At 34.8% G+C, this 144,179-nt stretch overlaps 3 protein-coding genes across 3 annotated transcripts; 1 reads left to right on the forward strand and 2 right to left on the reverse strand.

The window, feature by feature from the left end:
- The first annotated feature begins 315 nt into the window (after positions 1-315).
- LOC147073112 (juvenile hormone esterase-like) lies at positions 316-13,068 on the forward strand. Its single transcript, XM_085945514.1, has 3 exons — positions 316-491; positions 9,037-10,328; positions 12,598-13,068. The coding sequence occupies exons 1-3, from the start codon at positions 357-359 to the stop codon at positions 12,755-12,757; spliced, it is 1,587 nt and encodes a 528-aa protein (XP_085801640.1). The 5' UTR covers positions 316-356; the 3' UTR covers positions 12,758-13,068.
- Positions 13,069-19,964: 6,896 nt separating this feature from the next.
- On the reverse strand, positions 19,965-20,277 carry LOC147073113 (small lysine-rich protein 1). The gene has a single exon (XM_085945548.1). The coding sequence runs from the start codon at positions 20,275-20,277 to the stop codon at positions 20,032-20,034; it is 246 nt and encodes an 81-aa protein (XP_085801674.1). The 3' UTR covers positions 19,965-20,031.
- A 2,482-nt stretch (positions 20,278-22,759) lies between these two features.
- Positions 22,760-65,482, reverse strand: LOC147073114 (putative 2-oxoadipate dehydrogenase complex component E1 homolog). Its single transcript, XM_085945090.1, has 20 exons — positions 65,172-65,482; positions 61,910-62,033; positions 50,488-50,656; positions 48,456-48,675; positions 47,618-47,779; positions 46,388-46,461; positions 46,166-46,279; positions 44,183-44,296; positions 43,849-43,956; positions 42,357-42,514; positions 41,177-41,312; positions 40,029-40,160; positions 37,535-37,637; positions 36,445-36,602; positions 35,300-35,456; positions 33,435-33,637; positions 31,551-31,671; positions 30,227-30,415; positions 27,219-27,304; positions 22,760-23,887 (listed from the first exon to the last, which is right to left on the reverse strand). Exons 1-20 carry the CDS (start codon positions 65,368-65,370, stop codon positions 23,783-23,785), a joined length of 2,832 nt encoding a protein of 943 aa, XP_085801216.1. The 5' UTR covers positions 65,371-65,482; the 3' UTR covers positions 22,760-23,782.
- Between the last annotated feature and the right edge of the window lie 78,697 nt (positions 65,483-144,179).

The following is a 144,179-nucleotide window of genomic DNA, read 5'->3' on the forward strand; positions in this document are numbered from 1 at the left end:
TGAATGCTGGTAGGGATGGAGCAAAGCCGCGGAGAAGGCTGTCAGATGTCACAATCGTCAGTCACGATGAAGAAGAAGACTTCCAAAAGGATAGGAAACTATCTTTGTGAAAAGTTTTCTGCTGTGTTGTGCACGCTTATCATTTAAATATGTCAACACTCTCATATGTTATTAATTATTATTCCCGTCGCTAAATTAGAGAAAAGGTTTCTTGTCATCTGGCAACACTGAAACTATTTTGGATCAATTTCAATGGCGTACAAACTATTCGGCCAGTCGAGTTATAAATACGACGCGTGTTACAACTTACAACGGCTTAGGTTGTTATTGAAAGTTTGGTTGTTTTAAAAGTTAACATGTCGAATCCTCGTGTGACTGTCAAACAGGGTGACCTTGAAGGCTTGGAGGATGTCACAATTGGCGGGAAAAAGTACTACAGTTTCCGGGGAATACCGTTCGCCGAACCACCTGTAGGAAAACTCAGGTTCAAGGTTGTTGATTGTATTATTTACTTACGCATTAATATAAATGGGATAATACTGAGTAAGCCATGTCAAGGATTTTTTGTAAAATGCCAGCTGTGATTGTTACGTGGGTATCAAACAAGGAACTGCAGTTTTACATTGAGATTTGAATGATTTGATTATGTTATGAATTATGATTAGGGAATCCAATCCCGAGCCAAAATTTTGATCCCGGGATTTCGGAACTACAAGTTGACGATCCCGGGATTGGCGTTTTTTTCGATAGTTACTATTTTTTTTATTTATACAAATAGCATTGATAAAATCGGTCAAAAATTTCTAGTATAATTTATACTATTTAAGACATTTAATGTTAATATTGTGTACGTTCAATCTTGGAAACACATGGGCCTAATGGAGTAAATAATATTGTAATAAATATAATAATGAGAAAGGATAACAGTTTTTTTTTTAAATTATTTAAGAAAAGATAGATAACATTCATAAAATTCGGAATATAAACAAGTGCCTGCCTGCACGTCCGTGGTACTTGCAGTTAGATGCCGTTCGCGTGCCAGAACGTCAGTGGCGTCTAGCTGGTTAAATAAACGAATTTATTATTCTTCTGATATTATTAAGATTGCGTATGACAACAAAAAATGGTTATTTATTATCCGTGAGTATCTGGCGATTCCCCCTGTGACATGTGCAGGTACATACACTTCACTAACATAATTTTATAGACATAATAATTGATTGTGATAAAAAAAACCAATCCCGAAGGCTTCGGGATTATGCTTACTAATCCCGGGATTCATAGGTATCGAAAAATGTCCGGGATCCCGGGATTGGATTCCCTAATTATGATTATGTCAATTATATTCTGTCAAAACGTTATGATTATAATTGTTGTTACTTCCCATCACTATTCATCACTGATAGTCCACATTACTTTCATTATTTTAGATAAAACTTTAGTGAATAAATTAAATTAAATTTATCATAGGAATGTGCCAAAGTTAAATACAAAAAAAAAACAACCCACAATTTGATAATATTGACTTTTCCAAGCCAAAAGGGTGTTAGTGACTATTCAGATGATCGCTACTATTCAGGAGAGCAAAAAGAGTGAAATAAGAACAACTTCGTTTCTTTACAACTTCTTTCTTAGTATTGGAGTTTTTTCTTTCATTTATGGATATTTTTTTGGAGTATTTAGTATAAATTAATTAATTTATTTGCAATTAGAATTTTTAAATCACTTAATTCCTTTTAGATGTCCGAGAAAAATGTTCATAAGGGAAACAACGATTTTTTTATTTTTATTATTTAATTCATGTTTATGTTTGTATTTCCGTTATATTTTATTTGTTTATTATAATCATTTTAATTTTGGTAAGTACTTAATATATACGTGCGTTACTATGGAAATCAATATGAAATGTCAAAATGACATTTCAGTATTCTATATTTATTAATACATATAATTGTCAAGTTTATATGATTCAACAGAATATTTAAAAACGTGGTATATAAAAAGTTCTTTTTATCTCGTAATTATTAAAACATTAAGCTAGCTAATATTTTCTTTCAAAGCAGGTGAACCGTTTCACAACCATGCCGATGGCATGGTAAAGACTACTACTCTTCGTCACAATTATATACGATATACATAGCTTAGCGAAGCAGAGCATACATAGCAGAGGGCGCGGGTTAGAATGTCGTATATTTTCAAAAAAAGATTTTTTCTATTTTGGTTATACCTACTATATTTCTCATATGTGTTTTCAAATTATGTATGTACCTACATTAATATTCTATTTCGTATTATAGTGTTGTACCTAAATGATTAATATTATGCCATTTTCTATATAATAATAATACATTTAGATAGATAGATAATGATGTTATCTATTAATTTTATTCCTCTCTAATCTAATCGACTATGTTTAAAATCAATTTTTATATTTTGAATTGTTCTATTATGTACATATAACAAGTTCCACAATTAAGTGGTGTTTTATGAATTTATATTATTGTTATGTATTATGACAGCGTTTCTCAATATTTCATTATTAGCGCACCCAGGGAACTCAGAAATAATGGGAACTGAAATACCTAACGTGTGTGGAGTAACAGGCAACCGATCTCGAGTGTGGAAGAATATGGAATAAACTTAAACACGTCTAATGAATACGCTTGTCCTTCATTCTGAAACTACTGTCGGTTTATTTATTGACGCTCATTCAATATTGTTGTATTTGAAGGTTGCAACACACACTATTGCACATCTATATTGTGTGTTTCATTTTTGTAGGACACTCACACATTCAAAACGCTGCGTCAAAATGTAGTGTATTGGGGAATAGCCTATCAGAATTCTATATATTAATCTGTTCTATGGGTGCACCCCTTTTGAGATATTGCTATTATCGTCATAAGAATCCTAGAACTACTTTCTATACGCTGCTATTTTATGGCACTGTATGCAATTCCCACTATAGTCAGGCCGATACACACAACTGTAAACTTCGATGGTAGTGCTAGTTATTGTTTATACTTTGAATGCAATATGGTAAACTGGTTGTAGAAAATGATGATTGTTGCATATTGAAATAAATGGAAATAATTTGAACGAAGCATGCAATCGAAAATCTGTATTTATTGCGGAACAGGTTATCGCAGTTCATTCGAAGATACTATCACTACCATCGTAATTCCAGCTCTCGAAGTGTAAAATTTCACGAACCGGAGCGCTAAATAATATTATTATGAAAATATATATTTATATAACAAATAAAATGTATCTAATTATACGTATATTTTATAAAAATAAGTGTGTTAGATTTTTTTGTTATAGTGGATGGTCAAATTAATTTTTTCGATTTGCGATTTGCGGAAATTTGCGATTATTTTGGTGATACCGGAACGGCGCTCCATTCCATTTCGAGCCTTGCGTAATTCGCAATTCAGTGCCACAATCTGTATGTAGTCGGCCTTGGCAGTATACAGTATCATGGACTTTATCGGGAACCAGAGACATATATTATATTAATTATATACGTGAAAATTCGGGGGTGCAAACGGCCGCAGTTATGCTATCGGTAGCCAAAATTGGGCAAAACACATTGATAATAGCGAAAAATTCTCATATACTTTGTATGTATTTATATACAATAATAATATTAACATTGAAGTGATTGTCTGTAATTTAGAAATATTTACCTTTAGATCGGCGTTCTCATTATTGACAAGCTACGCAAGTAAACAATATAGTTTTTTCAATTTGTCTCACAGTTTGTTCCGTTATAACCAAAAACAACTGGACCGATATTAATGAAACTTGCACAAAAGCTTATAGAGCAGTGGTTCTCACGTGAAATTTAACTGTGGCCGCACAATAGACATTGACAGTTCTTGGGAAACGTCTGGTGGCCGCACCAAATTTCACTTTTGTTGTGATTGAAAAAAATTAAAGTTAAATTTTTTTTACTAAAAAATGGATCAATTATTTATGTATAAACAAGTCCATTTAATAAAACATTTGAACATTTTAGTACATAATATTATTATTCATTTAAAAATAATGCAAATGAAATTCCTCAATACTCCTTTTTTTCAATGCGAGCCGCATGGCTGCTTCTAAGTTTACATCAGCTGTCAACTGGCTTCGATATTTGTTTTTTTATCAAGTGCATTACACTGAATGATCTTTCACAGTAGGTACCTATACAGTAATAGGAAAAATCGACAATGTTAATAAAGCAATAGTTGCCAAGTTTCCAATTTTTTGAATTGACTTTATTCTCAGAAACTGACTATTTCACACATGATCTCATCACAAAAACACATTATGGATCATTTGAGCTTGGAAAGAAATTTAAGACAAGTAATGTGTATTCAACCAATTTCATAATTTTATAAAAAAAATATTCTGTAAAGCGCTGGGGCTACAGCAAAATCCTCTGTGGCCACATGCGGTCACCTGGGCCGCACATGAGGACCACTGTTATAGAGTAATTACACTGTCGTAATAATTTCGCTGATTTTCATTTTGTTATCTCAAAAGGTTCCCACGTTGACGGGTAAATAAAGTGGTGCAACGGTCGCAGTGGAGTGGTGAGGTGAGGACAGCGCTCGAAATGTAAAATTTTACGAACCGGAGCGCTCGATAATTTTACGAAAATATTACCTAACATTATTACCTAATTGTATATGTATTTAAAAAATAAGTGTGTTAGATTTTTTTTATTATATGGCATATGTCGCTCAGACGGTCAAATTAATATTTCCACGAGACGGAGCGATAATTTTGGGGATGTTACGAACCGGAACGGCGCTTCAGTGCGTTCCGATCCATTTCGAGCCCTAGGTGAGGTGCGAACAGAGAGATATACCTACGCCTACATCCAACACTCAGTGGGATACAAACCTGTATTCAATTCGTTGAATAAAAAATAGGGTACTGTTCGATTATCAGGAATACAGCGGAAAACACATTTTGAAAATACCCGATATACTGGATTATTTGTTAGTTTATTAAACGTATTTAACTCATCTGTACTTACCTACATTCTGGAGGTTAATACGCTCAGTTTTTTTTACTAGAAAAATTATCCACGATATATAATATGCAACAGTTTTTAACTAATTTTATTCAATTCAATTCAATTCAATTCATTTATTTTTTTAACATATTGTGGACATTACAAATTATAAGTTTAAGACGTTCACAACATGACATTTAGAAACAAAGATATATAAATATAACAGTATTACATAAAAAAAGAGATATATCAGTAGATGTTATTAACATTTTTATAGTATTAGTTGAAAACCTTGAAACTTTTGACCTTCTCGAGTATTCGTAAAACAGCAAGATTTTGAATTTTTGTGGTTTATTTAACAATTTTTCCAAGTTCAAAGTTTCCAAATTTTTTTATGAACATTTATATAATATTATACAATAAACAATTCCCAAAACCTTTCATGGTGAAAACGTTCCAAGTTGACAAAAGTGACAATGTAATTTTATTACTTTTATTTTATAATAATTACAAGATAAAAAGAACTTTTTATATACAACGTTTTTGAATCATATAAACTTGACTTGACTCGCTTAAACGATCAAAAAAAATTGTATTTGATAGAAATAATACTGAAATGTCATTTTGACACTCATATTGATTTCCATAGTAACGCACGTATATATTAATAATTTAGTTGCTAGGTAGTATTAATATATTATAAAATTTGCTTTACGACAAGTGCCTTTGATCACATTGTGAGGTTTATCAAGACACGTCGTAAACAAGTTCTTATAATATGAGGTAAAAATTAGCATGTACCTACCTATTTACTATTAATTATTTCACTATGTCGCGCCCCAGCATTGGGACACAGCCCAAGCACAATATCGCGTAATTTCCTCGGTCCATAGCCATGTCCCGCGTCTCCCGCCATCTGAGACCTGGAGCGTGTAGATCGCTTTTGTAGTAACGTTTTTTTTTGTAGCACCGTTGCAGGTTGAAAAAGGTTCGTCCACGGCGAATACTTGAGCATCCTAGGAATCACCGTTGTAGGAGGTCACGTTAGATAAAAACAAAATAGTTTTTGAATGATATTATTAGATACTCGACAATATAAGCCTATTTTCGTGGGTTAATTAATAATTCATTTGTTTTACTCACAAATGATTTAAAATACTCATTATAATGTAAATAACGCCATTGAACTTTCAGTAATTCGTAACAATCAAAATATATTACAGTCTTTATTGTTTTACTGGCCAGTGAACTGATGATAACCCATGAGTCGGCCATGACCCATGTACATAATAATATGCATGTAGATATTGTAAAAATTAATAAACAAATTTACAAATTGGTGTATACTAACTATAATATGTTAAAAAAAAACTCAGTGCTTTGCGCCTCGGTAAGTACCTACATACATTCACGCAGGACATACTGTTATCATCTCAAATATTAGTATACAGCCTCTGTAACAATTCAATTTCTTATATTGTTAATTATAATTATGTACTTAACTTTAAAATCATCGATTCTAAGATGATCATATTATGGACCTCCACAGTGTGGCGGTTGTATTAACAGATTTTTGTTTCTACGAGAAATGGATGTTAGCCACTTGCCCAATCTCTAATAGATCATCTAAGTATAAAATTTAATTTTTGCACCCATCTTGGAACTCAGGTTTTTCATTCAAGCTATCAAATACCGAAATTATTTCAGTGGTGTTTGTATAAAATATCAAGTACAGATGTATATTATGTAATTTATGTAATAACTAATAATATTATGGGGGGACATGCTCAGCGTACGTCCAAATGGAGCTTTTATGCTATTTTCAAAGCATGATCCTGGACATTCCTTAAACGTTGTAGATAATCTATATACATATAAAAATACTTTATGCAGACATCAAATGTTTAAAATTAATATAAAGGATAATAAGGCTTCAAAATTATGTAAATATATTATCTACAACGTTTAAGGAATGTCTAGGATCATGCTTTGAAAATAGCATAAAAGCTCCATTTTGACGTACGCTGAGCATGTGGGCCGTTAAGTGTTATGAATTATAACACTTAAATAAAGTGTTTTTATTGGAGAACTTGAAAGAGTGAACTTGAATTTTTCGCAATAACCGTTGAATAAATATTTTTCCTTATGTTGGTATTATTGGTTGCAATTATGGATTACCTAATGAAAATACTCATTCCAGTATTTTGAAATATATGGACAAAACAGAAGTATCTACTACTACGTGGCATTGGTGGGTTCCAAGGCTATTGGATGGTAACAGAAGTAAGCCAGACATCGCGTAACTTGACAAAAATACAGCCATGTTAAGCCTTTTATGTTGATAATTAATACACTTGTTTTCACTTTCAATACCGAATATATCGGTATTGTCCAATAATTTTTAAAACCGGTTTTTTCGGTATCCAAAAATAATGGGATACCGGTTTTTAAAAACCGGTATTGCAATCCCTAGTGCTAATGGAAACGTTCTTAGAAACGAAAGTAGTACATTGCCAATCTTCGGTTTGGGCAAATTCGATATAAAATCTCATTGGCTGAAAAGCACTCCATACTAATCAGTCGATACCTAATTGGCTGCATAGCGTTTAATACCAATCCGTCGCTTTGACTCCGAATACTTTACAAACAGCCAGAAAACGTATGTGCATCATATATTATGTGAGTTTAGATAAATGATTATAATATATTGAATCAATGCATTAATTGCAAATGAAAAAAGTGTCCTGCCATTATCATTAGGTACTTACTTATCTACCTAATGTTATTTAGTTGAACTAAAACAGAGTTTTACAACCTTTTGAGGCAGCGACCCTGATTGGGTAATATGTTTGGGTTCGCTACCCACAGTCCACAGCCTTTTTAGCCTCTTAATTTATCCTTGTATAAATGTTAAAAGAACGTTATAATATTTCAGTCCTAAAAAATAAATCCATGGCACAAGTATAAAGTGTGCCACAAATGGCTTATGGCTAATTTAGTCATTTATTAGTCTCATTATGTAATGTTTTTTCAGTTTGAAAGAAGAAGATTTTTATATTAATTTACCGAACAGTAAATGATGGATCTTATGGAAAAATTGCTGACATAAGTATTTTGATCTTTGTCTTGCGTAATTCCCGGGTCTTTTCGGATGAAAACTTAGTTAGAAGCAGCCTTGAGAGTGGGTCTATCGTTTGGGCCCCGCATCAGTTGAAGTACGGCCTTATGGCGAAGAGAGTCCAAAAGAAATTTTTAAGACTCCTTTACTTTCGGCTGTATGGATATTATCCGTGGCTCTATCCGACTGATTTTCTCTTAGGGATGCTTACATACTGTAGCTTAAAATTTAGAAGGGATCTTTATTTAGCTACATATTTTTTCAGACTTATACGCGGCGTAAATGTGAACTCTGCCATTCTTGGTGGTGCTGGCTTGTGTGTCTCTGATAATTACCTTAGGAATCGAGGGCATCCGTTGTTTGTTCTCCCACGGTGCAGAAATAACCTGCCATTAGTAATGCCAATTAGGAGGGTAGTAACCATGTTTAATGAAATCGCTTCGGATATTGATATATTCCACTTACGTGAGGTGAATTTAGGTGGACGTTGTTTTATAAGTTTTTAAGATAGGGTCTATCAATGTTCACTCTGTGTGCTTCCATCTACTTTTATTTTGTTACTTATTTTATTTATTTTCTTATTTTATTACTTATTCTCTGTATTTTTATTTTTTAAAATTATTAACACTTATTTTATGTCATGTCGTGAACGTTTTGAATTTATAATTTGTTATGTTCATTGTATTATGTAAAATAAATAAATTTGAATTTGATAAAAGTGGTGATACGAGTATTATCGAAAAATAAGTCTACGTTATTTCTATCGTAATAAATTTTTGGATTGTCACTACGTATTCTTCCTCCTTCTTTCCTCGACGTTTCGAGGTCATTTCAAAGATAGATAACGACGTATTGCTATGTGTATAATTGCGAACGTCGCTCTAAGTATGCATTTGATATTTTGCAGCCTCCGGTACCACACGCTTCATGGAGTGGCGTCAGGGATGCTACTAAAGAAGGCAGCCCATGTATGCAAATCGATTTATTAACCAGGGCATTAGCTGGAAGCGAAGACTGTCTATTTCTGAATGTATACACACCTCAATTGCCGCCAAAAAATCAAAATGGTGGCTCCTTACCTGTCATGGTGTACATCCACGGTGGAGGCTTCGTCTGTGGATCATGTATACGCGACGAATTCGGTCCAGACTTCATCATTGAAGAAGATACAATTCTTGTCACTATAAACTATCGATTGGGACCGTTGGGATTCTTATGCCTTGACATCCCAGATGCACCTGGAAATGCAGGCTTACGAGATCAAAGCCTTGCATTAAAATGGGTGCATGAAAATATACAATTCTTTAACGGTGATCAAAATAATGTCACTATTTTTGGAATCAGCGCCGGATCTGCTTCTGTCGAGTATCAAATCTTATCACCAATGTCTAAAGGATTGTTCCATAAAGCGATTCTTCAATCAGGATCTACGTTGAATCCTTGGGCTAGTCTAAAAGAGCCGTTGGTTTTAGCAGAAAAAGTCGCGAAGAAACTTGGAGTAGACAACAAAGACCCGAATGAATTATTGAAGTTTTTAATAGAAATGGATGTGGGAACATTGGTTAAAGTATGTGCTTCAGCAGGAGATAAGGAAAGTGTAGAAGCTGGAGAACTGTTTCCTTTTACTCCTGTCGTAGAAAAGACATTTGAAGGTCTTGAAGCATTCTTAGACAAAAAACCAATAGATTTAATAAAATCTGGTAATTTTTCTCAAGTTCCAACGATTACAGGGATGTGTGAAAACGAGGGCGAGCTTTTTAAATTCTTCTATGAACCTGTAGTTGGTAAAATTGATGAGAAGATATTATTAAGTCTACTGCCTCCGTCGTTCAAAGTGGACAGAGACAATTACGGAGAAGCTTTTAAGGATGTCTATAAACTCGATAGTAATCGACCGGAGGATCACGTGAACAGTTTTTTGTCTGACGTTCTTTTCGTTGGTGGAATTTACACCTCCTTCAAGAATAGAATGCGCTACACAGATGACAAGGATAACTATCTCTACATGTTCTCCCATCTTGGAAACATTAACTTCGTCAGAATGGCTTTTAATATCACGACTGATACCAAGGCGTTGCACGGAGATGATACTTGCTACGTTTCGTTAAATGCGAAGATAAGCCCAGACCTGGCGACACCAGAAGACAAGATTGTGCGGAGCCGCATGGTGAAAATGTGGACCGACTTTGCCAAAACTGGGTAAGTGAATAAATCTCATCTTAATTCGATTAGATCCCTAAGTGTGTAATTGTGTTTAATCAAATAGTCTCATATTTTCTTCAAGTTCAAATCATAGATTTTTTTTTTTTTAAATTGACTATAGAATCCGATATGAATCCTGACCAACTCTCGAAGAGGATTCTGAACAGATTACAATATATGTTAGCCACTTGCTTGATACGTTGAGTCCAAACCATGATGTCTCTTAAGGGTATACTTCAGCTGAGGCATGGTCTAAAAAGATCGTGACTACGCGACCCGCAGATTGTGTAAACGACGCGTGCAGAACAAAACTTAATTTGTCATAAAAATTCAACATGCGTCCATTTAATGTTATGTTTATTGTTATATTAGTAATAATAATAATAATATATTCATTGACATGTTTTCTTTTTCGAGTAAATGGTTAACGTTTTTTAGTCATCTTTACACGATTTAAGAATATATTCTTCCGACGCCATCACAAAACAAATTGACGTGGTCACAGCTCGACTATCGCTCTCCAATTGTCAACGAGTCCGATATTTCGTCCGACCTATTGTTGAAAATTGTTTGCCGTTTCACTGAAGTATGCTCTTAAGGACATCTTACCCGAATACATTCCATTGAAAATTAAGATGATGAATTGCCAGACAAAGTATTCGAACCCGAGACCCACAACTTTACATGCAGACACTACTACTTGGCCATCGCATCTTGATTTATTAGTAGTTTATTTGATTCTTATAAAATATACTGTTTCAAACTTTTTGTGCCACCCGCACCTTTACAAAGATATTTTCTTCAGCTTATTTCTTATTTTTGAGTTTATTAAGTTCACCAAAATATTTATGCTAAAATCTGTTTGGAAATAAATTGGAACTGCGTACCTATCTATTCCATACACAAGACTGCTATCGGCAGCTATCAAGGGTAGTTTTCTATCGAAATATTAGCACTTATTGTAACAATTACAATAACTTAGTTGTAATTTTTACAATAAGTGCTATGTTTTAACAGCACTTCTATTGGGTGTGCTAAATTTTAGAGCGAGATAGACAGTTTTGACTGTTTAGAGTTTAGACTTGTAACTTATTGTAACAATTATAATACTTCGATACAAACATATGAAAAACTATCCTCGATAGCAGTCTTGTGTGCAGAATAGCCAAATTATTAAAATAAATACACCAGTTTACTTACCTAGGGTCGGAGGATTTTCACTGGGGCCCTGTGCCAATACGTATTGAGACGTAGCTTTAGCGTAGCTTTTTTGTTCATTAATAATCACTATGCTTAGGATTTTTAGGTGCTAAAAAATGAATAATAGGTACCTAACACATGTATATATAATTGGAAAATATTTCATAATATGTGCTAAAAATTTAAGTAAGTACCTATTACAATAAATCATATATATTTCAACAGTTTAATTTATTATTTATTCACAAAAAGAAAACGCTTTATTACAATAAATAATAAAATAATGCTTCAAATTTTCTAAAGTGAATCTTTGACGATTTGATCCTAGATATTTTTAAATATGGAAAAACTTCTTTTGCACTTGGTTCTACTACAGATGTTATTATTGCGTATGTAAATGAAACTGTTTCTGAAGTAGAAATAATTGAAACATCTGAGGCATCTGATGGATTTTCCAAAACAGCTTGAATATTCTGCAGCGTTTGGAGTCCAGTATTTTTATTTAAAACAATATTTAATGTTGTACTTATTTTTATTCCAATTGGTCCAGGAACATTTTCTTATTTTAGCAGCAGTATTGTTTAAAATATTAATTTGCTCTACTACTTCGTGTTGTATATTATGATTCTCACATTTAAATTGTGTTTTCTAGTGTTAATGTGTAAATTAATTTTGTGTTTACGTGAAAATATGTGCTTAAACCTAAAATATGTAAAAATATGAAATTATCAAAAAATAGTTAAAAATATGTGCTAACAAATAGGGCTTAAATGTTTCAAAATATCTATCGATTTTTGTGTATAAAACCAAGAATGACATACTAGCTTAAATTGTCGTCATTAGATAGGAGGCTCCTAGAATAATTGGTTAATGCACAGCTTGGCACGACACCAACGGGCTGAAATCCCGTCGAGTTTTGTATTTTTTTTTCAAATATATTTTTTTTCTGGGGTGTTTGAAAGTTATGTTTGTTCAATATATGGAATGTTATATTCTCAAAATCTTGTGAATCATTTGAATAAAAGAAATGGTTTATTAAAATATGTTGTGATTTTCTTGTTTTTAGAAACCCAACTCCGGAGCTGTCTTCACTCGTCAATCAAAAATGGCTTCCAATAACCGATAAAGAGATGCACATGATGGAAATCGGGAAGGATCTTGAAATGAAATCCATGCCATGGAAAGAGAGGATGGACCTATGGGAAGACTTATACAATAATCAATAAGGCATCAATAATTTTTTTATAACTGTTAAATATAAGTTTCAAATAATCTAACAATATGACTGTGCAGAGGTGGGCCACTTTATGTCTTTTTACTATCTTTAAGGACCGTTTCAGACGGGAGACCGGCGTCACGCTCGTATTTAATAAAGAGGCCTTTGTATTTGAATAAAGGGGCCTTTGTATTATGTTTATGAACGCCCCAAAGCTAATGAGTCAACGCGTGTCCGGTACACTTTTCCGTCGACCGCTACATTCTCAGGCCGCCGATAGACTTGTTTTTATTACCGCAGCCAGTTTTATGTTCTAATTTATAACGCAAAATTATGCGTCGACTCATTAGCTCCGGGGCGTTCATAAACATAATACAATTGCCCCTTTATTCGAATACAAAGCCCTCCTATATTATATACGAGTGCGACACCGGTGTCCCGTCTGAAACGGCTTTAAGTCTCTAAATGTGAAGTCAGTTTATGAATTAATTATATTAATTCAATAAAAAAATTAATTGATTCATACACATATTAGAAGGGCATAGTTTGTTGTACGAAACTTATCCTTTATTTTTTTCATTCAGTAAAGAATTTATGTTTTGTTTTACTAAGCTATAATACAGTGGTCCCCAAACTCAATAGGGATGTGAGCTACTTTCAGAAATTGAAATTGTTTGGTGAGCTACGTATACCTACATATTCCTTCTTTAAATTTTTTATCATCATCCTTTATCGTACCATATTATATAATATTATTAAGTATATTACTTACTTAAAATAAATTAAGACATCGGACTTCCAATAAAACAGGGGTAGTCAACTTGGTCCCTATCGCTCCAGCTTTAATGGTGGGCGGTAGGGTTATTAAAAACATTTTCATTATGTTTTCAAAATGTTCAAAAATTGAGCCAGATATCCAGTATTTAGTTTCGCAGCATTAGCCTCAGGGATCTCCTTAATAATTTAATTAATTAAATGTAATTTCATCAGACTTCATGTTTCTATGTATGTATAAATACAAGTTAGATTTAACTACAGTAAGTTGTTTTATAAAGATGTATTCTGCCAAATTTAGCGAAAGTCTGACATAAAGTATTTGGTGAGTAATTATTATTATATGTGTTGCTGTAACACTGTTTTATAAATTTTATAAAGTAAAGTTTCCTCCCTACTTTATAAGTCACCATTACTGTGGAATCGGTGGGCGGTTAGGATATTTTACTACTAACAGAGATACAAAAGTGGGCGGTAGGTATAAAAAGCTTGACTACCCCTGCATAAAACATAAAATGCGTCATAAAAATATCTTGTGAAAGTAAACATAATTAGTGAAAAGAATGGCATTCGCTTTCCTCCACATTTTTTTCAATTCTCGGCAATGACATTATGGACGAATCATCTGGAAAAGAAAATGACACTCACTTTATTGTCTGGTCTGCCGAATGGCATAATCTATTCTAACGCCATTACAATAAAGGTGATATTGCTATAAATTCCTGTCGGGTCTGCCGAATGGTTCGGTTCGAACGGGTTCGCTCAAATGAACATTGACATTAGAAACACTGCTCTAACGCCATTACAATAAAGGTCATATTGCTATAAATTCCCGGTGCGTGATATCGCATAATGGAAATTACGTGACGTCTACCTATACATGCGAATTTACTTGCTAGCTACTGTATTGAGTGCGTCGTCCATTAATAATGTCATTGATTCTCGGTGAGTACTGTGTCACTCCCATCCGAATGCAATTATCAATATGTACATAATATGTGAGTCTGTTTCTATATTTACTTTTAACCACCTTCATAGTGGAAAACGTTGATTCACATAAGTAGGTATAACAAAACAATGCCTTCATTTTGAGCGCAATAATTCGACATTAGGTTACCTTACTTTGAAAAGGTTCTAACTGACATTTTAGCCTAAAATGACTTTTTGGTGTAAAAAGGTTTCATTAGCCATATTCTATAATATACGTTCATTTCAGAGTCATCTATTGTCAAATATGGGAATTAGCAGTATTCCGGAGTTCTATCTACATGTTGTCTTTTTATATGCAAAATATGACCATTCCAAATTTCAAACGCTCATAAACTGCAATTAGAACCTTTTCAAAGTAAGGTAACGATTAATAAAAGAAGCTGAAACAAATTGTCCAAGCAGCTCAACTTTTTTAAAGTCACTAAACCGCAAATTTATAAATATGATAAAATTTTAATATCCTACGTGAGTTACCGAAAATGCCGCCGCGAGCTACCGGTAGCTCGCGAGCGACATACATACATTATCTACTAGATAAAAGTTACAGTAGGATTTTTTTATAAGCTACTCGTAAGCAAAATAAAAAATGTGTGCATGTCTCAATTAAGTATTATGAAACTTATTCTTATTATATCAATACTAGCGACCGAAGGTACTTGGTGGAATTTGAATTTAAATTCTAATAGTGTGTGTCTACCTTTGGTGAGTGTACACGGCGCCTGAAGATGCCGAAAGGCGAAACCCGGGCCGCAAAAAATTACCCAAATGGAATAGTACAAAACTTAAATCCATTAGAATTTATTCTTATTTTATATAATATTATTTGTAACAGTATAAAGCACAAATTATAAAACTGCATTGATGCACTGTTAAGGCCTAATTACACCAGCATCTCCGAGACCGAACACATTCAACGATCATCGTGAGAAATCGTCGATTTTAAACACCAATAAATTACACGGAACGATTCAGTTAAGCTATCTTATTTTTATCGTATGTTGCCCAAACATCAATTAAATTTACAATAAAATTAACTATTTGTTTTTATCAAAGTAGTAAGTATGCGATATTTAAATGAACTATCAGTGTTTCCCGACCTTATTTCTGCCAAGCCCCACTTCAAAGCTTCAAAAATCTCCATGCCCCCTTCAAAATTTTATAGTTACCTAACTAATTCAGAAAAAAAAATGAATAATTGCTTCAAATAAAAAATGCACATAGGCAATACCATTTTTAATTTAACTTTCGTAAGTAAATATGTATATTATAACGTTACATGTACAACTCGGAAGAAAATTAGTGCGATCCTTGTGCTATGCTTCGTCTTCGATTTTCTAGATGACCTTTTTTGCCCCCCAAAACATTCAAATTGCCCCCCGGTGGGGCGTACGCCTAACGTTGGGAATCACTGGTTAAAGGGCTCTTTTTAATATTTTCGCTTGTAAGTACTAATACCGGGAAGAATGGGTGGGAGGCACTCACTTGTGTGTCGGTGGTTGAATCTTCTTCAGTATTATTTTGATTGGGAGATGCGTGACATCGCGGGGTTTAATTATATAAAACACATATTTTTGATTTGACAATTTCCCTGCGCAGGGACATTTAATTACATTAAGTTCCAGACAGGTTAGGAATACATCATTAATTGCACTTAAAGGAGTCTTAGATTTAGCTGTCGCACATTCACTTTGTATTATTTGTTCACACAATGGCGCGATCGGCGCCGGGGCACTTTATCGGGGACGCGGTGCGCGTTCTGGGATAATTATGGGAATCAATATTAATACGTTATCGGCAAAAGGGGCGCACTGATATCAATTTAGGGTAACATGTCGTCCGGCTTGTCCTGGCGACCACGCCGCTTCCCGCAGGAGCGACGCGTCCGTCGAGGAACGATTTTGCCGCGTCCGGTTTATTTAGGGGTTAATTGCGAACTCAAAACTTTTTTTTCAAAAAGCCTGTTGGTAGGTAAGGAGACGCGGGGGTGGACCGCCACGGCTGTGGGGTGAAGGGAAGCTGCTTGGCCGAACAACGGGACTTTACGTCCGTCCGCCGTATTTAAGGTTGGATGCAGGTACCTGCAGTCTACACTTGAAAGGGACTTCGTGTAAAAAATGTGTTCGTAACAAAAATGTTTGAAACGTTTCGTTTGTACTGCAGGGCTGTGCAACCTTTTAGTTGGGGAGTTGTTTTGATATTAAAGTTAAATCGTTGATTTGGAATTTGGAACTGTCGGGCATCAGGGCCTTTTTTATGTCTGGTGACAAACCTCCATACTGCAATTTGTTTCGAATTTCATATCAGCGATCACGTAAAGTAAATGGGGCGTGTATTGATAAAACAAAGAAAATTTCACTAATAAATCGCGGGGGTTTCGAATGGTTCGCGTTGGTAACACATTGATAGGGTTTTCATGGGGCACGTTTTTTCGACCCGCGAGCGGGATGCTCAACGGGTTATGAGTCTCGTGCCGTCGGAGACGCCATTTCGTCTTGCGAGATTTTTCTCGGCAAGTGCCAACGATTCTGGAGGGGTAGCCGGTTTCGGTAGGGTGTCGTCACATGATCGGCTTCTTCGGACTGCTGCAGTGGTCGGGGCTGGGTCGCCTTTTCAGGGGTAGGCGGGGGGTTGCGGAGATCAGGTGTCGTTCGGCGGGAGGTGCAATTTGGACGTGTGCTGGGGTGCGGCGACTCCGTCGCAAGATTGACGCGGGGATGCGAAGACAGGGCTGAGTTCTCGTGCTAGGGGTCGTCGGGCAGAGGGGGGCGACCTTGACAGGCAGGTCATACCCTGGACTTTTCCAGGACCTCCGGTGTCGGTGGTCCCCGGCAGCTGCCAGTAGACGGGGGGGGTGGCTGCAGCATCGTAGGAACGGTCGTTCTGTGAGAACCCACGTTCGTGGCATTTTCGGGTTTCATTGCACTGATTTCTTATCATGGACATTAACGTCGTTTTAATTTTTGGCGGCTCGCAATATTTTTTTTTAAAACACTGTGTATTAGGTTGAACGCCCCTGGTTTTGATTTTTATCTTGTTTGGTTTACGCGCGAATTTGTTGTTACTGGGTTTGTCTCGTAATTTTCATTTTGTTTTAACGGTAGCGTGGGCGAAATATATTTTTGTTTAGGGTTTTTTTTAATAGGGCGCCAGAGAATTTATTTTTATTTATAAAATTCACAAAACTATAGGTTTGATGTCACACACTTGAGTTTCTCAGGGCCGTGGTTCCCGAAGTCGCATTGACTTCGTTCGCCTCACGCATGGGCGACAGTATAATACCGGGAAGAATGGGTGGGAGGCACTCACTTGTGTGTCGGTGGTTGAATCTTCTTCAGTATTATTTTGATTGGGAGATGCGTGACATCGCGGGGTTTAATTATATAAAACACATATTTTTGATTTGACAATTTCCCTGCGCAGGGACATTTAATTACATTAAGTTCCAGACAGGTTAGGAATACATCATTAATTGCACTTAAAGGAGTCTTAGATTTAGCTGTCGCACATTCACTTTGTATTATTTGTTCACACAATGGCGCGATCGGCGCCGGGGCACTTTATCGGGGACGCGGTGCGCGTTCTGGGATAATTATGGGAATCAATATTAATACGTTATCGGCAAAAGGGGCGCACTGATATCAATTTAGGGTAACATGTCGTCCGGCTTGTCCTGGCGACCACGCCGCTTCCCGCAGGAGCGACGCGTCCGTCGAGGAACGATTTTGCCGCGTCCGGTTTATTTAGGGGTTAATTGCGAACTCAAAACTTTTTTTTCAAAAAGCCTGTTGGTAGGTAAGGAGACGCGGGGGTGGACCGCCACGGCTGTGGGGTGAAGGGAAGCTGCTTGGCCGAACAACGGGACTTTACGTCCGTCCGCCGTATTTAAGGTTGGATGCAGGTACCTGCAGTCTACACTTGAAAGGGACTTCGTGTAAAAAATGTGTTCGTAACAAAAATGTTTGAAACGTTTCGTTTGTACTGCAGGGCTGTGCAACCTTTTAGTTGGGGAGGTGTTTTGATATTAAAGTTAAATCGTTGATTTGGAATTTGGAACTGTCGGGCATCAGGGCCTTTTTTATGTCTGGTGACAGTACATACATACAAGATTGTCGCACCATTTTTTACTAAACAAATAATTATGGTTACACCTGTTTGTTTGTCAGGCATTTTCACTTTTATTTTCAATGTTTTTATACAATTTGAATGTAAACAGTTTTTTTGGTATAAATTTAAGCCGTTTTTATACATTTTTTATTTGTTGATGCGAAATGTCAAGAATAACAATAGACCAATAATTAGTCATGATCTGTCATGAGATAATGTCATTCGATGTACTTGGCATATATTGTAATCATGCAAGAAATTTATGAATTTTAAATGTTTAAATGTTTTAAAAGTGTATGAAGTACTATTTATATGTTTTTTTAAAAAAAAATAAAGTGTGTGATAAGTGTGATAACTATCAAGTCGTTTTATTAATAATGGTACTAACATGGAATATTCATACATGTTTTCGATAAACCAGAATAGATATTATAAAACTTGTAAGAATTGCCACTAAAATAACATACATACACGAGAATAAAATGAACAACAATAGTAATATAACCACACAGCAGTAGCGAAGGGTGGAGGTAGGCTAATAAGATCTTCCATAAATAGTTCACATTAAACTTTGCTAGTGATTCATAATTGTTTTTATTGAACTAAGACCACAGTTTACAGATGGTATTGGTTAATTTAAAAAAAACAATTAAACCCTGCCTAAACCAAACCTTAATAGTTTTGGTATATTTTAGGCAAGATGACAAGATTGTGCTCACGTTTTCATTCATACTTATTTATTTTCGTTGAATTAAGAATACAAATTACACATATTGTTGGCACATCTTTTAAATTCATTAATCCCTGCCTAAACCAAACTATAATAGATAAAAAATATCATTCTATCTTATGTATGATTTAATTGCATAATTTTAGATATTTTATAGATAGACGAGTATTTTTTGTGTATTAACTATTATGGCTTGGTTTCGCAGGGTTTAATTGAATTTTAAAAATTAACCAACACCGTCTATAAATTGTAGTCTTAGTTCAATGAAAACCAATACATTTGACAGACGAAGTTTAATGTGCACTATTTATGGCGGATCTTAACAGCCTACCTCCACACTTCGCCACTGGTGTATATATTAATATCATACCTGAATTCTATGTATTAATCTGTTTTGTGGTTCCATTATTGTCTTTAGGTTAGGTTGGTTAAAATAATAAGTAGGTGTTAATGTTATATATCATATTTATTTTATTGCGATATTGAATTGATCAACATATTGGTACATTAAAGGAAACGTCTATTTACTTTATACTTTACTAACTGTCTCCTCTATAATTATCGAAATAAGTTTTGTTTTTAATGACAACCATATGATTATTATCATTTTATTGACACTGATTAACTGTTCACATTATTATTAAAACAACAATATTATTTTTGAAACTACGTAATGTCGCGCCTTTTTACTTTTTCTTTCCCTTCTTCTTCTTGGCTTCCGGCCACGGAAACCCGCGAATTTTCAGCACATCCTGAATATTATGACACACATAATAAGCGTTATCCATGGCTGCCTCAGTAAAAATGTCAACGTTGCATCTATTCTTCGACTTTCCGCCCTTTTTAGTCTTTCCTGCCGGTTTCTTTCCCTTTTTCTTCTGATCGCCGCCGTTCGGTATGGAGTTTTTTTTCTTTTTCCCTTTTCCAGGCATTTGAGTGATCAATAAATTTAATAGTATTTGTCTATCACCCTACTTATTACACACAAATTAATATTATTGTTTTTGGTTACGTATCCGTTGTCAATTGAATAAATTATTCCAAATTTAAAATTACACAGATTTAAATAATTATTAGTCTCGTTTGATTCCAACACGCCACAAACAAAACAAAGTTTGTTACTATGGAGATAGTGATCAAACTTTTGCAATAATTATTATATTTTGTGTCTTGTTTTGCAGTAAAATCGATTAGGGCGATATTAAACCACAACTTAGGCCCAGTTTAGGTATATTATTTAGCAAAACAATCCCTACAAGTAGGATTACCATATATTTTTCCAAGCCGGGACAAAATCAATTAAAAATGTTTACTCTTTTTTTTGACATTTTAGAGTCTAATAGTTATTATTAAAAACTATATACTTATCTCAAAATAAATCACACCGTAAGTGTAAAATCATAGTTAGTGATAATGTATGATTTAATGGCATAATTTTAGATATTTTATATCTATTATGGTTTGGTAATGCAGGGTTTAATTGAATTTTAAAAACCACCCAGCACCATTTATTATGCAACTTTTATTCTTAGTTCAATTGTTTAAAAATGAACCTCAAGAAAACAAAACTATTACTAGTATCAAAAATACCGACAACAACGCAAGTTTGTCATTAACAGCGAACCAATTGAACGTGTGACTCAATATAAATGCAAGAAATGAAAATATAATTAAGAGCATACTTCAGTGAAACGGCAAATAATTGTCAGCAATAGGTGGGACGTAACTTCGCAAGCGTTGCCAATCGGAGAGCGATAGTCGACCTGTGAGCACGAAAATTTGTTTTGTGATGGCGTCGGAGGAATTAGTTCTTAAATCGTGTAAAAATGACTAAAAAACTTTACGTATTTACTCGAAAAACAAAACATGTTAATGAATTATTATTATTATTACTTAAATAACAATAAACATAACATTAAATGGACGCATGTTGAATTTTTATGACAAATTATGTTTTGTTCGTCACGCGTCGTTTGCACAATCTGCGCGTCGCGTAGTAACGATCTTTTTAGACCATGCCTCAGCTGAAGTATAGCCTTAATATTAAATTCAATATTAATTATACTTTCATTTCTTGTAAAATGGAATTCTACCAAGTAAATGCTGACTCAATTAATCAATATAAATATTTAGGTACATGGGTCAATGAGAGATGGGTCCAGTCTGAGACTGCGTATGGTACGTTGTTATGTTCTCTCAATTCTTTTCTATGGTATGGAAGTATGGACGCTAAACCAAAAGATGTCACGGAGACTTGAAGCTTTCGAGATGTCGCTGTATAGACGCATCCTCAAAATTCCTTGGACTGACCGGGTGACAAATGTTGAAGTTGTCAATCGAATGGGGAAGGACCGAGAAGTTCTACGTAGTATCGAAACCAGGAAACTACAGTACCTCGACCACATTATGAGAGGACAAAAGTACAGCATTCCCCAACTTATCATTCAAAGAAAGATCAATGGTAAGTGTAGCAGAGGACGGCGCCGCATTTCGTGGCTGAAGAACCTCAGTGATTGGTACGAGTGCAGCTCCACTGAACTGTTCCGGGTAGCAGATGACAAATTTAATCTAAGATCGCCTTGATGGTGGCCGACCTCCGCCAGGGGATGGCACAATAACAAGAAGTTCAATAGCAACAAATAAGCATGGTTGACAAATTATCTATATGCTGGTATAAAATTATAAACAGGGACAAAATGACAACCCACCGGGAAATTGCCGGTTTGAGGATTAACCGGTTGAGTTACGATTTCAATTTTGCACACAAAGAAAAGTTGTGTTTTTGGCCTTTTAATCTTGGTACCAGGATGAAGGTGGACGTTCTTCGGATTGCTGGATCTTCGGACGGCCCGGAGGCGGAGAACAACGATCTTTTATTCCCTTCTTACTGAAAAGGTTGGTTTTGATGTAAACTAATTTTCGTAAGAATAAATTTACATAAATATATGGCTATATTATGTTATATACAACTGTCAAACAAGAACTTCTTGTCCACGTGTTAAAATTGTGAACTAACAATCCCTTCCAGTGCAGCTAATCGCACTTCCATTTTCAAACGAGGAACGCCCCCAAATTTATCATTTCATTTGACGCTCCCGTGGTGTATGGATCTGTGAATTTATGTAATTTGAAGCTTTTTATCATAAAAATATGTCTAAAACGATCAGGAGTGTAGATAGAATTTTTATTAGAAAACTTTTGGTTTATTGCGAAGAAGAAAAGAAGTCGCTTCTAAAAGTAGAGTTGATATGTCACTAAAAGTCTTCTACATTTGTGACTACAGCGATTTTTTGTTATCACCGATTTTTTGTTGTCGGACAATAATGTAAGGTATGGAAGGGATGAGACTGTATTTTGTAATAAGAAATGAAATTAAAAATGAATAATACTTTTTATTTAACAATAATCATATTACATAGCAATAAGCTTACAAAAATAAACATTCTCTGACATATGTTAACATTAATGAAGTCTATTTTTAATGAAATGAAGATATTGAAGAATATAACAAAACGGTGACACTAATTGTAAGAGCACCATAATATCTACCATGATATTATTAGTTTACTGATAGTCAATCAATGATATTGAAAACCTCCTTCTAAGCCGAGTCGCACATTGAAAATTGTCTCGACTGGGATAAGTCATAAATCAAAACTGAGCGTAACATGCAACTTTCTTATGAGCATACAGAAATGCAGTGCGAGGATAGTGAAGTCACTCATTAAATGTTAACTGGAATAACATAGATTTATTAGTTTCATTTATGTTGCCATATTACTCCAATTCGTAGAGTTGAATATTTTGTTTAGTGCATTAAAGTAAGCATAATATTGTAAAATATCAAAATAATTCAAAGTTGAATTACAGCAGCGTTATAGAAACAACCTTTTCATGCGGCTCCTCACCCACAAGTGAGCATCAACATCATCAATTAGCCAGGAATGGTGTGCGTCTATGAGGATAAAAATGCAATATCGTTTGAATTTTATTTTTTAAAAGCAAACTTAACAAAACCGAAAACACTTAAATTAATTGTCAATGTAGATGGAATTTAAAGGTACAGATTTAATTTGTTTCATAAGTCACAAACTCCAGAAATACATACATAAAATATTATAATTCATTGCTATACACTTTTGATAACCAAATCGAAGATCTTTATAATAATTTTATTTATAATAATTTTTATTCAGTATACATTTGCTTTATTTGTTTTTAGGTTTGAAAAACTACAAGTTATTTTGATTGAATACATCATGGTTTTAAAGCATGGACAAAAGACCACCAAACAATTCTCTGTGGACAATTCGTATGAAAAGAAAGAAGTATTTGCTTAGACCGTGGATAAAATATAAAATCTATTGCTTCCCGACAGATATGAATCAAATGCGTTGTCAGAGTTGAGTGTTGTCAAATTATGTATTAAATATATTATTAAACATTGAACGGTGACTCTATGGTGTTTTTGGCTTCTTCTCTATGCCAACTGCTTACACCGACTGCGGGACAGGCAGCTGTATCCCTGCCGCAATACGTCAGCTGAAAAAAATAAACAAAGCACTCATTAACAACAATTTTATGAATAGGTATGGTTGTGACTAGCTTAGTTTCAGTTGCACAGTTGCACAAAACGACATACCTACTTAATTCAGAAACTAAAACGATAAAACTCTTTGACACAGGACACTCAAATAATCATATACAAGTCAAAATAAGTTTCATGTGATGATTTAAGTTGTTATCACCTTGGTTACTTTGTTGAAATATGGTTCCCATTTATCAATTGACTTTTAGCTGTCATTCAAAATCGACACGTGAGAACACGGCATAATGTGACTTTTAAGTTGTGATTATGTTATGCTGCACGTCGCGTACTATCATGTGACGTCACAGTAAGCTGCCGTTACGGGAAAAAAGTGTGTAATGTCGTTTTTCTTGGTGTTTAAAATGTTATCAGACTGATGCACCTATTCCGTAGCATATTTTGAACCTTTAAACGAACATTGTCAGTTAGCAAAATCTGCCGAAATCACCAGAACAAAAATGAAGTCACCTCACGTCATACCGCACTGCACGCTCACCTACCTACCACTACCTGCGTGACTCAATGAATGTTTTCAATCATTTTCTACATGCCTACACATTTTCGACTCATGTCAAAATCGCGTATTTTTGTTTTTAGCGGTTGGCACTATGTATTTTATATTAAAATGTTGTTCATTATATATGGTCTGCAGGTTGGGTTCTGTCCAAAATATTATCTATGGATGTAATATCGCAAGTAATTTTAACGTACCAACGCACACATGGAAACTGTTAAAATTAATTGAAATTAGCATGAATAATGAATAATAATTATTCAAAATACTAATACATTAGAGTTGGCACTCTCCATCATAGAATTTACAGATATGGTGATCGTTCCAAATATTCTTCAAAATGACGAAACCAGACTAAATTTTTTGCCGTGACAGTATGCGACGTGCATCTCAATATAATCACAGCTTTACAAACATATTCATCAGGTAAGTTATTATCATATTATATACGAGATATCTATTTTCAAATAGGTAGTGATATGTATGTTACGCCGAATGTGCGAAATTGACTATTACATGAAATGGGCTAAATTTTGCCTAAATCATGAAAAATGCAAACCTGACAAAAGAAATGGCGTATTTCAAAAAAACACTACCTTATTCTTAGGTCAATTATTATTATAAAGCAATCATTATTCATAAGATGTTTATCACACTTGAATGGTCAAAGACATAGCTTATAATAAGTATCTTTAGAATCATCTTCAAATGTGTTAATCATGCCGATTTTTTTAATAATAAAATGCCTAATTCTTGTCAAATTTGGGATCACAGAGATTATCAATATAATTTTTTATCGTGAATATTTTAAAAAAATTATCTCGTAATAAATTATACTAATGGTTTCATAAATGCGTTTAAAAATTAATAAACGTAAAAAATCTTAACACCACTGCACAGTTATGTACCGAAATATGACTATATTCTAAAACATTAGAGCGAGAGGTTTAAAAGAATACTATTTTATGTAACAAAAATACTTTATGCAGTCATCAAATGTTTAAAATAACTATAAAGGATAATAAGGCTTCAAAATTATATAAATAGATTATCTTCAACGTTTAAGGAGTGTCCAGGATCATGGTTTGAAAATACAATAAAAACTCAATTTTGACCTTCGACGAGCATGTCCCCCCTTAACATAATGTATTCTTTATCGCGGATTGAGAATTACCATGCCTAAGGCTTTATATTAAATAAAAAACTCTTTTTTCGTTGGAACTTAAACATATGCACGATTAAATCATTGTTTACGTCTGCATATTATTTACATTCTTACCAACTATTAAATCATAATATAATCATTGAAGTATAAATAATAATATTAAATATTTTGTTTTAAAGTACCTATAAGTACCTAACGTCTGTTTATTTTCGAATTCCGTGGCGTCCAGTTGTCCGGTGCCAAATCGTCCTAGATCCATTTTCCAGAGCTGTCGAATATACTTGTAATTTCATAACTTATCCAGAAAACATCTTTGTTTTGTTTATATCTAGCTTGAATTATTCCCCTATCACTTTGCAGCTCTACGAGACTTTCTTGTTGTGATGAAATTTCAGCATCAAATGCATTCACATCAAATGGGTATTTTACCCAATCTGGGATCTATATCAGTGAATCGAACTTGCATAAATTATCCTCATTAAGTTGTCTCAAATATTCAAATATACAAAAATACTAAAATCTCATACCTACTTCAATGTCAATATTTGCCAATGATAGAAATAATTGTGTTAAGTGAGTTTTCTGACAAAAGCCAATCGGTTAACAATAATATTGATGTTGTGTATAAGTGTCCATACAGGCAGGCTGCCTATCATTTTTTGTATGCAAATTGCCTACACCATACGCAATATTTGTTAATTTGCATACAAAAAACGATAGGCGGCTAGCCGCAAGTGCATATGGGCTCTAAGATTCGACACACTGTGTACTCACGCAAGATTTGACATGTCTTCGTTTACGTGAAACAAATGTACGACAAATAACACATTTATTTTTAACTTCAATATTTTTAGAAAACATAAGAGCGTCTAATTCCAAAAAGCGATAAGTCCACATTTGGTCAAAATCGAGAAAAAAATATGCACGTATTCTTTGTATAATTTTACACAATATGTATTGATCTATGAATTCGAAAACGCGACATAACCCTACGAAAAAAAATATTTTAAGGCTTGATTTATTACAAAAAGCGCCAAGTTCAATATTGAAAAGGGCGTCTCCCATGCTGTAGCATCTGGTAAACTCATGACAGTGCCACGGAATTATGTGCCTTGTGCGGAATAAATTAAAAAGTGAGATACAAATAGCGCTACGTCCAATTTTATTTTGCCTATATTTATTACATTTAAGAGTTTATCGGCTGAAACAATTTGCCATTTGGTTCTAATTTCGACATAGAGTACAACGGAAAAAATAACCTCAGGCCAAAACAAATAATTGAAGCTTGAAACATAAAAATATTGAATTGTGGACTTGTCGCTTTTTGTAATTAGATGCCTCATAAGTAATATTATCATTATCAAATTTACTATTGCATTTTTATTTAAATATACTATATTTATGAATTTGTTTAAATGTAATAATTAACTTATTGAAATGTAATCGTTTTAATTTTATTTTCATGAAATAATTTTCATAAATTTTACAGGCTGAGGTCTCCTCAACATTCTGTGTGAGCTCAAGGGTACATTATAGCACCGGTTGAGAAACACTGCTCCTAGCAACAAATATTATTAGAAGACTGATTTTAAGGTTATGTGTTTACCTTTCTTGCTGCGAGATTCTCGAATCTGGGTTTAACGAAAGTCCAAGCACCCATATTCCTCGGCTCCTCTTGGCTCCAAACAAAAGCTGAAAAAATAAAACAATTTGACCATGACCAATTATGGCGGTAAGAACATTTAATTTAGTGATTTAATGTGGTTGAGCGCTACTTTGATTTATGACATAGAATATGTTTTTGAAATCAATCCCATATTTGAGACTGATGTAAACTAGCATGTTTTTTAATATCTAGTGTCAGCGACAAAAGAAAATATCTCTAATCTAGAGTGTAAGTAGACAATAAAAACTCGCAAATTGTGTAATACGAGGGTAGCCGTTTATATTTCGGGAATAACAAACAAAAACGATTTTTTTACAAACGAAAACAGTTTTATTGTTTTTAAAAATATTCTTCACGATAATTTATACACTTTTCCATGCGTTTGTACCAATCTGGAAAGCATTTTTGCCACTTCGCAGAATGTAACTCCAAAACATGGTTTTTGAATGCATCAACCGCCTCTTCTAGTATAGAAAATTGTTGACCACGCAATTTATCTTTGACTATCGGGAATAAAAAGAAATCATTCGATGCCAAATCGGGGCTGTACGGCGGATGACCCATCTATTTAATGTTTTGAGTGCACAAATAGGCGCTTGTTTGAGCCGATGTGTGAGAGCTCGCATTGTCTTGATGAAGGATAATTTGACGCCGATGGTTGCTTTTCCTTATTTCACCAAAAACTTCTCGCAAACAAACGGTTTTTTACCTTTCAGAATTGATTGTTCTACAATTCTCTAAAGGTATAGATGCGGTATGACTCGTTTTTCCGGAAAAAAACAGGCGACCATTTGCTTCAAAGTGCTTCGAGCGCGAGCAACTTTTTTGGGTTTAAGATCATTTTGGAAGACTCACACGGTCGACTGCTGTTTACTTTCGGGCTCATACGTATAGATCCAAGATTCGTCATATGTAACAATCTTATAAACGTTTTTTGAAGCACCTCGATCATATTTTTTGAGCATTTCCTTGCACCAATCGACACGCGCCTTTTTTTGTGCGATTGTCAAATTATGCAGGATCCAACGCGAACATAGCTTCTTCACGTCTAAATGTTCATGCAAGATCGTATACACGCTAGTGTTACTAATGCCCAGGGATGCCTGAATCTCACAATATGTCACATGATGATCTTGCATTATCAGTTCACGCACAGCATCGATGTTTTCTGGAGAAACAACCGATTTTGGACGACCTTCACGCGGCTCGTCTGTGAGCAAACGACGGCAACGATAAAATTCGTTAAACCAGCGATATACCGTAGTTTTTGATGGTTCTTCATTGCCATATAAAGCACTAAGTTCAGCGATGCACTGTTCCCGTGATAATCCACATCGAAAGTAGTAAAAAATAATCACACGAAAATTTTCACGAGTTAATTCCATTTTTTGGTCGAGATAAATTTTTCAAATAAATTTAAAACAAAGAAAAAGCGGCCGTTTTTTAAAACTTTCGGAGTACTTTCCCGTTAAAAATGTCAAACTTCAAAATACAGAAGTCAAATTGCACCTAGAAACACCAGTGTTGCCAATTCCCGAAATATAAACAGATACCTGATGTAGTTTAGATTTTGTACGAAATTTTACAATAATGTCGACGACGTGCATTTATATATTATTAAAATCTTGGGTACTGTTCGGTTAAAGCGGATACAGCGGAAAACACATTTTGAAAATAGCCGATAAACTGGATTATTTCTTAGGTTAACCTGACCAAACCTAACCTAACCTAACCTAACCCAACCTAACCTAACCTAAACTAACCCAAACTAACAAATAATCCAGTTTATCGGCTATTTTCAAAATGCGTTTTCCGCTGTATCCGCTTTAACCGAACAGTACCAAATCTTGCACTGAATTGCTGTGATATTACGCAATAGCATCTAAAATCTGACGCATATTCTGTAAGTTGTGTAATATATGAGGGTTGTCCGTAAAATAAGATCTCCAAGGCAGTGGAGTCGCGAGGAATGCTTTAACTCTTAAAGATCTGGCAACACTGGCGTGTAGCTTGGTTCCCCGCCTACAAATCCCCATCACTCCAAGCTGTCTACGATGCTTAGTCTTGGTTTGGTAGTCGTTCACGATGGAGCTTACACTCGCCGCTACCGCCAAGTGTGAGTTACGTTCTCTTATTCGTTTTTCTCTTATCGATGGTAATGTGAAGTACATGGAAATCAAAAACATGCGAAATGGTGCAGAGAGTTTAAAAATGGACGTACAGATGTCTATGATGAACAGCGTGCCGGACGGCCATCGGTTTTGGATGAAACGATTGCAAAAGTGGAGATGGTAATGATTAAAGATCGACGGATGACGATTCGGAAGCTGTGCAAATTGATCCCTGATGTCAGTAAGACTACTATTGACAAGATTTTGACAGAACAAGGTGTGTGCAAGGTGGGTAACCAAAATGCTCACCGAAGATCACCAACGACAACGAATTGAAGTGCAACAACCGACCTCATCAACCATTTTGGATGGGATAACGTCACACACCCCCCACTACAGCCCGGACCTAGCACCAAGTGATTATCGTCTCTTTCCTGCGTTGACGTCACACCTGGGTGGGACAAATTTCAGGACCGACGAGGAGTTGAAAGAAGAGGTGGTACGCTACCTGCACGCCGCGGCGGGAGAGTTCTATGACACGGGTATACGAAAAATGCATCAATCGCAATGGGGATTATGTAGAAAAATAGTAGAAAGTCCAGGCTTTTCAACAATGTATAATTCATTGCAAATAAACGTGTTTTTCTTTGTGAAAAAAAATTGGAGACCTTATTTTACGGACAACCGTCGTATATCAATAAACTTTTGATAGATACAATATATTCCATAAACCTTCAATATAAGTTCTAAATGATCAACGATATTACACAATATTAAATGCTCAATCGTCCAGTTGCCCTGGTCTTCAGATGGTGTAGAATAAATATTACAACTTACTCTTTGCATGTTTGTACTTCGCCAATTCCTTCTGTATATCGACGAGGGGGAACGGACACAGCGACTCGAGACGTACGATGGCGACATCTTTGATTTGTTTATCCTTCCTCTCCTTGTCGAGGGCGTAATAATGCTTTCCGCTCGTGAATATGACTCTCTTCACTTTTGATGCATCTACAGATTTGTCACCTGAAAAGAAAATAAAAAAAATGTACACCTACTTACATTCTATACATAATTACAATTGAGTAAGTTAGTATGAAAAAAGACCAATGTTTTTGAGTTCAAATTTCATCACTTGGAGTTGTGTTAATACTAGAGTTGACATAGAAAAAATAAAACAATAGTACCAAAGAAGGATTCAATTAACTTTTTATATTTAGAACTCTCGATAGTGGTAAATACGTTAATAAATTCAAAATCTGTTTTTTACATCCATTCCTACACTAAAACTTGGTGACCTGTTGTAGATATGATAAAAATGAATCCTATAAACAATGTGTATTTAAATTTTTCTTCAACATCTATTTTAAACATTTTTCTATATATTCTTCTTCTTCTTTTCTTTCGACCATGTCCGATCCTAATAGGATCATATGGGGCTCCACAGAGTGAAGGTTTGTATTAACAAATTTTATTTTTACGAGAAATGGATGTCACCCACTTGCTCAACCTATTAGGTCCATACTCTGACTCATACACAAATCGAAAAACAATATGTGTACTTGCCAGACCCAGGATTCGAACCTGGGACCCTCGACTCTATAGGCCGGCATTTAAGCCACGCGGCCATCGTGGGCCATGCGATATTATAGATGAAAACTGAACATCGTCCGTCATTGTTCAAGATGGCAGCCGTAGCACAGTATGTACGAGGGACGATTTTTGTTGTGCGTTTTTAGGAAATTATTTCCAGGTAAGGAATTATTTTGATCTAAAATGAATGTAGTATGGCATATGTACTTATGGTTGATTTTTTGTGATTAAATATTCATCATACTTTAATTGAATTTATGGTTGTGACACTTATGCATGCTGATGTTTATTTCAGTGCAGCGCTAAGAAACGTATCTCAGAGCACAGAATTATGAACTTGCTGCGAATTTTAAATGTGAAATGATAAACAACTAATTTAATCATCAGTTTTAGGTCTCAGCGCAACTTTCATAATATATCTAGGCACCATCTCCGTAGATGAAGGTGGCAAATCTACAATTGAAGAGTTGTGATGTAGTAGAAGTCTAAAGAGTGAACGGAGGTAGAGAGAAGCCTGCATTTGGTAATGACAATAAAATTGTTGAAGTAGATGATTATTATGACTTACCTATGACTGGTAAAAAGTGGGTTCCTGGCGCCATGTCTTGTAGAGTAGACGTTGCTTCTGAAAGCCTCAATAAGGTTTTCGGAGAGATGACAATTAACGGCTTCCTATAGTTCCTTACAATCTGAAATAATAAAATATAAACATTATAATTCACATCGCTCCGATAAGACTTGTCAAAACACATCGTTTTGCCAGTAGTAAATGACTAATACCCCGTTTACACATGCATGGATTTATTGTTGACAGTATGTATTATCGCGGCCATAACAAGAAAATGTATGGGTAAACATGTATTATCCTGCAGCTGCCAGGCCGAACTCTATGCCATCCATTGCGCTCTGGAGTGGGCAGGCTCAGATCCAATCCAACGTAAGATCACCGAAAACCATAGTATTTGTATTTATTCGGACTCCAAAAGCTCAATCCAAGCAATTGGAGATCCCTTGTCTACTAATCCGATTGTCTTTTCTATTCACAGCGAGTCCGCAATACTGAGACGGCGCCACCCCGAGGTGCACTTCAAGTGGATAAGAGGACACACCGGGATAGAAGGAAATGAAAGAGCTGACAAATTGGCTCGGCATGGTGCCTCTGAACCCAAGACCGCGATAGCTTATGACAAATTTCCTCTGAGCTACGCGAAAATTACAATTTCAGATATGGTGAAAAACGAATGGAACTCACGATACATAAACTCATCGACAGGGGAGTTGACCCGAAAGTTTTTACCTTCAATTTTAGCAGCACGAGACGTCAGGGTGCACAAGGGGCTGTGTTTTGAGATGACTCAGATTCTTACAGGTCACGGAGTCATGCGAGCATACCTGCACCGGTTTAAAATAACATCTGATGGAAAGTGTCCATGCGACGACGGAAGCGACCAGGACGTCCTACATTTACTCCTAGATTGTCAAATCTTTAGCAAGGAGCGGCACAACCCGAACTTTTTATTACAGATGGCAGATGCGGACATTCGAGACCTTCCGGGGACCATGGCAAACGAGGCCGGAAGAGATGCACTTTTTAATTTCTGTATTGATGTAATAAAAAGAATAAAAATAATAAATGGTGACATGTAAAGACGATTCATGCCTTTCAGATCCAGTGACTGCAATCATATAAGATAGGATAAGTATATGCTTAAAATATCAGTCCTATGCGACATTTCTTTAACCACGGGAAAAAAAAAAAAAAAAAAAAAAACTCGACTACAAATCGCAGTCCTCAGTTCCCAATGAATACGACAAAATATTCATCAGAATCACCTCCGCCTTGCACTACTAAGAATTTTCCAGGGTTTTTGCAAGGCGGTTTCATAGGCCCTGGCCGAATTTAAATTAGCAATACCCGATGCGGGTAGAAGAACAGTTTTCAATAAGGCATATTCTCTCAGCCGGCACAATTTTCATTTGACTAGCATCAAGTAGAGTAGTTTGCGTGCCAAAGTCCTTAAGAAACCTCGATAGTAAATGCGAGGTATCCATGAAGGCATCTAGAAAAAAAAAAAAAAAAGCTTGCATGCATGAATCAATGGAAGTTTCAGAATTTTCATGCGACATTTGCAATTTTATCGATCTTCGCTTGCGCAGTAGAATAATAATGGCAAACCTGCTGGCAAAAAAACAAACTACACCGCGGAGAGACTCATTTTGAGGTTAACCGATTTTTACAACCTGTCAAATAGTACCATAAAATGACAACATCGCGTCTCGCTTACTCTTGAAGAAGGAGATGGGAGAGACAGTCAGCACTTTTACGTTAAAACAGTTATTGTCACAATAACAAAATACACACTATTGCTGCCAGTAAATCCATGCACTTGTACAAGCGCTATAAGATCGTAAAAGTTTTTCCATCTAAAACAATGGCAGAATATTGGCTTACCTGTCTTCTCAGCAGATGGAAGTACTGAGCTGGCGTGGTGGGGTACACAACATGCATGTTGACATTGTCTCCATCCGGTGACTTCTCATCGCTGTCTGTGAGCTGTAGGAACCTCTCCAACCGACTCGATGAGTGCTCCGCCCCTGCCCCGTCGTATCCATGAGGAAGCAGTATCACTAGGCCGTTGCTCTTCATCCATTTGGCTGTAAAAGAAAATACTCTTACTCTAACTTGTAACAGAAGTCCTTAGCAATTTGTAATATGGCAATATGGTTTTAGATGTGATACTTAAAATGTTCGTACCAGTGTGTGCCTAAGATTCGGTAAAGACAGTGATTTTCAAAGTATTATAAAACCTCGAATTCGAGAGCTGACAGTTTTTGGTGACAGATATGGGCACGATGAAGCGTTTCACGTGTCATGTGTCATACCACCCGAGTTTGCAACACTCTATACCCTTACGGCACAGCTGCACAAATTTTGTCACCGTGCCCAACCTTCCCTCATTTTGCTGCGATGCTATGTAAACAAGGTAGGAGACACTGGACCTGCTGATAAACTGAAGGAAATGATGCAGTCTTATGCTTTCTCGGTGCTCCTATTTTGAAGCGTAATAGGGCTGATTTATTAGATACTTCAGCAGACGAAGGGTCGTGTAAAAACCACATGTGTCAGATTTTTTTGTTGTTTATATAAGAAACGACTAAAAATGTTGAATCTTTTTCTGGATTGAGCCTTCTGTGATGTTCTTACAAAAATGATTTAAGTAAACGCAAGTTTGATGCCGTGTCATTTTTGTATTAAAAAAATGGAATACTTCCCCATTGAAGAGTTTGTATGAAAATCAGTATCTACAGTATTCCCAGAGATCCTTTTTTTGTCTCAATATTATATGTTTAAGCTTCATCTTAATAAAAGATTTTTTTTTTAAATTATTGTTGGAAACATCACACCCTTTCAATAGTATTTTTAACCCTTATCATGTTTATTCCTTTTAATACTGGACCCGGAAATTTCCGGTTTTTTTCCGGGCCGTAATTAATTTAATATTTTCAGCCATCTATTGACTTTTTCGAAAAACTTTTGATGCGGTCAAGTAAGCAAAGATCCAAACCACTCTTCTGCATCATTTGCTAGTAGATACTAGTAATGTATCAATCAAAAACAGTCGTCTTGAAATGCTACTCGTGAACAGCAAGTGAGGCGTCTAATTCCAAAACGCGATAAGTTCACATTTGGTCAAAATCGAGAAAAAATACGCACATATTCTTTGTATAATTTTACACAATATGTATTGATCTATAAATTCCAAAACGCGACAAAACCCTACGAAAAAAAATATTTTAAGTCTCGATTTATTAAAAAAAGCGCCAAGTCCGTGTTTCATATTATTTAAAGCTTGGTTGATTTTGCGCATGTTTAAGTTAACCAATAAGGGAACGTTCAATATTGGAAATGGCGTCTCCTATGCTGTGGCATCCGGTGAACTCATGACAGTGCCACGGAAATATGTGCCATATGCGGAATAAATTAAAAAGTTGGCCTATATTTATTACATTTAAGAGTTTATCAGCTGAAACAAATTGCCATTTGGTTCTAATTTTTACATAGAATACAACGGAAAAAATAATCTCACGTTAAAACAAATAATTGAAGCTTGAAGCATAAAAACGTTGTTTCCCGCAAATATCGAATTGTGGACCTGTCACTTTTTGTAATTAGACGCTTCAAGTCAAGAATCAACCTTCGATAACCGATTACAGTTGATACCGCCATAGTCAAGCCTTTTTCAATGGGAGAATCATCATTACAAGCTACCTTCCCACCTCTTCCACAATCTTTCTTTGAGAATGGACAATACTTACTTTCACCAGATGAAATGTATGTATCGATGACTATCTGAGCTCCGTTGAAGAAATCTCCAAACTGTGATTCCCAGATGATCAAATTGTTGGGCTGGTCCATCGCCATTCCGTATTCGTAGCCTAAAACGGCTTCCTCTGATAGAATACTGTTCGCCACCTACAAGTAAAGTGATTCAGTTTATATTTAAACATTAAGGGTTATATCGCACTAAGTGGAATGGAACTTAGCCGCAACATCTTTAGCACTTCTGCAGTGAAGAAGGAACTTAGCTGTAAGTTGAAACGTAAATTTTGGCAGGTTGTTATACTTGATAAAGCTTGCTATATGAGCGAAACACGTGTCAAATCAATTTTTGTATGTGGTAAATACAAAATTAGGAGATATCTGGACGGTTGCATGTAAATTGTATGTAAAACATTTTACCGTGAGCTTTCTTATCGGAAAGAGATAACCGTATACTATACGGTCTCCAATTTTATTAGATTCAATATGAACATTAATTCAATTTTCATAGCTGATTTTGGCAAAATTCATGAATTCAAGAATGAAAACCTAACCTAACCTAATAGATAATCCAGTATATCGGCTATTTTCAAAATTTGTTTGCTGCTGGCTTCCTGTAAAGTGTAAGCTGACAAAAACTGTATTTTATTTAGACATGTATTTGATATCAGTACTATACGACCCAAAGAGGTTGGACGGTCTTCAGTATACTGCCATATATTTCCTATACAACATTTCACGGTGAAGTGTGATACGGCGAACTGCATAAGTACAAGATTCCGGACACGTGTCTGGACACCAGCTAGGAATCGTGGTAAGTATCTATTATTGGTACATCGATTCAAACTACAAAAGCTGGTAGCAGATATTAATAAAGTTTGAGAAGCACTTTACTTACATGACTATTAGTTACCTAATTTTGCCATAATTAGGTAGGGTGTTGGTGATTAAATTGGCTGGAATCCGATGGATGCAGATTCAACTCCAGCCTGCCACCATATTTTTACAAGATTTTATATAATTTGTATGCTTCTGAGGTGTTTCCGAATTATGTATCTATGTTCATTAAAGAATGTTACATTCTTAAATCATATGAAAATAACAAATCAATACAATTTATTAAATAATACCACTGTCTTACTTCTAAGTATCCCTTCTGTTCGGGAGTGATCTCGTTGAGTGGAATGAAGATATCATTGGTCTCCTGGTCGACCAGCATGACGTGGCGGTTGGAGAAGGTTCCTCTGCCGACGTCTTCTCCGCTGAGCCGCACGTTATGGCCATGAAGTAGGAGGGATCCTAAAATTCTTGAATGAAGTCAATTCTTATTACATTTCATTTTACACTGCATCATTAAAATATATTTACAAATGCAATGTCATGTTCAGCGGTAGCTTTAGTCTTGAAAACATTCTCAAAGTATTCTCAAAGTAAAGTTGATTTTATAGGTACATAAATGTAGGTACTTTTTCATTGTACACATACAGTCAATCTCGGTTATTACGATCACAGACATAGCGAGATCTCGGATGTAACGAGGAAACATTCGTTAACATTTTAGTTTATGATTTTCTCCATGCATTTATTCACGGTTATAACGAGTAACTTATCGGATATACCGAGCTAAAATATAGCCAAAAATTATCTTTGTGTCGATCGTTTAAAAACATTTTGACCCTAAGCAATAAAATCCGACCGGATAGGATGCCGCCGGGATCGGATTACGTTTACGACACTAGTTAAGTGTCTAAGTACCTAATTGGTGTTTTCGCCGACAACATTGAGAAAGTATTCAGAAATTTCATGTAAATAATCTAAGCTGAAGTCAGTAGGTATGCACCAGCGTTCATTACAATAGCATATCTTTTGTAGTTTATGAATGCCATGTGTGTTGCCAATTATTTTCAGTATGATCTTGTGGGATCTATTATTTCCCAACTTGCCACAGAATCTTTCAAAAGTAATATTTTTGTTTATAGATAATTACAGATTACTAAAAGCCAATCATATTACGTTTGTTTTGGTAAATTACGACTAAAGTTACATAATGAGCCGTCAAATTGGACCCGGTTTAGCCCAAAAATCAACAAAAATAAAAGTAATGTTTGTGATGAGAGATTTAACTATCTCGTAGTAAACTTATTGGCATTAAGGTAGTCTTAAACTATTTTTATGTGAAAGATAATTTAATTAGGTACCTAATAAAAATAAATGGAAAACGTAAAACTCACCGAAGGCCATGGCTTCAGCGCAAGACCAATCCAAATTGGTGGAGTCAGAGATTTTACCAAGGCGAGAGTTGACGTGATTCTTCAGCAAGTGAGGATGGATACTCTACAATGATAAATTGTGGCGCATTATCGTCGCTGTAGGATTGGTTTGTCGAATAGACCAAATGTCAAATGTTCAGGAGACGAAAAACAAATTTGATTATCCGGTACAGTTCGGTTAGGAGGAATACAGCGGAAAACACAATTTGAAAATAGTCGATATACTGGATTATTTGTTAGGTTAACCTAACCAAACCTAACCCAACCTAAACTAACCCAAACTAACAAATAATCCAGTATATCGGGTATTTTCAAAATGTGTTTTCCGCTGTATTCCTCATAACTGAACTGTACCGATTATCCTATATTTAAATACATGAAGGTATTTAAATTTTTGTTTTTACAGCATATGAATGCTGTTTTCATTACAAAGCAATTTAAAGAAAAGGATGGTTCTGGTCCATTTAGATACAAAAAATCATTCTGCATTCAAAGGTCGATTTCGACAAAAACGGATATTCGACAAACCAATCCTATAGCGACGATATGTTATGAAGCTCAAGAAAATTGTATATCCATCAGAATTCTTATCTTGTTGATTACATCAAATACAAGACAATGGCGATTCCATAATTAGTGTGGTAGATCTAGAAAAATTAGGTAATATTTTGTACGTCGGCGTGCTGAAACGTGTGGCACTGTTTTGTCATTTTGTTATAGGTATTAAAAGTTTGAGATAAAATTGATTGAGAATTTTTATGATTCTTAGGTATTCTAAAAGATGTTTCATTGTAATATAACCAACTTGTTTTAGGTATGTAAAACTAATGCGAGGCATTTTTGGTTCGGTGTTTTTTATCCCCTGGTAAATATATAATAATTAATGCTTTAGAATTAATATTTCTTTATATACCTAGAATTATTGCAATTTTTTACGATTGTTCATCAAAATAACAATGGTTAATAATAAATAATTGAAGTGTCAGGTCTTTCACTCATGGAGAAAGTAAAATCCGACAAACTGGCCAATGACTGATGTTTCGGACACGGCGCAACTGAAAACCACTTGAAACAATAATCTTATAACCTCAAACTGTCAAACTGAACCTTCAGCTACTTCATTCCAAGTCTTTTCCGTAATATCTTTACGGGAATGTTCTGGCAGTCTGTATTTATACAGGCAGGAGTATTTCTCAACTTCTGTTACAAATTTTAAATTAAAAATCGGTTCGCCCATCTTTAACTTTTGATGTTTTGACTTTTTATTGCTTGTTTAGTTCAGTTCAGTGCTACCAATTTTGGTAAAAAATATAATTTTTCATTGAATTTACTGATATTGCCGCTACTGTTTTATGTGGGACTAGAAACTGAGAGACTGGGAGACTAGCATGTCACGTCTATTCAGTTTAGTCACAAACGTTTTGATAATGAGAGATTCCAGTCTTGTCGTGAGCAAGTGAGCGAGCCGCCATTGAAATACATTAGTTAGTTACCGACTGGAATTTTAGTTTCAGTCTTGTCTAATTTGAGTATTCTCAAGAGCGGAAGGCCTCAGTGTTTATCTTGACAATATTGAATCTAAAGAAAATGTTGAAATGCTTGCGGTTTTTGATAGATGCAGGTGATAACAGTGTGAAGTTTATTACAAGCGAATCTGCAATGTGAAATGAGATGTAGCCAATATTATTAACCACTGTTTCAGCCTCACTTTCATATATTTAGGTTCCGTTTATAGGTATAGACTGTATGCATGTTTTCTTCAACATCTTTGATTTGTAGCATAATAATATGATTACAGTACTCTCTCAGTAAGACAAGTGTCCAATTAGTGAAAGCGGCGGATTATAGTGCATACATACGAAATATGGTAAAGTTTTTTTTGAGAAGTTTGTACTAGAAAATTACGGTTTTATTTATTATCAAAATCAAGTACTTATTTACTAATTATACATATTTATAAACTAAGTTTATTAAATAAATATTAAACAGTAAATCACTTGACACAACCAGTTGTTCAGTGAGGCAGATATTCTTGAATGGCTTAGGATTCCTGGCTTTCCCTATGACCAAAACCTTCATTTCGTGTCCCGGTTGCATTGGAGCATGGCATAATAATTATTGTGATGCGGTCCTTGGGCACTTTCCTCCCTGGTACATTATTTTCTTCGCGATGAACGTACGTTTTACAAAGGAAACTTTTCCAAAATAAACTGCGTTGTATACTTGTACGCGGCGGACTACTGAATTTGACAATCGAATACTGGCGAATTATAGAGCTTGATTTAGTGCTTTCAACTAGTAAAAATAACGACGGATTATAGTAGTTGTCGGATAATCGAGCGGCGGATTACTGAGAGTGTATTGTATATTAATTTGTTATAAGTTATAAGTAAGACTGAACTAAAGATTAATTTGTAATATAAAATATAAATAATAGGTATTGTGGGTTACTTACGAAATCTGACGGATAACTGACAGACTTGGTGCCTATTAAGGTCAACTCTTCAGGAGTGATTCCTGTGTCCCAAGTCTCGATAGCCTTCGGTGCCATTGTCATTTTCGACCATTGTTCTTGGAAGTAGGATTGCTGAAAAAAAAAAAAAAAAATCATAATATGAACTTATGCCATGTTCTCACGTGTCAGTTTTTGTTGCTGAGGAATATGAATATTGAATGTTGAAAAGAAATTGATAGGAATGTTCCTACATACCAATTTAAGTTGAATCAATAATCGTGATCAAGATAGCATCAAGTGAATTTGATAACATCATTTCGTCCGACCACTTTGAAGCTTATTTGGAAGAAGACGCCATACTTAATAATTCAGAAACTAAAACAATAATACTCTGTGACACACGACAGTCAGCTATGTCGAAACAAGTTATCACCGTGGTTACTGTAGACTTAAACTCCTCTAAACTTTGTTCAATTCAACTTGTTAGCAACTAGTTGATCAACTTTGTTGAAATACGGTATGGTTCCTTCTTGATTGACTTTCAAGTTTAATATTTTGACAAACAGTTAATCAACAAAAATCGCCACGTTGTGATCATTAGTAATATGCATGGCCCTCACAAAGGGGGGGCTGACAGGGCTCTAGCTTGGGGGCTAGGTCAACCAGCTAAGTGAGATAAACACACCGTAAATTTATAAGCTCTAATAGTAAAAATAGTCGCCTGCGGCGTTTTAAGACGAATACAATTTTATTTTATAATTTCTTTCAGTGTGTTTCCTGATTAATAAAAATGACTTTTTTTAATTTTATCCAACATGGCGAAGAGTCAGATGTAACTTGGCTATCACAAAAGAGGGTCGCGATCAGTGCTTCATAATATGACGCTGAGTGCCGACAATCCAAACTGATTTATTTAAAAATAGCAAAAATCGCTAAAAAATACACGGAATACCCTTTATTTAACACGGGTACCTGGAGTTCCGCGGAATATCATTTGGGAAACACTACAGAATATTACATTGCCCTTAACCTTAGCGATAGGTAGGGGGGCCCGCTTCAGGATGTGGGGGCCATGGTCATATGAATATACAAACACACTAGACATTTTAAATATTATGTTTCAAATTTGAGTTTGAACAAGTATTTACATCAGGCTTATAGGTGTCCAAGCTCTTCAGTTCATCAGTCAACCAAGCAGTGTGGCCATTGACGATTGAATCAACATCTTCCTTTGTCATTACTCCTTCGGCAATCAATTCTTCAGCGTATAAATCTGGAATCGACCTGAAATAAGAGATATAACATTTCAATAAGTATTCGTGTTTTTTCATATAACTTGTGTCTTCCTTACTGGATCCATTAGACATATTAACAGTTAAAAATTATTGGGATAGTTAATTTTGCCAGAAAAGGGTAGTGTCTTCTGTTTAACTGAAAGCGAGTTTACGCGCCGTAATTACAACAATTCTTACGTTAATTACACCAATAAACTAATTGCGGCATAGAAAGGATTATTGGTTATTTAAAAAAAATGGTGTTCCGCTAGGTCCAGTTTTTGACCCTTGGGACTATTCTGGCAAGATGTAGTTAGTTTCTTGTGAGGTAGGTATCTATGCAATTTACTGATGTAGGGTGGAGGTAGGCTGTGGATATCTGACATAAATAGTGCACTTTGTCAGTCATACTTATTTGTTTTTATTTAACTAAGAATCCAAATTGAAGATGGTGTTAGTTCATTTTTAAAATTCAATTAAACCCTGCCCAACCAAACCATAATTTTTCTTTCTTTTTGACCATGTCCGATCCAAATATGGTTAAATGGGCCTCCACAGAGAAGAGGTTTGTATTAACAGATTTTTATTTTTTTCTACGAGAAATGGACATTAGCATCTTGCTTAACCTATTAGGTCCATACTCCACTGACCATATCTGTATTTACCAAACCCAGGATTCGAACCTGGGACTAACAACATTATAAGCTGACGCGTAAGCCGCTCGGCCATCGTGGGTGTAATAGATACAACCATAATAGGTAAAAGATTAAAAATATTCTTCTATCTATTAAATATTTTTTATCTATTGTGGTTTGGTTGGGCAGGGTGGGTTCAAATTTTGCATCTGGCAAAAGTCACGTTTTTAATATGTGTTTGTTCTAGAGCAAATATCCAATCGGTTGATTAAATGGCTTTTATCCATTCATTGTAAAAAAAAAATCTGTTAATACAACCTCCACTGGGAGCGATGATGGTGAATAATGAACTTATTTGGTTATACATAATGTGTGTTTTTTAATTGAATAGTTTGAGGTAAGTAGTAAATTAGTCATACTTGCGACTTTTAATCTGCTGGTATAGAAGTGGATTTGTAAATGTAGGGTCATCCATTTCATTGTGACCCCATCTTCTGAAGCAGTTGTAATCAATGAAGACGTCTTTGCGGAATTTTCTTTGGTATTCAAATGCCACTCGTGTTGCCTTGGCCACCAACTGTAACACAAAACAAACAGTTAGAGAATTACTGCTGCTCTCAAAATACAAACAAATTTTAGAAGCCAGTGGCAGCCGGTGGTGTGCAAAATTGCATTTATTGGGAGCGCACTGAAAATTTATGAATGTATTATGAGGTGTGGGGTGAGAAAGTCGTAGTTGCTTGGAAGTTTCGAGGAGAGAGTTTATTTATCGATACAAGAATAAATAAATACAATGATAATGATGACAGAGTAATGTTACAATCGTGGGTACGGATGTACGGATGAGACCGATGTTATCGAGAGATTAATAGGACCGCGAGACTGGACTTGAGTGAATGACAGTTGACTGTGTCGAGTGACTGGACTCATGATGAGTAACGAGTTATGGATTGTCCTTGCTATTTATACAAATGCAGTTCATACATTACAAGAGACATTGTTGTAATTAATCAAATCATAATAGACACTATTGATCTAGGTTATGATTGGGGAAATTCGCTTCCGTCACTTTGTTTTGTTTTGACAACAAAACATAAATATTGAAGTCTGTCGCGTTTGTAATGCTGAGTGGTATGATCACTATACTTATTTTGTGCTATTTTTGCTCGGTTAAAACATCTAACTTGTCCAGTAGTGACTGGAGTATTATTATGTTGAATTGAGACTTTCTTAGATTATTAAGATTGATGTATTTGATGATTTAATCAAGATATATGTGAATATACATAATTTGAAAACATCTCATACATATACAGACTAGAAAAAATCGTTTATGTTAAAAAAAAAATATGACGCCCGACGGGACTTGAACGTGTATCTGCTGGATTCACGCCAGTACGTTTTACCATTTAACTTTCCTAAGGCGCCTCAGATAATTACGACGATTTTAACTAGTAGTTGTTACATGAAATACTTATCGAATTGCGTTATAAGGTTGGCTAAATTTGTTCTAGTGTGTATATGCATGAGATGTTTTTAAATTATGTATATTCAGTACCTGTATAGAATGTTACATTCTGAAATCTTGTGTCTTATTCGTTGAATAAAAAAATAGTTTATCAAGACAAGGTATGTTTCGGTTTAGCACCAAATGATATGATTTATATAATAATGGGAATTTAATGATATTTAGTGCTAGCAGATTTAAACAAAACAATGTTGGTATAATATGTGGCTGATTAGAATTTTGAACAGCAAAGATTTCTTCAGACTGTAGTCTCGAATATCTCACTTTTGAGAAGATATTATTCCTTCAAATATTGTCAAATTGCCAACTTGCCAGCTTGCTTAAATCTATATTATTAAAAATGATAGAGAATGCAAATTAAAAGTAGATGTTTAGTAGCTTACTTCAGGGTGATCTGCGTTGACGTGTATTACCGGAGAATTAATACTCTTGGCCAAATCAGAGCTGTACCGACTAGTTCTACCTCTTTCTCCAGGTGTGGTGAAGCCTATCTAAAAAAATAAATACCTTTTACAAATAATAAAGAACACGTATGTAACGTGATTTGGAAACTCAGTGACAATATTAAAAGATATCTATCTTTTAATGTTAATAAAAAGTGGCATCGTAGTGCCATGTGGACGTGTGTTATAAAAAGAATAGAAACTGTTTTAATTATATGTAATAATAGCATTAGATATAGGGCTAGTTTATAAAATAAAACAATTATGTTGGTACCTGATTGTTGACGATCATGTGAATAGTTCCACCGATATCAAAATTGGGAGTCTGCGCCAACATCAAACATTCTTGGTTAATTCCCTGTCCAGCAAAAGCAGCGTCACCGTGAAACTGTAATCGATGACATATCCATTTTTATCTTCTGTAGGAATGATTATAATATATTATACTGGGAAATATTAGGTTTGAGTTATAAATAAATCATGTAAATTCATCTTTGCTATATGACTGGGTGATGTAGGTATCTATCTTATTGACCCAAGTTCCATTTTTTAGATGGAGCATTTGAACACCGCTTCAATTCAAAATGACATACCATAAAGTAGCACCATGACAACATAAGCGTTGAAACAAGCATGATTTGCTTCTGACCTAGTGTTTGTACTAGGTTAGAACCAAACGGCGCTTTTTTCAATACTTGCATTATCAATTTAGTAGTGAAATAATTACTTAGAATTATAATTTTATACCATCAACTAAGCGTTGCCGCATGACAAATGAATGAGTTCAGCGATGGCGTGCTTGGCAAAGTCAGGAGATTCTACAAAGACTCTGCCAGGATGTTCTCACAGAAAAAAAATTGAGTTTGAAACATCAGAACAAAGACAGTAAGAAAGAACATACACGAAAACGTATGAGAGAGAGGAAAACAGGGAGAAAACATATCGTTGTGTCTTTCCTACAACCACGTATCTCAAAAAACACAACTTTTCAGGAGAGGCAAAAAACAACTTCTCTCAGTATATAATGTTTGAGGCTTTCACGGTTGTTTTTTTATCGTAATAGATAGTGCCGGAAGCCATGACGTTTTTAACCGTAACCCATTATCCCTATTAATATTTTCAGGGTTTCTATGGATTTTGTTGGCCTCCTTTACCAATCGTGCGAAATATCCTTTATTCCGACCCAGTATCTTGATTTCATTGTATTCATAATCCGAGATATCTCAAGTATTGATCAAGATATCTCATCATAAAACATATCATCTCTTGATAATGGCCTCTGCAACGAGCCCGAAACGTCGAGGAAAGAAGGAAGAGGTACACATGGTGGAAACCCAAAAATCTATTACGATAACTTCTCTCAGTTTTTAATTCAGAAATAAATTTTCTTCTATGAAATATCCATTTAGTGTTACCTACATATATTTTCATGAAACAAAATATGTTATGTTTCCTTAATCTATTGCACTACACTTTCAACCGAACAGTCATATTGTCGAAGATACGAGAATGCGTTGCAATTTTACTGTGAATCATTCCACTATATTACTGCAGTAAACACATATCATGACTTGCGAGAAAGAGCTTCAGTATAATTATTGGTCGGAGTTCAGCATTCTGTGTTCTTCCAAACAAGTATCTCAATATATGATTTGTTTGTAATTGCGATAATAACCTGATCCGTCACACGGACAACTAAACTCGCACGTTCTTGTAAACGTCATAACTTCTGAATAAATAAACATTCTGTGTATATTTTCTAAACAATATTTATCATTTTATTGTGAAAATATTTACGATAAAGTCGATAAACATGTTGTGTTGGTAAGTTTTCACAAATATTTATCATTCTGTTTCTTTTTCATGTTTTTTGAGGGATTTATTTTATTCCGAAAATATCTGGCACACAAGTGTCCACCTAGTAAAAATTGGCTGGCAGTGATAAGGTTAAATCTATTATGATATAAGTATATTTTGAGATACTTGTTAGTGGAATATGTCCGTATTCAAATTCTGAATTCATTACATCAAATAACTAAAAACTGACAAAAATTCAGATAGGTACGTGTTTGTAAAAATTTAACTACGATATGAGAATGTTTACAGGTGGTACTCACCTGCTAATAGGTATACACTTAAAAAGCCTATTAAAATGCTTTTGGTGATAAAATATAACACTAGGCTAAGCATTGGACATGGGAATGGAATAGTACAAGATTAATTTATTATGTACAAATGATAAAATGAAGAAATGCACCTGAATATTTAATGCTTTATCGCTGGGCTTTGACTCTGAGTTATCCGAATAATCACCTTCCTTAGCATCTTGTTGTTTTGAGCGAGTCTTTCCCATCGAGACAGGATTCACAACCTTAAACAATCACCATTATACATTTGAATCAATTACATAGTGACAGAGATATATTATGTAGTCATTGTTTTTGGTTATGTTAAAGTTTCTATGTTTATTGTAACTCACCTCTAAATGAGAAGGGTTATTTAACATTGAGAAATGAAAACTTCTTCCGTTGACTTCAATATCAGTGGCGACACCTGTAAAATAAAAGATCAGGTCAGGTCAAATCATGTCGCAAAATGTCAGATTTATTAATTAGAAAACTGCAGACTTTTAACCTCGAGACCAGTTCTTAATAAACATTTAGTAGTGGCGAAAACTACTTCTTAGGGGTAAGTGCTTACCAAATTGAAAAACTCAGGGAACTCAGAAATATTTGGAACTCAAATACCTAACAGGTGTGGAGAAACAGGCAACCGATCTCAAGTGTAGAAGAATATGGGATAAACTTTAACACGTGTAAAGAATACGCTTGCCCTATGTTCTGACAACTGCTCTCATTTTATGCACCGACACTCGTTCATTGGTGTATTTGAATGTAGCAACACACAATATTGCACGATTATAATATGAGGTTTATTTTCGAATTCCACTCTCACATTCAAAACTTTGCGTCAGAATGTAGTGTAATGTGGAAAGCCTATCGAAATTTTATTTATTAATCTGTTCTGTGGAAAAACTGTTAAATATATACAGTCGAATTTGGTTATTACGAGGAAGATGGGACCGACTTAATTTGCTCGTTATAAGCATTACTCGTTATATCGTTACATAACATTTTTCACGCCACGTTCTATTTAAGCATAGAACATAAAAAAATCTGAAAACCATCGTAAAAATCCCCGAAACAAGCATGGCATTCATAAACTACATCTGAAGTTCTGAGCCGCCGGCGCTGGTAGGTACCTGACTTCACAAAGCTTGAATTTTTTAGATGCAATTTCAACCATATGCGTGGATATTTTATCAATATTGTCAGCGAAAACACCAATTAGGTACTTAGACACTTAACTAGTGTCATAAACATAGTCCGATCTCAGCAGCATTGGTCTAGTTAACTGCCCGGTCAGATTTTATTGCTTAGGGTCGAAAATGTTGTTTTTAAACGATCGACACATTAACAGTTTCGCTTGGTATACCCGAGAAGTAGCTCATTATAAAAGTGAATAAATGTATGGAGAAAATCATAAACTAAAATGTCAACGAATGTTTCCTCATTACATCCGAGATCTCGCTATTTCCGTGATCGTAATAACCGAGTTCGACTGTATTTGTATCATATTGTGTGCTGATAAATAGATGTATGTAGTGTCTAAATTACAGATGTTATTTTTATATTGAATAGGTACTAACTGTAATGGTTGGGAATATCACACATGGCGTGGGTAGACGCGGGAAACTCTGGCAGTCCTCGGTACTTGATGAAGACCTTGGCTGGAGGACATTTGAGTAGGCCAGTCAGGAGGTTCAGCTTTCCACGATGGGGCATTCCAAGAACCACTGATTCTATACTGTCTGAAAAAATAGTAAAACATATTTCAATATGTTAAGTGAATGAATAATACATAACCATCTAATAGCATACAGTTGGAATACAGCACTGTTACAATCCCCATACCCAGACACTCCGCAAGTTGAATCTAGCGATAAAATTTTTACCTGCAGGTATAATAAAGGGTTGAATCGTTTAATGTATACAAGTTATTGTGACCCGTCGCATCCACAAGTGGTTAACAATTGCGTGTGGCTTAACGGATGCCCCAGATAATAACACCAATTTATGAGTACCACAGATCTTCAAGTGGCCACAGGCCTTGCGTGTCATAGAACACCCAGAGGAGTCAGCCAAATCATCCGACCATGGTCCTCAAATAATATGCCATTTATCTAAATAATTTGTATTTTTTTCCATTTCCGGAGGGGGGTCCAGACCTAAAAACCCTCACTTTGTGTGTGTGCCTGCCTCCGGATAAGATCCTGACAGGGATCCAACCTTTCCATCACATCATCTGATCGATCCATCGTCATATGCGGCAATACATTAAGTTACATGTGTGTTGAGAAGCTCTACTAAATCATATAGGTACCGGTTCCACAGAGTTTGTGTATGTGCGATGCAGTTTAATATAACCTCCACTGTATGAACCCACATGTTCAATTTTGCATCTATAAATAATGATAATTTACCTACCCTTGCTAGTAAGATCAAAAAGTTCCGTGAAGAACGCCATCATAGATTCTGCGCCTTCGCCTCCGTATCTCTTGACCATTGCGAACTTGATAGCGAGGAAGTTATCCCAAGCCTGCGACTTGATCATCTCTTTTGCGATCATCCGTTTGCTTTCCGGTGACAGCTCCTCGGAACTGACACTCTCCATGCGTTCTGCAAACCATTCTCGCTCCTCTTCCGACTGAAAAGGAAGAAGAAACATGTTATTTGTAGTTTGAATAATAGTCTACAAACTTGACATTCTTTGTAGTCAATAAATCATTATTGATTGTTGAAATAAACATTTACTGGTACTGTACCGTAAAACTGGGTGAATAGGAACAGTATCCGGTAAAAAGATTCAGAGTGGTGCAATTGCCAAAATGCTACCTATCGTTTGCATTCTAATATGTACCTATGTTATTTGACAGATAATTTATTTTTCTGCCTTTAGGAAACTCCGATAGGACAGCAAACTTGACCATTTGTTATTCATCCGACGTGAAAAAGTTTGTTGCGATTCGCATGTTGTGCATGTCTGATAAAACTTTGTTGAACGTGTCTATGTCCATGAATGAACTCAACACAATTAAATAGGTACTATAAGGGAACTTTCGTGGACTTCCTTAACAAATGTAAAATAGGTTCGATGTGATTTTGAAAGTGGGACTATGGCGGAACCTGAGCTTGTGCCTGGCTCACTACAATAGCTCACTGTACTCTGATAGGGTCACGGCTAACCGTGTATACTGTTGTCAGAGCAAGCAAGACTACTGTGCTAAGCTGGGTCAGGGCCAAGTCCGGCTGCTAACTGATTGTTCAAGGCCGAGCATCGCTTTATATAGTGAACTAAGCGGCCCCCTGCGCGCGATGGTGGGGACGCCCACGCTGACTGTAGGTGACGTCCAATGTGCAAGCGAGAAAGTATTCGAAGGCTTTTTTTTCCTAAAATTTAAAAATTTTGTTCCAGCTAATCCACTGATTAAAGAAATAATACAGTTTCTGTTTTCTAAATAAATATATTATCTTTATTTAATCATGTGTTTTAATAAAGTTTTTTCCCTCCCCGTTCCTATTGACCTCATTTCGCTGGTGAATAGGAACAGACCATCATTTTGGGAAAATATCGATGGCGAGTGAATATTGAGTGTTCCCATTCACCAAACCATACTGATGTAGACACAACTTTTGGCAAGCAAATTTAGCTTTTCAGTCATGCAGCATAGGGTCTAAATTAAATGTGAAATCTGACAACATTCCTATTCAGCCCGTTTTACGGTATTAAATTTAATATCAGACAAAATCACAGAGCAAAATTGAATTGAGTACCTATCGATTATCTACGAAACACGAATGACTAGCAAATTATTAAAAATGTCATTATTGAAACCATTTTTTGTATGCATGCATTAACTGACATAGGTAGTGATGTAATCATGGCCCCCACTAAGGGGGGTTGACAGGGCTCTAGCCTGGGGGCCCGGGCTCAGAAAGGGCCCCCGGCGTGACGAGTCGATCAGATAAGTGAGATAAACACAGATCACAAATTTGCTCTAATAGTAAAAAAAGTCGCTATTTTGCTTCAATGTTAATAATTTAAAAAATTTGGTATTTCGATGCAATTTTTAACTGTGTGCCGATACTCGACAACTCCATAATTCAAATGGATGTACATATTAAAACTACAAAAAATCGCTAAAAATACACTTTAATGTTACCGCGTACGCCATTTGGAAAACGCTACTACAGTGTGTCACACTGCCTTTACCCTTAGCGATAGGTAGGGGGGCCCGCCAAACATCCTAGCCTGGGGGCCTGATTCAGGATGTAATACTTGCAATTACTATGGTATTGTCTAAATATTGGGGACTTTCCTTACTAATAGAATACTTTTTATTGTTTTTAATTTGTTTTTGAAATTTGACATAACCCGAATTATTTTTCCATAGGTGACAAAGATTTTTTTTTCTTATATAGATTGAAAATAATTGTAATATCTCCATATTTTACTCACTTCAAGATAACTAAACTCTGATGAAATATGTCCACAGTATAAGCCTTCTAATATCTTGATAGCATCAGATAGTGTCCCACTCGTTTCCGGAACATTCAAAATTCCTCGAAAGTCTAATTTGTCGGATGATGAGAGGCCGTAGCGGGTTGGGTCTAGTTCTTTTAAGGGTCTGAAACAAAACAAAAATAATAATATAAATAACGCAGATGAAATTTGTCTGCATTTATTAATGTTTTATATCGTCACCGTTCAGGCAAAAGTCACCAACCCTAAAAACATAGTTTTGAGATATCGCAATTTGAAAGTTTGAAAATGCAGGAAAAATCAGATTTTAATGTTTTTAAGGTTTTATCTACATTAAATTATTTTCTCATGTCTTCTTAATAATTTCTTTAAGGTACTTTTACTTTTTGATGCTAATTAAAACATCTGGAAGGTTTTAAAGGAGGCAAGGTAGCTCAAATTATGGTTTGGTGACTTTTGCTTGTTAATAATCTGAACAATGTTAGCCAAAAGAAGCATCAGTAAAACTCACCATCCATAGTATAGTGACTTTTGCTTGTATATTTATAACGAAGGATTTTTTTTTTATAGAGTCAATAATGTCTATTCACCTATAATGACTTTTGCTTGTTAAGATTTTATCGAAAGTCATTTAGTGAAAAACAAATAATTCGGATTTAAGCAAAATTTTACTAACTAATGTACCGAGGTGAGTTTTGCATCTTAAAGAACATAATTTTACGCTTCGGGTGACATACTCAACTCAAAACTGCCATTTTCAGGGTTGGTGACTTTTGCCTGAACGGTGACGATATACTTAATGAATTAAGTAGGTATTCCATGAAGAAATAGGTATTATTGAAACCGGTATAATTAATGTAACTTGATCAAATTTTAATACTTACTGAATGATTATTACATGGCTTTTATTATAATATTGCTTTGTTAATCCTGAATTAAATCATTATGGTAGAAAAAAATAAGTTGATTATATAAAATAAAATATAGTAATTTATTTTTTAAAGAAGCTGAATTTATTCGCAATAAGACATTGTACGTAGTGGCATCACATACCTATAAGCAATGAAAAATTCAAATTTTATTGGACGCAAAACCCAACAAGAGGATTTTGGGTTCTTATCTATATATTGGAAGCCAGCGGCAAGCAAATTTTGAAAATAGCCGATATACTGGATTATAGGTTAGGTTTGGGTAGGTTCGGTTAGGTTAGGCTAGGTTAGGTTAGGTTAGGTTATCATTCTTGAGTTGATTAATTTTGCTGAAATCAGCTATGAAAATTGCCGCTATTCCCGCCTGGCATCCAGTAAAAAGACTAGATTTTGTTCTATTTAAAATATTTAATTGGTAGATGAAGGAGAGATTGTTCTTGCATTGTAGATATGAAGAAATTACTTTGACGATGTTAGTGTCATTTGAAAGTAACGATACTAACACATAAATGACTCGCCTGCACTACCAGAGGAATCTGACACCATTTTACCAAAGAATTTGGACTCTAGATAAAAAGGATCCTATGCACATTTTGTATTATGAATTTTGAAGACAGTCAAATGATTTTATGTGTGGTTCATTATTTTCTTCTTCTAATAGCAGATCCAAAACAAAATGGTGGCTTGCTCTCTCATTTGAAGTCTATAGTTTTATTTACATTACCTATGTATATATTTCTCGGTGTTTTACGTGATTATCTATCTTAAAAATAATGGTCAATGTATTACTTTTAGCTGCCTACATACAGTTTGATGAGGAAGTATCTTTCGACAGGTATTTATAGCAAAATTATATATTCAATTGTCTGCTTTCATACAGCAATATGTGAAATCCATGAAATGTCAAATTGAAGACGATTTTAATATTGTACACTAACCAGTTTTATGAATTTAAGTATTCATGGCTTATTTTGACATGTACGTAATTAACAATTTTTGTGAATCTAAAATTACCTATATTGGAATATTATAGTAAAAGTATCAAGTTCTCTTCAAATGAAACTGCGATACAAAGTCACTTGTATCTAACTTAATTAGTAGGACTAGACATACTTTTTTTGCTTCAATTTCATACATTAAGGTTCCATCTTCATAGTCTGATCAACTTCTTTGATTGATACCAATAATTTAAACAGTCTCATGTGAAAATAATAATGTGGCATGGTGCTCTGAAACAGAAATTATTTGAGCACTTCTATGAAAACACACACACATAATTATGTATTAGAAAAATTAGAGGAAGTGCAGCGCACTTGCATGTTAATACAGTTCCCCCACTGCTATGCACACAATATTGCTATAGCAACATCTCATCTTTTAAAAATTCTTTTCAAATATTTTTTATCTTACCGTTGCTATCCAGTTTTTCTTAATTATTATACTGTTATCATATCAGTATTAAGACACCTGATGTCAAAGATAAACATATTGTATTGAAATGAATAGTAATTATTATGTAAACTGTTTACGTGTGTTACAAAGAATACAGTAGATAAATAGTTAAGCTACGTTGATTCATTAGATATAGAAATTTCATAGAAAAACCCAATTGTTATGTAAATAAACCATTTACCATTCAAAATAAGCATTTGATCGAAGACATCGAAAAAAACCTCCACTGTATAAATAAATGTAGCGTAATTAATTTAATATGAGGTGTCCTGTTTCAAAAACTGGTAAGTCCACATGATATAATATTTAAATCTAACAATGTGTAATTGCATACAATATTAAAATGATCTATAACTTCCAAAACCTGCTAAAAGCATAATATGAAAAAATGTTTTAAAACAAAGAGATTAGAAACCATCCAACCTCTTTGGTTTAAAATTAAAACGACACAAATAAATGCTGATAAATCAAATTGTATTTCGCTTAATATATTTATTGCAATAAAAGCAGCGCCCAAAATGGAAAAGTTTACAAACCGGAGCGCTCGACAATTTTCTGACGATATAAACATAGCTATCAAATTTAATCTGTATTTTATAAAAATAAGTCTGTTATATTTTTTGTTATATGGCTATCTAGCTGAAACGGTCAAATTCTCTTTTTACACGAGATAGAGCGATAATTTTACCGTGCGCTCCGGTCGTTTTTTAGCCGGTTTAATGGCTAAAAATAGGCATATTGCTCTAAGAGGACGTCCATATATGAAGTCACACGATTTTGGTTATTTTTTAACCCCATCGTCACATTTCGTCACATAACTTTTTACCATTCTGTATATATTTATATAAAATTTGTAGATAATTAATGCCATGCTGAGAGTATTAGGTTAATAATATTTATTCTAAAATCCCCAATTGCCGATATACTTTATGATGTCACATTTTCTCTGACCCCATCGCAAATCATCACAGTATATCAGAACCCCTCCACCACTAGAAGTTGACGACATATATGGACGGCCCCTAATTTGAAAATTCAACATCTAACATTAATACTGACTACTTAGAAACACTAAGACATTATTTACATTGTGAATTTACATTGAAAGAAGGGTTACTAAGACTAATGATGAATTAGAATATTGAGTACCTAAATGTATATGGCCACGCGGCTTAAGCGTCGGCCTATAACGTCGTGGGTCCCAGGTTTGAATATTGGTATGGACCTAATAGGTTGAGCAAAGTGGCTGATATCCATTTCTCGTAAAAATAAAATTTGTTAATACAAACCTCCACTCTGTGAAGGCCTACATGATCTTATTAGGTTCGGACATGGTTTATAAAAAAAAGTATGTAAAATAAAAAGAGAGAGATGAAAAATAATTTTAAATTATAAGCACGCTGATGCAACTGTCAATTTCAATGAATATTAAATTTATTATGGCTGGGTTAATGACCACGTATCACTACTTGTTCATTGATAATAATGTTATTATTACTTGACTAATTAGAAAAAAATAATAATTAATGCTACCTCTATATGCAATGTATTAGAATAGATAATATTAAATGTAGTCGCAGCGACTGACTAATTTTGGATAATTTTAATGTTATATTGTCTGGAGACACATGACTAATGAAGACATCTTGCAAGATTGCATATATATTTATTATCAGGTTTGTATCACTGTAATTTCATATTAATTTTACCAATTTCAAATTATTTGTTTTTTGACATTTCATTGATCTTCTATTGTTTTTTTTTTCTGTTGCTTCTATTGGTTGAACTGAGCAATTTTAAATATAGAATACAGTTTATAAAAACCTATATATAACATATAAAACCAGCGCATCTATTCTATACACAAGACTGCTATCGGCAGCTATCGAAGGTAGTTATTAGCACTTATTTGTTGTATTAAGTAGTAACAATTACAATAAGTTATCCGTCTAAACTAAACAGTCAAAACTGTCTATCTCACTCAAAAATTTAACACAGCTAAGAGAGGCGCTGTTGACTTATTATAACAATTACAACTAACTTATTGCAATTGTTACAATAAGTGCTAATACTTTGATACAAAAAATGAAAAAACTACCCTCGATAGCGGCCTATAGCAGTCTTGTGTATAGAATAGATGCGCTGATGTATGTAATATCATTTTATCGATAGTAGGTATCTATCAGTGGCGAGTGATGGAGGTAGGCTGTTTCGAACTATTGAAACCCCATTATGCTGTGCGATGTTGCAGTCTGACCTAGATGCTATCTCGCAATGGTCTATCTTAAATAAACTTGAATTCGCTACCTCCAAATGTAATATTATTTCATTCAATCGTTCAAGGCACTCCTTATTGTTCCCATACACATTGTCTGGTATAATATTGAGTAGGGTAACGGAGATAAAAGATTTGGGAGTATTGTATGATACAAAGTTCACTTTCAATCAGCATATTCTTAACATCAGTACTAGATCTAGCAAAATGCTTGGTTTTGTTATGAGGGTTTCAAAATCATTCGAAAACGTCCGAGTGCTACGTACATTATACGTATCATTTGTGTTGAGTATTCTTGAATATGCCAGCATTATTTGGAGTCCTAATAGGTTCATGCACACAATTAAGCTGGATCGAGTCCACAATAGATTTCTTAGATTTCTCTACTTAAGAACATACGGGTTCTTTCCTTATGATAATGACAATAAAATGAATTTCCCGACTCGTTTTCTTCTGGGTATGCTATCAATGCAATCCCTGTCTACCCGAAGAGTGATTGTTCTTTTAAAGCATTTCTTTTTACTTCTTCGTGGGTTCATTTACAATCCGCATATACTGGCAAATATTAATTTTCATGTTCCCACCAATATCACTCGCAGCTCCACGGTCTTCAAGATACCTCGTCGCAGGACAGATGTTATGTTTCATGATGCTGTGTATCGTGCAATTAGCTTATTTGATGGCACCATAAAGGTTGATTTGTTTTTTATTAATTATATAATGTTTGTAGACGTTTTAAATAGGATAAATTTATAATTGTATATATTATCATATTTCTTTAATATTTACACATGCTATCTTTTCCACTTTCTTGTCATATTAGTTGTTATTTGTAATTAAGATATTTTTATATATTTGTATGTATTATGTATTATGGCGCATTGGCCAAAAGCTGTAATGCCGTAATACTCTTTTTTTTTATAAATAAATAAATAAATAAATACACATAAAACTTTGTCAGTCATACTTATTCGTTTTCACTAAGAATACAAATTACAGATGGCGCTAGTTAGTTTTTAAAATTCAATTGAACCCTGCCTAACCAAACCATAATAGTATAGGTATTCTATGGGCGATCCGACAAAAATAGTGCACAGATTTTCAGTCGTAATTATTTGTTTTCGATGAATTAAGAATACATAATATTACAGACGGTGTTGGTTAATTGCTAAAAATTCATTAACCCCTCATCATCATCAGGGGCGCGACAACCCGGTGTGGGTCTTGGCCTCCTCCAACAGCTCCCTCCACCTGTCCCTATCCAGTGTGGCCGCTTTCCAATTTGGTACCCCCAGAATACGGCAGTCACTGGCAGCTCCATCTAACCAGCGAATCTTTGGCCTCCCTCTTCTTCTACGTCCTATTGGATTGCTGGACATCACTCTCTTTGCCGGTTCATTGTCATTCATACGGTGCACATGACCTAGCCATCGCAGTCTCCCAATCTTAATTGATTGAACTGCGCTGCAATCTTCGTACAGCCCGTAGAGCTCAGCATTATATCTTCTCCTCCAATTGGTGCCATCCCTGATCGGTCCATATATACGGCGGAGAATTTTTCTTTCAAAGATGTTCAGGGCTCGTTCATTTCGCGGAGTTAATGTCCAGGTTTCCGATGCGTAGGTGAGCACTGGCTTTACAAGTGTCTTGTAAAGAGTGCTTTTAGTTCGGCGAGATAGTAAGCGGGACTTAAAATGTCTTCACAGACCAAAGTAGCATTTATTCGCAGACATGATTCTCTTGTTGATTTCTTCTGTAATATCATTATGTCGAGTTACAAGAGATCCAAGGTATATGAAACTGTCGACCGTATCAAACTTGTATGCACCAATATCTAGTTAATGTATTTAGTTTTTGTCTCGTTTATTTTGGCAGAGGCTTCTAGTGCTGTGAATGCATTTTTCAGCGCCAATTCTGATGTGGCAATGATGTCGATATCATCGGCATACGCCAGCAGCTGCACAGGCTTAGTAAATATCGTGCCGCTGCCACGGGCATCAATCTTTGCATCCCGTATTGCCTTTTCTAGCGCAATATTGAAAAGAAGGCATGCCAGAGCGTCACCTTGCCTTAGGCCATTCAGTGATACAAATGGCTCGGATATTTCCGCTTGAAGCTTTACCCGGCATTGTACTGGTGTCATTGTCATCTCTACAAGTTTAATTATTTTCGTCGGAATTTCAAATTCTCGCATTGCTTCGTATAGCCGGTATCGATTAATGCTATCATAAGCTGCCTTAAAATCGATGAACAGGTGATACGTGCTAATATTGAATTCAGTGGTCTTTTCTAGAATCTGCCTTAGAGTGAATATTAACCCCTACCCCTACCTAAAACTAAACCATAATCGATAAAAAATATTCTTTATCAATAAAATATCTATAAATATGTATGATTTAATAGCATAATTTTAGATATTTTATAGATAGACGAATATTTTTTGACTATTATCTATTATGGCTTGGTTTACGCAGGGTTTAATTGAATTTTAAAAACAAACCAAGACTATCTGCAACTTATAGTTTTATTGTAAGTGTTTAATGAAAGCAAATACATATGACTGACAAAGTTTAGTGTGCATTATTTATGTCGGATCTTAATAGCCTACTTCCACCCTTCGCCATTATAGTATTTTCATAATACAGTCGAGCTCGGTTATTACGATCAAGATATAGCTAGATCTCGGATGTAACGAGGAACCATTCGTTGATGTTGATGTTCAGTTTATGATTTTCTCCACACATTTATTCACTTTTATAACGAGCTACTTATTAGTTATACCAAGCTAAAATATGGTCAAAAATTTTCTAAAAACTGTTAATATGTTAATTGTTTAAAAACATTTCGACCCTAAGAAATAAAATCTGACCAGGCAGGATTACGTTTATGACACTAGTTAAGTGTCTAAGTACCTACCTAATTGGTGTTTTCGTCGACAATATTGAAAAAGTATACACGCATATGGCTGAAATTGCATGTAAAAAATCCAAGTTTTATGAAGTCAATAGGTACCTACCAGCGTTCATTACAATAAACAACTTCTTTTGTAGTTTCTGAATGCTATGCTTGTTTCGGGGAAAAATTCTAATTGTGTATTTTTGTTTGAATTGTGACTTTTTGTGTTATGTGACCGCTCATTTAAAAATACCTATTCTCTGATATAACGAGTAATGCTTATAACAAGCAAATTTAGTCGGTCTCATCTTCTTCTTCGTAATAACCAAGTTCGACTTTATTTTTAATATCAATAGTATCATATTATTAGCTAGGTATATTTTTGTGATAAAAAAATCTGATTACAATTTCCGGAAAGACTTTCTTACCAACTAATTTATAAAAAATAAGATAACATAAAACTCTATCATGTGATTTTTGTATGAAGTAACATTTTTATCTTAGATGCACTCAAACCTTGACAATAAAAACATGTTAACTTTAAAAAAAATACTTAATCTGTATTTCAATGTCAGATATAATATCACAGCTGGATCAGATTTATCTAACATTTTATCAGTTTCACCTGGTTTTAATAAATTCTTCTATTATGAGATAAAAAAATAATAACTTAATATGAGACTGTTATATACTGATAAATAAATAAGTAATAAATATTATCACATAGATAACACAGATATTTCAATCACGTGGATTAATTCTAGCTTTATTTTAAGCCATGGTTACCAGTGTTACCACATGTAAACAACAGTTTCCATGGTAATAATGGATGGGCATACATATTGGTGATATAACACAAATGCTAGCGTAAATATAGTTAAATCGTTAAGTGACTATGGCATTCAATTGATAAAGCATAGTTACATGAATCTGTACCTACATAATAAATATTGGTAAAATTTGTGATATGGACCAGTTTCGCATACACAAACTAAATGCAGCACTCAAAATGGAAAATTTTACGAACCGGAGCGCTCATTAATTTTCAGAAAATATTAACATAGTTATCTAATTATATGTGTATTTTATAAAAATAAGTGTGGTAGATTTTTTGTTATATGGCAATTCTAGCTCAAATGGTAAAATAATTTTTTCCACGAGACAGAACGACAATGTTGCCGATTTTACGACTCGGAACGGCGCTCCGGTCCATTTCGAGCCTTGACTAAATGCAACAACAGTTTTAGTTTATCTATGTATTTAGTTACAATCCACTATACCGGCGCATCTATTCTATAGACAAGACTGCTACCGGTGGCTATTGAGGATAGTTTATCATATTTATTGAGAGGTTACAATAAGTTAACCGTTTGAACTGTCGAAAAGGGCTATGTTTTAACAGTACCTCTCTTGGCTGTGTTAAATTTTAAAGCGAGATAGACAGTTTTGGCCAATTTAGACAGCTAACTTATTGTAACAGTGAGTATAGAAGAAGGTGTAAATCCCCGCACTTAAAACTGAAGTTTCCTCTTACCGTCGCGCAATAAGCTACACATTAGGAGAACAGTTTGATGACGATTGCAATGAGTGCCTAAAACTAGGCTTTTCACTTTCACGACTTTGAGTATTTTCTTTGAGATGGTGCAAGTGTCATTTTTTAATTTGTAATGCTTCAGTGTCCGTAGTCAAATTTAATACATGGATTGTAGGAGGGTGTGAAAGATCACTGCCATTTTTGATACTGGATAGTAAAACACAGCCTACTTCAAGTTGGGCATGCCTGCTCTAATGCATCAGTCGGGTAGAGCAGTGCTCCGCAACCGGTGTGCCGCGAGACGATGCTAGGTGTGCCGCGGTGCAATAGCCAAATTTGCGTACAAGGCTGGTAATATATTTGAGCACCTGCGTGAACTTAATAAAACAATGCAAGGTCAGAATGAAAATATATTGACGTGCTCTGATAAATAAGAAGAATTCCACCATTGTAAACAAGCAATCAATTTTGGATCTGTCTCAAAAACATTATTCAACTTTGCTGCAAAAGAAATTTCATCAGTACTTTCATACAATCAATGCGACTGGATACGAGACCCTTTCGCAACTTATGCCGAAAATTAAATAGAAGCACTTTTCCTATAAATTCGAGAGGAATTTGTTGAATTGATGAACGACAGGATGCTAAAACTGAACTTCGCCGATGTTCCATTGGCTATTTTCTGGATTTCGGTTAATAAAAAATGTCCTCGGATATCCGACAAGGCTATCGCAGATAAGCTCCCATTTTCGAGTCAAGACAGGTAGGGAGGCTCGCCAAAGATCTTGGTCTAGGGTCCCCCTTCAGAATGTCGGGATCATTTATATATATAAAACACTTTTTATATTTCCACTGATTTTATTAGAAGGTAAATTTTATGATTAATATAGCAGATGACATTTTAATAGATAACTTGTATACAATGGTTTAACACAATGAATGCAGTCGATGCATATTACTCTAAGGTTGGATTTAAACTAAACTGCATACAAACATTGAAATTGCATATAAAAATTTCAGACAACAATAGGAAGCGATAACAAATAAGTATAAAAAGGTTTACCAAAACAAAACACCTCGCCCATTTTATACCTGTTTCATTTTAACACATTGAAAATTTACATCTCTTTCATTTCTGGCAATGACCTAAATGACTCCTAATATGGCGACAAAATAATATGAAGAAAAAGAAAAAGACTTTGAGAGAGAAAGAGAAATATTTATAAATATTTTATCCCGGCAGATTCTGAAATGCCCGAGCCTGACTATACAGCGACCGATCATCGTGATTCCTTCTGTTTAAATTTTATACACACGGTTAGCGTGCGTCGCGAGTTGACGCGTTAGCCGATAATTATAAGACATTGTACCTACATCTTAGATTATAACCTACATAGATTGTAAGATATTTATTTTTGGAGGGTCATTGACCAATTGACCTAAGAGAGGAGCCGCCAATGCTACTAAGAGTCATTTTAGCAGTGGCGAAGGGTGGAGGTAGGCTGTTAAGACACGCCATTAATAATGCACACTAAATTATGTTAGTCATACTTATTTGTTTTTATTGAACTAAGACTACAATTTACAGATGGTGGTGGTTAGTTTTTTTAAAAACCAATTAAGCACTGCCTAAACCAAGCCATAATAGTTTTGGTTTATTTTGGGTAATAAGACAAAATTGTGCACACTTTTTCATTCATATTTATTTGTTTTCGTTGGATTAAGAATACATATAACACATATTGTTGGTTCATTTTTTTAAATTCATTAAGCCCTGCCTAACCAAACTGTAATAGATAAAAAAATATTATTCTATCTATAAATATCCAAAGTAATGTAAAGTTTAATTGCATATGTTTTTAGATAGACGAGTATTTTTTGACTATTACTTATTATGGCTTGGTTTCGCAGGGTTTGATTGAATTTTAAAAACTAACTAACACCATCGGTAAATTGTAGTATTGTTTCAATGAAAACAAATACATATGACTGACAAAGTTTAATGTGCACTATTTATGGCGGATCTTAACAGCCTACCTCCACCCTTCGCAACTGCATTTTAGTATCTTCAGATTTTTGTGCTTTTTATTTTAAATCAATATTAGAATCCTTGTGAACAATATGTAATAATAATTTCATTCATAAAACAAATATGGGACTCCTTGTTCTACTGGGCCCCAATACTCTAGCGGTGGGTAGCTGTAGGTATGCCGGCAGATGACAGCTGTGTTTGGTTGATGTTGTGTTAATTCTCTATGGTTTGTAAGATATTTACAACCTCAAGCTAGATACGTAAATAAGAAAATTTATTACCCATAGTATTTTTTTAAGTCCACCGGATTTATTTTTGCGGTTTTGTGCGCCAGTTCTCGATAAGCTGTGACTAGTCTGAAGAAATTGCTCTGTCTTTGTCTTGAATTTAATACTTCCTGCGGTACTGAAAATTAGAAAAAAATATGCATTTATTTAATTGAAATTAAATAAAAAAAATATGACTACCTACCTGTAAGCGCACTACTTTGGAGATGATTGGAGAAATTGGATATTGCATGGTCAACAGAACAAGATGAATCCCATTTAGGGGAGTACCTGAAACAGATGATAAGCACAGAAACACAAAGAGACAATGCCACTACTATAAGAAAGAAGTTAGAAGACGTGGTCTACATACCGAAGCGAAATTGAGGTAATACCCCGTTTACACGTGCATGGATTTACTGCTTTACTAAAATGCACGTGTAAACACGTATTGTTATGCAAGTTGCAAGATTGCATGCATGAATCAAAAAAGTTCGGAAGCTTCTGAATTTTCATGTGACAGTTGGGATTTTTAGGATAGAATGATAGTGGCGAATCTGCCGGCAAAAAAACAAACTTCACGGCGGAAAGACTCATTTTGAGGTTAACCGATTTTTACGACCTGTCAAATAGTACCATAAAATGACAACATCGTGTTTCGCTTACTCTTGAAGGATGAGATTGGAGAGACAGTCAGCACTTTTAAGTGTAAACAGTAATTATCACGATAGTTTAAAATACACACTATTGCTGCCAGTAAATCCATGCACATGTACAGGCGCTATATAGATAAATTTGTTAGTAGTTCTTTATTTATAATCAAGGTAGGTAAAGCTTCACACAAATCTCTTGCATTGTATGTAGGTATAATTATTATTACACACTTTTTTGTGCATTTTTAATACATAACATCATGAATACCTACTTACTTGAAGTCATGTCATGCCATGGCTAAATTACAAGTGGTTTAACCAGGGAACCCAGAAATAATGGGAACTAAAATAATTAACAGGTGTGGAGTAATAGGCAACCGATCTCGAGTGTGGAAGAATATGGGATAAAATTAAACACGTGTCAAAAAGACGCATGTCCTTCGATCTGACAACTGCTCTCGGTTTATGCATTGACGCTCATTCAATATTGGTATATTTGAAAGTTGCAACAAACACTATTGCATTCATTCTATAATGTGTGGTTCATTTTCGAAGGACACTCATACATTTAAAACCCTGCGTCAAAATCTAGTGTATTGGGGTATTATAGCCATGGCCCCCACAAGGGGGGGCTGACAGGGCTCTAGCCTGGGGGCCCGGCGTGGCGGTCCGACCACATATCACAAAATTGCACTAATAGTAAAAAATGTCGCCTGTGGCGCTATTTCACGAATATATTGACATTGATTGTTGTTTGTCGATATTCGTCAACACCACAATTCAAGTGGGTGCATTAAAATACAAAAAATCGCTATAAAATACCCTAAATTACACTACTTGTATTTCACAACTGTAGATCGTCACACTGATTTTAACCTTAGCGATAGGTAGGGGGGCCCGCCGAAGATTCTAGCCTGGGGGCCTGCTTCAAGATGTGGGGGCCATGGATAGCCTATCGGAATTCTATTTATTAATCTGTTCTGTGGGTTTAACCGAGATAATGAATCTCACAAAAATTATACATAAATACCAATTATTGTTCTTATATCGTGACAATCTTATTAAGTACTTTCTATTTTTGAGTGTTGTCAATAATTCTAAATTGGTTGTAGTTGAAAACATATTATTTAGGTATTTTAAATATTATTAAATAGCCAGGCGTACGCCACTGATTAATTTATTATTATAGGTAGGTACAGCAATAATAATATTGATACAAGAAAAAGTTCATAGATATACCTTTAATAAATAATATAAATAATAAAAAAGTTAGGTAGGTAAGTAGCTAGTAAATTATGTTTTGCACCCACGATGGCTGAGCGAGTCTGGCAAAATTCACATGTTGTTTTTTCAATATGTGTTTGGAGCCAGTGTATGGACCTTATGGGTTAAGTAAGTAGCTAATATCCATTTCTCGTAAAAAAATCTGTTCATATTCACTCTGTGGAATTTATTATTGAAAGTAGCTTCACCTCACAAAAAAATATAGGTAGGTAGGTACTCAATCTTAATTAGGAATTATTTATTTTAGGTTATTATTTAATCAGTTGTGAAAATGGTAACACTGCAATTAAATATGCGGGTCTATCTGCGCATTTTGAAAGTATTCTGGCGGGAATCCCGTGCATTAAAAAAAATACTTATGTCTCTACTCTCTAGTTCTAGTAGATAATATATTAAAATGTCACTACAGATACTAATTATAATATTACTGGTTATTTTTAAACTTGCTAGCAGTCACAACAGTATTAAAACAAAATCAGCTGATTGTAGTCAAAGATAGAATAAAATTATAGGGCGTCTTTGTAGTAAGTAGTTAGTTATGTTATTATTTAGAAGAATGTGTATATAATATAGATAATATGAGGTACTATTACTGTAGATAGAGCGTATAATAGATATATATAAATAGAGCTCATAAAGTGCGTTTGAAGTTTGAATTCAATGTCAAGCTTAGTTAACTAAGCTAGTGGCGACCGTGGCAAACATCACATGGTCTCTCCAATCAAATTCAATCAATAACTTACTTATTGAAGAAGCGGCCTGAATACGTCATAAGCCAATTTAAAATAAAATTCGCAACTTCATCGTTTTGGTGTGTTCATTTTTGAAATTGGAATAAGAAGTTTGTATCATAGACACTTGACAACCATAACTACTTAATAGGAAAAGGGTTTTATTAATATGTATTCTTTTTACCTACCTATAATTTTTCAAATAAAAATAATTTGCAAAGTTGTTGTCACTTGCAATAATCATCATTCATTTTATATATTCTACTTGTTATTCAGGCATATCTGTTTGAAAATGGGATCGGAATTTTGTAGTATATTATAAATTATTTGATAAACAATGCCAACCATAAGGAAAACCGGGTTATTTATAATAATTTATTACCTACCTATTTGACATTAAAATATACGTAAAGCTGTTCATAAAATACGTACGCCGGTACCTGCCTTAACATATAGGTTGTTTTTGGGCATACCTAAATAAACTTGGTTGTTTACTAATATGTAGACGTATACATTTTGGGTTAAGATAAATCTGTAAGCCGCTGTGCACATTTAATAAAACAAATAATAGAACGCAGGTAATAAAATGAGTGTTATGAATTTACCTACCATTGAAATCTTGATTTACTCTTGGTCTGTGGCCGTATACACCGTTGTTGGTTTGGTATGATCTATTTTGAACACTGCACCCCATACATGTCACTTGTAACTGTCTTCTAATAAGATTCTGACAGGGTATTATGTCATATTTCGATAGGCATTTGACGCAGCCTACAGCTGTTTTCAAAAGTTTGACACTTCGGTGCATCTTTGTGTGCGGCACCTATAAATACTAACACGTATAAATAACTCTGTGTTCAAAAGCGAACTGCCTACGAGCCTACGTGATTTTATCACGAGAAAGCACTACACAACTAAACTTGTTGTATACAGACTTGTATACATAGTATACGAATGTACGCCCTCGGTTATTGCAGGGACGTATTTCTATTTCGGCCTTTTTTACAATTCATAATTTTATATATTGTTTCAGATTTTCACGGTTATTTATTATAGAAACCCTTATTTCTTCTGTACGGTTTTAACCGTACAAAAAATCGAACGGTAAAAATCCGAATCAGCAAGTAACGCTCCTTTCACATCATACTTTTAGTGGCGTGAAGAAAAGCATGGCCCTTTTCACATTACAAGGTGACGGTTAAAAACCGAAACGGCGCCGTATGGCAGCCGTCCATTCCATTGTATTCACGGCCACCGATGACTCAGTGGTGTACGTGATGACCTAATGCACGCTTTCACATTAGACGGTTTTAACCGTCAAATAACCGGTTTTAGCCGCTATAACCAAACATTTAAGTCTTTTATTTAATCAGTGCACTAGAATACAATATAAATAGATATGCACAATATTTCCAATAATGATCCATCATTGGGCAAAAAAAGAAAAACATCGATTATCCCTTTATCCATAAACTGAGAAGTTTTTATTGATTTTCTCAAAAAACCGAAAAGGTTACAAAACTTAGCGACACAATTAATATAGTCTTCGAGTGGCAAGGCAATGCATTTGACTGAATGGGATTGAGGCAAGCTGGAAGGGCCTTTATCCAGCAGTGGATTGATCCAAGATAATGATGACTTGATGGAATTCTATTTATTTATAATAAAGACATCTTAATAATCGAGGGAAAACCAAAAAAAATGCGTAGAATTTATTTGTTCTGTGCAGTGATAGATAAATAATAACCATTAAATTTAATAGGGCTCCAGTTGATGCCCCAAAGAATTACGTAAAAGAATATGTCTATAAACATGTAGGTATCAGTTTATTGATTGGTTTTGTATGGCATCGAATTATCCTATTATTCGAGGCTGAATGCAATTGGAGGTCTCACGCTTAAACTAATTTTAAGGAATTATGGTACATATTATGACTAATAAGTAAGTGTATAGTAGAATAGCTCCACACACAACATTTTCAGCGTGTTTTTTTATTATTTCATCATCATTATTATCAAGGATGAGTTCTAGCCTTTTTCAACAATAATCTTTCCATTTGATGTCTCTATCTTAAGTGGCAGCCTTCCTATTCAGTACCCCGATCATACGTATGAAAGTAATGTTAATAATTATTGATTAGAAAAAAAAAAAATTGCATTGTAAACGTATTTTGTAAATAAAAGACGTCGTGTAATCAAAACATAAAATAAAATATTAATAAATACATATTTCATTAAAACTGAATTCACCCCAGTCTGAAAATTACGGTCCCCTATTGATTTCTGTCACCCCTAAGATGGATAATAAGCCCCTGTACGAATTATAGATACTATCATAACTGTGACGTGTACCCCTTTTATAATCATACAGCCGTACCACATACAATGTTATTGGGTGTAACGCGTAGGGAAAAAAATAAATACCTAAATCGATAATGGATGCAAGCAGAGGTCATAATATTGTCATACATGAATATATCAAAGTGGCGATAAACAGGTTACCTTTTTCTAATGATTTATCATCGTGTCACCTATTTATTGGTACCGGCAAAATATTAAAATACCCAAAGTCCACAATGAGTAGAGTTATTATTGGATGAGGGGATTTATTTAAGACAATTTCACTTAGGATAATCGAGAAGCTGATGATTAAAGGGACCCAAGTGCACAGGCATTTTGCAAAGTGTGCAATTTAAAATTCCATACTGTTTCATAAATCACAGAGTGAAAGTTTTGATTCCCAACTGGCACATTTATTCTTATGACAAGAAAAAATATTGACATTTATTATTTGTGTTTAGTGTTTGAGTGGGTACACGTTAGTCCAATAACATTCAAATTAAATAAGATGCCATTAAAATAATTACAATCATTTCAGGGTTCGAAACGGACCGGAGCGCCGTTCCGGTTCATGAAATCCTCAAGATTATCGCTGCTTCTCGTGGAAAAATTAATTTGACCATCTTCTAGATAAGCCATATATCAAAAAAATCTAACACACTACTTTTTATAAAATAATATACGTATACCAAATTAGATAACTATGTTAATATTTTCGGAAACTTATTTAGCGCTCCAGTTCATAAAATTTTTCATTCCGAGCGCTGAATCGTTTATAATAATATAATGGCTTTCAACGCTAAAAATAATATAATACATTCTATTATAACTTTTCGTACACTGCAGTTATACAGTTGATTCCATTTCAAGCACCGTTAGTGTGAGAACTGTTCCAAATTAGTTTATTTTTAAAATTTATATGTCATCTATTATATTCATTTAATCTTCAGCACCGTATTTCATAAAAAAACAAAATAAACATACTGTTTTAGAAGCAATATAACATCGCTATTGGCCGAGAATAACATCGATGCGGTCCTGGTTGTTAGAGGGAGATGGCATAGATTTTTTATTATCTGGCGAGCAGGCTAATGACATTTTATTGAAAGAAAACCGAGTCGACGCAATGAACTTGTGTGACGGAAAGAGGATTCATTAAATTTGCATTATTTTATCAGTAATATTTTACAAATACCAATACTGACATTACTCATTCCAATAAAATGTTATCAATTTGCTGCCTATTACTTATAAACTAATAATTATTAATAGTGTTCTATTTTTAAATAAATTTAATGCATTATTAATTTATCAAGTTCATGCAATTATGAACATGTACAGATCATTGGTCTTGAAAGGAGGAAAATGGAGACAATCTGTGTCGTATGAGACATTTTAAATAAGTAATAAATATTATTATATATATTATAACCAATGACATATTAAATGGACGACTCACTTTATACCCGGCGCGCACGAGAAATTGTGCATGAAAGTCATTCACAGATGTATAGGTAGATGTCACGTGACCATTGACGTATCCGTTTCCATTATGCGATACAAGCTTCGAGAATTTATAGTAATATAACCTTTATTGTAATGGCGAATTAGTGTCATGACTCATTGCGTTAGAAACAGATTCTCGGTTACTTACGACTTCTCGGAGATTAGACGCAAGTGAGCCCAGCGAATTACAGGCGACTGACTGTCCAATGGTTCCTGTCATTCAATTGCATTGAATAAACATTCATCAATAACTTAAAATGGCATTTTATAAATAATAAATAATACTAACACATGCAAAGTGATATCCCATCTTTCTTGGAGTGTTTAGTAGATTTTTTTACAATTTTTAACTAGGCACATTTATTTATACATATTATATATACACAATAATAACGGTGGAGTCGAAACCTGACAGTCAGAAATTTTGTATGGGCAGACCCAGCGGTGTCGCCAGACCGCTTGCAAGCAGAATGTTCATTTGAGCGTAGGATACCGATATTAAAATATGAATTTCGCCATCCGGCAGACCCGACACAAAGTGAGTGTCATTTTATTTTCTAGATGATTCGTCCATATTAATGCCATTGATTATAACAGAGATATATTATTAAGAACAGTGACATCCCTAGATAAAATGCCGCCCCTAGGCAGCGCCAAAGAGCCGCACCATTTTTTTAAAAACAGTAGATACTTTTTATCATCCTTTCAGGACCTACCTAAGAAATGTGTTGTATGGATACATTACTAACAAAATACCACCACATCTAATTGAAATGCTATATATACTTTAATAAACAATATTTCAGCGGTTTCAGATACATTTAAAAATACACCAGCTGTCAACGTTCAAAACTCGCGAATGACTGGCAAAAATATTTGGATAAATTAATTAGGTAAGTACTTATATACCTACCTATAATCCAAATATAATTCGCAAATATGCACGCGTCATTGCTGGTCATCAAGGACGGAACGTCCAAGGACAATGAAAGTAAACTAGACATCGCGAACCCGACGAAAAATTACAGTCCTGTTGACCAGTGAGCTGATTTTTTTAATGGAAAGATATTTCCGTTATTACTAAGTTAAGGTACCTATTTCTATATATATCTCAAATGATTCTCCTCGATTTGCCGCCCTTCGAGTAACTCCCGCCCCCAAGCGACGCTCAATCTGCCTACCCCCACTGGACGTCACTGATTAAGAAAGTAAAAAATAGGTACGTAGGTACTATTGATTGTGAGACATCTCGCTATTGCTAGTCAATAAAATATAATATACGTCATAATTTGAAAACATCTCATGCATACTGGCGCGAATCCAGCAGATACAGGCAGTGACGTCCCGTGGGGGTAGGCAGATTGAGCGTCGATTGGGGGCGGCAGTTATTCGATGGGCGGCAAATCGAGGAGAATCATTTGGTATAAGTATAATATAGAAATAGCTAAAATTATTTTCTTTAGGTAATGTTGTACAATGACAGTACATATCTATAATAAAATGGTGTGAAAATAATAAATCTGTGTATTGATAACCGGTACAAACCAAATGTGTGGTTTTTATATCTAAATTTAATTAAGTATGTTTTAGCGGTACCTAAGTGTAGGTATATTTTGTCACTAATGTATCCATACAATACATTTCTTAGATATTGGAGTCATGAAAGGATAATAAAAATACTGTATAAAAAATGGGGCGGCATTTTGGTGCTGCCTAGGGGCGACATTTTGTCTAGGGACGTCACTGGATCAGCGCTCGAAATGGAAGAGTTTACGAACCGGAGCGCTCGACAAATTTTCTGAAGATATTTACATAGTCATCAAATCGTATGTGTATTTTATGAAAATAAGTGTGTCAGATTTTCCATTCTATGGCACATCTAGCTCAGACGGTCAACATATTTTTTCCACGAGGCGGAGCGATAATTTTACAAATTTCACGAGCCGGAACGGCGCTCCGGTGCGTTCCGTTCCATTTCGAGCCCTGCACTGGATACAGGTTCAAGTCCTGTCGGGCGTCGTATTTTTTTCTACATAAACGATTTTTTCTAGTGTGTATATGCATAAGATGTTTTCAAATTATATATATTCAGTACATAGAATGTTACATTCTGAATCTTGTGTCCTATTCGTTGAATAAAAAAAAAATGTTTATTAAAATAAAATATAAATTATTGTAGTTAGCAGATGAAAAATGCATGTTATTTCGACTTATCTCATTTTTACTTGATACCATACAAAAAAAATAGTAAGAAGGAAGCCAACATATTATAGCAGGTATCTACTTAATTGGAAAAATATGAACAGTTTTTTTCTCTTGCTTCCTTTGTTTCTAAGAATATTTTTTTATGTCGATAGTCCAGGGTTCGAAATGACCGGAGCGCACCGGAGCGCTGTTTCGGTTCACGAAATCGGTAAATTTATCGTTCCATCTCGTATACAAATGAATTTGACCATCTGAGGTAGGACGAGCGCTAGTTAATGCATTGGTATTTATGCTCCAAGACGAAGTCCATGTTAATGTTAATGTCCATACTGTGTAGTTATATTAAGAGATTCTCTTACGTGGATTGGTTGTTAGCTAATCGCTCAATCCATTAGGTATTAGAAGCAATTTAGACATTGTTCTAGTTATGGGTAATACTACTATAATATTATTTTTTTCGACAATGTTCGACCCTTAAGATCATTATGAGCCTCCACAGAGTGGAGGTTTGTATTAACAGATTTTGTTTTTATGAGAAGCCAGCCACTTGTTCAACTTATTAGGTCCACACCCTGACGCTAACACAAATTCCCCAGAATTGACCCAGGATTCGAACCTGGGACCCACGAAGATATAGGCCGACGCTTAAGCCGCGCTGAAACTGTTGATACTATATTATGTTAAACAATTTTTTTTTTTTTTATCTTCCCTATTCTTTATACGTTTTGGTTTTAAAGTCTGCCCCAAGCGACGCTAAGTGAAAATCGTCGGCTCAAATGCGAGGAATTCCGTGAGGGAAATAACGTGTCATGTGACAATACGCTGAAGATACTCACGTTATTTTAGTGGCATACAAATGATGACTCGTTGTAAGTGTTATTGGAATTTCTTACGTCTTATTTACCAAACAAATGTATTGATTAATTTAATAAGCAAAATTTTTTAAGTACTTATTCCACTTTTAATAGATACAACATAATACATATGATATAATACAACAACAAATTTGCGTTTTATTAAATAAAGCCGCGTTGACAAGGTCCAAGTACCATCCAAGTACACTTGGATCGAGTGCTATCCAAGTGACAGCTTCATACTATTTATTCCTATCCAAGTGCACTCGTATGAGTCATCTTCATACTAATCATTCCTATCCAAGCTACTTGGACCGCGTCCTACTCAACCAAGTTAACTTGGATAGGAATAAATAGTATGAAGCTATCACTTGGATGAGATATCTTCATACTAATTATTCCTATCCAAGCTACTTGGACCGCGTCCTACGCATCCAAGTTAACTTGGATAAGAATAAATAGTATGGAGCTGTCACTTGGATGAGACATCTTCATACTAATTATTCCTATCCAAGTCTACTTGGATCGTACTTGGACCGTGTCAACGCGGCTTTAATCAATAACACAACGCAGTTCCACCATGAATTGACAGTTACCACAATAAAAGAAATATAATATTAATAATAATGTGAAAATCTTGTAATCAATTTTATGTTTACCGGTTCTCTTGTAATGTTTTTATTTTTAGTATTTTTTTAGATATCTCGAGTTGTAACGTTATATTCGAGTTATGCCGTTTTTGTTGTTGGTTTATTGGTAAACTAAAATAGATACAGACTATTTTTTGTCATTAGAAAATGTACTATTCTCAATCTGAGAATTGAATCAATAGTGGCATAAGAATAATATGTAGGTACCTACCTATGTAACTAAACGGAAAAAAATCGAAAGCGTCAAGTTTTGATTCCGTTCCAAGAATGATAGTGTATTTTCAGATTTCAACAGATATTTTTGACGGCAAGGTCATTGAAAGTTTTTCGCATTAGAATCCATTTATATGGTAGGAAATAAGACTTCTTCTTATTTGGGACCTCATGATTGATCATCGAGATTTAGCCTTATGACACGTCTTGGCTCCATCCTCTCGGCATTTAGCGCCACGTAGGTCGTAGGGGATTCTTGATTTGGTCAAATAACCCGGCTTATTTAATCTCGTCTCGTCTGCAACATGTCGAACACGTCGATGTGACGTCATCATTATTCACAAAACACACGTTGCCAAATGGAGCTCTGCACATTTTTTTTTAAATTATCAATTAATAACTATGTCCTTGCTTTTTCGTACAAGGTGGTTGTTAGTAATTTTGAACAATCACAAACACCCAGACTTTGAGAAAAACACATTAATATTGTGTCCTGACAGGGAATCGAACCCAGAACTCCCGGGTGCAAGCGCTTTACGCACTGCACCACGAGAGCCGCCCGAGCTCTGCACATTGGAGGAATGCGACTATTTAGTTTGAATAAAATATAGTGTTGCTATCAGTGTTGCCATATTTTTCTATGCTGATTATAGTACAAAGGCATAACAATTATAGTATTTCAGAAAAATATATAGTACAAGAACATTTTTCGTCTTGAATCCTTTAAAATTATAGTATTTTGGTATATTTGGCGTAAAATTATAGTATTTTACATTTTTCGCGAAATCAAAATTATAGTATTGTACTATAATTATAGTACGGTTGGCATCGCTGGTTGCTATCAACAAATCGCACGCCTCTCGGGCTGCGAGTCGAAGCCGCCAGTGTTGCGGTCACGCATACGCACACGCTACGAATTGGTATTTCTTATTTAGACGTCGAAGCTTGCCGGTCGCCACATCTCATACATATTCACATTTCGAGAGGTAACGCGCGATTGTCGCTAGGCGCCAATGTGTGCGGTCTTCATATGCAACATCGGTGCGACGTTACTAGAAGGTTTGATTTATAGCTATGCGCAGACGAGACGAGTTTAGCTGTGTGAGACTGCTAAAACTATCAATTACCTACGTGGTCGCAGCCACGATCTCTTCTGGATTAGAATCCTCGTAACGGGCTTATCAGGCACCGTTACCGAGGGGTAGAAGTATACGTTTTATAATTTTGTACTTTTTACTACACTGCTACGCCTCTTTGCCTGATTACCTCACATAAAATTAGCTCAAATGATATTCACTTGTATAAATATATCATGGCCCCCACAAAGGGGGGGCTGGCAGGGCTCTAGCCTGGAGGCCCGGGCTCAGGAAGGGCCCGGCGTTACGAGTCGACCAGATAAGTGAGACAAACACAGATGACAAATTTGCTCTAATAGTAAAAAAGTAGCCTGCGGCGCTATTTTGCTTCAATATTATTAATAATTTTTAAAAAATTGGTTTTACGATGTCATTTTTAGCTGTGTGCCGATACTCGACAACTCCATAATTCAAATGGATGTACATATTATTAAAACTACAAAAAATCACTAAAAATACACTTTAATATTACCGCGTAGGTACGCCATTTGGAAAACGCTACTGCAGTGCGTCGCACTGCCTTTACCGTTAGCGATAGGTAGAGGGGCTCGCTTCAGGATGTGGGTTCCATGAAATATATAATGTAGTAATAAATAAATAAATAGATATTAATATATTATCTAAAAATATATTACTTACCTACATCATTCTAGAGTCGGAGTGTAAAGTTATGAAGTGGCAACTCTACGAGACTAATCAATACGCTTCCCAGAGACATAATAATATACATTTTCAGAGCTGTGTATTTTGTTTTTGAAATGTTATTTTATTCCTTATGTAACATAATTTATCTGTTTTTATTCCTCTCTCTTCCGAGGGTAATGTTTGCTAAGCCTAAATATTTTTATTTAATGTGCCTGAGTATAACCAGTCTTTTTAAATTAAAAAAAATGACACATAGGTTATTAAATAGGCTAACTTTTGATAATTGAACCAATATGATTTCGCTACTAACCTCTATTAGATTGATCAACATATATGACTCAATACAATATTGAATATACCTACTTATATTATGACGATTAAGATAATTCCTATAACACCATTAAAGATGTCCTCTCTGTCCAAATTAGATTTTATTCTGACAAATAGATATTTATACTTACCATTAATTGTTTAAATTAGAGGTGAGTTGGAAATACTGTCACCAGTTAGTGTACTCAAGTATTGGATGAAACTATCCATACTCAGTACGTGTGGCCCAATAAACTTATTCCAAAATACTTGTGATGATCACGAGTCACTGGATAGTTGGTAGACTTTCAATACTATTGACATTATATAGTATTATATAGCATTAGATAGCACTCGAATACAATTATTATATTTTAATTTATTAGTCTATGCATGCGAATGACATCTTATGTATGAACAAGAGGTCATAAATTTTCTGTAATAGCATATTATTCCCTCGGAAAGTGACTGAGGTGACGCAGTTTACAATAAAAAAAATCATTGTTATTCATGTTATGTTGAATAGACAAGAATATTATACCATAACATAAAAACAATTCATAAATTTAAAATGTGTTTAAAATTTTATAATAAATGGGACATTTCGAAAAGACCAGCTCAGTGTATTTTTAGCGATTCTATTGAAGCCGATATTTCAAATATACTAACCCATAGTTAAGTTTTAGTTCCAGTTTAGTATGAGACTTATGTCGCATACGCACGCCAAACGCTCTACCTATATAGTTTTCCAAATATTTGTAAGCAGGGACGGCTCTTGTATAGGAGCAAATGTGCACTGATCTCCCAAATTATTATGTAATAATATGTACGTATTCAAATAACTACATTTATTGTAATAATTAATTATTGTAAAATATCTTTAATTTGTCGCCCGTCCGCTAAGTGCATCCACGTAAGTATTTCTGGCGTATTTTTAACCAGCCGCTGAGCTGGAGATGTGTATAAATGTACGTCTTTCATAGTATTTGTTGAATGTTCGAAAGACGACCTGTACCGCCCGAGTGCCCGACCGTAGACGATTTTTTTGCATGCTGCCGAATTGTAACCTCACTGAACGTACAATTTTTACCTTGCTTTGAGCAATGTCCTCCCTCTTAGTGCTTCAAGTATGACCGATGGATGTCGCCATTGACTGGCGCGTTTATAATAATATTATTGTACGTACGTATGAAGTAGGTAAAAGGTTCCCGCGCAGTATTTAAAAATACTAGGTATATTATTATTTCATACGTTATGACGTTATGAGGTAAATGCTCTGTTGTTTGATGTGCCATATTAATATTGAATCAATCAACATATCGATTAGAGTAATATTGTGATAATTAAGTTAGGTACAGCCGTCTCACCAAACAAATACGATTTTATAATTTAAATTTTTATCAAAATTAAACACTAAATAATTTTAATATAAATAAATCTACAGAAAAGTAAGTCAGTAACATAATACATACAATATACCTACTTATACTTACTATTATTTTTGATGTTGAATGTCTTTCAAATCAGTCCCATTTGGAGTGCAATTTTGGAGTAGAGGTGTACAAAAGTGGCAAATTTTTAATACACGTGATATCCCGTTGGAAAATTAATGATCCATGCCCAGTATTTATAAAAATGATACAACGCGCATATGAGAATGATGTGGGATGACAAATGAGGATTTTACGGCTTTTTCTCAATGACACACGTCTAAAATACTTACATCAGTTACGATTTATGGAAGTTACGAGTGACAAACATGGTAACTATGTCAGCACATATGAAATGTAATTAGGTACAATAAAAATCGAAAAATGTGTGTACCTATTGCCTTTTGTATCATACTTATCATACCAGAGGCTTGAACTTTGTAACTTTGACAACAAATAAATGCTGTTCGTGAATGTAAGCGTCGTTTAGCATTCGCCTACCTCCACCACGAAGGCTATTGCAGATTTTTTTTCAATACCATGAAAAGAAAAATGCATGTCTTTATTTGCACTCCCTAATTTTATTATCACCGGCCGCCACTGTTTGTAAGTATACTTAATCTTCAAAATCGACCAGTTTTCCCACCTCTAGTTTAAATAATTCCCTGATACTTCCATAGTGATATTTTTATTACATACCAATAATCATTTTTTACTTGCTGTCAATATTAAATAATTGCCACTATTTTAATAAAATACTTGCTATTTTTTATTAAAACACTTGCTGTTTTTGCATAATATATTATATACTTACCGAATTATTTGAAGCCTTAAAGATTGTTCCGATTGGTACATAATTGGTGTACCTACCTTTATATTTGGTTGAAAGACAATAGTAACTTAGGTTTATCCAACCTGCAATAAAGCCGAATGAAAATTGCGGCATAGTTTTTGTGAGAAAAATAAGAATATTATAATTTTACCCAGCAATATTATTCATATTTCGCTTGGGAGTTATCGTGTGTATTCGTTTTCTCTTCGAAATTCCTCGTTCAGTATAGTTCTTCGCATAATGTAATATAATATTCATGAGTTTGGGCGTAGTTCTGCACCTGATCCCCGTATGCAATGTACATATTACTCTGAGTGTACTGGAATGACGTGAAAATGCATCTTGCAATCCATACCGTGCTGAATTTTCTTACTTTTCGCCTTAGTGGCGAAGGCTCCATACTTAGCGATTATTTAAAGTACAGGTTCTCAAACTTATTTCGACCACCACCCACTTTGAGATTAAAAAAAAATCTAGTGCCCCCCATATTTTTTAACTTAACTTTTTACATTACCATCGTATCTTAAAAACAGTTATTGCAGATATAAATTTTAAACATGCATTATTATATGGATAGGATAGATAGGGTGTGACTAGGGAATCCAATCCCGTGCCAAAATTCTGATCCCGGGATTTCGGGATTACAACTTGACAATCCCGGGATTGGCATTTTTTTTCATTGTTAATATAAAAATTTTATATTTACAAATAACATTAAGTTAATTATTCAATCTTGGAAATACATAAGTTTAATGGAGTAAATAATATTTTAATATAAATAATAATGTGAATTTAATATGAGATTGCTGTTTCTGATAGTCAATACTTAATGAATGGGTTAGCGAGATTTAAAATAGTAAAGCAAATCATGGTGTACTTATGGCCTTTTTTCTTCATAAATCTAATTAGTCAGCCAAATATGAAACTGCCGTAAAACGTATGAGATCATGGTGGAATTACTTTGTTAAAAGTGCGAATCATTGTTTTTTTTCCAATCTTTCTCATTTTTTATTAATTTATGTGAAAAAATAAAATGAATCGGCAACTTACACATGGGTATAAATCAAACTTCATTCAAACTCAGTTTATTTCTAATGTATTTATTTGTTATTAAAAGTATTTTTTCTGTTATATTTTCGTTTTTATTTTATTTTCCATAAAATTGATAAAAATCATTTCATAGGTTATTAACATTAAAAGAAGGCTTTGAATTTAAAACTTATCTAATGTGAAGGATGAATCTGATGCATTTTGACGAGTTTGTTAATATCAGGCTCGAATTCACTTAAAATCAGCCGTAAGTCGCCGCGTTTAGTAACTTGCAGCCGATTTCTCTTTTTAGTTATCAACGTTGCTACAACACTAAATCCATGTTCACACAAATACGACGATGAGAATGCTATCATCTATATATGGATGATCTTGCTGTCTTGACATTTGAAAAAGGATTTTTGTATGAAAAAAAAAATCGGAAATCACAGACAATTTTATTTAGTTAACTTAACCATGGACTACGTAGGTACATTAAATATAAAGCTGCATCCACATTATTACATGCGTAAGCGACTCTAATTTAACCGTGTATACGGGACTCCAAGTATTCGAGTAGTAAATCACATCTTAAGTGGTGTCGTGTCTAGATTCCGTCGGATTTTTATAGATAGAATTTGTCCTGTATTGTATATAATACTGCCCCCCAGAAAGCCTACAACGCCAACAAGGTAGCGTTATCGCCCACTTTGAGAAAGACTGATTTAAAGCATACCTTCTAAGATAAATATACATCTTTAAGTATTTAATTTAAACTAAAATAAATAAAGAAATGTGTAACAAAGTCTCTTCGCCAGAGATGGATTCACGTAAAAGAGAAAGCCATTAACGAGTGTTGTAACGGGGAGACGTTATACAGATCGTCACTCGACCGATTACATGCGACACTCGTACATAATAAATTGAATACATATTATTATATATTTTTTTTCAAGAGATAGATACTGTTATATATCATCATCATCATCATCATCATCAGCCTGAATCTATCCACTGCTGGATGAAGGCCTCTTCAAGTTGCTTCCACTTCTCTCGGTCCTGTGCATTGCGTTGCCACGTACTTCCGCAGAACTTTATCATTTCATCGATCCAGCGGCCTCTAGGTCTACCTTGTGGACGTTTTGTACTTCTTGGATACTACATTTATTAATACATTTATTATTTATTACTATTATTGCAGATATTTTTTATTATTTTATTTATTAAAGCCGCGTTGACACGGTCCAAGTACGATCCAAGTACACTTGGACCGAGTGCCATCCAAGCGCACTCGTATGAGACATCTTCATATTAACTATTTCAATCCAAGCTAACTTGGATGAGTAGGACGCGGTCCGAGTAGCTTGGATAGGAATAATTAGTATGAAGCTGTCGCTTGGATGACACTCGGTCCAAGTGTACTTGGATCGTACTTGGACCGTGTCAACGCGCTTGAAGGAAACAAACAGTTACATATTGATTACAATTTAAAAAAAATATAATAATGAAAAGTTATTGCAACCAGCTAAGTTTCCATATTGTATACATATAGTTAAGTTTAACAAGATAGAGAGTAAGAATAACATAAATTAATAATTTACATAAGAACAGAAATTACATAAGAAAATTACATGAGAATAATGAGGAAGAATAATGATTAATCAAGTTATATACAAAAAAGTAACATAAAAATATATATATGTATATATATCTATTTATACAAAATTTTGGAGATAGCGCGTTTAAATGAAACAGGTGAATTATGAAAAGGATCAACTGTTAGTCCAGTCAAATTAGACCGAAAAATACGTTATGGTTGCAAAAGGTCGGGTAGAAGATTTTTTTTTTTTAATTTGTATATATAGTTATGAGTGACAAGAAAACGAATTTTGCCAATTCGGATGACTTCGGCACAACTTTTGGCGGGCAAAAAACCGCAAAATTTTGGGTGTTTTTTTGGTTTTTCGCTTATATCTCAAAAACGGTTGGTCGTAGAAAAATATTGTTTTACATAGAATTAAAGCTTATTAAATTTCCTAAAAATATTTATAAAACACATTTTTTTCTATCTTTAATCATTTATGAGATATTTGCTGTTAAAAACACGCGTTTTATCAAAATTTTGGGTGTTTTTTTGGTTTTTCGGTTATATCTCAAAAACGGTTAGTCGTAGCAAAAATATTGTTATATACAAAATTAAAGTTTATTAAATTTCCTAAAATGTTTAAATAATACATTTTTTTCTATCTCTGACCGTTTATGAGATACTTGCTGTTGAAAACAGTATATCGTCGCTCTAGGATAATATTGTCCAAAGCAACAATATGTGAAATGTTCAGGAGACGAAAAACAAAGTTCACTACCTTATATTTCAATATTATTATTTTATTTTTACATTTAATAAATAGGTTGGGTAGGTAATGGTGGGTTTATTACATTCATGGAATTTGGGCCACAGGTAATGGAGTGACTAGTTAGATAAAGTCCATTAGTTTCACTGGGTTTTTTCAGTTAATATGCTATTGATATTAAATATTTTGTTATTGTTATTTGAAATTATCCTATAATTACCTTTTATTGGTTTAAGAATATCTTTCTGATTCAAAATATGGTCAGTAATATTAAAATTATTAAGAATTGAAATTATTAGGGTACCTACTTACATAACAATAAAATATTAGTTACCTATTAAAAAAAAATATTTGGGATTTATTAATTAGTTAATTTGTTTAGGTTTACAAACTAGTCTTTATTGTCAATGGGCGCAATGTTCCAGATGGTGCGTGGTGATGGGGGGAGAGTTAGTGGGAGTGGTAGAAAGGGCCACATTCTAATTTCTACTTTCACCAGCATTGAGACTCACAGCACCAACATTAACAATCAGTTTATTGTGGTTGATGGAGGACATCTCCTACATAAAGTAGTTTGGCCCCGAAATTCATGCTTTGATGACATTGCAAAGATGTATTCGGATTATTTGACAAAACATTATAAGTTACAAATTGAAGTTGTATTTGACGGATATCCATCCAATGCTGCATCCAGTGGGACAAAGTTTGTAGAAAGATTACGCCGTATAAATTTAAAACCATGCCCTGAAATTATGTTTCAAGGAAACACTGTCAATCAGGTGGACCAGGAACTTTTTTTGAGCATCGGAAGTAATAAAAATCACTTGATAACACTATTTCTCACAGGTTGGCATAAAAGTGAACCAGGCAGAAGAGGATGCCGATGTTTTAATTGTAACTACTGCCATTTCAAAAGCAAATGAATTTAAAAGCATAGTATTAATAGGTGAAGATATTGACCTTCTTGTACTGATGTCGGCAAGAGGACAATTCTTGGACAACTTATTCTTTCGAAAACCTGGAAAGGGAAGTAAGCCAGCTGTGTTGTTCTCGACAAAATCGTTTAAATATGACGCAGGTACCATTCTTTTCACACACACGTTCAGTGGGTGTGATACAACATCCTCTCTATTTGGCCATGGAAAGATTAAATTGTGTGGTATTTTGGAGAAGAATATTCAGTTGAAAGAAGTGGTCACAGTATTCAACAATCCAGATGCCAGCACTGATGAAATAGCTGTAGCAGGAGAACAGCTACTTATGAGGTTGTACAGTGATGCCTGTAGACCTGAGGAAACACTGGACACTGCGTTATCGGCTATTCATAAAATCGGACAAACAGATTAAATTTAATCTATCAAGACTACCACCAACTCGAGACGCAGCGCGACACCATTCGCTGAGATCCTACTACCAAATACAAACTTGGCTTGGCAATGTTAAAAAACCAGAAGATTGGGGGTGGCAGCGAACCAGCAATGGCCTAATACCCGTGGAGATCATTAATGATCCAGCACCTAAAAAAATACTGAAAGTACTTTCTTCTGCATGCAAGAAGGTGTGCAGTAAAGCATGTACCTGTCGAAAATCTGCGATGAACTGTTCGTCAATTTGCAAGAACTGCAGTGTAGTAAATTGTCAAAATGTAGCAGATATTTCTGGATTGGAGGAAGAGGACGCTGAAGAAGATGACTTTTATACTCAAGCAGAACTTCCCACTAATGAACAGGTAATGGATGATATGAAATTAATATATATATATATATATATATATATAATATCTCTCCATTCTTTTCAAATTAATGGAATATATATAGTTTTGTAGGATAATGATCCTGACGTGGGAGTTGCATTGCAACGACGTAAAACCTTTGCCTACTCCACCTCACCAAAGCGGCAGAAATGGTTAAAAAATTAAGATATTTGGTGAATATTATTATTCTGTACATATTAACATTTGTTTTGCAATCATTACTAAAACTATGAATATACTTTATTTGTAAGATCTTTAGTTTAGATTAGTATTTCTTCTCATCAAAGTTTGATTTTTACTAAAATGCGTGTTTTCAACAGCAAATATCTCATAAACGGTTAAAGATAGAAAAAAACGTGTTATGTAAATATTTTTAGGAAATTTAATAAGCTTTAATTATATGTGAAACAATATTTTTCTACGACCAACCGTTTTTGAGATATAAGCGAAAAACCAAAAAAACACCCAAAATTTTGCGGTTTTTTGCCCGCCAAAAGTTATGTCGAAGTCATCCGAATTGGCAAAATTCGTTTTCTTGTCACTCATTACCATATATACAAATTAAAAAAAAAAATCTTCTACCCGACCTTTTGCAACCATAAAGTACAGATTGACTGGACTATGTGGAGAAATACATATTGTAATTTAAACAAGGGCACCGAATAAAAGAGTTTTGTGCATAATTAGAATCGCTACGACTAACATGGTACAAAGTTTGGTTTCGCGTAAATCTTGATGGACAATGGAAACCCACTCTTTCGAGTAGGTTTGGCGAGTCAACAAAACCATTGATAATTTTAAAAAGAAAATATTGATCAGATAAAGAACGTCGACTTTCCAAAGATGGAACCATAAAAGTTGCAGTGGTCGAAATAGAATTAGATAAATCATAACAGTAAGCTTTAAACTTGACGTGCTTAAGAAATCGTTTTTGTACCTAGTAGATATAATAATTGATCTTTCTTATTTCTCGACAGTGCAGTACTCATCAACTGTTCATTTATAGTTTATACATTCGTTTAGATTACAGAACCAATGATTTCATGATGTTAAAGTGTGTCAGTCAAGGCCTGAACAAAAACGAACCATAAGTGCGAATGAGAAAGCATTCGGCACGCTTATATCTCCGCGTTAGAGTAAGATAGAATTTCTACGGCTGAATTAAATATTTTTTTGAAACGTCCCCAGTAAATATTGATTTGAATGATTACATGCATTTAAAAACTGCGAGCACGTGTTGCTGAAATTTATTGTTTTAGTGTTGAATATAAAGTTAGTGGTAATTATTTTTAGTCAATTTAGTAGAAAACATGTTTCACTATGTTTAACTTGTTTACTACGTCCACGGTGGCCGCGCGGCTTAAGCGTTGGACTATCACGCCGTGGGTCCCAGGTTCGAATCCTGGGTCTGGTAAGTACACATATTGTTTTTCAATTTGTGTGTGAGTCAGGGTATGGACCTAATAGGTTGAGCAAGTGGCTGACATCCATTTCTCATAAAAAACAAAATCTGTTAATACAAACCTCTCCTCTGTGGAGGCCCATATGATCCTATAAGGATCGGACATGGTCGGAGAGAAATGTTTCGTTTAAATTTGGTAGCCGTACTGAGAAGCAACATGATGGTACCTATAACGTTTCATAGTTGAGTTAATAATAAATAATAAAATTAAGGTTCTACTGTGCGTTATACGCGAGAAACACGGCTTCATTTTGTCGAACAACAGCCACTCTCTTTATATTATTACTCCGAGGTATCAGTAGTTTCTCATATTGTACTTACATTACGAACAGATGAAATAACAAACCAATTCGCGCAATTTGTGGAAGTGGCATTGTAGGTATTATGTTAAAAAAGTTCTCGTATTAAACCTATTTTTGCGAGCTAAGGTAAACACGAATTGACAATCACCTGGTTATAACTTGTGACATGAAGTCACCCGACGACATGACGTAATTGTGACGTAAGCTCAATACACGCACGAGGCGAGCCGCTCAATACACACGGCTCACCATAGATATTATTATGCTGAAACACCTATTTGTGTATGGGGACAATGAATAACGCCAGTATTAGAGTAGCGTTAATTTCTCTAATGCTATTGACTCACTCCAGTAGTACGTCATGTCGACCGGGCGACTTCAACTCGCAAGTTACAACATAAGGCCCCTGGAATCGAGTCTTCGCTAGTCTTGGATTATATTATTATCGTAGTCACTAGTAAAGCACCTGTCGCCATAATTTTGAAGCACGGCACTGGAAATAATAATGTAAAACACGTAAACAAGATGAAGAGCACCACAGTATGTGTCCAATACTAATCTAATCAATCAAGCACCTGGTATTATTAGTTATCACACTTAACAATAAGAAACGAAGTAATACTGTTTTTTTTATCTTATCCGTTACTAAGAAGATGATTATATGGGCCTCCACCAAGTACCATTTTTATGCAGTATTTTTAATCATCCTTACATGACCCCAATATTTAAGAAATGTGCGAAATTGACTATTACATGAAATGGGCAAAATTTTGGCTAATTCACGTCATAGTCAAGCCTGTTGCCTTATTCATGAATTAGGTAAATTTTCTGCTGAGTACATGAATTCGCCAGGGTATGGAATTCTTGAACTGTCAACATGACAGAAGAAAAAGTAAATTTAATACGGATGGTTTTATTAGTTATAATTGGACATAATATAATATTACTCGTATTATTATTAGGTTAGGTTAGGTTTTGTAATTCTGAATTAAAGTATTCAACTGAATGTCCATTTTGAGGTTAGCTATCAAGTGTCAACAAACTATCACAAACATTCAATCGACCAAGCACGAATCAAATCACGAAAATACTTTTCAATAAAATTCTTCCGTTATCATATTATAGTTCTAAATTTTTTTTTGCGCATAGTAAATGGATATGAACGTCATTGCAGTTATTGATTGGTATATTTTTATATTATAATCAATGACATTTGACACATTTATTTAGTTTGATTAGTTGCAAAAAATACCACCGGAGCGCGATCATCTATTTTGACCATAGATAATATATGTACATTTTGACCAATGCATGAGCATTTTGATACATTTAGTTTAGTTGCAAAAAATACTACCGTAGCGCTACTATCTAATTTGTCCAATACATGAACTAGACAGAAAAATTACTGCCGAATTCGCGCACTCTCCAGATATTTTGTCTAATTCATGAATAAGGTAACCGGCTTGCATTTTTCATGATTTAGGCAAAATTTTGCCCATTTCATGTAATATTTAATTTCGCACATTCGGCGTAACACATATATTACTAACAAAATATATACTCACCACTAAATCCAATTTAAATTCCATCTCTACTTCAATAAACAATATTGCGAGTCCACGGTTTCAGATACATTTAAAAATACACCTGACAACTTTCAAAACACGCGAGCTAGGTAAGTACCTATGTACCTACATATAATTCAAATATAATTCGCAAATCTGCACGCGTCATTGTTGGTCATCAAGGACGTGACGCCCAAGGACAACAGAAGTAAACAAGGCATCGCGAAACCGACAAATAAAATACAGTTCTGTCAAACCTTTTATGCTAATTCTTAATACATTTTGTTTCCAACCAGTGAGCTGATTTTTTTATCGAAGGATATTTTCATTATTAGGTACTAAGTTTAGGTACTTATCTATTTCTATATAATATACCTAATAATTCTTCTCGATTTGCCGCCCTTCAAGTAACTGCCGCCTCCAAGCGACGCTCAATCTGCCTACCCCCACGGGACGTCACTGCCTCCACCACAGAACTGATTAATAAATAGAATTCAGATAGGCTATACCCCAAATACATTACATTTGAAGCAGGGTTTTGAATGTGTTAGTATCATACGAAAATGAAAAACACTTTATAGACGTGCAATAGTGTATGTTGCAACCTTCAAATACACCAATATTTAATGAGCGTCAGTGCATATACCAGGGATGGGCATACACGACGTCAATGAGAGCCACATTCTGGATTTTCATATATAAAAGACACACCATAGTTCTGAACGTATTATTAAATACACAAATTAAAATTTAATTACATTTCGACACTAATCTTAATTGCTATATAACGTATAACAGATACATAATAATAATATATAAAACAAGCACACATACATACACCCAGTGACGTCCCGTGGGGATAGGCAGATTGAGCATCGCTTGGGGGCGGCAGTTACTCGAAGGGCGGCAAATTGAGGAGAATCATTTGGTATATATAGAAATAGCTAAACTGAGTACTTAATAACGAAAATATCTTTCCTTTAAAAAATTCAGCTCACTGGTTGGAACAAAATGTATTAATTAACATAAAAGGTTAAACAGGGCTGTAATATTTTTGTCGGGTTCGCGATGTCTAGTTTACTTCTGTTGCCCTTCGAAGTCCTTGGTGACCAGAAACGACACGAGCACGGATGATAAAAAATATTGCATAAAAAATGGGGCGGCATAATGGCGCTTCCAAGGGGCGGCATTTTGTTTAGGGACGTCACTGCGTACACCAATAGGTGAGTCTTTGACAGACTCATAAAAAGGTTGTAAATTACTTTTCTAGATAATGCTATAACTATAAACTGCATATTATTATATTGATAATACATATTGTATGACAAGCAGGTATATTTATTGACACTTCATTTTTAATATCAATCGTAGATCAATAGGTATTTATCAAAATTAAATTAGGTGCTATTTTTTTTTTCAAATAAGTTTCTCAAAAAATATATCGTACCACAAACAAGGGCAGCTAATTATAAAGTGTGCGTTTCACTTAAACGAGAGAGAACCATAAATAATAAACGAGGGCTGGAATAATTCTTGTCTCTGGCTTTTCCCGCCACAGTTTGCCGCTTCCGGCCGCACGGAAATGAGACCGGAAACGCCAAGAAAAATAATTCAGGAAGCACTTTGTCTCAAGATATTAAAATGATATTTGCAGAAAAAGTTTCCACTTTGCCGATCGGCGAGAATTCGGCTATATACACAATTAAAACATTTTTTTTTGGAAATCAGTGAATGTCTGCCTCTCAGTAAATGTACATCTTAACGAATTCCTGCTTCTTCTGTTCTCAGTTTAGTATCTAATTCAAAATAAGTATATTATGTCGTATTTCATTGATTATGAGACGAATGTCTTTTCTACTTTTGTTTATCCGAATTCGGGATACGTTTGACAATCGCTGCCGAAAAAGATATTTTATGGAAAAATGCAGACTATCGGGGAGATGAACGTAATGATGATGTTACCCCCGATGTTTAGTTTATCTGTGATTTATCTGTGTTATCTAGTGTTATCTGTACACGGATGTGTGCGTGACATGGAGTGTTTCGGGACGTGATGAATAACACACAGAGATGGTATTTTCATGGTTTTTATCTGTGATTTATCTGTGTTATCTAGTGTTATCTGTATACGGATGTGTGCGTGACATGGAGTGTTTCGGGACGTGATGAATAACACACAGGGATGGTATTTTCATGGTTTTATATTGTGGTAATAAATTTAGTATAGAGTAAATGACTGTTACATTTATATTGATTGATTTAAGTAGATTAAATTTTCAATTTAAAAGGATACGCGGGCGAGCGGGGCGTATCGACTACATTGTAGGCAGGCTGGAAGACAACTGTTCTAGGACGGTTGAGATGCAAGCGATTCATTTTCCGTTTTTGCGTAGTTGTCTATCAATGACCTTAGACAACGACGTCATGACAGTTTGTTGGTTTATATACAAAACCTCTACAAGACATCCGGTGACCCCAAGCCAAAATATCATTAATAAAACTGAAATTTCAATCTGAAGAAGTTTCATTCTTTGGTGGTAATATTACAGTCAACAATACATAATATATATGTACAATATTCTGCCTTTTATTGACGATAAGCTTTTCATCTTCGTAATAAAATTTTAACGATTTAATGATTGTTAAAAGTTTAAAAAAGCGATAACTTAATACCAGCATAAGTTTTGTTGTTAGCGAAGTTCAATGAAAAATGGGACCAGTTTCAGGAAATAAAAACTAGAATAATTGAGATCGCAGGGAGTGTTTTTCACAAAATGAGACGCCTTATTAGCAATCGAGACCTTAGCCTAGGTCTGGGACTACATATGGTTCGTTGTTATGTTTTCTCAAATCTTCCTATTATGGACGCAAAACCAAGAGAGTTGAGGCTTTCGAGATGATGCTGTATAGACGGATTCTTAAAATTCCTTGGACTGACTGGGTGACAAGTTGACATTCTCAATTGAATGGGATAGGACCGAAAAGTTCTGCGTAGTATTAAAACCGTAAAACTACAGTACCAAGGCCACATTGTGGGATGACGAAACTACAGTATTCCCCAATTGATCATCCAAGGAATGGTCAATGGTAAACGTAGCAGAGGGCAGCGTTGCATTACAACGTAATTGGTAAGAGTGCAGCTCTAACATACCGTTTCAGGTAGCAGATGATAAAGCAAAGATCGCCCTGATATTAACCGACCTCCGTTAGAAGATGGCATAAAAAAACGAATAAAAAGTATTTGACACGCTACAAAATGTAAACATTTCATAGTGGAGATAGGCAGGGGACATCATCATCATCATCAGGGGCGCGACAACCCGGTGTGGGTCCTGGCCTCCTCCAACAGCTCCCTTCACCTGTCCCTTTCCAGTGTGGTCGCTTTCCAATTTGGTATCCCCAGAATACGGCAGTCACTGGCAGCTCCATCCAACCAGTGAATCTTTGGTCTCTCTCTTCTTCTACGTCCTATTGGATTGTTGGACATCACTCTCTTTGCCGGTTCATTGTCATTCATACGGTGCACATGACCTAGCCATCGCAGTCTCCCAATCTTAATCGATTGAACTGCGCTGCAATCTTCGTACAGCCCGTAGAGCTCAGCATTATATCTTCTCCTCAAATTGGTGCCATCCCTGATCGGTCCATATATACGGCGGAGAATTTTTCTTTCAAAGATGTTCAGGGCTCGTTCATTTCGCAGAGTTAATGTCCAGGTTTCCGATGCGTAGGTGACCTTTGGCTTTACAAGTGTCTTGTAAAGAGTACTTTTAGTTCGGCGAGATAGTATGCGGAGGCAGGGGACATGTTAGCAGAATATATCGATGCGATGAACGTGAATTAGCAACAATTACACGTATTGCAAATAATTTATGTGGTCAATATGCATTGTGCAATATGATTGCGGAATTGAGTGTAGAGACCTAGAGTGCATGTTTAGTTGTTTTAGTTTTTTAGACATTATTTAGTTGTGATTGGTTTAGCAGACCCAGATGACTATGAGAGGTTTTTCATTCTTCAGATGCTACATCCATTAGTAAGTTAACGGTGTGTACATACAAATTTGACATAAATCATATGTATAAGGTATTGAATTACGACGAACTTTGGCATTTTACCGTGTCAATGAATGTATTAATAGCACGCATGCCTCACGGTATTAACGGCCCACGTGCGCCGCGTAGGTCAAAATGGAGTTTTTATGGAATTTTCTGAGCATAATCCTGGACATTCCTTAAACGTTGTAGATAATCTGTTTTTATATAATTTTGAAGCCTTATTAACCTTTATATTTATTTTAAACATTTGATGACTGCATAAAGTATTTTTATTACATAACATAGTATTCTTTCAAACCTCTAATGTTTTAAAATATATTCATATTTCAGTACATCCATGTGCAGTGGTGTTAAGATTTTTAGATTTATTAATTTTTAAACCCATAAAATTATATTTTATAATCTCTGTGATCCCAAATTTGACAAGAATTAGGCATTTTATTATTCAAAAAATCGGCACGATTAACACATTTAAAGATAATTCTAAAGATACTGATTATAAGCTATTTCTTTGACCATTAAAATGTGATAAATATCCTACGAATAATGATTGTTTTATAATAATTATTGACCTAAGATAATATAATATTTTTTTGAAATACGCCATTTCTATTGGCATTTCCCAGTGGTTAAGCTACAACATACGGCCGTAAATTGGCAAACGATAAATGAAGTATGGAGGAAGATCATGTTAACGCGCGTATTTGAACATGTACCTAACCGAAAAAAAAACAATTTATTTTTGGTTCGGGTGATTGAATGTAGTCGATGCGTCATTCTTTAAGGTTGAATTTAAACTGAATTAAAAAGCTATTTTGATTAAGTATATAAAACAATTTATAGGTATAACGAACATACATAACTTGAAAACACCTCAGATATATACCCACTAGAAAAAATACGATAAATCGAAAAATACGACGGGATCACTGGTAACGGGCCAACTGTGCATTAACCAATTATGCTACGAGCCTCTTATCTAATAACGACAATTTAAACTAGTAGGTCATACATGAAATGCTTATCAAATTGCGTTACTATTGACTATCTGTTTTTGTGTATTAAATCAAGGATTATTAATTACCTTAATTACTAACCGACGCCCGGCTTTCGATATGAATTGAATGATATTGAAAGTTTTTTTATTAATATTAATAATAAATAAACTATTTAGATGGTTGGAAATATAAATGCCACCCTAATAAATTTAATTTTCTCGTTTTTCTAACACGTTTTAGCATTTTTGTCGAATGAGTTTATTTACCCATTATTATCTACCTAATAATATCCCGAGAAGATGTATACTCGATCATACACGATCAAAGATATTAAATATTTCAAATGATGGCAACAATGATTCCAAATTTGAATTTGTTCACATTCGTAGATTCGTATAAATTATCGAAACAAATGTCAATCAAAGAAATTAATTTCGTAGTAAATCACAATTACTGATAATTTTGCCACTTTTGCCTGTCCGGAATTGACACATAGGCACAAAGATTATTATTACCAATTACTACGTGACGCAGCATCATAAATAGGTACTGCACACGCCTTATTCTAAAGTGAATCATGACATTTGATTAAAACAATAGAGTCGAATGCAAATTGTTGCTGTTGCATATAAGTGCAGGACAATATCGAATCTGAAGGTACAATATTATGTGCATATGTATATTATTATAAATAACATTTACAGATCTATTGTATCTATCTGTGAAATGGTTGGTTTCTTTTAAAAGGCAAACGACTATCACGAGTAGAATTACGTGGCGACATGAGCACTTATTGTTCTGAAAATATACTATAATTATAAGACAATGGATAAGACTTTAATATCCTGTTTTAGTAAAATAAAAGAACATTTTAATAAATCATTTCTTTTATTCAACATAATAGAATAATTCACAAGATTTTGGGAATGTAACATTCCATAATATATTGAACATACAATATAACTCGACGGGATACCGTCGTGCATCGTATTTTTTTCAAATACCTATGATGTTTTCTAGTGGGTATATATCTGAGGTGTTTTCAAGTTATGCATGTTCAATATATGGAATGTTACATTCTCAAAATCTTGTGAATTATTCATTGAAAAAAAGAAATGTTTTTTTTTTAAATTGATATAACGTATGGAATTCTCAGACGACAATATCTGTTATGATGTATGACATAATATATGACAAAAGAAGTTTTAAATAATGAGCGATAAAGATACATTGTATTCCGGTCGATTGTATTGATAAGAACAATGGTGCGATAAAAAAATCTTTATCAAATGCATTCACAGCCATTCATTGTGCATGGTTATTAACACTTGTTAAGAATACAAAGATAAGCTCAAAGCTGCAGGGCTATAACGTTTAAACTATTTCACTATTGCTAAATTACTGCATTGCGTCTTATAGCGTAAAAAGCAAAGAAATCGAAAATACATGTAAGAAGATTATTATAAAATTACAAATTATAAGTTTAAGACGTTCACAACATGACATGAAACATTATTATAAAGAAAAAAAGTAATAAAAACGATAAAAATGAAAATATAAAAAGAGAACATAATATAAACATACAAAAGCAGTGAAAATACAATTATACATAGGTATATATAAATTCGAAGATGTACACCGAGTTTTCTAAGGAGGCCCATTTTAAGGCCATACTTCAACTGATGCGGTGCCCAAATAATATACCCACTCTCAAGCCTGCTTAGAACTAAAGAATTAAACAAAAGTTTTAATACCGTAACATCCGAAGAGACCTGGAAAGTACGCATGACGAAGTCCTACATTTTAAGCGCTTTACAAATAATGGTAACTATATGACTAATAAGTAAATAATGTCAGTTTACTCTCAAACGTAATGCCAAAGTTCCTTATAGATGATATTCGTGACAGAACTCTGCCATACATCGAGTATAGGAAAAACAACACTTTTATGGATCTGGTAAACGACAAAAGATTACATTTATCTATAAGTATTGAATTCTAGTTTGTTACACCTGCCTTTACCTACTCAGTTAAGATTGAGTGTGATAGAATCAAAAGTTACATTAAAACCACTATCCAATTAAGCTATTTTGCCAAAGTTTTCAAAGCACCGACACACCGGAAGTTCTACAAGAGATGGAGTATACCTATTAGGTACGTTCTTCCGGTATTTGAGTACCACAAACTCAATTTCTTCTTTTTATTTTTGTACATACAAATGCGCTGACCCAACGACGGCTTGATGGATGCAGTCCATTTTTTTAAATTTCCACACTCAATTACCAGAAGCAATGAATTGTACGAATTACGGAGAGGTCCGCAGGCCTCAGTTTTACCCCCCCCCACACTTTTTAAATACGGGGGTAGGGGGATGTTTCGCAACCGTATCGGCCAGGAAAACTCGCAACGGTTTAATCGCCGGAAAATTGTTTCAAGAGGGCCACTCCGCGCAGTCTACAAAATAATAACAATAATAATAATAATACAATAAGGGGGGGGGGGGTATTGAGCCACCGAACTCTCCCCCTCCACCTCCTTCCTAAGGCTCTGGCACTTTATTTTGCTGAAAAATTACCGCGCGACGGATTGACGTTTTCAATTTATTATGTGTGCGTTATGTGTTTTATTTATTGTTATTTACTGCCTCATTTTCCCGCCAAAATATAAGAGGGGGGGGGGGGATAAATGGTAGGGGGAGTGTATCGGATCGCTTTGTATCTTACGATTGGTAAATTTAAGCTTCGTGAATAAATATTGCAGCGATTTTACTGTCATTTATTTCCGTTTATTTTTTACACTTCATGTACTTAGATAAGTAGGCACCGACTTAGTTATGTTTGTTAAGGGGGTATAAATACACACAAAACATTACGTACAATAATAATCGATAGACTTATTCTATCAATTTTTACGAGAACAAACATTATTATTAATAAACTATTTCTTTTATTCAACCAATAATTCATAAGATTTTGAGAATATAACATTCCATATATTGAACATACATAACTTGAAAATACCTTTGATACCCACTAGAAAAAAATATATTTGAAAAAAATACGATACTCAACGGGATTTGAACACGAATAACCACTGGTATCGCGCCAACTGTGCATTAACCAATAATGCTACGAGCCTCCTATCTAATTACGACAATTTAAGCTAGGCAGGTCATACATGAAATGCGTATCAAATTGCGCTTTCATTTACTATCGGTTTTTGTGAATTAAATCAAGGGATATTAATTACCTTAATAAGCCATTCGCTGCGTCCAACGCAACTGGTGCGTTGCCCATTAGGTGGCCATGAGATATAATTAGCATCTTTTTTAAATGTGGTAATTAAATAGTAATCAAAAGGTCCGCAGCGAATTTAACTTATACATGGTTATATATCTGAGGTGTTTTCAAGCTATGTATGTTAAACATTATTATAGTGTTGATTTTATAGTTTGTTTACAGTGACTGCCAAAATTAACAGAACTTAGGGAGTGCTTCAGAATATTTTACTAATTCTACTAATTGATTTCGTCGCAATTAGATAGGCTCAACTGGCAAAGCGCATTTACGCAACAAACAACAAACGCGTCGTAATTTTGTCCACATATACCTGAGGATATAATATATTTTCTCAGAAGTGTTTTCAAAACTATGTAGGTATGTTCAATAATTAGAATTTTAGATTCTTAAAGCTGAAAAAATAGTTAATTAAAAATTACTAGCAATCTTGGAGTGATCCGTGACGTCGGTTAGTAATAATTAAAGTAATAAATACCTACTTTGATTTAAAATACAAAAGCCGATCGCCAATAAGTAGCTCAATTTAGAAAGCGCTTCAGTGAGTATTAAATGCCATTAGTTAACATTTGTCGCCATTAAGTATGACGCCTTTAGCATAGTGGTCTATGTGCATGGGCGCGATACCCGAGAGATGCAGGTTCGATTCCTGCGGCATGTCTAACTTTTTTCAAAAAGATTTATTCTATTGGTTATAATATATTTTCGAAATTATGTATGTTCAATAATTAGAATGTGACATTCTTAAATCGTTGTTGTTAATACGTTGAATAAAAAAATTAGTTAAATAACTTTTCTAATTTTTATCCAATTTTATAATATGGCGTAATCGCTTCCGTTTACTGGCAAAGTTTTCGACATTTTTTTCAATGTTTACAAAAAAATTTAAACGATAAAATTGCTTCAACGATGTTCAGAATTTACAATACATAGAAATTTATATACAATGTGAGAGTAGTTTTATTCAAAGCGACACATGCAAAATGAGATTATCTGTTTATTCACACTATGTTCACAGCTGTTCATTGACATGCGAGCAACATACTCGTAATTCTTTGCATGTCGAACTTAAAGAAACTGACCAAAGATAAATTGTGCAACCACTGTGCTGTCCGACCACTGCAAATACTCGGGCGGTTTTTGGTTTAAGACATTTCTGAACTGCAAGATTGTAAAATAGTATTCTGACAAATTCCAACCAATAATAAATGTTACTATACTGATAATTATTTTCAATTAAATTTCAATTTCAATTTTTTTTATTAACATAATGTGAAAATTACAAATTATAAGTTTAAGACGCTCACAACATGACAATGAAACATTATTATAAAGAAAAAAAGTAATAAAAACGATAAAAATGAACATATAAAAAGAGAACATAATATAAACATACAAAAGCACTGCAAATACAATTAGGTATACATATATAGAATATGTTCTAAGAAATACATCGAGTTTGCTAAGGAGACCCTATTTGAAGAATTTATAAAATAGCGTCCATGTAAACTCACCCTCACACAAGTGGAATATATCAACACTCGAAGCAATTTGGTTGAACATAGTTATCACCCTCCCAATTGGCATTACTAGTGGCAGGTCGGTTCTGCACCTAGGGAGATTAAACAACTGATGCTCTCTATTTCTAAGATAGTTCAGGGACACACGGACAACACTGGCCAGAATGGCAGAGTTCTCATTTATACCTCGTATAAGTCGAAAAAAATACGTAGCTAAGTAAAAATCTCTTCCCAAATTGCAGACTGCAGTATGTAAGCATACCTATGAGAAAGTCATTTGGATAAAGCCACGGATAGTATCCATACAACCTCAAGTAAAGGAATCTTAAGAATTTATTCTGAACCCTCTCCACCACAAGGCCATACTTCAACTGATGCGGTGCCCAAACAATAGACCCACTCTCAAGTCTGCTTCGTACTAATACCAATGGCGAAGGGTGTAGGCTGTTAAGATTCGCCGTAAATAGTGCATACTAAACTTTGTCAGAATTACGTATTTTTTTCATTGAAATACGACTAAAATTTACAGTTGGCGTTTGTTAGTTTTTAAAATTCAATTAAACCCTTCGAAAACCAAGCCATAATAGATAATAGTCAAAAAAATGTCGTCTATCAGTGAGGCGTAGAGTTACAAAACCCGCTCTAGAGACTTTTTTGAGTTTTGAGTAAATGACGAAAAACTGTTTTGGGCATATCATGATGATTTAAGTGTAATTTTAGATAATATATTTCTTCCGTTAGATACGGAAAAGTATAATAAAATGTCAAATTCAATGTATAAGCTGTATTTATTCAAATAAATGCATTTTAATTATCCCAAGAGCGGTCTTTGTCAGTCTCTACCTGACAGAGCGGCGTTCGACGCGGAATTTTTTAAAAAGAGCGGAGTTTGTCGCACAATGGTACATTGTCGACAGGAGATGATAGTTTAGTAGCGGTCCGTATTTATTACAATTATGTAATATATTTTCGAATTTAATTTGTCTAGAAAATATTTTGTAGCCATTCTTACCTAATGGTAGCTGTATATTTTTCGCATTGTACCTACATATTTAGCTGTTATATTGGTATGTAATATTTTTTTAAAATAGTGGTATTTACTTTTCTTGAAAATATTTTTTTTAGATTTAAAAAAATAGTTATTTAGTTGAATATTGCCTACTTTTTACTATGTCAAATTGCCTTTGTGAAACTTTTTAATTTTAATATGTTAATGTCATGTACTTACTTTTATTCTATAATAAACAAAAAAAAACCATTATCAAAAAATGTTACTTTTTCTGGAGACAATTAGTTATTACCTACATACCATGCAAATTATTTGTTTAATAGGTAACTAATCTTTTATCATTATATAAGTGCCCTAATAATTCTTAATAATTTTAATATTAATGACCATATTTTGAATCAGAAAGATATTTTTAAACCCTTAAAAGGTAATTATAAGATAATTTGAAATAACAATAACTATTTTTTTAATAATTTCAATAGCATAAATAAAAAAACCCAGCAGACTTAAGTACCGGCCTTTACCTAGCTAATCTCTGTATTACCTGTGTCCCCAAATTCCATGTCTGTGGGAAACCCACCATTAACTACCAACCTATTTATTAAATTTAAAAATAAAATGATTATATTTTTAAGCTATATTATTCATAGTCTACTTAGGTATATTAGATATTTTATATCATTTAATTCAGAAACCAAATCCGATAAACAAAAGTCGCGAAGTATGAGCTTACTTATTTTCCCACATAAATATTTAGTACCTATATTCTGTTGTTCCTGCTACTTTTTATATACAAATAATAGTAAACGTGGAATTTATGAAATTTATTGCAAAAACGTATTATAAAAGTAACGGTATTTCTACAAGATAGCACAGCATTGTTAACTATGTGTCGTTATTACAACTTACCTAATCTACAAATTAATAAACATATTTGAATTAAAATTCATTATCGTTCATATTAACGAATGATACAATTTTGTGACGAAAAAAACTTGTCCCGTGGAGATAATGATAAGGAATGTCATTTTTTATCAAGGGAGATGAAAAAACTAACCTAACGTAACATAACCTACTAAATCTATCATTTGTATAGTACAAATTATCAAACAAAAAGCATTTCTCCGACAGAAAATAGTTTTCCTTTAATTATATTTTTGACACAAACCAAATAATGATAAAAACGTCTAAGAACCTTATGATATTTTATTATATCACACAGAATATTAAATATAAATGACAACAAAAAATATACGTAAAACTAGAAAATAATATGAGCCACCACTGGGTTATTCATGACAATACAGCAAAATATAGTCAATTTTTAAATACGTTTCTTGGCGTAACAGGCTACATTTCCAAGCAGCTGAATTTTTCAAACGCTTCCTTGATTGTTCTTGTTGAGATTCCGTCACACTAACTATTGAAACATTCATTATTAAAAGTAAAAAATAGTAAAATAATTGAAGCAAAAGTATGACGCGCACGAGAAAACGGTTTGACGGTTTGTATGGAGATTAAAGGTTTCGTGAAGAGTCATTATTTAAATCGCGGCGTCTGATTGGCCGGTTACGCAGAGAGGGTTTTACCAGAACAAATTTATTTTAAGAGCGGGTTTAGTCAGTCTCCTCGATATTTATTTTGATTTTTTGAAGAAACAGAGAGGAATTTAAAACTCTCACCTAGAACAGAAGATAGGTCTTACGAAAGAGCTCCTGCGTACATTCATAACTATTTTTTTTGAAAAATCGCCCAGAGCGGGTTTTGTAACTCTACGCCTCCTATAAAATATCTAAAATTATGCAATTAAATCATACACAACTTTGAATATTTTATGGATAGAATAATATTTTGTATTCATAATAGTTTGGTTCAAATATAGATACATATAAATAAAAAGGATTTCAAGTTATACACATTTATATTTTTATAAAAATCTCGTAGGTGAAGCTTAGAAAACTTAATAAACCAAATTTTAACAATAAACATGACCATACGATATAATATATAATAATAAGATGGGGTCCAGCAACAAATTCGCATTTTATTACATTTTTTAAAATAATAATTGTAAGTTTATCTTTGACTTAAAATAAAAAAATATTTTTCTTTTTAATGTTTTCAGATTAACACGGTTTAAATTGTAAATTATCAAAAAAATGTCTCAAATTGCAAGCTTCGTATTTTTCCGCTAGATGCCTCTGGTAGGTAATGACATCGCCTTAATTCAACGAAAACAAATAAGTATGAATGATAAAGTGTACACAATTTCATTGTATTGCCTAAAGTAAACCAAAACTATTATGGTTTTGTTTGGGCAGGGTATAATTATTGATTTTTAAAAACTAACCAACAACATCTGTAAATTGCTTTGTTCAATCAAAACAGATACATATGACTAATAAAGTGCACTATTTATGTCGGATCTCCACAGCCTACCACCACTCTTCGCTACTAGAACATAGTTACATACTACTAGAACATATATCAATCTATTAAAAAATCTATTAATACTAACCTCCACTCTGTGGAAGCCCATATGACCTTATTAGGATCGCACACGGTCGATAAAAAAGATAGGTAATAGGTGCATATCAATTTGATATGTTTGGATTGTCTCTCTTATCCTCTTTTTCGATGCAAGTGCATTCAATGCTACTATTAACACGAAGAATTATTCGAATCTATTTAGTGTGGTGATACAGTCTAAAATGCAAGCGCGATTCTTGAAACACTTCTCAATCTCCATGTTTCCTCATCCTACGTCGTCTGCTCGAGGACCTGTCTCCTTTTGACGGTTGATTGTTGCACTCCATTAGAGCGACTAATGGAAATAAAACGACTCATTTTTATTTCGATTCTCGACCAACTACTCTCGACGTTTGCTACGCGAGATTCATCACGCCATTGTTACTTTAGAAGGAAAAGTAAAGGTTGTTCTATAATATAAACGCTTTTTTAAAAAGGGTAGGTATACGTCATATTATATAATTATGTTTTTGAACATTAGATGAGAAAAAACCCTCAAGAATTGAAGACACAAATTTTCATAGCAAACAAAATATTATGATTGTTTTGAAAGATATTCTTTCTTTTCTTTTTTCTTTCGACCATGTCCGATCCTAATAGGCTCATATGGGCCTCCACAGAGTAGAGGTTTGTATTGACAGATTTTGTTTTTTACGAGAAATGGATGTCAGCCACTTGCTCAACCTATTAGGTCCATACGCATCAGTTGAAGTACGGCCTTATGGTGGAGAGAGTCCAAAAGAAATTTTTAAGACTCCTTTACTTTCGACTGTATGGATATTATCCGTGGCTCTATCCGACTAATTTTCTCTTAGGGATGCTTACATACTGTAGCTTAAAATTTAGAAGGGATCTTTATTTAGCTACATATTTTTCAGACTTATACGCGGCGTAAATGTGAACTCTGCCATTCTTGGTGGTGTTGTTTGTTCTCCCACGGTCCAGAACTAACCTGCCATTAGTAATGCCAATTGGGAGGGCAGTAACCATGTTTAATGAAATCGCTTCGGATATTGATATATTCCACTTACGTGAGGGTGAATTTAGATGGACGTTGTTTTATAAGTTTTTAAGATAGGGTCTATCAAAGGCCACTTTGTGTGCTTCCATCTACTTTTATTTTGTTATTTATTTTCTTATTTTATTTCTTATCATATTTTATTACTTATTGTATTATTAACTCACACTTCTCTGTATTTTTATTTTTAAAAACACTTATTTTATGGCATGTCTTTGAATTTATAATTTGTTATGTTCATTATATGTAAAATAAATAAATTTGATTTGATTTGAAATTTGATACCCTGACACCCTCAAATCGGAAACAATATGCGTACTTGCCAGACCCAGGATTCGAACCTGGGACCAACGGCGTTAAAGTCCAACGTTTAAGCCGCGCGGCCACCGTGGAAGATATAATATATTAATACTGTTGATCGAAGGTACTTGATGGAATTTGAATTTAAATTCTAATGGATTTAAGTTTTGTACTATTCTATTTGAGTCGTTTTTCGCGACCCGGGTTTCGCCTTTCGGCATCTTCAGGCACTGTGTATACTCACCAAAGGCAAATACAAAAAAAGTAGGTACCATGTAGGAGTATTATTGGTTGTTTAACTAATGGCTTTTAAAGACTAAAATCACGTATCGTATGTTAAGTGTTTATAAATAATATAAAAAATATTGAATATGCATAAATTGAAAGCATCGCATGCACATATTATGTACTAGAAAAAAATACGACACGCGATGGAACTTGCTCAAATGCATTTTATGGTGACCACGATCTTCAGTCATGAGACATTATGAATAATCTCATTATATTTTAGTTTTAGTTTAATGCTACTAGATACTCAATGCTGATGGTAAACACTGAGGAATATTTATCACCATTAGAAAAATCCTGTTTATCCTAGCAGGACATGAATCTGAGCTCCTCAGGTGGGCCGGGTCGACCACTAAGCTATACGTGTCTTTTATAATTGCGACGAAGTTAAGTATTGGATTCAACAATACTCTCTGAAGCGCATTCTAAATTGCGTTACTATTAAAATAATTGGCAATCGGGTTTTGTATTTTAGATCAATGTATTGAAATACCTTAATTACTAACCGGTCGGGTTCAGTTAAAATTTTTGTTCCAACGTACTTGCTAATATATTTAAGAAACTATTTTTTTATTCAAATAATAATTTATAATAGAATATAACGAGCATAGATAATTTGAAAACAACTCAGATATTTATATATACTAGAAAAAATGTTTTTTTGAAAAAATACGACCCTCGATGGGCCTTGAACCTGTAACCGTTAGATTCACGCCAGTGGATATTTTCAATTAAGCCACGGCCATCCTATTTAATTACGATGATTTTAACTAGTAGTTCTTACATTAAATGCTTATCAAATTACGTTATAATATTGATTTCGGTTTTTGTATATTAAATCAATGTAGGTAACAATTAATTCCCTAATAACTAACCGACATCACAGATTACTCTAATATTTAGTTTTTATAACTACTAAGACTTGTTAATAACTAATTGTTGAATAAAAGAAATAGTTTGTCAAAAATATTTTTAGTATTGAACATATTTTGTGATCCAACTTTGGGTCGCGACCCATATTTTAAGAAGCCCTGCTCAACGACCATAACTGTGATAATAATAATAATAATAAAGTGGTTCTTTATCCCATTTGACTACCGCGTCAAGTTTAACTATCAACTGCTTCCCTCTACCCCACTGACAGAAACAAAAAAAAAGTATTTTTCCATTTCACAAATTTTCTAGCTGGTATTGTTTTAGAGCTATTGTGATGAAAAAAACAACCAAACTGAATTTGTGTGTTATATATACTTACTGTTTTTTTTCATTCTTGTTTTGTCTATGAATAAATAAGTTAGCATTATGGCTAGAATAACAAAATAGTAAATACAAATGAATTCAAATAGGTAATATTATTTTTTATATTATTATTATTTACATTACACAGTATAAGTTCAAGACGTTCACACGATACCATAAAATAATATGTAAATGCATAATTAGAATTATAATTGATTTAGTTTTTGTACTTTTTCATTCGAATCGTTTTTTACGACACGTGTTTCATTTTCTAATGCACGATTGTAGAAAACTATTTTATTTAAGGCATGTAACGAACACTATGCATTTGTTGATTTACTAGCGATATGCCCGGCACTTCGTCCGTGTGGTAAAGGAAATAAGTAAATACAGAATGTAGAAATTTAGTAATTCGATTTTATTATTTCCAAATTAGCGATTGGATCTTGGTTCGTGGTCTTTTACCCACACCTCACCAATCCATCGCTGCTATCTGACCAAATAACCTATTTTTTCCATAGGTTTTATCCGGTAACATCGGAACCTTTTAAGATATCGAAATGGAACTCTCAAAATCTCTCACAAAATTACAAACGTTGACAACAATCTCCATCCAACTTGAGAGATCCTGCGCTGATCTTGTTGCTTCATTCACTTTCTTGAAGGAGTCGCTCCATCTGGAAGGCGCACGCCCTCGAAACCACCTCCCTTCGACGCCACCAGAAATCACCCTTCTCTTCAGACTTCTCAGATCTCTCTTTACCTCGTAACCGAAGAATTGGAGAATGCCTCTCTTGCAGTTGGTCGAGAAGTTTGAACATACATAATTTTGAAAACACCTCAGATATATTATTATATCAACTAGAAACAAATCATTTAATAAAAATATGACGCCTAGTGAGATTCGACCACACATCGTGGAGTCACGCTAATGTGTAGCTGAACAAAGTTTGTCTTATGTAATTACGACAAAATTAACTAGTTGTATATTATATACCTAAAGTTCTTAACGAATTGCGTTAATTTTAAATATCTGTTTAGTAGTTTTTGAAATACATAAACTAAAAAAACACAGTATCTTTTGCTTATGTATATTTGAAGTTATCAAAATGAAAATACCTATTTTAAGATCACAGACAGACTGTCGGGGTCACCGCTGTGGGGGTCATGGCGTTGTGGATGAAGAAGTCGCGATTTTGATGGTTGCTCTGATGGATGGTGGAGGGAGTTTTATTTGCAGCGTAAACAGTCGGTACAAGAATATGTTATGTTACAATACTTATGATACTGGTCTGAGGTCCGAATATCGGTAGAATGAGATGTTGTGCGGAGTGATACAGAGACTGAGATTCTAACAGACCGGGAACTTATATTCGAGTGACATGTCCAATGAATTATGTTCCGCCATTTATTGACGTACACACAATCAAAATAATATCTTGAAATGAAATGAATATCTATGAAATAATTATTATAATTGAGTCTACTAATATATTATTATACACCCACGGTAGCCGCGCGGCTTAAGCGTTGGACTATCAAGCCGTGGGTCGCAGGTTCGAATCCTGGGTCTGGCAAGTACACATATTGTTTTTCAATTTGTGTGTGAGTCAGGGTATGGACCTAATAGGTTGAGCAAGTGGCTGACATCCATTTCTCGTAAAATAACAAAATCTGTTAATACAAACCTCTACTCTGTGGAGGCCCATATGATCCTATTAGGATCGGACATGGTCGGAAAAAAAATATATTATGGAGTTTGCGTCATGGGATATGGGTCATGGGAAACAATCATTGCAATCAGCTATCTACTGAGTTTGCCATAATTGGACACTACAGGAAATGGACACGGATATGCTGACATGGATTAAGTTGTTCATACCCATAACTATATACCTAACTGAAGAAATTTAATCGTCTACTTTTATTGAAATCATCTATGGGATATTAGTTTTACACCTTAGTTAGGAGAACAAACAAAAATATTGCTCCTGATTAGAGATTCTAATCCCGGGATTCCGAGCTATTTTCGATACCTATAAATCCTGGGATTGATAAACATAATCCCGAAACTTTTGGGATTGATTTTTTTTATCAATTTAATGGAAAATAAAATAAAAGCGAAAATATAACAGAAAAAATACTTTTAATAACAAATAAGTACATTAGAAATAAATTGAGTTTGAATGAAGTTTGATTTATACCCATGTGGAAGTTGCCGATTCATTTTATTTTTCACATAAATTAATAAAAATGAGAAAAGATTGGAAAAAAATAATGCTTGGCACTTTCAACAAAGTAATTCGACCATGATCTCATATTTGTTACGGCAGTTTCATATTTGGCTGACTTATTGGATTTATGAAGCGGAAAAGCCATAAGTACACCATGATTATTTGCTTTACTATTTTAAATCTCGCTAATCCATTCATTAAGTTTTTACTATCAAAAACAGCAATCTCATATTAAATTCACATTATTATTTATTTATTATTTGTAAATGTAAAAATTTTATATTAACACTGGAAAAAAATGCCAATCACGGGACCAGTCCCGGGATTGTCAAATTGTAATCCCGAAATCCGGGGATCAGAATTTTGGCTCGGTATTGGATACTCCCGATAATTGTTTTTAGGGATGTCATACAGCGGAGAGAATAATAATATTATATATATATATTGTGATTTGTGGCAACCCTGAACGGTGACACAGTGATTCCGTAAACTTAATGGAACTGTAAGATTTTGCGACTTTTAAAACACAAAAAGGAGGATTTACAGAATGCAAAGGAAGCCGGTCGCGGCACTTCGATGGACGACTCAAAAAAAGAAAGAAAAAAAACGAAAATATCCCAAAAGCGGCTTTGATGGAAATGAATTCATAATAGAGCTTTTGAAAGATGTACCCTTCAATGGCAGCGCTTTCTAAACGTTGGTTAAATAAAACAATATTTTTAAGACGTGAAAAAACCATCTTGAGCGAATTGCATTTCTAACATTATAATATCATTGGATAAACAATTACACGGCATACGGCGTCTCAAAGAATTCCATTCTAAATCAATACTACAGATATCTAACTAGAGACGTAGGGTATAAAAGTTTCAGCTCAAGTGCTCCATAAAACATGAAGTATCCAAGTCAATTCAAGTCTAAGAATTCCCGTCACTCGTCAGTCTTCTTGCATTTAGGTCATGGCTTGAAGAACAGGCAAGCAAGGTTGAAGTTCTCTTTAGGCATTCGCAGCACGTGGTCGAGCCAGGTCCAACGTCTCCTCTTCATTATCCACTTAGTGTGCTATATAATATTTTCGTTACTCCAAAAATTGTAACACCGCACACCTAATATCCACCGCAAACATCTGTTGTTGAAGCTCAGTATATGGTCACTCTAAGCCTTCGTATGGTTGCTATGGTTAATAGAGTTATCGAATGATGCATGCCACGTATTAGACTTGGAGATCAAGATGCTAGGTAGAAACAAAGAAATCATTGTAAAACATTGGAAGTTAACACAATTATAGACAAGACCAGTCACGGATAAGAAAAGTACAGTTATGGCTCTTTCGGCTAAATCTAAAATTCTATGGCATCAATCAGTTTTATGTATTTATCGAAACGTTGGGAACGGTTGTTACAACACGTACATAGGACAGACATCCAGGACACATGGATGGGAATACTGACCGAAATTTTACAGTAACAAAAATGTTGATGATGAATACGTGTCACACTTTCGACTCGGTGACCAAAATAGTATGTTGAAACAAAGGAATTTATTCACCCAAGTTAAAGGGTGTCATTAAAGTAGGTACACAGAAACTCTACCATAATTAATAGGGATGACCGGTCGCGGATGAAAAATTCTTGGTTTTTGGTACTTTTAGAAAAATTTAATGTTAATGACAGCAATATGCATGTTGTAGTCGGAAAAAAATTATTAGCTTTTTATCAGAGCAATCTAGCATCGTGGGTCCCACGTTCGAATCCTGGGTCTGGCAAGTACACATATTGTTTTTTTCAATTTGTGTATGAGTCAGAGTATGGACATAATAGATTGAGCAAGTGGCTGACATTCATTTCTCATAAAAACAGAAACTGTTAATACAAACCTCCACTATGTGGAGGCCCATATGGTCCTATTATTATCGGACATGGTCGAAAAAAAAACTAGCATGTAGATTGCGCATGTGGTGAATGTGAGAAAGGATCAATTGGAAATATTATTTATCTACAGATTCCTGGATATCAGATAGAAAAAAATAAGATGATATATCTTTCCGGTCAAACTATATGGAGTAGAAACGTAGATATTCACAGAATAGCGCACAGAAAACTGGATACCTTCGAAATGTGTGTGTTGAGACTAATGCCCGTATCGGCTGGAAAGACACGGCTACGAATGTCAAAAAATATCAAAGAAGTTAAAACTAGAAATTTTTCATACTTTGACCTCCATCTGAAAGCTGTTAACGTTTTGACGTATACTGATTACCATTCAAGGAAATATTTACTGTTAGCAAGGTCCTGGGAGAAGAATAACATATTGATTAAAAAACCTCAGAGACTGTTTTGAGAACTGCAATCCATCCCTATTTGAAGCACTGATGAATAACGGATATGTCATAGAAAGACGAAGATTGTCTTGGTGATGCATTGTTGTTATTTTCTTAATGGAGGTCCATGAGAATGGGTGCCAATTAAAAGTTTAGCATTATACCAAATCCATAGAATCAAATAGTAGTTAAAAATAGTCACTTATTTTTTACATATTTTGGAAATTTGGAACTTGCGCTACATGATAACAATGTATATTATTTGGCACCCGCTACGTGCCACAGTTTCACAACCAGTGCATTACGTGTGCAAATCTACAGCGGGGGGAGTCGAAATTTACATTTTTTTGAATAATTCAACGCGAATTAGCAATCTGGTTTTTATTTTGGCGGAACGGTGATAACAAAACCCTCGATGCTCTTTCACGGCTGCTTGACAGTGGTGGGCGGGCCCCACCCCGACCTGACAGCCCCCCCTCTCTCGACATTCAAATAAGACAGTGGCGACTTTGAAAAGTGACAAGCAGTCCGCCTTTAACAATTTCGCGATAAAGTATTTCTTGTAGACACGACATGCCTTATTAATTAATGTTACTCTACTTCTTCAAAGGGCCTGATGCGTAGAATATGGACATAAATAGCGAAGGATGGATGTAGGCTGTTAAGATCCGTCATAAAAAGTGCGTATTAAACTTTATTAGTCACACGTATTTGTTTTTATTGAACTAAGCTATAACTTACAGATGGTATTGGTTAATTTTTTAAAATCAATTAACCCTGGACCAAACCATAATCTTCTTCTTCTTCCACCCTGCCACGTCCCAACATTGGGGCATAGGGCAAGCACAAGTTGGCGCCACTTCCCTCGGTCCATCGCCAACTCTTGCGCCTCCCGCCATGTCAGACCTGCAGCACGTAGGTCGCTCTTGTAGCACCGCTGCATGGTGAGGGAGGGCCGGCTGTCTTGAGGCTGTGCCACAAGGGTACGAAGTGCCGCACTCTTTGGCGGCATCCGGAATACGTGTCCCAGCCACGTAAAGCGTCTCTTTGTAATAAAGTAATAAATGTAACCGAAGGCTGTTGTGTCTGCGCACGAACTCGGGTGTTTGTAACGCGGTCGTACCAATGTACTCCTAGAAACCATAATAGTTTTGGCATATTTTGGGCGATATGATAAAATTGTGTGCACCTTTTCATTCATACTTATTTGTTATCATTGGATTAAAAATACATATTACACAATATATTGTTGGTTTAAATAAGCCCTGCCTAAAGCAAACTATAATAGATACAAAATATATTATTCCATCTATAAAATATTCAAAGTTATATATGATTTAATTGCATAATTTTAGATATTTTATAAATAAACGAGTATTTTTTTACTATTAGGTAGGTATCTATTATGGATTGGTTTTCGCAGGGTTTTGTTGGATTTTAAAAACTAACCAACACCGTCTGTAAATTGTAGTCTTATTTAAATGAAAACAAATACGCATAACTGACTAAATTTAGTGTGCACCATTTATGGCGGATCTTAAGAGCCTACCTCCACCCTTCGCCACTAATGGACATTACATATATATTATAATAAACTGTTAAAGATGTATTCAGCCGACTTGACTGGGGAAATAGTGGAATCGCCATTAACGGCGTATACCTCAGACACATACGTTTTGCAGACGACATTGTTGTCTTTGCAGACATTCAGAACATGATGCAGGAGCTTGCAAATGAAAGCCATAAAGCAGATTTAAAGAAAAATGAATGTCTCAAACACAAAAGTAATGATAAACTACTTTGCTGAAACAAACGCAATCCTCATCAATGGCACTTAAATCGAGCGAATCAACAACTACGTCTATCTTGGATAACAATTTTCAATTGACGGTGGTATGTAAGACGAGATTGCTCGCAGAATCAAACTGGATGGAGTGAATTTGGGCTCCTGAATGGTATCTTTAAAAGTGATCTCAAATTAGGTCTTAAGCGCAAAGTGTTCAACCATTGTATGCTACCAACACTCACGTTTTCATTTTTTTACATTAAGAAAAATTTACGAGTAGCGCAACGTGGCATGGAAAGGTGCATGTTGAGAATATCACGTAAAGATTACAACATAAACCAATGGATATGGAAGCAGACAAGAGTACGCGATGTGATAGAAGTCGTTAAGTAGATGAAATATGGCAGTGGACTGAACATGACGGCGAGTGGACAACTGCTGGAAAAATGCTGTCATACAGTGGTGCCCAAGGAGCACTAAACGTAACTCGCTCGATTCGAGCTCATAAAGTTCGGTGAATGTACGTGGAATCAAAGAACTAGGGATTGAGAAAAGTGAGAGAGCTAGGGGAGGCCTTCATCTAACAGTGGATTGACCGAGGCTAATGGTGATGATGATATAAAATTGTGATCCCTATGCATACTGTGATACTTTACCAAAACAATCAATAACACGGCAACGTCGCTTTCCGTAATCAAAATTGCTGTCATTACTAAAATTACAATTTTCATAAGTAATTAAAATATTTTTTAATTCATATACTTATTATGATGGGTTACTTCTATCGCGTCCGTGCGAGAGATATGTCTAGACTTATTCCCAACCACGTCTTGACCACCGTGATGGCCGAGTCATTTGCATTAAACATATCCTCAATGGTGCGGTTGGATGCAACGTGTGACACCTCCTCATAAATTATTTTTAGTTCTAGTTACCCCGGGTCATATCTGATTCATCGTTCATTAAACTGCATAGTCATGTGTGGCTCCAACTGGTATATTCTAATTGGACACTATTTAAAAGACTGTATAATCGGATCTTTCATCCAACTATTGCCATTCTGGGCAGTGTTGACCTGTATGTCTCTGATAACTATCTTAGAAATAGAGAGCATCATTTGTTTATTCTCTGAGGGTGCAGAACCAACCTGCCACTGGTAATGCCAATTGGGAGGGTGATAACTATTTTCAACCCAATTGCTTCGGGTGTTGATACATTCCACTTACGTGAGGGTGAGTTTAGATGGACGCTATTTGATAGATTCTTAAAATAGGGTCTCTTCAGCAAACTCGGTGTAGGTACTTCTTTGAATTTGTAGATGTATAATTAGTATTATCACTGCTTTTGTACGTTTATAATTATGTTCTGTTTTTATATTTTATTGTGAACGTCTTAAACTTATAATTCGTAATGTCCACAATATGTTAAAAAATAAATTGAATTTTAAATTGAATACTGGCACGACCATCAAGACGCCGAACTCGTCTTCTGGGACTGCCCGTTATTGGGATCTGACCAGGCGGAGCTGTTTTCCAGAGTCCATCCACAAACGGGCCTAATTGGCCTTGGTTGATATCAACCAAGTCCAACTTTAAGACGCTTGAAAAGTTTGCTACGTCATATGGAATAATTCCTATCTCTCCTTAGATTAATTACTCAACTCCTGACTCCTTTGTTTGGGCAGAGTTTCAGTATACGGGTACAAAGGACACTTAATGACACTAAAATTAGAAGGTAAAATTCTTTCCTATATTTCTTTAAGCACCATGGTGCACGGTTGCTACATCAATACTGTGCAACTTCGTTTCGCAACAAGGAAGTGTGACACTAAAAATTTTTCATTCCGACACGTTTATAGTGTATGGAAGGTGGCCGTGTACAAAATATCACGGCATATACATGGAGGGTAGAGATGGTAACTCAAATCATGACACCATGGCAAGGTGCAAACCACACCCTCCGGGAATGTCCGAGAATGTGCTTCGAGAAGGAAAAGATGCTCAATTCGGTCTAATTAAATGTTGGGCCCATCGGGCCGTCCGACCTGATCGCCAAAAAGGTCAACTTTGTAAAAAATCGGCGTCTTATTGCGGACATTAAGTATTGTTTTATTTTGTACTACCTATACCTATATTTATAATAAAAATCTTTTATTTTTGTTAGCTCACTGTACTCCTCTCTCTAAGTGTTGAATTAGTGATTTTATTAGAAATTTTATTAGAAAGCTGTGTAAAATCAGCTAAAGCACACTTGAGTGCGTGGTGACCTCAGTCTTGTGTATCTGCTCCTGGGACGATCCCAGGCGTAAACAATTGCTGATGTTTCATATTAAACGCAGGGCCTCGAGATACACTTAAATAAGACCGAACCGGTTGATTTGGAGGGGTATGCATGTGTTGACACCATGACATAACTGCTCACAAATATTATCGAACTTAGTGTGTCGAACTGAAAGGAACCTAACTTGAAAAATAAATAAAATTCCACACAAGCAATTAAAGAGTTAAAGTTAAAGAATTAAAGAGTTGTTTTTTTCATTTACCTTAATTTCTATCTAACCACCGGAAAAATTCAAATTAAATCTTTGTTAAACAAAAATAATTGAATGTTTTTATTGAATTACTAACTAAACTACTAAAAATTCCAATAACCCAAAATTGATTATATCGGCATTTCAAAAGTATTCATCTATTTTATTACCTACTTAGATTTTGCATATTTCTAAGTAAAATGTTTCTATTACCCGAAGCCTGCTGAAACAAAATCAGCATTATCCCGCGGCACTCATTTGGAACTGTCTGTCTTTGTTCCTGATAACTTAAGTTAATAAATGTCGTCTCAAATTAAATTACCCCCGAACTAAATTTAAAAATCTCGGTCCCAATCTGCGACGGGGAACAGTTAATCTAACTTGGACACCCCTGGTTGAGAGATTTATTAACTACTGAAACAGAAGGAATCGAAAAGAGATTTAACTTTAGCCAAAAACGAAGATTCTTCCGAATAGATATTATTAAATCAGGTGATGCACCCCTGACTTAATTTTTAATTTTGTCTATAAACGTATATATCTGGGTATTAATTAACCAGATATAATTATAATAAACTATTTCTTATATTCAACTAATTCACAAGATTTGACAACATTAACGCAATTTAATACGCATTTCACATTAGAACATTGCTAGTTAACTTTGACATAATTAAGTAGCATACCCGTAACTTAATTAGTAAAGCACATTGGCGTGAATCCAGTCGTTACAAGTTCAAGTCGCATCGAGATTTTTTCTAGTAGGTATATATCTGAGGTGTTATGAAATTATTTATGTTCACGAAAAGAATATTATATTTTAAATAAACCATTTCTTTTATTCAAATGGATAATTCACAAGATATTGAGAATGTAACATTCCATATATTATATGGAACATCATGGCCCCCAAATCCTGAAGCGGGCCCCCAGGCTAGCATCTTTGACGGCCCCCCTACCTATCGCTAAGGATAAAGGCAGTGTAACGCTCCACAGTAGCGTTTTCCAAATGGTGTACGCGGTAGAATTAATGTGTATATTTTTAGTGTTTTTTTTAATATTTTAATACATCCATTTGAATTATGAAGTTTTCGAGTATCGGATACACAAATAAAAATTGTATCGTACAAACACAGAATTTTAAATAATAACATTATTGAAGGAAAATAGCCCAGGCGACTTTTTTTACTATTAGAGAGAATTTGTGATGTGTATTTATATCACTTATTTGGTCGACTCGCCACGCCAGGCGGGCCCTTCCTGAGCCCGGGCCCCCAGGCTAGAGCCCTGTCAGCCCCCCCTTTTTGGGGACCATGTTGAACATACATAACTTGAAAACACCTCAGATATAGATATACCCAGCAATATCCAAACATCTAGAGTCAATAATAACGCAATTTGATAAGCATTTCATGTATTTCCTACTAGTTTAAATTGTCGTCATTAGATAGGAGGCTCGTAGTATAATTAGTTAATGCACGGATTGGCGCGACACCAATGGTTAAACGGGTTCAAATCCCGTCGAGATTCGTATTTTTTTTTTCAATTATAGTTTTTTATAGTTAGTATAAATCTGAGGTGTTTTCAAGTTATGCATGTTGAATATTATATTCTTAAATGTTGTGAATTATTCGTAGAATAACAAAATATTTTATTAAATTATTAGCAAGTGCATGTACGTTATAACGATAATTTAGAGTGATCCTGATACTCCTGAATTAATTAATGTAATTCAATACTAAAATACAAAAGCCGAAAGCACTTCCAGAGAACATTGTACAAACCATTAGGTAACTACGTGGCAATTAGATAAGACACGTATAGCTTCATGATCAGACCACATGGGTGCAAATCCTAGGGAGCGCAAGTTTTTTTTCAAATAAGGTTTTAGTGGTGATACTGAGGAAACAACATGAGGATTAAGAACATTTTTAATGGTAATTCAAAAGGCAGTCCTACTGGATACATGTAACACCACCCGGAGATTTAAGTCGTAATGGGTACTTACTTAGCAACACTCCGTACTTATTGCAAGAAACGTAAAATTTGACGAAAAAAGGAGAAGTTAATATTAAAATAATTACAAAATAAAAAGAACTTTTTATATATTACGTTTTTAAATTTTCTGTTGAATCATATAAACTTGACAATTCTATGTATTAATAAATACTTTTTTTTTGTACTTAATAGAAATACTGAATAAATATAGAATACTGAAATGTCATTTTGATTTTCATAGTAACGCACGTATATATTAATAATTTAGTTGCTAGGACCCCCTTAGCAACCAATGATAGTGTTTTACTTTTTACGAATTTTTTCCTAAATAATTTTCCATACACAACAGAATTAACCGAAAGTGAATTCAATTCTGCTTAAAGATGGCTAAAAGTATTAAAAAAATGCGTTGTCGTCGTGTTCTGATATATTCTTCTTCTTCTCATTGTGCCATCCCCTAGCGGAGGTCGGCCACCGTCAAGGCGATCTTATCTTTGTCGTCTGCTACCCGGAACAGTTCGGTGGAGCTGCACTCGTACCAATCACGGATGTTCTTAGGCCACGAAATGCGGCGCCGTCCTCTGCTACGCTTCCCATTGATCTTTCCTTAAATGACGAGTTGGGGAATGCTGTTTTTTTGTCCTCTCATAATGTGGCCGAGGTATTGTAGTCTCCTGGTTTTGATACTGCGTAGAACTTCTCGGTCCTTCCCCATTCGATTGAGAACTTCAACATATTTTGTCACCCGGTCAGTCCAAGGAATTTTGAGGATGCGTCTATATATTCTAAAAGTTTCAAATGTCTAGCTAGTCGGGAAGTTAGTTAAAAATCTTCAACCGTCCAATACAAATCTTGGACAAGAAAAAAATTGTACTGGACAAACAAGAATACGAGCTAATAGAAACGTGGTAATAAACCATGTATTAGTCATCCGGGTTTATTTATATGCATTCGAAGTACAGAGGGGACAATTTTGTTTGAAATTTTGATCGTAAATGGATTGTATTGTTTACACTGTTTACGTTTACAGGTTCAATTTGAATATTTAAAAAAAATGAACATTTGCCAAGTATTAATCGATTGATATTAATTTCTAAGGATAACATTGTCTTACGGCTTAAAAGATTCGCGTATTTCGATGAAAACAAAAAGCATTTAAAACAATAGGAATGGGTGTTCTATTGTTTTGAAACTTGAAAACATTTTGTATTTGAAATTTGTTTTGATAGACGTTGGAAAAGTTTGAGAGCACTTTGTTAATCAAACATTATCGATTGAAGGTGTTTGATTGAATTAATCTTTTGCTACTGATTCAGAATTAACACTGTGATAATCCATTTTTATTAAAATACCACAATAATACAAAGAAATATTTTCTATTCATAAATTAATTGAAGGAACTTAAATCACATTTTGTTTTAAAATACATTTTATTTTGTGACAGGGTGTATTTTGATAGCTTCGTGGGAACCTCATTGGGACTAAATTGATTGTCGCCAAATGCATAATAATATCCCTTCACTGCATGTTTTTTTTTTTTTGAAAAGTTTTATTTTTTCTTGGTGTCAAAATGCCTCGTGAATGAAGGAAAAATAATTTTTTTTTTTTTAGAAAATTCCATTAAATTTTGTATGTTTCAGTATGACAAAATACAGAACCAAATGATAACAATTATAAAAAACTAGTGTACACACCTTATTTGATGTGTAGATATTTTTATTCAACCAATTTCAATCTTCTGCACATTTTTTTTTACAAATGCGGATTTTCGCGTACATACGAATTCGTCAACTGTCAAAGCAGAAATTCAGAGACTATAATGCAGAAATGCTTTATTTCTTGAAATGTTCAAACAAAATCGGTAAAGTAGAAAGTTTATGGTAAAACAGTTTTCTAGGCATCGAAAAAGGATATTATTTGATAATTTAAACATATGGCATTGGCTATATTGAAATAGTTTAAAATGTCGCAAATTTGCGACACTATGCAGTAAAGGGATATATTATGATTAATTAAATAATGTATTTTTAGTTTAGATTCTAATGGATTTAAGTTTTGTACTATTCCATTTGAGTCGTTTTTTACGACAGTTTTGTCAGTGTGTACTTACCATTGGCGAGTGCCCATAGTGCCTGAAGATGCCGAAAGACGAAACCCGGGTCGCAGTAAATGACTCAAATCGAATGGTACAAAACTTAAATCCATTAGAATTTAAATTCAAATTTCATCAAGTACCTTCGGTCGATAGTATTAATATTAGTGAACATACATAATTTGAAAACATTTTATTTTCTAATTAGGATTTAAAATAAAAATAATGTTACATTCCTAAATCTTGTAAATTATTTGTTGAATAAAGAAAATCGGTGTGGGTACTTATGTACGCGCGTTAGAAGTTATACTTCTTTGGCATAACAAAACAAAAACAAAACTTGTGATAACCTAGATTCTTCGACTAGCTCTTAATTATCTTGTTAAATTACACACGTAAGAAAACGGGCCGCTTATTGAAGCGCCGTTGGTTTATTTCTATACACTTTAACTTATATTACTAAATTATATAATGGTTTCTCGTTGTTTTTATTTAGTACCAAATGTCACTCTGACGTTTAATAGTTTGTTTACGTAAGAAATTGCAAATGGCCGACAATAATAAATTCGCTGCCTAGGCAACGGAACAATTCTATAATATAATATTATACTGTATAATCGTCACGATTGCAGTATCATACTGTGGCGTAAAGGTAGTGCGTTCTGCTGATAACCGAACAATCGGTGGTTCGAATCCAATCGAGTGCGTTTTTTTTCGTGTGAAAAAATAAATTATGTGTTACATGTGACACGCCAAAAATACACTCTGATCTAATTTCCCAAACGCGCCAAAAGATGTATAACTTCAAAAAATAGTTAATTGAAAATTATCAGCAAGTTTAAGTAAGTTACAACAAAAAAACTTGGAGTGATCCGTGACGTCGGTTAGTAATTGAAGTAATACCTACTTTGATTTAATATACAAAAGCCGATCGCCAATAGTAGCTCAATTTAGAAAACGCTTCAGAGAGTATTAAAAGCCATTAGTTAAAATTTGTCGCAATTAAGTATGACGCCTTTAGCATAGTGCCTTAGACTATTGATACATCTAGACGCCACCCATTGCATTGCTAAATGAAGCTGCGTGCCGTGCGTTTAGTTTGTGGGTGAGCGAACGCATTCGTATTCAAATGTTCGAGACCATAGACCATTTCGCTAGTGCTCGCCCAAAGTGCTAGCACTAAACGCTCAGAATTAAAATATATTTTTCTTTTTTTTTACGTTATATAGTATTTTTAAACGGTCAAAATGCAACCATTAGATAAAAATATCTATAATATAAGTTATTTTAAAGAAACACGGTCACTTGATATTAAAATATATAATAATATACAAATAAATTATCACGAATATGTATCAACTTACATATGAAACGTAATACCATCTTCTTGCTTATCAGTACGGCTACCACATTTTAATACAACACACAGAACCATCGTTTCTACTTAATTAACTAAAAATATTTACCACTGACTTTATGTTTAACACAAAAAATAGCAATTTTAGCAACACGGTTATCGACGCTTAGTTAAGCAATACGGTAAGATTTGGCGGCTACAGTGTAGCAAACCATCTTATACACCTGTAAACCTTTTATCTTACTCTAGCGCGTGTCGCAGGGATTATAAGAGTGCCGAATACTTTCTCACTCGCACTTATGCATCGTTTTTGTTCAGGCCTTGCATAGTGGTGTGTTTTCTTTGTCCTTTGTCCCTTTGTCTCATTCTCTGAAAATAATACTTCGCATGTAGCATAGATATGCCGATAGCTCAAACGATAAGAGCACTCATCTGGGCCGGGAGAAGATATTGTGAGTTCGTGTCTCACTAGGTCCAATCTTTTTTAAAGCATCTCTATTTCTGGGGCTTACCAAAGCGATTTATTTTTAATAAACTATTGTCAAAACAACACAGCCCAACTCACATAAATTTGTCATTTCACACTAGTACGTCTCCATTATAATAATTTCGAAAGTGAAAAGGCTGCCGAGTTTATTCCTAATTTAAAAAAAGTAACTTTCTCAAACTCTGCGCTGTTTTCAATCTCAAAACTTATATTTGTTTTTCCATCTGACGAATTTCAACGCCCCCACCCCATAATAAATTTTCACTCCAAAAATTTAACCCCGCGCAGAAGGAAAATAAATTTATTTACGTTGTACCTTACTAGAATGCAAACAATATACCGAAATGCTATATTCAGAGTATTTACATAGGTATCATAGAGTTATTTTAACATTTCAAAAATATACATAACTTAAAAACACCACTAAAAAAAGAGATACTGTTACTGTACTGTATCAGGAATACAGCGGAAAACACATTTTGAAAATACCCGATATACTGGATTATTTGTTAGTTTGGGTTAGTTTAGGTTAGGTTAGGTTAGGTTTGGTTAGGTTTGGTTAGGTTAACCTAACAAATAATCCAGTTTATCGGCTATTTTCAAAATGTGTTTTCCGCTGTATTCCTGATAACCGAACAGTACCAAAAAATCATATTTGAAAAAAATACAAAAGTCGACGGGATTGGTCGCGCCAATCTGTGCATTAACCAATTATGCTACGAGCCTCCTATCTAATTACGACAATTTAAACTAATAGGTCATACTTGAAATGCTGATCAAATTACGTTATTATATTAAAGTAGGAAAACTATTTTTTGTATACACTTAGCTGCATCCTCTCCGGTCGTACAAAAATTCAGGTGTACAAGACGCTGGTCCGACCAATACCAGTAGCGAAGGGTGGATGTAGGCTGTTAAGATCGGCCATAATAGTACACATTAAACTATTGAACTAACACTACAATTTACAGAATTGGTGTTGGTTAGTTTTTAAAATCAATTAAACCCTGCCCAAACCAAATCATAATAGTCTTATGCACACTTTTTCATTCATACTTATTTGTTTTCGTTGGATTAGGCATACGTATTACACATAGGTATTGCTATTTTTTTTTTAATTCCCTTTTTTAATCCCTGCCTAACAAAACCATAATAGATAAAAAAAATACTATTACATCTATAAAATATCCAAATTTTGTAGATAGGCGAGTATTTCTTGATTATTATCTATTATGGCATGGTTTTCGCAGGGCTTAATTGAATTATTTTATAAACTCCATCACCACCTGTAAATATTATTGTAGTCTTATTTCAATGAAAACTAATACGTGTGAATGACAAAGTTTACTGTGTACTATCTATGTCGGATATTAACAGCCTACCTCCACCCTTGGCAACTGACCGATACTGACCTACAGGTTGGTGTGTTGGAATCTCATCAAGGCCGATGAGCGTGTGCTCGATTTATTTGAGAGGAAGGTGCTACGTAAAATATATGGGACCCATACTAGAAGGAGAAGAATGACGTATTCGCCATAACGTTGAGCTCTAAACCTTTACCAAGAAGAATGTATCTCTGCATTTGTTAAGCTTGGTAGGACCATGTAGTAAAAATCCAAAGTAAAAAGGGGACAATTGAATACCAGACTGGACGGTCGGAGGTCGATTGGCATTGGAGATTCTATAGTGGCCGGTGCAGACACCTGGAGGGTATTAGTCCAGGATAGGGGGAGACGGTGGAAGTTTTTGGAGAAGGCTAGGACCAACCCTAGATTTTTTGTCCAGTTATGATGATGAAGAAAACCATTTTCACTGCAATGTAGTACATGTGGGTATTTTGCTTATTAATCTATTTAATTACTGTATTTTAAGTCGTACGGATTTTTTCTTTTAGATAATGAGACTCTTTTCTCTCTCTCTCTCTCTCGTCTTGATTATTTCCTCGTGACTGACGGTTCTGCCTTGACATTCTGTCTTCTTTTGAGTGATCAAAACTTTCACCTCTATCCTAGAATCAAAGGAAAATTTCACATGTCATGTTTTTTTTAAAAATACTACAACAATTTATGAGACCCAAATTATTACAGTAGTGAATCACATTACCTATATAAAAATACAGGCAATATACATTGTTGGGAATGTAATAAATGCAGTTCGTATCCTGCTCCGTAAAAATATCTTACATATTCATATTACTATTACTTTAGATTTGCATTTACTTCTGCGAAGTTGCAATTTTCAAAACATTATTTTTCTATTATTTTACATAAAGCATATTTCTAAATTATAGATGCCATCAAACATTTTCTAATAATTAACACGAATTTATAAATATTCATTTTTCGTACATCCTTCGATGTGTTTTTAACAAGTATTTTATAGCATGTATATACAGTAAAATGTTGCGTATAATTGTGAATAAAAAAAAACAGTTAAAATTAGAATTTCTTTGTACGTTTTCCCGGAAAATCTTAAACTTATTAACCGTTCGTTTAATTTTCAAGTCTGTCCTAGCCAGAAAATTTACTCTAGACACATTCATTATAATATCTACCATAATAATTAAATCCTTTTTGATGAGTGTCAAGTGGTTAAAATTAGTAAATAATAATATAATGAAAAATAGATTGGCTTAATTTAAATAATAATATTGAAACGATCTAATTTCTAAGTAAATCAAAAGGTTAAAATATGGTTGTATAAAGTTTCTTCATCGTATCATATTTATAATGCCTATATAGGGTGTCGCTCTAAAAATTTAACAAAAGCAACAGCATTTTTCTAAGCTTGCAGGATCTTGTTGTGATTGCATTTCGTTGTTGCATTTTGTCGACTTTTCAGGCTTGGTCATTAGAGAATCCCAATCATGGGCCCCACATTCTGAAGCGGGCACGCAGACCAAGATATTTGGTGGGACCCCAACCAATCCTTAAGGTTAAGGGCAGTGTGATGTTCTACAGTAGATAGTGTTTCTCAAATGGTATTTCGTGGAACCCCAGAGTTTTGAGAGATAAAATTAAGGGTATTCCATGTATTTTTAGCGATTTTTTGTATTTTTAAATAAATCCACTTGTATTATTATGTTGTCGGCATTCGTCATCATATTATGGATTACTGACTGCGACCTCCTTTTGTGGTAGCTAAGTAACATACGACCCTTCGTCATATTGGATAAATAGTCGTTTTATATTAGTCAGGAAAAACACTAAAAAAATAATTATAAAATAATATTCTACACATGCATTACCATTTAGTTATATTAATCAGTATATCACTTGAAACTTGAAGCTTGAAACCTACACCTGTCACTAAAGTTCGCGTGCTTTCAGGAATCGCCCCCCTCCCAATCCAACACGAAACTGCAGCCCGAGTTGAAAAGGCAACCCAAGAGAGGGACCCGCAACACGTCATGCATGAGTATCAAATGTGCAAAACAAGGCTAGAATCCCGAAGAAGCATTATGGCGACAACCATACTTCTGACCGAAGAAGATAGATTATCCGCATGGGAGGCGAACCCCTGAGGGTCTCGAAGATTGGGTAAAGCCAGCAGAGCATCTCCCACCTGGAGCCGATCTCGGGTACCCTAAATGGAAAGCCTTAAACAGACTGATGAACATGATGAAGTAGGGGTTCTCCGATGACTTAACCTGCGAGTGCGGTGAAATGCAATGCATGAAGCACCTTTTTTCATGCAAGGCTTTTCCAGTAAGCTGTAATTTCGACAAAATCCTACAAGCCGAGGAAAATGGTGTTGCCTTTGCCAACTTCTGGAGCGAGACACTGTAGCTGTTGAAGACCCGACACGACGAAGAAGACATTGCATCGCATGCATTTTAAAATGTTAATATTCTTGAGATTCTATTAGATCAAATTTGTGGTATGTGTTTACCTCTTTTAACTGCTCGACCCGCCATGCCGGGCCCCCTGTAAGCTCGGGCCCCAGGCTAGAACCCTGTCAGCTTCCCTTTGTGGGGGCCATGATCCCAATTCTATCATATCATATCCGGTGCGCTTAACCATGGTTCTTAGCCTATTATAAGTTCATCGTGTTACTGTAGTCGATATGGTCGGTTTGATTTATAGATCATTCGAGACCCTCAGAGTCGCTTTTTACGCAGACAGTCGGTCCTCTTCGGGTGAAAATGTTAAAGGTCCGGTTATCGCCATAAAGCTTTTTATGGATTTGAACAAAGACCTGAACAAAAACGATGCATAAGTGCGAGTGAGAAAGTATTCAGCACCCTTATAATCTCTGCGACACGCGCTAGAGTAAGATAAAAGGTTTACAGATGTGAGAGATGGTTTGCTACGGTGTCGCCGCCAAATCTTAGTTTATTGCTTAACTAAGCGTTGATAACCGTGTTGCTAAAATTACTTGGTTCTGTGTGTTGTATTAAAATGTGGTAACCGTACCTACTGACAAGCAAGAAGATGGTATTACGTTTCATATGTAAGTTGATACACGTTCGTGATAATTTATTTGTATATTATTATATTTTAATATCAGTGGCCTAGTGTTTCTTTAAAATAACTTAAATTATGGATATCTTTACCTAATGGTTGCATCTTGACCGCTTAAAAATACTATATAACGTAAAAAAATAGAAAATTATATTTTAATTCTGAGCGTCTAGTGCGAGCATTTTGGGCGAGCACCAGCGAAATGGTCTATGGTCTCAAACATTTGTGTACGAATGCGTTCGCTCGCCCACAACCCAAACGAACGACACGCAGCTTCATTTAGCAATGCAATGGGTGGCGTCTAGATGTATCTATAGTCTAAGATTTGAACCATGTTTTGAACGTTTGATATCCATATTGTATGCGCTTTATGGACCGCTCTCTTGGGCAGTTTTCTCAGTATGGACTACGCTCATACAATTTGGTGTCAGATTGGGGAAGGGAGATTCCTGAATGGACACAAACTTTTAATAGTAAGTTATAAATGTTATTGTTATCATGATATCAATTATAGGTATCCATAAATAGACTAGTAGCCGTTTTATTTATTCGATATTGAGACTTACATAATAAATATTTCAATTAACTATTTTTTTTATTCAACGAATAATTTTATTCACAAGATTTAAGAATGTAACATTCTTTTTATTGAACATACATAATTTTGAAAACACTTAAAAATTTATCACCAATAGTCCTTTTTTACACCCAGCAGGATCGACCTGCGTCTCTCGGATAATAGTAACTCAATTTGGAGAGTATTGTAAGAGCCATTAGTTAAAATTTGTCGCAGTTAGATATGATACCTATAGCACAGTAGTTTATGTGCATGGGAGCGAAACCCGAGAGACGCAGGTTCGATCCTGCTGGGTGTAGTATTTAATTTTTTTTCTTATTGGTTATACCCACAGAACAGATAATAAATAGAATACCGATAGGCTATATTCAAAACGCCGCATCTTGATGCAGGGTTTTGAATGTGTGAGTGTCCTACGAAAATGAAGCACGCATTATGCACGTGCAATAGTGTGTGTAATACACCAAGATTAAATGAGCGTAAATGCATAAACCGAGAGCAGTTTTCAGTATTCGACGTAAAACGCATTCTTGACACGTGTGTAAGTTTAACCCGGATTCTTCCTTACTCGAGTCGGTTACCTGCTATCGCCTTACCCGTTATGTATTTCAGTTCCCATTATTTCTGAGTTCTCTGGTTATACCTATATTATTTTCTCAGAAGTGTTTTCAAAATTATGTATGTTCAATAGATATTTCGTTTGATGTTATTTTAATAAACGAATTTTTAGTAAATATTCAAACAAATTACTTTCAAAACGATAATTTATTTTGTTTTTTAAGAAATTTGCTGCACGAAAACGGATCTTGAAATTGATTAAAAAAATATATAATCCATGTTAGTCACCGGGCATTGATGGTGTTAAGGGCTCTTTCACAGTCGAATCGGCGAAATAGTCAATAATATAAATTATTATCTATTTGCTCTCCCTGTCGTATATTAATATCTTTTCGAAATAATAGATTTGAAACTAAAAAGCTCTATATTTTAAATAATAGACTACGTACGTGTCTAATAATGTATTACGAGAAAATAACGTTCTGCATGAGTAACTTGAAAAATATAATACTCTATGAATTTTTGCAATTTTATGAAAAATATGGTTTCGTCAGGTGCCACATTAATATATATATATATAAAATGGGATGTCATCAGAATTTATGTAAAAAGAATTATTATTTGGGTGTTATAACTGTATATTATATAGATATATTTTCTTCTTTAAATAATAATTTTAGAAAAAAACGGTGTCTGTACTTATGTACGAGCGTTAGAAGTCATACGTCTTCTTTGGCGTAACAAAACAAAAACAAAACTTGTGATTTATTTATTTATTTGAAAAAGACACGTTGAGTACATAACAAATTATTAATTCAGGACGCTCACAACATGACATTTAGAATAAAAATTACAAGTAATCAGTTCGGAAAATCAGAAAAAACAAAGTGGAGGAAAAAAAGAAAACAAAAATAGTTTTATACAAAAGAAATAAAATTAAAAAAAAAAACAACAATGATTCAAAAAGTACAAATTAAACAATAAAATAGAATTTAAAAAACAGAATATATAATGGATCGCCAAAAATATCGACATCTCTAGGGAGTGCATTGACCAAACGCACAGCCCTCGCTATTGGTGCCTGGTGAGCCTGACATGAGGAAACAGCTTTCACCCAAAATAGGTCATGGCTGCGACCACGCATGTAATTGACGGGTGTGTAAAAATTTAAATTTTCTAGAATATCGGGATTGAAAATGATACCACGTGAGAGCAGAGAAAAATGCTTTAAGAGCAGAAGTGACCTACGAGCTTCAAGAGAATGAAAGGCGAGCATGCCTAGATTCTTCGATTAGCTCTTAACTATCTTGTAAAATTAGACTCTTTTTCGTTGATATCGATAATATATTATGAGTGTGTCTGAGGTTGGACCGGTAGCGAGCTAAAATTTAGGAGGAATGTAGCCCTTACCCTGCATATATTTTTGAAAGTCGCACTCTACGCATGGTACGGATAATTTTAGGGGCGGTCCTGTCCTAAGTTTACCAATGTTTTAGACCTAGACGTTTCAAAAATTCATTATTTTTGACCAATATACAATGCCATTGGTGCCCTTAAGTTTTGAAAGATAGTAGAGTATTTACGTTTTATAACTTTGCACTTTTTACTACACTGATATGCCTCTTTGCCTGATAACCTGGCATGAAATTAGATCAAATATGATATTCACTTGTATTAATATAATGTAGTAATAAATAAACAGCTATTACATTTATTTTTAAATATATTACATCATTTTTATCCTAGAGCCGGAGTGCAAAGTTATGAAGCATATTATACCATTCATAGAATTTGACGCTACTAGAATAAGATGTCAGAATGTTTTCAAACCGATTTCGAGATTTAAAGTAGAGACAAGATATTTAGCCGAAAAGCAAAAAAAACATAACACCGTGATTTAGCGCTTAACATACCAAATGCCACCCGTCAGTTTTTTCTGGCCACCCAGTACACTTTAGGGATAAAAATAATTTCTGAAAATACAGCAAGGGTGGTTGCTTACCGTTGGCAAGTAGAAAACCTTTCGTAAAATATTCAAATGTATTAAAATTCCAACACGGGGCCGCATACCACCCGCTAAATACAATGCCGCGAAGGTGGCCTATTTCAGGCTTTCTAAACCATCATAATACCGTATATTTATAAAATTAAGTTTTTACTGCCATATATATATTTTTATCAGATGGAGTATATCAAAATTATTTGTATCATTGTAGATTTCTGGGTTTCCATCTTACTTTTCAGGCTCGTTGTAGAGGCCATTATCTTTTTCTTCTTCCACGGTGCTACATCCCGGGGTTAGATTTGGCCTCCTCCACAACCGCTCTCCACTCACTCCGGTCTCTCGCCATACTTCTCCAGTTACCGGGTCTTCCAATATGAAGCCAGTCCACTTCTACGGCGTCAGCCCATCTCCTTCTTGGACGGCCTCTGGGTCTCTTCCGTTGGGGTAGCCACTTCGTCATGATCCTTGGTGCTCTAGCTTCAGGCATTCTCTCCACATGTCCGGCCCATCGTAGTCTTTGGGACTTACAGTATCTTATGATTGTTTGCTGATCAATCAGCTCTTCCAACTCGTGGCTAATTTTTATTCTGTAGTTCCCATTTTCCAACGTGGGTCCAAAGATTTTGCGGAGTATTTTGCGCTCGAAGACAGCTAATTTGTTTTCCTCGTTTTGGGTTAAGCACCAAGTCTCACAGCCTTAAGTGACCACTGGCCTTATAATTGTTTTATAAAGAGGCCATTATCAAGAGATGATATATTGTGTTCTTATGAAGTGTAGTGTAGGTGTATGAATTCAAACGTCGCTCTAAGAATGCCAAGAGGAATCCGATTAGCTAAGAGCAAACGTTGCACTGATCGAATATTGGATTTCGCTGACAGTGCCGGAAGCCATGACGTTTTAACCGTAACCCATCATCCCTATTAATATTTTTAGGGTTTCTTTGGATTCCGATGGCCTCCTTTACCCATCATGCGAAATTTCCTTTATTCCGACCCAGTATCTTTTATTATATTGTATTATATTCCATTATTTGATATATTACCAGCGCTCGAAATGGAAAATTATACGAACCGGAATGACAGAGTTTCCATTTACGGCGCGTATAAGTCGGAAAAAATATGTAGCTAAATAAAGATCCCTTCTGAATTTTAAGCTACAGTATGTAAGCATACCTAAGAGAAAGTCAGTCGGATAGAGCCACGGATAATATCCATACAGCCGAAAGTAAAGGAGTCTCAAAAATTTCTTCTGGACCCTCTCCACTATAATGCCGTACTTCAACTAATGCGGGACTCAAACGATAGACCCGCTCTCAAGCTAATAACCAAGGAGTTATAAATAATTTTCAGTACCGTAATATCCGAAAAGACCCGGGAAGTACGGAAGACAAAGCCCAACATTTTTAGCGCCTTTTCTTTGTTAGCTTTTTTAGCGTCGTATACTTTGGCGGTATAACAGAAATGGGGTATGTTTAGATGTTTTGCCATACATACTAATGTAAGCTTAACGTTTTAGGTCTATCGACATCATTACCATATCAAAATTGGCGATGAAAAAGGCATTCACAGCACTAGAAGCCTCTACCAAAAGAATGGGCTTACAAATAAACGAGGCAAAAACTAAATACATGCTTGTCTATGTCACACCAAAGTTAGATATTGGTGCATACAAGTTTGATACGGTTGACAGTTTCATATACCTTGGTTTTCTTGTAACTCGACATAATGATATTACAGAAGAAATCAACAAGAGAATCATGTCTGCGAATAAATGCTACTTTGGCCTGTTAAGACATCTTAAGTCTCGCAAACTATCTCGCCGAACTAAAAGCACTATTTACAAAACACTTGTAAAGCCAGTGCTCACCTGGACATTAACTCTGCAAAATGAACGAGCCCTGAACATTTTTGAAAGAAAAATTCACCGCCATATATATGGACCGATCAGGGACGGCAGCAATTGGAGGAGATGATATAATGCTGAGCTCTACGGGCTGTACTAAGATTGCAGCGCAGTTCAATCAATTAAGATTGGGAGACTGCGATGGCTAGGTCATATGCACCGTATGAATGACAATGAACCGGCAAAGAGAGTGATGTCCAGCAATCCAATAGGGCGTAGAAGAAGAGGCAGGCCAAAGATTCGCTGGTTGGATGGAGCTGCCAGTGACTGCCGTATTCTGGGAGTACCGAATTGGAAAGCAGCTATACTGGATAGGGACAGGCGGAGAGAGCTGTTGGAGGAGGCCAAGACCCACACCGGGATGTCGCGCCCCTAATGATGATGATGATGAACGTTGAAGGCCTATAACAACTAGAAGAAGAATATTGACACTCACATTTTCGTGTTTCTATTTATTTTCCATTGAAATTTGATTTTTAAATAAACATTTTCGGTGTATTATCTTCTGTTACAAGACTTTCAAAAAATGAATGAAACAAAATATTATATAAATAGATTCCCAGTTTAAAACTATCTTAGAACAAATTTATCAGTGCTTTATATCTATTCACTGAAGTGTTATGTGGGGGTGTATTAATTTCACATTGCGTCCTCGGATTTGATTATTCGGGTTTAAAAGGTCTGTCTTAATAGTAACGGGTTATTTTAAATCACCCATATTGCGTTTGTTTTAATACCAAATATGCTTAATCCTTGGGAGGAAGGAGACCTTGTGTATTTCTTGATTGAAAGCGAAAAGGGTTTTTGGAAAATAAACTAAGCTACAAAGACCCCTAAATATACCTCTTCAACTAGTGTAGTGTTATAATGAATATACTGCGTCTATATTTATTTTCTCCGATAGATCTCAGGAGTACACTGGCACGACCGCGTTACGAACGCATATCGTCGTATGTAGTTAGCCCTTAGGGACATATATAATCACAAGTAGGTACTGACATCTACTATATTTATTTCCCTTTGGAGAGTAAGCCGGAAACGACTTCGAATGAACTTACAAATGGGAGTTAGTTTTCATTTAGCATGTAATAATATTAACATTCATAAATTGTGGGTATTTTAAATTTATATGAAAATTGGATTTGCTGTAATTAGTTACTTAAATAACTGGTAGTGAGCCATTTTGAAGAAAGGAGATCTGCTCCCTGACCACCTTCTGCAGCTTAAACCAAATTCCTCGCACATAGCTTATCTTTTTTTATAATAAATACAGTCGTTTATATTGTTCATGTTTTCCTTAAAAACTTTGTATTTAAATTTGTTAGTATAAATAGCTATCAGATATATTTTGTATCAATTGACTATGTCTCATTGAAGCGGGTGAAACCGGTCCAGCGCATCTATTCTATACACAAGACTGCTTTCGGCCGCAACGGCAGCTATCTAGGGTAGGTTTGTATTGAAGCGCTATGTTTTAACAGCACCTCTTTTGGCTGTGGTAAATTTTAGAGCAAGATAGACCGTTTTGACTGTTTAGACGGCTAACTTATTGTAATTGTTACAATAAGTGCTAATACATACTTCGATACAGACCTATCCTAGCAGTGACGTCCCAAGACAAAATGCCACCCCGTTTTTTATACAGTATTTTTTATCATCCTTTCATGACTCTAATATCTCAGAAATGTATTGTATGTATACATTACTAACAATATATATACCACTAAATGCCATCTCTGCTTCAATATTGCCAGTCCACGGTTTCAAATACATTTAAAAATACATCTGACAACTTTCAAAATTCGCGAGTGACTGGCAAACATATTTTTGGATACATTTTAAATTAGGTAAGTATGTACCTACCTATAATTCAAACATACTTCGTAAATCTGCACGTGTCATTGCTGGTCATCAAGGATATAACGTCCAAAGGCAACGGAAGTAAACTAGACATCGCGAAACCGATTAAATACAGCTCTGTTAAACATTTTATGTTAATTACATTTTGTTTCCAACCAGTGAGCTGACATTTTTAATGGAAAGATATTTCATTTATTACCCACTAAGTTTATGTAGCTATTTCTACATATACCTAATGATTCTCCTCGATTTGCCGCCCTTCGAATAATTGCTGCCCCCAAGCGACGCTCAATCTGTCTACCCCCACGGGACGTCACTGTATCCTAGATAGTTTCCGTAGGGGCTGAAAGCAGTCTTGTATATTATAAAATAGATGCGCTGATGTCAGACCAATATAACTTAGACTTAGAAGATAGGCTATATGATGCCGTTTTCTTTGCGTAAACCACACGGAAGAACCTCAATTTTTTTATTAATGACGTCCAAATTATAAGAAACGTTATACAATAATCTTGCATCCTATTTTGGTGACCGCAGTTAACCATCTGTCAACTAAATAAACTAAACATATTAACCAGTTACTGTACGTTTCGCATAAAAAAACTATATAAATTTCAGCAAGACATATTCTCGAGTTTGCCCTAAGCACATCAGTTAAACCGATAATTACCAGCTTCACTTCTAGTTTCACTAAGTCGATTATTCATGTGTAGTCTATATTATTCGAACACATATTGCCGAATGCTTTCTCACTCGCACTTACGGTTGGTTTTTGTTAATGAGTAGTTGGTCTTAAAATATTATAAATTACTACTTTGGAGCTTGGTGATGTGGAGGTAATGGAGACACTGTCACGGAATGGTTCGGGGTCACGACCGGAGTCAGACAGGGTTGTGTCCTTGCATCGCTTCTCTTCATCATTCTCTTTGACTTCACACTGCGGAAGTCAATACCACCCAATCGAAGCATACCTGTTACCCCCACGGTGATGTTATGCGACCTGGAATACGCCGATGACGCTGTCCTGTTCTACAACTCAATCGAGGGCATTCAAGAGACAATCGACAGGTTGCATAACAACTCCTCTCGCGTTGGTTTGAAAATCAACGCGAAGAAAACCAAAGTCTTGTGTAATAGCACATGTCCTGATCTAGATTTCCCTCTGATTAGCGATAGACAAAACATCGAGAGCGTCGACAGCTTCAAGTACCTGGGGGTACACATCACAGGAGATGGAATTTTGCAGAAAGAGCTCGCTATCCGAATGGGAATGGCTGGAGCAACATTCAACTTGATGCGGAATGTCTGGGACTCACGATTGTACTCGGTCAAAACCAAATGCCGCCTATTCGACGCTTGCATTCTGACTGTGCATCTTTACGGTAGCGAATCATGACACCTTACGAAGGCTCAGAGCAACCGTATACTGAGCTTCGAAAACAAAAGTTTGCGACGAATACTGGGTGTGTGGCGGTACGACTTTAGGAGCAACGAGGAGATAAGAGAACGCACCAAGCAGCCTCTCGTCACGCTAACAGTGAAGAGACGACGTTGCACCTGGCTCGGCCACGTGCTGCGGATGCCAGAAGAGAACTACAACCTGGCTTGCCTGTTCTTCAAGCCGACCGGATTCCGGCGTCCTGGAAGGCCGCTAAATACAATCTACAGAGTGTATACGGCGGAGCTACGGGGTGCTGGTTTGACCTAGAATGAAGCAAGAAGATTGGCGAGCGACAGAGATTCTTGGAGGCGCCGCGTGGTGTCCATATGCTCCAGTTAAGGGGGGGATATGGCCAAAGAAGAAGAAGATGTGGAGGTGATGAGAATATCGTTGTTGCTTGGTTTTCGAGATGTCAGTTAATTAGTTGATACAAGAATATACTGAATACAATAATAAGGATGATGACATAAGAATATAATCGCGAGGTAATGTTACACTGGTGAGATCGATATGACCAAGAGATTGATAATTATAAGAATGCACTGAGAGACTTGATTCGAGTGGAATAACGAATGTACTATTTCGAGTGAAGAACTCGTGATAACAGCAGCACGTCTTCTGACGGACTCGACAAGTTGAGTGTAGATTCGTAGATTGTCTTTCTTAGTTATATTACTGCAGTACCTACATATTATTATATTACCATATATATTGTCGTAGTTCTCAGTTATGAATAAGAAAACGCTGACAATTTTATTATTATTGCTATAATGTTTTGTTTTAATAACAAAACTTACATATTAAAGTGTGTCATTAATTTAATGCTGAGTGGTTTAATTAGTACACTATCAAGTAGCGCTATATCTATTAAACACTGTTAGGATATTGTGTAGTCTATATTATTATAAAAAATAACCATAAAATAACTCCTATGCTTTATCTTTAAGCCCAATAAAAGCAAAGCAGTTAAAATCGTTTAACCCTTTAAGGCGGTGGGGCCGGTGTTTACGTCTCACCACTCGCCCACAGCCGTACCTCGAAACAAATAACCCTCCCCCAGAATATTAATATCACATGAATAATAAAGTTTTCGTATTTGCTTAGTTTTGTAATGTTAAACGTATAATACTTACTTGTGTTTGTGTTTAAGTGAAATCCCGGCTTTACCTTTTTGCGCCCTGCGTACAGACCGTCGAATGATTAAAAGGTACTATTATAATAATTGTTAGGTGTCTTTATTATTTTGAATTTAGCTAGATTTATTGGAGTGAATTAACGTACAGTCACTATAATTTACATCCCCTTCTTCCATTCTCCTGCATCTTATAATATTGATATTATTATTAAGTCATATAATAATAGTCCATTTTGTGCAAAATTTACTATTATTAATAAAAGGAAAAGGGGATTAATCCACACAAATCAAATTTTACAGGAGGCATAAAAACGTTTTTGTTATGGTTTTCGGTCAAAGTTAAAATACAAAATAGACACAACTTTGAAAGGCATGATAATTAATAATTTGATTTTTATGTCCCTAATCTTATATTAATTATTGAGTTAATTAAAAAAAAAAAATGATGGTTAAGTCGTTTTCCGCTACCTTCTCTTTTTATTGCTAGCTAAATAGATAATAAATCGGCATTTTCAGCTTACATCCTTTGGACACAACGTGTATTTAGTCGTTTACAATGTTATTTTGAAAAAACTGAGGTTTACGTCCTTTTTCCGTTCTACAGTCGATATAATAGTATTATTATTATATATTATTATTAGGATTTTTAGGTAATTTTGACTAGGTCTGTCACATGTATAGCTTAAGTCTGACAGTTTACGCATTTAGCAAAAACTGCACCATTAATTTAAAATATGTACTTATTAATTATTTTTCGACGGTCTTTCCACAAATAATGCTCGCTTTTCACTCTTTTGAGTCTTGACTGTTGTATGTCACTAATGCTCTTGAGACATTTTGCCTCCTATCGCGAGAGATCCTAAAGAATTTGAATTTATATGCGCCTGTCAATATAACCTACGTGGTCGCAGCCATCATGACCTATTCTGGGTCGAAAGCATTTCTTCGTGTCAAGCTTATCAAGCACCATTAACGAGGGATGCAAGACTAGTCAATGCGAGACATTTTCAGTGATAAGTTGTGTATTTTATTCTCTCTTGTGAGGGTAATATTATTTGCGAGACATATTGTATGTATTTTTATTTAAATTTATTTGTTTAGAACCAGCTTTTTTCATTTTTTTTTTCATAGTAATTGACGTATTAACAGTTTTTCATTTTAATAATTTTTTACAAACAGTTTATCCACCAAATTGCATTTGAAGAATAACCAATAACTAGCCTAGCACTACGATTAAAATCCTTGGTTTTGTGTTAAAAGCCCGTAATTGGATACACCTACGATGGTCGCGCGGCTTAAGCATCGGCCCATAGCTTCGTGGGTCCCAGGTTCGAATCCTGAGTCTGGCAAATACACATATTGTTTTTCAATCTCTGTATGAGTCAGAGTATGGACCTAATAGGTTGAACAAGTGGATGAGATCCATTTCTCGTAAAAACAAAATCTGTTAATACAAACCCTCCACTCGGTGGAGGCGGGGAGGCCCATATTATGATCTTATTAGGTTTGGATATGGTCGAAGAAGAAGACAAAACGAAATTATCGCTTAAAAACGAGTCTTATTTAATGACATTGATTCATTTAAATCGACTGTACGTTGTATTTATTTTGTTTTATGTACTAAGTAGGCAGATAGGTATATGGGGAAAACAATATTTAATGTTGGCTGTCTGCAGGATTGTCTTGTAGACTCGAGATATGACTCAAGATCTCCATTGTTTGGATACGTTTTGTTGGGCAATTTAAAGCTGAAGCAGTGAGACAACTGCGGGGGAGAAATATCACTGCTCAACAGGGGTGCGTAATCCAACTAGTGATAGGGATTATTTTAAATTAATCAAACACTCAAATTCAATTCAAAGTATTCAATAAATATTTTTCATAATTGGTAATAATTAACAAAATGTTTGGACTAAAGTTATTTAATTGTTAGCATGTTCGATGTTCGGAATCATATTTGGAAGGTTGCCTTGTTACTTTCTTCAACTTTCTATTGTATAATACCTCAATATTGAGAAGGCATTTGATTCAATAAAAAAAAATCTTCTATTATAGACGCCCTTAACAACCAAGGAATTTCCAGACGCTACATAAACGTATTGAACAGTATATACAGTGATGCTACAGCATGCGTGAAACTCCACAAATGGTCGTGTAAATTCCCCATTAACAAAGGTGTCCGGCAAGGTGATACCATTTCACCTAAACTATTCTCCGCTACTCTTGAGGAAATATTTAGGAAACTTGATTGGGAGGAAAAAGGTGTTCCAATTAATGGGGAGCACCTCAGTCACCTGCGCTTTGCAGATGATATAGTTATACTTTCACAAGACCCGAAAGACCTCCAAGGTAGAATGCAAGAACTCGCGGATGTCAGTTAAACGGTCGGCCTAAAGATAAACGTCTCAAAGACAAAAGTGATGAGGAACTGTTTTTCGGACCCTGCGATTATCACTGTATTAATGGCACCCAACACGAGCAAGTCAGCAGTTACGTCTATCTCGGACAGCAGGTGTCTATAGACGGAAGCATGCACGATGGAATTTCTCTAAGAATAAAGCTGGGATGGAGTGCTTTTGGACGTCTGAATAGTATCTTCAAAAGTGACCTACCATTGTGTCTTAAGCGTAGGGTGTTCGACCAATGTGTGCTACCCGTGCTCACGTATGGCTGCGAGACGTGGACCCTCAACACGAGAGATGTCCAAAGGCTAAGAGTCGCACAGCGAGGCATGGAGCGGTGTATGTTGGGCATCACGCGAAAGGACCGTAAGAGAAACGAATGGGTTAGGAAGCAGACAGGAGTACGCGATGTAATAGACGTTGCCAAACAGCTGAAATGGAGATGGTCAGGGCACATTGCTAGCCGAAAGGACGGCTGTTGGAGAAATGCCGTCATCCAGTGGTAACCAAGGGGCACAAAACGGCCACAGGGTCGCCCTAAAAGCCGCTGCATTGACGAACTGGTAAAGTTTGGCGGAAATACGTGGCAGCGAACGACACAGGATCGAGAGAGTTGGAAGAAGCTTGGGGAGGCCTTCATCCAGCAGTGGATTGACCCCGGCTGATGATGATGATGATGACAATCTAGTATTTATGATTGATGTCTTGCATCTCATCACACTCACATGAGATGCCTTGCGGTTAGATTACTCAACCTTCAGGTATATCTTTAATCTTGTAACACTTGGACTACACCTAGATGAATTTAGATTTTGTTGTGTAACATAATACTTCCGAAACGGTAAAATGAATATCTTCTTCTTATTCGGTCATGTCCGACCCTTGGAGCATACCACACTGCGCCTCCAAGAATCCCTGTCGCTCGCCAGTTTTCTTGTATCTACCCAGGTAATCTCGGACGTGCCCTGTTAGTGACGTCCCGTGGGGGTAGGCAGATTAAGCGTCGCTTAGGGGTGGCATTTATCCAAAGGGTGGCAAATCGAGGAGAATCGTTAGGTATAGAAATAGCTACATAAACTTAGTAATAACGGAAATATCTTTCCATTAAAAAATTCAGCTCACTGGTTGGAAACAAAATGTATTAATGAGGTACTATAAAAGTTTTAGCAGGATTTTTTTTGTGGGTTCGCGATGTCTAGTTTACTTACGTTGTCCTTGGACGTCACGTTCTTGGTGAACAGCAATGACACGTGCATACCTAATTTAAAATTTATCCAAATATATTTACCAGTCACTCGTGAGTTTTGGAAGTTGTCAATTGTATATTTAAATGTACCTATCTGAAACCATAGACTCGCAATATTGTCTATTGAATCAGAGATGGCATTTAAAATAGATTTAGTGGTATACATATATCTTGACACATTTCTTAGATATTAGAGCCATGAAAGGATGATAAAAAAAATGTGGCGGCATTTTGGCACTGCCTAGGGGTGGCATTTTGTCTAGGGACGGCACTGTGCCCTGTGGATAGTATTGGGCAGCTTTTCAGGATACGAGAATCAAGTTGGCTTGAAGAATACGTAAGTCAGGTTGAAATTATCGTGAGTGCTGTGATTATATCCATATTTAAAGTTCAACATGAGTATGAAGAAATTATATTTGGACAGTTTCCACATTAACAAAGGATTAATCGAAGGTATTTTAAATGCCAAAAACGTATAATTTATAATTGTTTATTGCTAGTAATATATAAACCTAACCTTACCTCACCAAATCATAAGAAAGTTAGATTAGAAGTCATTATTATGATTCAAAATAATTTTAGTTTTGTACATTTTTATTTGAATTATTTTTTCGGTCGGATTTGCCTTTTTAGGCATCTTACACACATACAAACCAAAATGGACGACATTTAAGAGAAATCTTGACGCATTGTCGTCACACTTTTCCCAAAACCCTATAAAGTATTTTCACTTAATATTCTGAAAAAAGATTCACACAATATGTGCATTACTAATAGCGCCTTACACATGCATGGATTTACTGGCAGCAATAGTGAGTATTGTAAACTATCGTGACAATAACACTGTTAACACGTAAAAGTTCTGACTGTCTTTCCAATCTGATTCTTTAAGAGTGAGCGAGACGCGACGTTGTCCGATGCGTCCAAACTTTTTTGATTTATGCATGCAAGCTTGCAAATGCATGATAATAGATGCTTACCCATAGATTTTCTTGTTATAGCCGCGATAATACTTTATGTCAACAGCAAATCCTTCTTCTTCTTCTTCGGCCATATCCGCCCCCTAGTCGGAGCATATGGACACCACGCGGCCCCTCCAAAAAATCCTGTCCCTCGCTAGTCATCTTGCTTCGTTCAAGGTCAAACCAGCATCCCGTAGCTACGCCGTATACACTCTATAGATAGTCTTTAGCGGCTTTCCAGGATGTCGGAATCCGGTTGGTTTGAACAACAGGTAAGCCAGGTTGAGGTTCCATGCACGTGTAAACGGGGTATACCCAACAGCGAGGGCTGTGTGGCTGGTCAATGCACTCCCTAGGGATGTAGACATTTTTAGCGATGCATTATACATTCTGTTTTTAAAAAAATATTTTATTGTTTAATTTGTATTTTTTTTTTTTTGAATAATTGTTCTTTTTTTATAATTTTTTCTATAAAATTATTTTTTTGCTTTGTATTTTTCTTCACCAAGTTTTTTCTCTAGTTGATTTGCTTGTACTTTTTATTCTAAAAGTCATGTTGTGAACGTTTTGAATTTATAATTTGTTATGTACTCAACGTGTCTTTTTTAAATAAATAAATAAATAAAAACACTAAGTTATAAGCATTTATATAAAAAAATATATTGTTCCCTGCAAACATGTCTAGATAGCGCTAACTTTAGTCTTTGAAGTCGATATTCTCATCTTGATCACCGATACACTGAGATTCCTTTAGTTCTCAGATCCTTATTAATCCTAAGATTATTATTAAGAATATATCTTTTGTTTTCACGTAGTTTTGTTCTTCAGTCGGACCGCGGCGTGGGGCCTGAAAGCTCCCTTATTGTGAGCTTCATACTCCAAACTTTAGGCTGCATGCAAGCGCGAAAGCTTAGCTTTAATTCTAGCTTTAATAATGTTTCCATGAATACGAGTACAATGAACTTGGGACTCGTAATGCAAGGCGTTATCAGACGCTTATTGCAGACACTCAAATTACGATTTGAATGCATATAACGTATTGCCTAGGTAGCAAATCATAATATTTTTGATAGGGTGAAGACGTGTTGTATATGTATTGGAAACATCTATCTTTTCAGTGCTTGTTTTGGTATTTTCTTATCAAAACCCATTGTTGCCCAGTGGTTTCACTGAGAAACCACCCACTATTATTTTTGTGCTGCCATTGCCATCTAGTTTTGAGTAACCACAATTTTTATAATGATAAACCATACAGTGATCTATGTATTAAAAATAAAGTTCCCGATCTAAAAACCGTTACAACAGATTTACACCTAACTGATTGTAGCGAAGTTAGATATTTTGAGTGATGTGAATGAAGAAATTTCAAGCAAAATTACACTATTTTTTAAAACATCCAAATATTATCTGCTGAGTCTTTCCAAGTATTGTTTATATTATGTAGTCGTAATATAAGGTAAATAATATATATTTCATTAAAAGTCTTTTCAGTTCATACACTTCGTTCCTATTTTCTATGTGTTGAATTTATATTTTTTGTTTTAGTTGCCCAGTGGTTAATACGTATAACCACACTAAAAACTAAACTATACATATTTTTTTTTATAATAAATACATGTAATCATAAAACCGTTTTTAATTTTGGTTTATTTGAACAATTTGAGGTCTTGGGCAGTCAAATAATCGAAAAAAATGGCACAGAAATACGTTCTGCCACACTGTCAGGTTCGCTCCCAGTATTTCTAGACAGTGACATCCTTAGACAAAGTCCGGGGTGAAGCACTTTATAAATAAATTGGTGTATCTTATTTTTTTTTCTTGGGATCAGAATCGTTTTAACTTATTAACATATTATTATATTAAATTACTGAGTGTACCTGTATGACCTATTCGTTTTATTTATTTTATTTTGGTTTGCTGCCAAAAGTTGGTATATCGATAATTTAGGTATTTAGAGTTAATAACGAATTATTTGTCTTTACATAAATATATATGTTAGAACAAAATCAAGGTCATCCGATATATATAACATACTAATAGCGAAGGGTGAAGGTAGGCTGTTAAGATCCGCTATAAATAGCGCACATTAAACTTTGTTAGTCGTACGTATTTGTTTTTATTAAAGTAAGCTTACAATATACAGATGGTGTGGGTTAGTTTTGAAAAATCAATTAAACCCTGCCCAAACCAAACCACAATAGTTTTGGTATATTTTGGGCAATACGATATTGTGCACACATTTTCATTCATAATTATTAGTTTTCGTTGGATTAAGAATACATATTACACATACTGTTAGTTCATTTTTTAAATTCATTAAGGGGGGAGCGTAGGTCAATTATAGTTTGTCAATTTATGGCTACGGCCGTATGTTGTAGCTTAACCACTGGGGAATGCCAAAAGAAATGGCGTATTTAAAAAAATCACTACCTTATTCTTAGGTCAATAATAATTATTATAAAGCAATCATTATTCGTAGGATGTTTATCACACTTAAATGGTCAAAGACATGGCTTATAAAGAGTATCTTTAGATTTATCTTCAAATGTGTTAATCTTGCCCATTTTTTAATAATAAAATGCCTAATTCATGTCAAATTTGGGATCACAGAGATTATCAATATAATTTTTTATTGTAAATATTTTACTAAAATTATCTCGTCATAAATTATACTAATGGTTTTATAAATGCGTTTAAAAATGAATAAATGTTAAAATCCTAACATCACTGCACAGTTATGTACCGAAATATGACTATATTCTAAAACATTAGAGCGAGAGGTTTAAAAGAATACTATTTTACGTAATAAAAATACTTCATGCAGTCATCAAATGTTTAAAATAAATATAAAGGATAATAAGGCTTCAAAATAAAACATATTATTCTATCTATAAAATATACAAAGTTATGTATGATTTAATGCATAGTTTAAGATATTGTATAGATAAACGAGTAATTTTTTACTATTATCTATTATTGCTTGGTTTTCGCAGGGTTTAATTGAATTTTGAAAACTAACCAACACCATCTGTAAATTGTAGTCTTATTTCAATGCAAAGAAATTCGTATGAGTGACAAGGTTTAGTGTGCACTATTTATGGCAGATTTTAACAGCATACCTCCACCCTTCGCCACTGCAACATACACATAAATCACAAAGATATTAGCATTATGCCTTATTTTAGAGATAATGTCAAACTTGAAATTGCAATTATTATCCCATATTATATCACGATTTCGAGACAGTAACCGAACAACATATTGATGCCAATATTCGTTTTTTTCAGTTATTTTAAAATTATAAATTTTATAATGCAACGAAAAACTATTCTTCCCATATTCCCGAAAACAATATTAATATCTATACCTCAGAGGCAGACAGATGCAAGTGCCAAATACCCAATTGTTCAGGAGAGCCAAAAAACAATTTTTATTTTAAACGAATACTCCAATAATAGGAATAACTTCCAAGAAAATATACATAGAATGATCATAATTTTTTGTATTCTAATTCAATTAAAGTACTTCTGGAATACGTAAGAAAGGAATAAATATAATACAATTTTATATCTAAAAAAAAAAAAAAATAATAAACGTAGTGTGGATTTACATCCTTCTGCCTCTAAAGATATTTTGTTAATGTGGATTTGTATCTTATTTACCTAGCCAAAATAAAACAATTTATAAGTTTAAAAAAAATATAGGTATAAATATTATAACAAAGCAAAACACATTTTTTTTAAAATTTTATTATGTCATCTTTATCATCATCAGACTGAATCTATTCACTGCTGGATGAAGGCCTCGCTAATCTCCAAGCTGATTCCACTTCTCTCGTTCCTGTGCGTTGCGTTGCCAAGTACTTCCGGAGAACTTTATCATTTCATCGATCCAGCGGCCTCTAGGTCTACCTTGCGGACGTTTTGTACCTCTTGGATACCACTGGATGACTAAATTTGTCCAACGATTGTCTCTTCTTCGAGCTATGTGACCAGCCCATCTCCATTTGAGGCTTTTAATGAACTCTATTACATCGCAAACCCTTGTCTGCTTCCTTATCCACGCATTCCTCTTTTTGGCCTTTCGCGTTATGCCCAGCATGCACCTCTCCATACCACGTTGTGCTACTCTAAGTTTCTGGATCTCTCTTTTACTTAGGGTCCATGTTTCACACGCATATGTGATCACAGGAAGCACACACTGGCTGAACACTTTGCGCTTTAGGCACAGTGGAAGGTCACTTTTGAAGATATTATTCAGGCGGCCAAAAGCACTCCAGCCTAGCTTTACTCTGCGAACAATTTCATCAAATATACATCCATCTATATACACTTGTTGTCCCAGATAGATGTAACTTTTCACGTGTTCGAACTGAGTGCCATTGATGAGGATCTCTTTTTGGCCTGCAAAGCAGTTGGACATGACTTTCGTCTTTTTTACATCTATTTTCTTTCTATTTATAATATATTATATAAGTATTTAAAAAGTTACACATTATTACGTTAATATTTGTCGTATATACGTCGATATTTGAAAATATATACATCTTTCAAATGATTCGTTTTTTTGTTTTATTCATTAGAGTTTGCTATGTAAAAAATGTCTTGGTGTTTCCACTTATATATTATATATTATTGGCCGCACCACGAAGAGGTTTCTTTATTTAATAATTTTTTTTAACAAGCTATGGTTATTAGCCACTTTCTCAACCTATTAGGTTCATTCTGTGGGTCCAAATACACATTTAAAAAAAGCAACATGTGAATTTTCCAGGTACGGGATTCGAACCCGCAACCCACGATACGTTACCACTGAAGCCGTCGCGGGCACATGGTATCTACCTTATATAATAGAATTACAAGTGATTTATTGCTGTTTACTATCAGAAAATAAATATTCAAAGAACAATTTAGAATAGTGTTCTTTAATACAAACGAGATGGGTACAGTCATTCAGTTTGTTAAGAGGCTTTTCCTACTGCCGGAAAAAGCTAAGCCCATTTTTCCTGGGCAGGAAAATGTGAATTTCATTCTGTCAAGTGTCCAACCATTGCTCGTCTATTTCCAGACACTCCATGGTACAAGCCTAGCATGTTTCTCGCCAGGGCGGTCGCTAGGGATAAAACCGCCCTCGAGATAAATGAAGTAATATTATTATTGTTAATATTTAGATTCAATATTATTAGCGTCTCCCACAGAACAAATTAATATAGGCTATACCTCAATACACTATATTTTGAAACAGAGTTTTGAATGTTTGAGTGTCTTACGAAATGCAATAGTGTGTGTTGCAATCTTCAAATACACCAATATTGAATGAGCGTCAGTGCATAAGCCGAAAGCAGTTGTCAGAATGAAGGCCAAGCTTAGAATGACGTATTATTAACACGTGTTTATGTTTATCGCATATTATTCCACACTCGAGATCGGTTGCCTGTTACTCCAGACCCATGAGGTATTTCAGTTCTCTTTTATAGTGTTAGCTGTCAATTCATGGTTGAACTGCATTGTATTATTTCATTAATTATTTGTAATTAAATGAAACACAATTTTATAGTACTTATTCCACTTTTTATAATTAAATTCTGTACCGGTTTCGTCCTCTTCAAGGGGACATTAACAACTACAGGTACAGAATTTAATTAAAAAGTGGAATAAGTACTTATAACATTGTATTTCATTTCATCATCATCATCAGCCGGGGTCAATCCACTGCTGGATGAAGGCCTCCCCAAGCTTTCTCCAACTCTCTCGGTCCTGTGTCGTTCGCTGTCACGTATTTCCGCCGAACTTTACCAGTTCGTCAATCCAGCGGCTTTTAGGACGACCCTGTGGCCGTTTCGTGCCCCTTGAGTACCACTGGATGACGGCATTTGTCCAGCGGCCGTCCTTTCGGCGAGCAATGTGCCCCACCCATCTTCATTTCAGCTGTTTGGCAACGTCTATTACATCGCGTACTCTTGTCTGCTTCCTGACCCATTCGTTTCTCTTACGGTCCTTTCGCGTGATGCCCAACATACACCTCTCCATGCCTCGCTGTGTGACTCTTAGCCTTTGGACATCTCTCGTGTTGAGGGTCCACGTCTCGCAGCCATACGTGAGCACGGGTAGCACACATTGGTTGAACACCCTACGTTTAAGACATAATGGTAGGTCACTCTTGAAGATACTATTCAGACGTCCGAAAGCACTCCATCCCAGCTTTGTTCTTCGAGCAATTTCATCGTGCATGCTTCCGTCTATTGACACCTGCTGTCCGAGATAGACGTAGCTGCTGACTTGCTCGAGTTGGGTGCCAGAAATACAGATAATCGCAGGGTCCGAAAAACAGTTCCTCATCACTTTTGTCCTTGAGACATTTATCTTTAGACCGACCGTTTGACTGCTTCTTGCATTCTACCCTGGAGGTCTTTCGGGTCTTGTGAGAGTGTGTTTCATTTAATTACAAATAATTAATCAAATAATTTCAGTTCTCATTAATTCTGTGTATATAAATATCACATGATTTACTTTTATGATTGGTATACAATTATATTATTATGTCGTGGGTCCAAAAATCGAATCCTGCATTCGAAAAATTTATACATATTGTTTTTCATACATTTGTGTGTTTGGAGTCAAAGTATGGACCTAATATGTTGAGAAAGTGGGTAATATTAATTTATAGAAAATACGAAAACCTGTTAACACAACCTCCGCTCTATAGAGGGCAATAATATTATAATCTTTTTCGGATCGGACATGGTAAAAAAAAATATTTCATTCAATTCGATTGTTTTCAGGCAAACATAAGAAAAGGATACGTTTGAAAAGAATATCTTAGCGCCTCCTCTCCTATTTCATAAAAAAAATCACACACATTTTTAAATGGTAAAAAATGTGACTGAATAATAACAAGGTTTTACCATAAGTATAGAATAATATTATTTTCATTTTTAAATAAATTAATTTTTAATGCGATGCTTGTCTATAAGTGCAAAGTTTATCAATATTGCAGTTAATAAAACGAGGGTTTCACTCTGAAATTTTTGTTTCGATAAAGTATCGCATTATAAATTATATATATTTTTTTTCTTTTCAATAGTAGTCAATCTAAATTTATCATGTTGATTGCGCCTCACTTTGCACTAGTCTGCGGCTCCCCAGGACTTCGCGCCCCAGTTTGGAAATCGCTGCTTTAAAGAATTCACCTTTTGTAAGGTTTTTTTAATTCTACGTTTATCTTTGGCTTTAAATAAAAAAATAAATGTTTTTAATTGCGTATTTATTAATTAATTAATACACCCACGGTGACAGCGTGGCTTAAGCGTTTGACTATAACGCCGTGGGTCCCAGGTTCGAATCATGGGTCTGGCAAGTACACATATTGTTTTTCAATTTGTGTGTGTCAGGGTGTTGACCTAATAGGATGAGCAAGTGGCTGACATCCATTTCTAGTAAAAAACAAAATCTGTCAATACAAATCTCTACTCTGTGGAGGCCCATATGATCCATTAGGATCGGAAATGGTCGAAAAAAAATAATTATTAACACTTAAATTATCAAAAAATGTCTTAAATTGCAAGCATTATAAATGTTTTCGCTATGTGCCTCTGGTAGATGGAGTATTCATCTTAAGGCCATACATCAGTTGAGACACGGTCTAAAAAGATCGTCGCTAGGCGATGCGCGGATTGCGGGTCGCGGGTGCAAATGAGGCATGTCAAACCAAATATAATTTGTCTTATAAATCCAACATGTGTCCCCATCGCCTTGCCACGATCTTTTTAGACCGTGCCTCAACTGAGGTACAGCCTTAAACATATATTTTTTTGAAGGTACAAAATGACGATTTTGATTTTGACGTGCAGAAGTGTTTTCTTGTGTACTGATATATGGGCGTCTCTTGATTTAATCGCCCGCATTAACCGCACTAGTTGCCCAAAGTGCGCTCCTGTCTGGAATTCTCTCTATGTTAAAAGGATATTTCCCATTGAATTCAAAAACCGTATTGTTTTTCACAAACGGACCTGCGATATACTTTTACTTTACAGGATTTATGCACGAAATTTAAATACAGTCGAACAGCTGTTTTTTCCCTTTTTTTCAGGACTTAACAAATGGTTTTGAAATGCTGCGCGTTGTGTGTTCTCATTACAGAAATGGGAATTACGTATTGTTCTAGTGGTGATGGATTCTATCTGCTAAATCTATACGGACATTAATTGTACGCGTCCAACGGTACGTGAATTCATGATAGATGACAGGTGTCAGCAATAATAAATAATATTAAAAACAAAAAACAAAAAAATGTAGCTTAAAATATTATAATACTGTCTTGGATAGGGAATCCAATCCCGAGCCAAAATTTTGATCTCGAGATTTCGGGATTACAATTTGAAGATCCCGGGATCCCGGCATTTTTTTCGATAGTTAATATTATTTTTTTTTATTTATACAAGTAGCATTGATAACATCGGTATAATTTATACTATTTATGTATGTCCCCATTAGTTGGCCATTAGATATAATTAGCATGATATTTAAATGCGCTAATTAAATAGTAATTACATGCTAATACTAGTATTGTGTATGTTCAATCTTGGAAATACATGGGTTTAATGGAGTAAATAATATTATTGTAATAATTATAGTGATAATACCTAACGTGAAAGTAAAACAGTTTTTTTTAAATTTTTTTAAGAAAAGATAATATTAAGAAAAAGCAAATTAAAATAATATATTCAGAATTGACCTAACACTTTTTCGGGCCTAAGGCCGCCAATGAATATAATATCCAATATTGTCATAAAGTAAACGCTAAATATATCAAAAATATTGTAACTAACAATACTAATTACATTCAAATTGATAAGATTTGTACTATCCCATTTGAATAGATTTATGCGACCCGGGTTTCGCATTTTGGCATCTGCAGGCACTATATGCACTCAGCTATGATAAATGCATACTGACAAGAAATACAGTTAATTCTTGATTATGTAATAAATTTATACCATAACAGCATGAAAAAAAACTTATTTCCTACTAAGTAAAAAATGAACTATAAAAACAAATTTTGAATGCTTGGAAATCCGTGAAATATATTAGATACCCACCAATAATACATTCAGTTACCGCATTAAATTGTCACTATTGTTATTAACAAGAAATCGGTGATAACAGGAAGTCGCTGTAGTCACGCATAGAAAACTTCTCAGTGGTGTATCTGTCATGGCGGCAATTGCTAATAATAATTCTAACATCACTCCTGATCGTTTTAGGCATATGTTTATTATAAAAAGTTTCATATTACGTAAATTGATTGAGGGCATTTCTCATTTGATAACGGAAGTGCGATTAGCAGCATCGAAGGGGATTGTTAGTTCACAGTTTTAACAAGTGGACAAGAAGTTCTTGTTAGATATAGCTGCACACATCAGTTAT

The sequence above is a fragment of the Rhyacophila brunnea genome, unplaced genomic scaffold, assembly GCF_057557595.1.
Source record: "Rhyacophila brunnea isolate RB1 unplaced genomic scaffold, BYU_Rbru_1.0 scaffold_18, whole genome shotgun sequence".
NCBI lineage: Eukaryota > Metazoa > Arthropoda > Insecta > Trichoptera > Rhyacophilidae > Rhyacophila > Rhyacophila brunnea.

Coding starts and splice junctions, on each gene's coding strand:
- LOC147073112 (XM_085945514.1), top strand. CDS start 357: ATGTCGAATCCTCGTGTGACTGTCAAACAGGGTGACCTTGAAGGCTTG. Junction 492..9,036: donor TAGGAAAACTCAGGTTCAAG/GTTGTTGATTGT, acceptor GATATTTTGCAG/CCTCCGGTACCACACGCTTC. Junction 10,329..12,597: donor ACCGACTTTGCCAAAACTGG/GTAAGTGAATAA, acceptor TCTTGTTTTTAG/AAACCCAACTCCGGAGCTGT.
- LOC147073113 (XM_085945548.1), bottom strand. CDS start 20,277: ATGCCTGGAAAAGGGAAAAAGAAAAAAAACTCCATACCGAACGGCGGC.
- LOC147073114 (XM_085945090.1), bottom strand. CDS start 65,370: ATGCACCGAAGTGTCAAACTTTTGAAAACAGCTGTAGGCTGCGTCAAA. Junction 46,280..46,387: donor ATAACCCTTCTCATTTAGAG/GTGAGTTACAAT, acceptor TGATTGTTTAAG/GTTGTGAATCCTGTCTCGAT. Junction 30,416..31,550: donor CCACTTTTTACCAGTCATAG/GTAAGTCATAAT, acceptor TTTTCTTTTCAG/GTGACAAATCTGTAGATGCA.